Genomic DNA, 121,896 nt, shown 5'->3' on the forward strand with positions numbered 1-121,896 from the left:
CTCTGTTCCACCTGAGGTCCTCGGCCGACAATGTCTCTCTCTCTTCTGAGCGATTTCCAGGGCTCAGAAAGAGTCTACACCGATGGATCAATGGTTGACAGTCTTGTTTGCTACGTGTACACTCACGTTGGACATACTGAAGAGCGCTCCTTCCCAGATGGTTGCAGTGTTTTCACTACAGAGTTGGTAGTCATTCATCGCGCCCTTGAACATATCTGTTCCTGCGCCGGTGAGTCCTTCGTCAACTGTAGTGACTCCTTAAGCAGCCTACAAGGTTTCGACCAGTGCTTCCCTCGTTATCCTTTAGTAATGACCACCCATGAGTCTCTTTATGCCCTCAAGAACAGTGGGCGTTCAATGACCTTCACCCGAACCCCAGCACATGTCGGGATACTGGGCAATGTATTTACTGACCACGTGGCCAAACAAGCTACCAGTAAACCAACTCTGCAGACTGGCCTGCTGGAGACCGATTTGAGATCGGTCTTCCGCCGCAAAGTTTTCACAATCTGGGATACTGAATGATGCACCCTCAGTACACCAAATAAACTCCGTGTTACCAAGGAGACAACAAATGTGTGGCGGTTCTCTATGCGAGCCACTAGAAGGGAATCTGTTGTCCTTTGCCGGCTCTGCATCGACCATACGTGGCTAACACATGCTCACCTCCTCCATTGCAAGGACCCACCATGGTGTCTCTGTGGCTCCCCTATGACTGTCGCCCACATCTTGTTGGACCGCCCAATTTTAGCCGCTCTGCAGCAGACTTTTAACCTTCGCAGCACCGTGCGTATGGTGTTGGACGACAATGCCTCAACTGCAGATTTAGTTTTACGTTTTATTCTTGAGGGGGGGGGGGTTTATCGTACCAACTAAAGGTGGGCGTCTGGCCTTCTCTCCGTGGCCTCCACCCTCCCTCCGATTTCACTCTCTGTCATCATTTCTGTGATTTTGTTTGCCTTGTTGTTCGTCTTTACCCTATGTGTGTTCATCTCGTCTTTTTGCTGGACATTTTCGTGTGCCTCAGAGTGACTGGTTCATTCTCTTTTATTCTTGTGATCAGCCAGCTCAGACCACCTGCTCTATGGTTTTAATATTTTCCTCTACTTTTCCTTGTGGTTTCCGTTTTCCCCATTTTTTGTTCCTTTCTTTCGTTTTCTCTTTCGGTGTGGTTCCCCATTTCTTTTACCCCCTTTTAACTCCATAAATTAAATTTGGGTGTTGTTTTACGTTGAACCTTGTCTGCGTCAGGATAAAGAGACTGATGACCCAGTAGTTTGGTCCCTTTATATCCCAAATCAACCAATCAACCAATCTAGAGCTGTTTTAATCAGGGTAGTTCGATTCTTTTAAGAACCGCAGGTTGACTGGTATATTACGAAATGCCTAACCCGGGGAACGGTCAGCGTTGCTGGATGCCTGCCTAACAGCTCCCAGGGGCAACAAAAATTTGATTTTCAATATTTCAGATAATTATTGACGTAATTTAAGAATTAAAAATCCTTTCGTAATCTAGGCTACTCATTAACCCTAGCAATACCAACGCACATTACGAGGTGGGAGGGGGAGAGAGTTACTTTATTACTTTATGCAAAAAACATCAATATTTGTTATTTGTTGATCACTTAACATCAACAACACACATTTTAAAGATATACTGATGCGTAAGTAAGGTCTGGAAGCTGGAAGCATCTTTTAGCACTCTCTTAGCATTATCAGTGCAATTTCAGTAACGTGTATTGCCAACGGTGGTGGGGGGAAGGGGTACTTTATACCCACGTAAAAAGATTTAAGAAATTCAAATTTCACAAATTCGTTGTTGTCTTTTATGCACGACTCACTGCGAACAAACTAGTCAGACTATATTAGTCCATTTGCGGTATTTGAGAGTGAGAGTGCTTAGTGACTTCCAAGAAACCTTACATATAATCTCGGACATTCCCAAAATTTTTTCTCATAGGAACCCACCATAAAATGATGAAAGGAAAAGAGTTTCTCGCTTTCTACACTTCCACTGTTCAAAATTTCAGAATCGTGCATGATGTTTTAATTGATTACTTCCTTAGCACTAATTCTATTCGAAACACAATTTGCAGACTCTATCTACATAAACAACTGAATGTACCTGCAGAATGATGTCACGCTTACAAGTTCAGTAGATATGTCGTCATAAACAGTGAGTTGCGTTTTTGCTTAAAACGCAGCACAAATTACCCAGGCTTTACTCATCCAGTGTTCGATAATGAGAGCACTTAGCGCATTGTGACAAACTTTAAACATAATTTCAACCTTTTTCTTAACGCAAGTAATCCTGTCTGAGAAGCATCTGCGACTGAGCATTGTAACAGAGGTTGAAAATACCGTTTCAGTTGTAAGGCTCTTTTTATTTTTCAGTATTTAAAACACGACTGGTTTCGGGCTCTTACATGGCCATGATCAGATATAACTTTGTGCTGTGACCCCGAGTGCCGCGGAGACCTGTGCTCCATGCTTGCTGATAAAACACCGCGTCCTCTACTCGGAGTAACAGCAGCATGGTGGCCATGTAAGAACCCGAAACCGGTTGTGTTTTAACTACTGAAAAATAAAATGAACCTCAAAACTGGACGAATAAAAATAAAATACTGACTAATGCTCAAAATGGGTTTAGAAAGAACAGATCCACAGAAACGGCAGTCTACCAATTAATGAAAATGGTTCTAAATGCCTTGGACAAGAACGAATTTAGCTGTGGAATATTCTTAGATTTGTCTAAAGCATTTGATTTAATCAGCCATGACTTATTGCTTATGAAACTAAAATGTTATGCGGTCTGGGGACTTGCCTTCAAATGGTTCAAGTCTTATCTCTCTGATAGACAACAGAAAGTACAAATATGTCATGAAGGCAAAGAGTATCTTTCAGATCTCAAAAAAACTAGCTATGGAGTGCCCCAGGGTTCCGTGTTAGGCCCTCTGTTGTTCCTGGTGTACATAAACAATTTGCCAAACCATCTGACAGTTGCAGAAATGGTGATGTTCCCTGATGACACTAGCATTTTTATAAAAGGATACACTGAGGATGATCTACAGCAAAGTGACTCTAGGACAATAAATGAGACAGGAAAATGGTTTAGTGATAATGCTTTGATCATAAATAAGGATAAAACAGTATTGTTGAATTTCAGTAATATTAAAAGTAAAGCTAGAAGAATAATAAAAGCTGAGTTATGGAACTATGTTATTGCACAAGCTCCATACACTAAATTCCTCAGTATATGGGTGGATGAGCACTTGAAATGGGAAATGCATCTAGAAGTTTGGAGTAAAAAATTGGGTAAATGCTGCTATGTGCTAAGAATGCATCGGGAATGTTGCAACACCGAATCATTGCTGTGTGCCTATTATGCTTACATGAACAGTTTGCTTAGATATGGTGAGATATTGTGGGGAAATACAGGTATGGCAAAACAGGCTTTCAAACTTCAAAAAAGGGCTATTAGAATAATGAAAGGAGTTCCTTGCAGAGTGTCATGCAGCGAAATATTTAAAGAATTTAAAATAATGACTCTTCCTAGCTTATACATCTATGAACGTGTATGCTTTCTGAAAACTCACCAGGAATTTTTAACATTTAATAATCAGGTTGAAAACCATGAATCAAGGAACAGGGATGATTTTCACAGAGACACCCACAAAGGAGCACTCTACCAAAAAAGTGTAACCTACCAGCCCAAAATACTTTTTAGTGCATTTCCTTCGGCAATAAATAAAATTAAAGAATTTCATAAATTCAAGGTTGATCTTAAACAAATTTTACTAACACATACTTTTTATAGCATTGAAGAATATCTGAATATGGAAAAGTAATATTATTTATATACACTGATAAAAAATATTTGTATTTATCATCCAAGTTTTTGAAACAAATTAAAGATAAGAAACTGTATTGTAGTGGACTACATCCATACAATCTATATTGTTAACGGATGAATAAATAGATTGACTGATTGATTGGTATTTTCAACATCTGCCTATTCTTAACTTCCGCCCCCCCTCCCTTACATACATAATGACAAATTTTCCATCCATACAATCTATATTGTTAACGGATGAATAAATAGATTGACTGATTGATTGGTATTTTCAACATCTGCCTATTCTTAACTTCCCCCCCCCCCCTCCCTCACATACATAATGACAAATTTTTAAACATTAACTCCTTTGAAAAGCAATCAGACACTTGAAGCTGTTTTCTACATAATTTGTTTGACTCTTTAAAAAATGATATGACAAACACTGTTTAGTTTCCTTGCAGTATGTGTAACAAGTATTCGGGCAACTAGGTATTTTGGTTTTGCTGCTTCTTTGGGAGGTGAAGCAATGTACTAACAAAAATGTACACCACAGATTTGAAGTGTATTTTTTTCTACGCGAAGCACAAAAAATTGAATCCATTAAGTCAAATAAAATAAATCTTTGAACATTTGTCCATTTTTTACACACAGCAAGGAATATTTGGACGTCTAGGAGTTTTACTTTCAATACATTCTGTGGAGATATGCTTGTGCTAAGATCCCTCTAAAGTATTTTGGAATAGTTTTCACATACTAACATTATGAAGTTGAAGATGGCGTGGAAATGTGTCACTATCAACATACAGGGAGGGCTGGAAATGGAACCTTGGCCGCCTGCGTTTCTACTAGGTACTTACGGATACGCGAACGACGCCTCGGCTATGCTTATCTTATGGTTATGTTAATTAGTACGACCCCTAATCTCTGCTGGCATCCTCAAGCAGTTGACATGAACATCGTACTTACTGTAAACAGTGCGAAAAGTTTATTATTCACTAACCTGACTACGGCAAAGCAACAAGAATGAGTACTAGCGTATTTAAGTAAACAGATCCCCGTACATCGTGCGCATCTTTCCCGCTTGTGAACCATTTGCTGTCCTCCTCTCTCAGCCATCATTCTTGTTTGAAGTTACCAATATGTTCCTATACACCGAGGTGACAAAAGTCATGGGATACCTCTAAATATCATGTCGGACCTTCTTTTGCCCGGCTTAATGCAGCAGCTCGACATGGCATGGACAGAAAATTCATTAGAAGTTCCCTCCAGAAATACTGAGCCATCCTGCCTCCATAGCTGCCCATAATTTAAAAAGTGTTTCTGGTGCAGGATTTTACGCACGACCTTACCTCTCGATGATGTCCCATAAATGTTCGATTGGCCTGATGTCGGGCGATCTGGGTGGCCAGATCATTCGGTCGAATTGTCCAGAACATACTTCAGACCAGTCATGACGGATCGTGACCTGATGATATGGCGCATTGTCACCCATAAAAATTCCATCATTGTGTGGTAACATGAAGCCCATGAACGGCTGCAGATGATCTCCAAGAAACCGAACATAACTAATGATAGGTTCAATTGGACCAGAGAACCATTAACACAGCCCACACCATTACGGAGCGACTACAAACTTGCACAGTGCCTTGTTGACAACTTGGGTCCATGGCTTCGTGGGATCTGCGCTGCAACGGAACTCTGCCATCAGCTCTTAGCAACTGAAATTGGGCCTCATCTGACCAGGCCACACTTGTTCCAGTCTTCTAGGGTCCAACCAATTCGGTCGCGAGCCTAGGAGAGGCGCTGGAGGCGATGTCATGCTGTTAGCAAAGGCACTCACTGTCGGTCATCTGCTGCCATCGCCTGTTAATGCCACATTTCACCACTGTCCTAACTGATATGTTTGTCGTATTTTCCACATTGATTTCTGCGGTCATTTCACACAGTGTTGGTTGTCTGTTAGCACTGACAACTATGCAAACGCTGCTGCTCTTGGTCATGAAATGAAGGCCATCAACCACTGCGTTGTCCGAGGTGAGAGGTAATGTCTGAAATGCCTGAAATTTGTTTTCTCAGCACGCTCTTGACACTGTGAACGTCGGAATATTGGATTCCATAACGATTTCCAAAATGGAATGCCCTATAAATTAGCTCCAGGTATCATTCCGCATTCAAAAGTCTGTTAAGTACCGTCATGGCACCATAATCATGTCGGAAAGCCTTTCACATGAATCATCTGAGGACACCATGACTTTTGTCACCTCAGTGTACAGTGGAGTCACATTATTATGGCCACCAATTAGTGTAGACCGAAATCGGGAACATGTACATGTCTGCTCAACAAAGCACCGTGAAGGATGTGGTGGAAGGAGTGTAACAGTTAATACGGGCTTCTTTTCGTTACATTCATATATGGCTCACAGGAAGAGTGATTTATCCCTTTGGAAGTGATACAGAGGTGGGTGTAGTATATTCCTAGAGATATCATTTAAAGCTGGTGCTTGAAACTTCGTAAGTAGACTTTTTTGGGATAGTTTGGGTCTGTCTTCAGACACCTGCCAGTTCAGTTTTTTCAACATTTCTGTGCCAGTCTCGCATGGGTCAAACAAATCTGTGACCATTCGTGCTGCACTTCCTTATATACGTTCAATATCCCTTGTTAGTGCTGTTTGGTGCGAGCAATATTCTTGGGTGGATTGCACAAGTGTTTTGTAGGGATTCTCCGTTGTAGACTGATTGCATTTCCCTACTATTCTACCAGTGAACCGATGTCTGCCATCTGCTTTATCAACAACTGAGCCAATGTGATCATATAAATACAAATTGTTACACCCGGGTATTAGTACATGTTGACCAGTTACAGCTGTGACTAATTGATATTGTATAGTCAGTGAATTACACTTTTGCCCTCCTCATGAAGTACACAATTTTAAATTAATCAACACCTAAAGCAAGTTGCCAATCTTGTGCCACCTTGAACTCTTTATCAAGCTCTGTCTAAATATTTGTACAGCTTTTTTCGGACAGTACTTTATTATAGCTGTTCCGTGCAAGACGCAGGGTGCAGATGAATCTGCACGCACAGTCGTGACCAAGCAGGGTCGGCAGGGGACCAGATAAATTCATGAAACCATAATTACGGTCCTCAAAACATTGTCAGAAACGTCAGGCACTCATACGTACTACATTGTTTTCGTGAAAGATTGTGTATATGTTTAGGGAAATGCAGTCATCATTTATAGATCTACACTCCTGGAAATGGAAAAAAGAACACATTGACACCGGTGTGTCAGACCCACCATACTTGCTCCGGACACTGCGAGAGGGCTGTACAAGCAATGATCACACGCACGGCACAGCGGACACACCAGGAACCGCGGTGTTGGCCGTCGAATGGCGCTAGCTGCGCAGCATTTGTGCACCGCCGCCGTCAGTGTCAGCCAGTTTGCCGTGGCATACGGAGCTCCATCGCAGTCTTCAACACTGGTAGCATGCCGCGACAGCGTGGACGTGAGCCGTATGTGCAGTTGACGGACTTTAAGCGAGGGCGTATAGTGGGCATGCGGGAGGCCGGGAGGACGTACCGCCGAATTGCTCAACACGTGGGGCGTGAGGTCTCCACAGTACATCGATGTTGTCGCCAATGGTCGGCGGAAGGTGCACGTGCCCGTCGACCTGGGACCGGACCGGACCGCAGCGACGCACGGATGCACGCCAAGACCGTAGGATCCTACGCAGTGCCGTAGGGGACCGCACCGCCACTTCCTAGCAAATTAGGGACACTGTTGCTCCTGGGGTATCGGCGAGGACCATTCGCAACCGTCTCCATGAAGCTGGGCTACGGTCCCGCACACCGTTAGGCCGTCTTCCGCTCACGCCCCAACATCGTGCAGCCCGCCTCCAGTGGTGTCGCGACAGGCGTGAATGGAGGGACGAATGGAGACGTGTCGTCTTCAGCGATGAGAGTCGCTTCTGCCTTGGTGCCAATGATGGTCGTATGCGTGTTTGGCGCCGTGCAGGTGAGCGCCACAATCAGGACTGCATACGACCGAGGCACACAGGGCCAACACCCGGCATCATGGTGTGGGGAGCGATCTCCTACACTGGCCGTACACCACTGGTGATCATCGAGGGGACACTGAATAGTGCACGGTACATACGTGCATTGAACCCATCGTTATACCATTCCTAGACCGGCAAGGGAACTTGCTGTTCCAACAGGACAATGCACGTCCGCATGTATCCCGTGCCACCCAACGTGCTCTAGAAGGTGTAAGTCAACTACCCTGGCCAGCAAGATCTCCGGATCTGTCCCCCCATTGAGCATGTTTGGGACTGGATGAAGTGTCGTCTCACGCGGTCTGCACGTCCAGCACGAACGCTGGTCCAACTGAGGCGCCAGGTGGAAATGGCATGGCAAGCCGTTCCACAGGACTACATCCAGCATCTCTACGATCGTCTCCATGGGGGAATAGCAGCCTGCATTGCTGCGAAAGGTGGATATACACTGTACTAGTGCCGACATTGTGCATGCTCTGTTGCCTGTGTCTATGTGCCTGTGGTTCTGTCAGTGTGATCATGTGATGTATCTGACCCCAGGAATGTGTCAGTAAAGTTTCCCCTTCCTGGGGCAATGAATTCACGGTGTTCTTATTTCAATTTCCAGGAGTGTATACTGTTCACGATGATGTATTCATAATCTTTCAGTAGTATGGATGGCCTTAGAGAATTCCACTTGGGTTTTTGTAGAGTGTACTCAATGGCCAGCGGATTGTGCGCTCATTGCAGTTGTTGGAGAGATATGATCCTTTACTTTTTCACCTGACACTCAGCCCCTCAAGTACAGTCCATGAATCCATTATCCAGTATGATTTACACCTCTTGATTGACATCTGCCTGTGCTTGTAAAGCATCAGTGGACTTAAGCCAGTATGCTTCACATTCAGCAATTAGCGATTACTTTTGAAATTGGGGTCAAGACATCCCCTTCATATAGCTCTTGAATTATCCTGACTGTGCTTTATTGACTACATCCCGGTTGTCCCAGGAGGTAACATTTCTCGATGATTTACAAGTATGTATTACAGATAACCAGTTTGCCTTTAATATGGTTTTAGTTCTGATAGTACTTATCACGGATGCAGTGACTGTTCTTTTGCATCAGGGTCCCTCATTCTGCAAACTTTACTGAACTTTTGTTTTAGGAATATATCTGACAAAACTGTGGCTCATTCAAACCGTGACCTGATTCACTATACGCTGAGAGACAGAGAGAAAGATTATACCAAAATGCATCTGTGTAAGACTTTTGCACCCCCAGTGGTGTATTGTGTTTTGTGGGCAACCACACTGATTTCCACTTCTCTGCTCAGTAATGTGCTTTTGCCATAAGAGCATACGCACCTTCTCAAATTGCAGGGTCCAAACAAGATGCTGTAGTGGCAAGAGGCTGCACTAAGAGGATGGGGTTTCAAATCCCCTCCTGGTGAATCAGTTTTAAGTTTTCTGTGATTTTTCCCGTAGTTGATAAAGGCAAATTCCAGGAAGACACTTTTGAAAGGGCACTGCCAAATTCATTACTTAATCTTCCAACCCAAGCTTGCGATCTTCTCTAGCGATCTCGTCGTCATCGAATGTTGAAACCTGATCTTCCTTCCTTTCAAACTGGTGAAAATATGGGGTGATGCGAAGTAAAATAAATGCAAAAAGATCATTTTAAATCAGAATAATGTAGCATAAATGTCAATTTCAAGTTTATAGTAGTTAACTTACTTATTTAGTTGGAACCTTGATGTCATTCTTGATGTATAAATGTTAGGATTACCTTCTTAAAACTCTTCAATATAAGCATCAATATTTCTTCTTACTCGAGCTGCAATTTCTTTGTGATAATGAGTTCCCATTTATCTACCCTAGAAGGCTTGCAAGTCTAGACTTTGGGTTTCAGGTAACTCCGCAGGAGGCGGCACAGTAAAACAAATCTTGGTAACCTGGGTGTCAAGGATCAGCGTTGAAAGGCTTGACTAAACATTGGTACATAATTTTCGTATAAAATATTCTTCCCATGTCTTACCACTTTGTTTGTGGTTGTTATGTTGTTGAAATGTTTTATCTTGGGACACTGATTCAAGACCTTCCACATTCTGGATTTTTAGGAAAACACATCAATAAGAACATGAAAAAATAGTGCATCAACATCAGTGTTATTGCAACTTGTAGTGTCTTATACTTATTACTCACCATATCCGAATGGATACTTGACTTAATGGAGAGGTCTTTCGTGTAACTATTTTGAATTTTATGGTGATAAAAAAGTCAGTGGTTTTGCCTGTGTACATTACCATTCTAATGGAATTGTTTCCTGTCAGTTATCAAAAACACGTCATCGAAAGCCAAAACACTTTCCATTCGTCAGGACCATCTTCGAGCAGATATTGAATAATCATTATGTTTTATTTGTGCAGTTTCAGATCACCATTTAACTTGTGCTGTAGTGAGTGGAGAGATCACCGAATGAGGAGAATGAGGCCTAGTGGAGTAGTAGTGACTCAGAAAGCGAACATAAACTGGAACCTAGGGCACGGCACTATTGCGTCCCCATCCCATATCAGCGCACGGGGCACAACACTTTATTGGTACCACTACCCTCTATTGACACCCCCCTCCAGAAACATATACAGTAATACAATATATAGAATTTATTGTAGTAATAAATCTAGTTTGTCTTGAAGATTATTTGGCGCCCCTCACCAAGTGGCATCCTTAGTGTCATAGACCCTCCTTGTTGCCCCCCCCCTCCCCCTCCCCCCATTTCCCCATTATGCCACTGACCACATCTGTTGGAAAGGCCCAACTGGTTTTCTCTGAATAACTTTTTTAGCTGCTCAAAATTATTCCACTCACTTTGTCATGATGAAATGGCATCGTTGTGGAGAAAGACTGGAATCATTATTTTCAGATTCGCCACTCTACTACAAAACCTACTATTCAGTTTCCACTGTACCACATTTTACACTTCCAGTTTTGAGCTACGCATAGGTGCTAGGTACTGCGTCATCGGCCTCGGCTGTATGTGCAGTGTTACTTGTCATTTTGTGCTAAAGGTGCTGGGGGCATATGTAAGGATTCTGCCTATTACTCTGCTCTACACTGTGCTTGTAGTACAACGTAATATCCACGGCACAGTCTTTTAGTGCTAGCCTGTAGTGTCGTATATGGCCCAGAAGGCAGTAACTAAGCACAACAGGCAAAAAATGTGTTACTCCCAGGAGACCTCATACCAATATACTGTGTAACACTGCCTGTAGCCATTGTACTGACCTGGCAGGCACTTAATTCTGAATTGCAGAATAGTCACGTAGATGTAGACTTCAGTAAGAAAGAAAGTCTAAAAGTTTCTTCAGGTATGCCATATACAGCAGAAGCCATTCATTGATGATTAGTTTCCAAAGAGCTACCAAAATGGTGAGATGTTGATTTATGAATTTCAAGTGCAGCTATATGTGCTGCTGTGAGCAGTGGCATTTTGCAAGATATCAAACTCGAAATGTCCATTCCAAGCAGTTACCTTTGCAGTGTTTGTTTGGAAATAGTTAATATGGGCCTGCTTCACTATCATTATTTGTATATCAGTGGGGTTAGGGGGCCACTTAACCACCTCACACAAATTTTACACCATATACAGTGTTCCAAAGCACCCAGTGTGCTCCTTTAAGTAGGTGACTAATATTTTGTCTGATAAGCGTATGTCTCCATACAGTGCAGTTGTATTGAACATTGAACATAAGTGTGTGCAATAAGCTCTTCTCCAGATGCCACATTGCCAAGTCACAACATGTGAATATTTTCGTGGGCTATACATAGAGGTAAGTTGGTATGATGTAGGAGGTGGTCATAGTGATGTGACTTAGCTGTATTTAACCCCAAAGGCCAGAGACCCGTGTCTGCGGGTAGATGGCAGCTCTGTCTTTACCTTCGTATATGAGAAATGGGTGTTTACAGCTGCAGCTGGAGCCATCTCAAACACCACGAGAAGAAGAAGTCAGTCGACGGTGCTCCTTAAGATCGAGGTGTTTGCCAAGGAGCAGGTTGCCCAGTGAGTACGACCTCTGGTGGTCGATGCCTCGAGGACGGGCTCGAGGCAGAGGCCGCGGCTGCCGTCGTCCATCAGGACCGGGCACCCGCCGGGGCTCTAGCAGGGCCTCTGTGGTTTGTGCCAAGCTGTTGGGGCCCACTGTGCACCCACAGCTACCTCCTGTGGCTCCCAAATTTGATGCCCCTCCTCTTCCTCCATCAATGACAGCGGCACAGCTTGTTCCAAATCAGCCACTGGTGCCGCGACTGCCACCTCCTGCTGAGGAGCGTTCGCAGGACTCTAGACTCTTGACTCCTCCGTGGTCCGCTGTCTTCAAGTACCACTTAGCGGCAGACATTGGTCAGTTAGTGCAGAGTAAGGGGAGGCGTTCTCATTCTGTTGCAGATATTCGTAGGTCTTCTACAGGCGATGAATCGAGTGCCTACACATCTGTGCCCCTAAGTTCACAATCCTCTTCTGAGAGCAGTACACAATACTTGGATAACTTTGACTCCCATTCCATGGGAGAACTTGAAAGTAGGAGCTCTAGTACCGATCCTGATGCAGATGTGCAAAGTCAGACAGTATCTGAAGGTACAGCACAAAGTTCTGGTGCTCCTTGTAGCTGGGTGCCAGATTCCAAAATCCTTGAAAACAGCTTTGTAGACAAATTCAAATTTATTAACTCTGAAAACCAAGAGAAACCTTTTTTCTCAGATCACAATGCTAATTTTTTGTCCCATTTCACAAGTATTTCAACTGCGGAAGTGCTTCAGTCTGACAATGAAAACAGTGTAAGTGCTGATACACTACCTAGTAAACAACAGTGCTTCCATTCTACAGTTCGTTACACATCATATAATGATGCCAAAGGTGATGGAAACTCAGATGTGTACCGTTCCAAAGAGGCTAGCAGTGCAGAAAATGAGATATCACTCATTGGTCAGAGGCTCAATGTACCGAGGAGTACAGTGTGGCAGTTCGCACCACCATTAGAGTTGCCAACTGTGTGGCCAGCGCCATTTGACAGACCAACCAAACAAAGTGTAGAATTTATTACAAGCACTAGACCTGACAAAGTGTTACTGGATAATCAGTGTTTGGAACAATATACAAATATAGCAAGTTGCCAACCAGATTTTACATCTCCTTCAAGTAATACCAGTAGCATATTTTCTCACCGCAGTGTTTCAAAATGGAGATTCAAGCATCCTCCAAAAAGGTACTTGTCAAAACTAAGGCTTGTAAAGTCAGCAAATGTACCACTGAAGAGAAGCCAGACGGTTGTGTGTTCAAATGCATTGACTGCACTAGAGGAATTTTTTTTAGTGTTTTGCAACAGGTGCCGCCCTCCTGGCCACACACACCCTAGAAATCAGAATAAAATAATTAAGAAAAGGTATCACAAAAAGTACTGGAGTAATCTACATATTTTAAAGAATAGTAAGCTGTCAAATATTACAGATGAAAATGGAGAAATTAAGTGCTCCTCTTGCCATAGGCTACTTTGGAAATGCCACAAAAACAATGACATGTTCAAAATTAAAGAGATGACCCCAAACCACCACGATGCTCTAGGCTCCAACTGTTCAGTGAATGAAACTGGACAGCTCACAGGAATAGGAGAGTCAGAAACTGAAGACACAGTGTTGCAAACTACAAAGAAAGTACAAAACCAGTTATCACATTCTTCTGACAGGGAATGTTCACACATTCCAAGTACTACGGCCGAAGGTGATGGCCCAAAAACTGTGAAAGATTGTCAACACCTGAATCATAACTTAGACCCTACTTACAAAGTCAAGTTGCAGAAAGTAACATTTATAGTGTGTGTGACTGATGAGAGACAGACTGGGACCATTGCTGAGTCGCAGCGTGTCCAAGTGCCATGCCAGACTGGCAGAGAATTCATGGAAATAAGTAACAAGTCAAACCCGTATCCTTACAAAATCTCAGGAATTTTTGGATCAGAAAATGGCATTTCTGCTTGCTTGGAGGACAAAGGTGACCTCAGCAATGAATTCGATTTTGACATAAGCAATTCTGGAGAGCTCACTTTGCCAAGCTATGAAGCACAACTTGTGGTGAGTAAAGATAAAGCTGAAGCTTGGAACCTTGGGGATAATAGTGTCTTTCTTGCTCTAATGTGCAAACATAGCTCTTGTGCTGAAGGCATCTCACACTGTAACCAAACTGCAGAGATGACAGCTTGTAATCACGAAACTGACTCACCGGTCAACATTCTACAAATTCTTGGCGACACAAGAGGGCATTCTAATTCAGTCAAGAATGTACGCAAAGCACCATTTGAGGAAATGTCGTCTAACAGAAACGAAACCATAGGGCATAAAAATAGCTACATTCAGACTAAAGAGATGAATGCTCTTACTGGTGAAGCTGACCATCCCGTTGTAATTCACCAACCAAATGGCTGTACAGGAGGGCAGCTTACTTCCATTCAGAACAGGCACAGTGGAAGCAATCATAAATCATCAGAGAAAATATCATCCAACATGAATGAAACTGTAAGTCATAAGAAGAACAACACTCAGACTAAATGGATGACATCGCATCATCATGACTCTTCAGTCGTAATGCCCAAAACAGATCATAACAGGGGAGAGCACCTTAATTCCACCAAGAACACACACAGTGAAGGCACTGAAGCACAACTAGAAGAAATTTCATCTGTAGTGACTGAAATGTTGGATCATAATGAGAAATCTGCATTAGGCAGTAGACATAATGAAAATTCCAATCTGAATTCCACTGTGGATGCCTGTGAAGAGACAGAGTGTTTTGTTTGCATTAAAGAGGAGGATAAAGTTTCAGTGGCAGGAGACAGCAAGGAAACCTCAGAAGTGGTGAATGATAACTTCTTGCAGAACACTGATACGTCTTCTAATCACTGTACATGTAGGGAGGAAACTGCTGCTTGTGAAAACACCCATGTACCTTTTGGCAACATTGTAACAGTGAAGGAGGAGGCAGTAATGGATGAAGAAGAAGATTTTGGACCTGACAGAACTTGCTCCTCTTGTTTTATGTGCACTGAGGAGAAGAAACAGATGCATCACATGTCAGCGACGATCAATACCGGGACAGTAGTTGTTACCAAATCATCTTCCATTCTTGCTTCCAAAGATAAATTGGTGGTACAAAGTTGTCAGACTGATGAATCCTCTGCTGGTAGTAGCTCTGACGCACACAATGACAGAAATAACTCAAATGGGAAAGTAGAGACATTGCTTGTTCAGTCTTCAAACAGCAGTACTAATGATATTGATCTGTCCATGAGTGACAGTGAAGAACTAAACCAAGGTGTTAATTCTAGCAGGAGCCCTAGGGAAACTGCTGAAGAAGCCTCTGAAGGAAATGAGGACAGGTCACTTAACAGTACAGAGCCTGTAACTGGTCAACAGGTGGAGTCTCTGATGATGGAATTCCAGGATTCAGTTAGGCCTCCTGTTTTTATATATGGTGGCAACAATGATTGTATTGAGGAACAAGTAACAGAACAACTGAATTTATTGTCATCCAATACCACTGAAACTTTTGATCATATGGCAAGTGAGCATGAAACAGATGAAGTTGTAGATCAGCTTTGTAATATCTTTAGTGAAAATTTTGAAGATTCTTGTACATCAGAAATTCCAATTAATGATACAATGGGTTCTGTGATGCTCATGGAGAAAGGCACTGAATACAGATTGTGCAGCATTCAAGAAGAACTTCCAGAGCTAAATGTACCACATGCAAGTGACAAACAATTTGGAATTACACATGAAGATGGACTCCAACAGAATTGTAATATTCCTTCCAGTAATGAATCTCAAAATTGTGTCATTATCAAAGATGAGGTACATAACCCTACTACTGAAAGTACTGAAGATAGTCAAAATGCAGAAAATGAAATGAATAATAATACATCTTCTGTGATGCCACATGAACAGAATGCCGAATACAGACTGTGCAATTTCCAGGGGGATTTTTGCAGTACCATTCAACCTGTAATTGAACATGATGATAGATACCAACAGAATTATGACACGTCTTCCACTAACGAGAGTCATAGCAATCTTATTATCAAATATGAGAGCTCTTCTGACCAGGAATATGGAAGCTGCTTTACAGATTCTGAAACAGACAGTGATAGTGATGAAAGTGTGAAAATAGTAGCTGAAATTAGGTGTTCAGGAGGTACTTCAAATAATCAGCCTGATGGTAGACTGTTGCATACATCTCCTCTGAGCAGTACTATCAGTGAAGACACTTTTGAGTTTGTAGGTTCTGGGTGTAGCCCAGTGTCATCTATGACTGAAATGAAGCATGCTAAAAGTTTTTTTACTAATCACGGTGATGACAGACCTGTACCTAAATCTCCTCTAAGCAATTTTAACACCAAAGACACTTGCAACTCTGTAGATTCAGGTTGCACTTCCACATTAGATAGAATTACAATAAAGCATTCAAAAATTACTTCAAATAACCAACCTGTTGACAATCAGGTGTCCATGTATCCTCAGTACAATTTAAATTCTGAAGCAACTTGTGAGTCTTTAGACTCTAAATGCATGTCCACTTTAGCTAGGACACTTCACAACTCTGTAGATTGTAATACTACAAGTGCAGCAGAAACAATTCATAGCTTAGAAACTAAAGCAGGTTCCCTAGAAATGGAACAGACAAGTGATCGTCCTATTCGTGTTTCCATACCACTCTCAAGTATTACAGATCCAGGGCTTCTGGAAAGGCTGCTGTCAGAAAGAAACCGGAGAACAGCAGGTCATACAGGAGATTCTCTAACACAAACACCTGAGAAAAGAACTTTGGAAAAATCAAGTGAAGTACTGTGTTCACCTCCATTCAAGATCAAAATGAAGGCTGTAAACAGATATGGTAAGCGTTACATTTCATACAGCTACAAATTTGTCATTCTGCATGGAATTCGTAACTTCTATTTATTTGTAATAAGATTTAAGTTACTGAGCATACTATTTTTGACTGGTAGTTCGCTTCGTATGGTATAAAGAAAAGCAACAATGCACAACATTGAGTGGGTGTTGAGCAGTGGAGAAGCACAGAAGAAGTCATAGTGCACATGTGTAGTGTGTGCCTCTCTCTCTCTCTCTCTCTCTCTCTCTCTCTCTCTCTCTCTCTCTCTCTCTCGCTCCCTCTCCCTCCCCCCCTTCTCTCTCTCTCTCTCTCTCTCTCTCTCTCTGATGTACAAATTTCTGCAGACCTTTTCTGAACACCACACATACAGTCTGCACATATACAATCTATAGTGTGTTCCCTGAATAAGGACACAAATTTGATAGCTGGACAATATTACTTATTTCTTATGTGCATTGCTGCTGACCAGTGCTTCATCTATATAGTAAGTGTCCTTTTTTCTTAATATAATTTTGTATCCTTTGTTTGGGATTTTCCATTAATGTGTAATATGTAAATTTAGTGTTGCTAAGCAGCATGTGTAATATGCATGAGTAAATTCATTTGCTTGTTGTCATCACCTTATGATTCTGTCTGCTGAAAATATATTTTTTATTTATATTTTCTTGCACTGTGTAGTTTTATGTGCATGTAAGAACAGTTAAATATTTTGGCTGATTCAACTGTGTGGTCTTGGTGAATCTTTATACTTAATAGGTAACAGTAAAATAATTTTTTTTTCAGATGGTAACTGGCATACCACACTTTTATGATGCTCATGAACTGAGTAATGCATCTTGCAACAAACAGAGCAGAACAAAAAAAAATTGTAAAGCTTAATTTCTTTTGCATGCTTGTTTTGTCTTTGGAGGTGAACCACTTTCTTGAACACACATGGAATAGATTGTAGAATATTGCTCTGCCAACTGTGCCACTGGCTTTGGAAATCCAGAGGAGACCTGAATTAGGCTGAAAACACTCCTACTGACTGTGAGGCATATTTCAAATATTGCCATGTGAACACAGTTTATTTATTCATGCCATATAGCAAATAATTCTGTGTGTTAATTTGATCATTGGTGCAACAGTGTAGATGTCTCAATTTCGGTCATAATGCCCATGAAAGAAGACAATGTAGGCATATGTGGACAAAAATGAGTGGGAAATTTATAATCAAATGTTAATGATTGTAAAATCACAGAAATGTGTCATTTCTGTTTCAGCCCTGACAGTTAAGATGTATTTTAAGGGGTTCTACACTCTTACTTCTTTACACATGTCTTGCAGTTCCTGTCTCTCTGTGCTCATCAATATCTACTAAACAAGAATCACAGCTGGACTGAAACTATGTCTGCAAGAGGATGTAAGGTGTAAAAAAACTACTTTACTGATTATACAATTCTGTACCAGATAATGACTTGGACCCACATTTTTGCCTTTGCATCGACAAGCAAACATACAGAACACTTGGTCAGTGACTGTGTGACAGTTCACATAAGCATGTATCATCACTTTTAATTAAACCAAGTTCCCATGGTGCATGAGAGACAGATGTGCTATGAAATGTTGCATTAGTTCAGAGTAAAATGTGGCGGAAAGGAAGTGGCCTCAGTCTGTGTACCAAACAAGTGTTGGTATTTTGTGGAGAAGGTGTAGTGTTTGAATTAAACCCATATTAATGTAATACCTGTTCCAGTCAAGTGCAGTGGAACATTATTTATTGATGATAGTATTATAGATTTTATTCTGTCTATAATCAGTTGATTATTATTGGCTTATTTTCTTCATCACACATAAAATGTTAGTTTGGTTCTCTTAGTCATTCTACAGTTTCATTTTTATTTTCACAAAAAAGGTAATTATTTTAAAAAAGATAATGACAATAGTCCAAACATAGCAAATATGATGAAATTATCAAAGAGCATTCCGTAATGACTGCAATGGTATTTTCCTTCTTCAGTCTCGTTGAATCATATGGGTTGCCAAAAGTTATTTGATAATATTTTTTAAATAAATTTCAGAGATCGTAATGAATGGTAGAGGAAAAAGAACATTTGAAAAAGTCTCCCAAACAAAGGAAGTTGATGATCTGTCACTAGTGGCAGATCTGCCTTCACACAAAGGGTCAGAGAAGAAGCATGAAAATGGTGATACAGGAGCCAGAGATGTAATAGAATCATCAAGCAGTGCCGCTACTAAAAACAGGTAAGTGCAGCACTGTCACCAGGAAGGTACAGTTTAGTATGTTGCTTTGGTTCATGGATGAACATAGACAGCACTTCCCATATTTGTTGTTCTCCGTTAACCACTGGTTTTATTGGGATAAAAGTACCTTTGATTCAAGAATTATTCATTTGTGTTGTTCAATATGCTCACTGTAAGTAAAGACACCATGTGTGACTGACCTTCGTAAAAGTCCTTACCAACAAAGGGGAAAAATAATTTTTGACGTCTTGCCTGTTGGCTTCTGTTGCAGGATCCATGGACAACATTTGTTTAACTGTTGTCCTGACATTTCACCAACATGAATGGTTGGCACTGTCAAAGATTCAACCTCTATTGTTAGTAGCGGACTGGAGTTGAGCCCTCAGTTTGAGATTATGTGAATCAGGACCCTGGTTTCTGGTAATGACTAGGAGAAAGCCTACAGAAGTTGGCACGACAGATGCATATATAATCTCCAGCTGTGGGCTCAACTCCAATCCACCAGCAGCAATTGAAAGTGAACCTTTGACAATGTCAGTCACTTGTACCAGTCACTCATACTGGTGAAATATTAGAAAAATCATTAAACAAATGTCAGACAAAGATGCCAATACAAAAGCTAACAGGAAATACATCAACAAGTGGCCATGAAAACATCAAAAATTCTGTAAAATAAGTTATGTTTAACACTTCTGAACACAATTAGAAAGGTTCCTAGTCCTTTTTTAGGTCGGGAAACTGGAAAATGTTTGCGGTCATGTCTGGAAAATGGTGGTTGTGCAGCAGCTTCAGACCAGTTACTGATGTGCTAGCAGGACTACTGAGGCAATGAAAGTAACTTTTTTTGTCCTCTGATCTTAGATCTTCTGCTTCAGTTCACTGTACAGCCTGAGAATGGTGCACATTAGGAGCCATTGATTGTTTTGCTCTTCTCCAAGCATTTATGTAATACAGCTAATATTGTTTTCAGACAATGATTAATGATAGCTCTTTGTTGTACAAGTGCAGTTTATATTAGCTGCTTGTGTCTGGTGATGAATGTTTACACTTCATAATTGAATGTGTGATTCACAGAACATGATCCGTGAGGGAACAGATTAAAACTTCTTTTACTGTTCTTCTATGCTTGAACGTTTTATCCATAAATCACTTCCCGCTATTGTCTTCATAGTTATCTCTCAATTGTTTTGCTTTGCTTCATTCAGCTTTTTAAAGTAACTTTTGAAGATAAATATTCTATACTCTATGGCCTATTCATGTCGCAAAGCACTCATTTATTGTAATGCCACTGTATAAAGGAGAAAGTGAAGACTTGAGTACTAGTTTTATACAGTGGAACCTCACATAGAAAGCATAATTCGTACCAGAATCTTAGTGCAAAACACTTGTTAAGCAAAACAACATGTCCAATATGTAAAATACGATAATGCATTCCACGCAGAAAAAAATAATAAAATTTTTATCTTACTCATGCCATTAGTTGAAAGAAAATTATGCATACAGTATTATGTATTTTATTATTCATGATACATAAGTAATTCTTTTTTTACTAGGAAGCTATCTATAGTCACTTGTTTCTGCTGACGCTTCAACACTTTGAGAAAATCTGACACAGCATTATCACCAAATAAATTTGTAGCACGTATAGCCACTCCTTTATTGGGGTGATGATTTTCAATGTTTGATGCAGCTGATCCCATGCTTTCAGCATTTCTCTTGTTGTGCCAGAAGATTGCTGCTTTGCTGTTACTGCCTCCTCCTCCTCTTGACTCCTCTCCAGAACTGCTTGCTGTGAAATACACTGCAACTTTGTAAGCTCTTTGGTAGTCGTTTCATGGCTATGATCTTCCACAAGCTCATTGAAGTCATTGTCATCCACTTCTAGCCACATGCTCTTGGCCAAAGACACAATCTCATTGACAACAATCTCCACAGGTACTGAGTCAAATGCCTCAGAGTCACATTCGACAACACACACTGGCCAAAGCTTCTTCCTAGCAGAAGTGAGAGTTCTCTTGGTAACCCCTTCCCACACCTTTTTGATCAACTTGATGCAGGCAGTGATGTTGAAGTGATACTTCCAAAACTCTATGGGAGTGAGATTGGTAGCTTCAGTCAACTCAAAGCAATGCTTGAAGAGTGTTTTAGTGTCTACTGGTCCATAGATCCAGTCACAAAAAAGAACAAGTCACCCAAGCCTTGTTGTTGGATCTCCAGATCACGTTTAACCTGCCCTTCTGGAGTTTGCATTTCTTGAAGGCTCTTGGGGTTTCTGACTGGTAAGCAAGCAGAAGTTTAATTTTCAAATTGCTACTTGCATTGGTTGGCACAAACATAAGTGAGATGGTCATTGGCTTGTGACCAGGCAATGCATTCTCCACTGCTGTTTCTTTTTCTAGAATAGACCTGTCTCATCACAATTAAAAACCTGTAGTAGCTGATAACCCTAAGGATCTGCGAGCATCTTGAAGCTGCTGATGAAGTTCTCTGCTCCCTTTTGTGTCAGAGCCGGCTGGTTATCTGTACCTGACAGCACTGTAGATGCCTGTTCTTCCATTAAGCTTCTTGAACCACCCATGGCTTCCCTTAAATACTTCTTCTGCTGCTGATGATCGTGGTGTCTTCATAACGAGTTCAGCTAAAATCATTCTCTCCTTCTCACAAATGATGATCTTGTTAATAGTGTCGCCCTGCAATTGATTTTGATTCATCCATATAAGGAGCAACCTTTCGACATTGTCCAGAATATGAAACTGTTGTTTACATACTCACTCCCTTTGAAGCATCTATCTCCTTAATCTTGTTCTTGTTCTTGAGGATAGTGCAAACAGTTGATGTAGACCGATCGTATGTGCATGCTGAGCAATGCTCACATCATGTTTGTGTTCCTCAGTGATTTTACATTTCATTTAAAGGTAGTTTTCTTTGTCTTATGGCTGTCTTCTTGCAGCCTTATCTTCGGGGACATTTCTATGAAGGTTATTAAAATTTGCACACACACACAAAATAATAATTTAAAAAAAAACCACTGTACGAACATGAGTTTAGAAAAATGTGTGATCACAAGCTGTACTAAGATGATAGCAGAAAGAACGCTAAACCTAGACTGTAGTACGTTCATATGCCGCTGCCTGTGGCTAGCATTGCTGCCTCTCAATCACGGGGTCCTGAGTTCGATTCCCAGCCGGGTTGGGAATTTTTTCTACCCGCAGACTGGTTGTTTGTGTTGTCCTCATCATTCCATCATCATTCACAACAGTGGCTAGATTGGAATATGTAAAAAAATTGGACTGTGAAAAAATAGGGACTTTGTACGAGCACTGATGACCATGCAGTTGAGCTCTGCACAAACCAAACATCATCTTCATGGCACTGCTGACAGGTAAAAGGTGTTCATATTGTTGAACATTTCCCTCATCAACCGTGAACTGCTGGTGACGTCACACTAAATAGTCATCACTAATTACGTGAAACAACACTCGTCATTTTTTTACAATTTTTTTTGCTCATTATGCGAATTGCACGTTATGGGAAGTGCTTATTAAGTGAGGTTCCACTGTATTTCATTTCTGGAGTGGCAAGAATGTGGGCTTCCATGGAACTAGTTTTTATGTCAGTTATTACAAAGTTCCATACTAAAAAAGAAGTAAGAGTATCTTACACGTTTGAGTGTCCATAAAATATGCTGGTGTGCAAAACTTAAGGATGAAAGTAACTTTCACATCATGTTTTCTTTCCCAGTAATCTATTTCACTGAAACCTGAACCACATAGAAAGAACTGTAACATAATTTGCTGAAAATTGAACCATACAAAGAAAGAACCACAAGAGTACGGTACAGACGTTAACAGAAAGATTGGATATCTTTCGTATTCTGACATGGTGAGAGGTGGGAATGTGTAATGCACCCAGGAACATTGTCAGATGTGATCATTTTGATGGTCCAGGTGTTATAGTGGGGAGAGGCATAATGTTGCATAGGTGTACTGACCTCCAAATCTTTGAACATGGTACACTCACCAGTCAACATTACTGTGACATGGTACTGCTTCCCCATGTGCATCATTTCAGTTGTGCATTTGGTCCTGACTTCATTTTTATGGGTGAAAGTGGTGCTGCATTCAACTGCACAAGGAGCGGCTCTAAGAACGAAAGGATTTCTGTGAAGGGATAGGTCTGCCAGAATTTGTGACTCAGTTTATCTGATTTTTCCTTGCAGCCCAAAAAAGCAATGCTCATATTTGCCACTCCATCAGTAGAGAAAAACGAGAGAGAACATCCATTAAAGTCATCAAGAGTACTGTATTGAAAGTCATTGCTGCTGACACATCCATCGTAAACATATCAAAACTTGCTTGTGTTGGTGTACATCACTAGTTTCATTGAAAATTGTTGGATACTATTCAGAATATTTTACAAACTTTTTCAAATTGTGTTAGACTTTGTTAGCCATACTGGAACCTACTTAACTGTTTTGTAGTGCAAAAGCCATCTATAGTTTAAACGCCAATGCCTGGGGGACAGATCTGGGTTACTTACAGGGACTATCTCTACCAATAAATTATAGTTAGAATTTTCATCTGTGTGACCGCAGATCACTAACACCTGCACCACGAGGTAATGCAGTGAAGATTAACATTCTCAACAGGGTTACCCTTGCAGACTTGTTTTCTCACACTTTAACATAAAATTAGACATAGAACACTGCATGTGTACACCTTCATCAATTCCACATTTGCCAAGACAGCAAGATGTATGATTATTCGACGTTTAATGACAAACAATGCTTTCTGACACGTTATTCCAAGAAGAAAGCCTCACTTCAGTGAATGCTTTAATCACATTTTCATCTTGTTTAGTTTTATTTGCGAAAGAGTCACTGGAGGAACTCATTTCCTTACACAAAGAACAAAACACTTTACCACACTTATTATTGTATAACATCCATTTATATTTGTCTTTCCACTGTTTTTGAAAAGAATGACCACCAGCAACATGACCAGTTTTCTTTGTTGCATACAATACAGCCACTGCATATCTCATAGCCAAATCACTTTTCTTTGCTGATGTGAATTTATCTACTACCAAAACCAACAAAAACAAAATAAATTGTAATTGTATATGATACTGTGGTATGCAGTAAAAAAATGTGATCTAAAATCTGCACCACAAAAAACGGTACTGATTGAGCGAATATCTGTTTACACGAAGCAGGCAGTTTAAACCTCAGCTGGCCATTGCCCATTGGGCAAAACGTTCAAAAACTTTTGTGATGTTCCCATGAGAGAGTCATCATTTCTGGAGGATCGAGAAGTGGTGGGCTGTGCTTGCATTGGCCAACACGAGATCATGACATCAAAATAGGCATAATTGACAACTCTGAATTTTTCCATTTTTTTTTAATATATATACTCCACATTTTGTGCAGTTGCTAAGCATCGTAAAAAGATTTGGTGCTGTGTGCGAGCACCCCTTGAGACAGCACCCCTGTTCATCCTGAAGTTTTGTACACCAGTGCACTAATGCAGATTAGGTATGAGGAAATTAAAAGAAATAGAGAGTAGGATCTATACTCTGGTCAAAAACATACAGTTTGAATTTTGTGCTTGGTAGTGATCAGTCTAAATGTAGTGTATAGGAAAAGTGCATCGTACCAGTACTGTTTGTCTGCAGTCCTGTAAGGAGCAGTCAGGTGAAAATGAGATAGATGGAAAAAAGTAAGTTAACTGTTTATTATTTCAAAGATAAACACCATATCTTGTAATACACTTCTCCCACTGTGAGACAAAATGGTCAGTGCCTTCATGGAAAAATGTTTGTGGTTACCAGTACAACCATGATTGTACCCAGGCATGCACCTTTTTGTCCGGAGCGAATCCATGGCCACGAATATCTCTCTTTAGGGCTCCAAAAATATGAAAATCGCATGGAGAGAGATCAGGACGGTATGGAGGATGTATAATGAATGGCTTCCCAGTGTAGTTGAAATGACCTTGACAACATGTGGGTGGATCCATATAGATTTCTTACAAACTTTTGAGTAATCTGCACACCTCACTGACATCAGTTAACTATTTTTATCCTCAAGTTTCAGTGATTTGATAACTGAAAATTTGTTTCTTTTCTAACACTCATTATTGTGTCTTATTTTGGTTTGAAGTTATTCTGACATCATGTGTGGTATGTGGAAAGTTTATTCTATTAGCTCGTGTCATCACATTCATTAGACCTTACAGTATTGTGCAGTGAGTTAATTCTGGTAGCTCTTGATTATGCTGTAAGCTATATACATTCCCTGTATCTCTTATTTGGGATTTCTGTGAGCTCTTTCAATTAAATTATTTATTTTCTGTCTTCCCCTTTTTTAGTAAAATTATAGTAAAGTATTTGTGTTTCGTTGCTATAGACATAAATGTGCTGATGAAGCTGTGCCTTCTGCTTTCTGTTCCTGTTCCTGTTAATGCTTGTCTACCCAAATTTTCCTTGCCAGTTTTCTTCGTAGAAAATAGAGAAAAACTGACCATTAGCTACCAAGAATGCTTGCAATTGTAGCATTACAGGAATTATCAGTGTACAAGTAATGGAATGTTATTTACTTTCTGAAGTCACTAGCAATTCCTTCATTCATTATAGTTTCAGATGTTTTACTGATTTGTTTTTTCCAGAAGATTGTGTGCTTCTTGCACTGGGCAGTAATAGATGTCATTTGTGATTGCCTGAACTTAACTTTTACCCCGTTTTAACTTGCTCCTCATTGTTACCTGACACTGTAAAGGAATGTTCCAGAGATCTGTGGTATTGACTCTCACCAGCTGTTGTCTTGTGTCCATCAGCTCCTGGTATCAGCCATTAATACCCAGAGGTACAGATAGGATCTGGTCTGCAAATAAATCTTCCTCATATGCGGACACATGCAATTAAATGGAATTAAGATTATTAAAACCGAGTACAATGCATAAGAAACAGCAGATTAGACTCTTTTACTTCTTTTAAGTTCTCCAGGGTGGCTGTGATGACATATGGCATATTTTCAGCAAACCAACAAAAATTTAGTATGAAGTTTTCAACTTATATTTGAAGCTGGTAAGTCATTATAGAAGATAAAATGAAGGAATGCAAAGTTCTCAGCCGAATCGATTTATAGAAATAACATGAGGTATTAATGAGTCACGAAAACCACCTCAGCTGTATTATTATTCATTTACTTTGTTACGACCAGTTTCATTTCTTTCACACATTCAGGTTGCTGATTTGCACTGAATTTAAGATGTAATTGGTCTGGTGGTGGTATGTAATGTTAAAGACCAAACACAAGAACACTGGTTGTAAACACTCTGTCAACCGCCTGGCTGAAGTATGGCAAGCAGGCGCAGCACACTGCATACAGGAAACACAAAATGATGTGCAGTTGTAAAAGTTATGATAGCATGAAGACTCCATCAGATTGGTTGACAATCAGTTCATCATGTTCGCATAGAACAGCCCTGCAATTTGCTGACAAGTTCAGCTTTTATTAAAAGTTGTGGTGGCAACTCAAAATACAGTTTTCGTGGCAGTAATGCGACTGATTTAAAACTTTACTCATTTATTTATGTAACTGTTAGTATGTCACATAAATATGGTTTTGTTTACTCTGTTTTATTTACTTTGATTTCATCTCTTACCTGTGATTACAGTTATATTAAATAACACTGTTGACATGTTGTTTCTTCTAAATAATTTCCCGTGTCTTATGTCTCTCGTGATCCAAAGTTTGATGCAATTTTTTTTCTTTGATAATATTTGTGCCTTCCCTTTTTATTGTTCTGTGTTCATCTTAAATTTCAGCAAAGGAATGAAAAAGTAAAAATTGAGAAAATACTTTTTTTTTTTTTTAATTTGTGTCTGTTGGCTTCACTGCAGAAGTACCAATTTTCACAGTTGATAGGGGAAGGCCCCTATTTTTTCCCAAATAGTGTCAGTATTCAGTTTTATTTGCTTCATTAGATGATTGGTGTTACACATTATTTACTTCTTTTAGTGTGGTATTTGCTACTGTTGTATATATGAAACAATTCCTGCATTCAAGGTACAGTGATGACTTTTTTTGCTTTTTCATAGGGATACACTTCATAATAATGAGAAACAAAATGCAGAGGAAATTTGTAAACAAAAGAATGTCCATCGGTGTGCTGTTCATCCAAAATATGAAGATGTCAGTGATGAAGAGGGGGAGTTGCAGATCTGTGAAGAGGAAGGAGATGAGGAAGAGGAGACACAAGACAACAATTCAGAAGAAAATGTTGTTAGAGTGCACACTGTGCTCTCATGTGAGGACATTTGTGAAGAAAAACAGACGACTTCATTACATCTTTCTGAGTCTGATAAACTAATCAAAGGACAAGATACTGAAGGCAGTAATTTAACTTCACATCAGAAAGATGCTGATCTTGAACCACCTCAGTACAGCTGTGGAAATCAAGCAGTACTGCTAGAATGTCAAACTGTATCATCAGTACCTGAAGAGCATGAAGTACATAGTAATAAAAAATTGTCTACAGTTGCTAGAGATGAATTGCAAGTGATAATGCAGAAAGAATCACTGTCACCATTAAAAAAACTGCCAGAAATTAAGCAACCATGCAGTCCACTGCAACAAGCTGAGCAAAACTACAGTAGTAATGATCTCTCATCTGAGACTTCAAGGCCCATTCTTCCTGATGTGAAAGCAAGGGAAACCATGGAGCTAGGATATTGTGGTTCATTAGATGCACCAGATTCTCTTCAAAATGAAAAGAGTGTTCTTGATTTTGATGAGAGTCCCAGTAAATCGACACCTGAGGGAAGAATAGGTGCTGAAGATACATCAACACCATTTAGGAAAGTCTTGCGAAAAACTATTAATGAAAAGGATGTCCATGGAAGAAACAGTGAAGAGCAAGAGGTAAGAGAGAGTCGTAATTCTGTGTGTATGAATAAAGTTCTTATATACAGTTCTTCAAAGAGTTCCAACAAAAGAATTTCATCAAAAGCACGGATGAAATGTACTGACATAGATTCACTGCCACCAAGCTATCAGATTTTGCGTAGGGATCTGAATGAGGTATTAGAACAAGAAAAACTATGTCAAGCCTCATACTCATTACCAAGAAAAGTGCCAAAGAAAATGTCAGTACCAAAGGTAGGAGGATATCGTAGACCTAGAGAGTTCCAGAAGGCACAGGTGATAAATGATGAAGAGGAAAGTTCTTCGAAAAAAATTAGGAAAGAAGAACCTGATAGTGCAAACTCAGAAGTAAGTGTTGAAGATCAAGAAAAATCATCTGTTCAGGAGGAAGCTGAGTATATGGTAGACCAGAATCCACATACTACAAAAAATTTGTGTCAGGAGCTTACAGATTTGACAGCCAAGAAACATATGGATGGGCATCAGCATAATCAACATCAGAAAAAGAAGAAACCAGCCATAGTGCAGCCAGAAGAAATGGAGGTATGCCATGATAAACCAGCTTTGCCAGAAAAGGAATCAACAGTGTCCTCTGTGTGTCAGTCAGATTTGATGACAAATAAAAGAAAAAAATGCACAGTTAGACTCAAAAGATGTGACCGTTTCTCGTGGATACAATGTGCAAATGAATCTACTGTTGTAGAATCAGAAGACATTGGCACTGAGAAGACCCCTACCTCTGATGAGTGTGGCAAGACAGAGAGTCTACCTGAGAAGAATGTAGCTTCAGAGCACACACCTTCTCAAGAGTTAAATGACCAATGTGATGAATATTCAGTTGTTCCAACATGTAGTAAAATTCAAATGGAGAGTAAGACTAGTGTAGCAGAAGAAGAGCTTGAAGCAGTTTACTCTCATGGACATAAATTGGATACAGATGTTTCCCATTCTCAGTGTAAAAAAATACTATTACAAGCTGAAAATAAAAAGAGAGATGGCAGTAACATCTCTGAAGTAGCAGAACAGTCACAGCAATGTCACTCCAGAAGTCCAGGTGAGGTTGCAGCACTTGAAAATATTGTAAACAGTCCCAACCAGGCTACAAATTGCAGTTCTCCAGTTCATCATCAGAGCAGACAGGAAGATTTTACTAAGGAAAATGTGGACAACAGAGAACAAGATCATTCTGTAAACAGTGATGTAGAGGAAGAGGGGGATGAGAATAGTAGGTCATGTTACAGAATTGCTGAATCACAGTCAGAAGATCAGGTATCGCAGGATGTTGTAGAAAGGAGGGCAGAATCTCCTCATGTTGAGAACATTGTTGATCTGCCACAAGAGCTTGTTGAGGAGTACTTGCAGCAAAATGTGCTACAGGAAAGTGTTGAAGAACTGTTATCACTAGTGACAAAAAGTAAACACTTTAAACATCTTAGGGGAAGACCGTTAAGTGAAACCATTGCGACATTGACACGTGTTTTGAAAGAAATGAAGAACTCAAAAAAGATACCATACCAATCATTGCTAGACAAAATACAAATGGAGCAACATGTAACAGCTTCTGAAGTTCCCAGTGATTCCACAACAGAGCAGTCAGTGCCAGAACAACAAAGCCATGAGTTAAAGACAGAGTTTCAGCAGCATAATCAATCACCAATTAAACAGCCTTTATCAGTAACTGATGAAACTAAAGGACAACGAGTTATCCAAAAGCCAGAACAAAAATTGGCTACTGATTTTCAGGATCCAGAAGAAAAACTGCCTGAATCACATCTTTGTGAAGCAGACTCACAGGATGTAGTGCTTCACCAGAGAGAGCCTTCTACACATGAAATGGAGGGGTTACATACAGAAAACAAAATGCTGCCACCAGCTCGACATAAAAGACATGAGAGTCAGAAACATGACTTTGGATCACAACCGCGTACTTCTCAGTCACAGCAGATAGTGACTAGTAACCAGTCTGTCTCACAGGAATCTCTTTCATGTTCAGAACGAATAAACCAGTATTCAGAACCAACATCTGCAGACGAAGAAGAAACAAGACAACAACAGAAAGCTGATCAGCAATATGCCATACAGCATTCAGTTAAGGAAAGAGAACAGTCACAAGAGAAAGATGTGGAGCCTCATAATCCACAAGCCCAAATGTTAATACAACAGCAAGTACAAGATCAACATCGACTGATGCTCAATACGATAAAACAACAGAAACACCACTTACACAGCATGCAACAAATTGCACAGCAGAAAGAGGCAAAATGTCACAAGGAAATGCAGCAGTCATCGTTAGAACAGCCAGTTATACAAACTCACACAGCAGTGCAGCAGTGGCACCATATACAACACGCATCACACCATCATCAGACACAATGTATAGATATGGATAAATTTGTGCCTCAGCAACAGAACGTTTACAGTGGTGCACCACACACAGAGAAGGCAACAAGTATTGTTCAGAACCCTTTGAGGTGCCATCAAACAATGTTGCAACAACAACAACAGCTGCAACAGTTAGCATCACTGGAACAGCAGCCTATGAGGCAATTAGCTGCAATGCCAAATGCAGTGGAACAGCCACAACAAATTGTGCAGCAGCAGATGGAATGTCAACAGCAGCGAGCAGCACATCATATATCACGATCACACATCACAGGGGAGCATCAGACAGTACCCCAAAATCATCAGCAGACACATCCCTATCATCATCGACTTTATTTCCCACAAATTCAGCAGCATTACCAGTTTCCTCATTCCACTGAAGTGCAGATGCGTCCCAATTATCCAAATCAGTACCATTCAAGATACAACTCTCCATCAACATGGAGTTCAAATGCACATTTGTTGAGACAAGTTCCATGTGGTCCATTGGATGCGCAACAGTTGCAGCCACAGCAGCAACACTATCCCCATTTTCATCAACAGCATCAACTTGAGAGGTGGCACTCTTCTAGGAGGCCAGGGACTGATGTAGCAGCAACAGTCCCAGCAGTGATGCCATCTCCTTCAAGTAAGTAGAAACTTTCTACACTGGAGATACTGAAAACTTGTTCCCACAATACAACCGGACTCTACTGGATATCTTCCTAGTCATCTAGCCTCTTATTCCCCCTCCTCCCCTATTCTTTTTTCTGTCATTGTTTCCCTTTACTTCACATTTCTATTTTTCTCCATTACTCCTTTCAGTTATATTTTCCTGCCTCTCTTATTTCCTATCTTTTCCTTTGGCTGCATTCAACATTAGGTCCTGCTTTCCTTGCTAATGTTTGTCTATGGTTCATGTTTAAAAGTGTTCTTCTGCCATCTCTGTCAGCCGGCAGCTATTGCTCCTCAGGTTTTGTCTGCCGACTCCCTGTTCTGCGCTCATAGGCTGCACAGCGTGCCCAGTTCACACGGTGCTCGGGGACCACACCACAGCTACAACACCTGAGGATGGGCTTATAACAGTCCAAAACCGGTTGTGTGAAAATAAAGTAATTAACAACTGAAGTGGTATTTTCAACCTCTGCTGGAATTGTGTTCTTTGTTTTTGTCTAACATACATCTGGGTCTCTCTTCAACCACAAGTCTGAGTAACTTCTCTACTAAACTTCAAACAGTGGAAGCTCCAGGTAGTAACAACCACGTGGGATGCAAGCAGAAGTCAGGAAGGGGTGGTGAAGGGGAAAGGATAGTAGTGTATGGGTGGGGAGAGAGACAAATGCTGTTTGATGGAGTTTGCAGAGAGTAGACTGGCAACAGGCAGGTTGTGGGACAGAGAGATAGGGAAAAAAGGAGCAAAAAAGGACAGGAGCAGGGAAAGATGGGCAGATACACTGGCAGAGGGCTGCAAATAAACAGGGTAGGAGTTGAGAATGGGGAGGAGATGATAGGACAGAGAAGGTGTAAACCACTGGATGGAGAGTGTGGGGACAGTATGTCACCTTAGGTTGAGGCCATGATAATTATGGGAGCGAAGAATGTGTTGTAATGATAACTCCCATCTGCACAGTTCAGAAAAGCTGGTGATGTAGTAAAGGATGTAGATGGCTCAGGTGTGAAGCTGCCATTGAAATCAAGTGTGTTATACTCAGATGCAAGTTGTGCCACAGGATGGTCTACTTTGTTTTTGGCCACAGTTTGGTGGTGGCCGTTCATCCTGGTGGACAGTTGATTGGTAGTCATACCAATTGCAGCAGAGCTGGTAAACGAAATGGCTGCTTTCACAGGTGGCCTGGCCCCTGATGAGGCGGGATGAACTTGTGACAGGACGGGAATAGGAAGTGATGGGTGGGCGAATTGGGCAGGTTTTGCACCTAGGTCTTCCACAGGGATATGATCCTTGTGACAAGGGGTTGGGGTTGGGATTGGGGGTGGCATAAGGATGGAATAGGCTGTTATGGAAGTTGGGTGGGCGATGGAACACCATTTAAGGAGGGTAGGAAACAGAACACCACCTGAGGTGTATGTTCCCTCACCCACCCAACCTCCATAACATCCTTATCCACCCCTACGCCAATCCCAATCCTAGCCCCTTGCCACAAGGAACATACCCCTGTGAAAGACCCAGGTGCAAAACCTGCCCAATCCACCCACCCAACACTAGCTATTCCACTCCTGTCACAGGTTCATCCTATCCCGTCAGGTGCCGGACCTCTGAAAGTAGCCATGTCACGAGCTCTGCTGCAATCATTGCACAGTTTTTTATATTGGTATGACTACCAACCACCTGTCCACCAGGATAAACAACAGCTGCCAAATTGGGGCCAAGAGCCCAGTAGACTACCCTGTGGCACAACATGCAGCTGAACATGGCACACTTGATGTCAATGGCTGCTCACTACCTGAGGTTTCTGGATCCTTCCCTCCACCACCAGCATTTCTAAACTGTGCTGACAGAAGTTATCTTTACAACACATTCTCCACTCCCATAACTATCCCGGCCTCAGCCTATGGTAACATACTGTCCCCACACTCTCCACCCAACAGTTTCCACCCCTCTGTCCTGTTATCTCGTCTCCATTCTCATCTCCCACGCAGTTTACCTGCAGCCCTCTGCCAATGCATCTGCCCATCTTTCTCCACTCCTCTCCTTTTTTTCCCCTTCTCCCTGCCCCACAACCTCCTGATGCCGTGCCTGTTGTCAGTCTAGTCCCTGCACACTCCACCGCACACTGTTTGTCTCTCTCCCCACCTGTACACTACTATCCCCACCCCTGCCCCCTTCAGACTGCTGCTTGCATCCCACAGGATAGCTGCATTCTAGTGCGAGATCTGCAGTTGGTGGTCTTGTGTGTGTGAGGTGTGCTTGCTTGCATGTGAATGGGGTGCGTGTCTCTTTTACTGATGAAGGCTGTGCCCAAAAGCTTTATGTAAGTGTCTTTTAATTGTGTCTTTCTGCAACTTGACATATTTTTTATGGTAGGAAGCAATCTGTCTTTTCCTACATTTTGGTTTTACTACTAAACTTGTAGTAGATACGTTCTCTCCAATCCTCTCCTCCCTTTTGCAAGGTGAAGGAATTTCTTGTTCTAAACACTAAAATCTGTTTTTAGCTAGTGTTCATCTGTACATCTTTTGACTCACAAAGAGAAGGCTCTTTCAGGTGCCATAATTCGATGCAGTCACTTTGTCATTTGTACGTTACTACAGTTTAATTACAATGACTATTTTAAGAGATTGATGTGTCGATCTGTCTTCACTAAAAGAAGTGGATACTTCCTTGATATGCTTTTTTGGCATTTGTTAGTTTCTCACATTTCACTGTTAGCATTTTTATTAGAGTATAGAAAATGCATTAAATTGTTGGTGAAAATTCAAGCAGCTGTCTTTAATCTTTCGACAGTAGTAGATTTCCTTGGTTATCTTATAAAGTATACCATTGATGGTCATCATGTCTACTGTATGACTCATTTGGAAGCTGTAAGTTTTCTATATTAGCACAGGACCATATAAACACTGTGTTTTCTTACACTTTACCTTAGCAGAACCAGTCAACATTTGTACATGTTTTAGCAAATAAGACACTTATCATCCTATGTGTGTTAAAAACCCAGACAGTTCTTGAGAAAAGGTAACCAATGTAAGGCAAAGAGAGTGTTCATACTTTTTAAACCAACCATCATTGCTTAGATTCTTTCTAACTACTAATTGAAATTTGGAACCTCTCTCTAAATGTTTATTTTGAAAAGTCTGGGATGGAGTAACAAAAATGTTATGAAAAGAATTGATTGCTACTCACCACATAAATGAGGTGTTGAGTTGCAGACAAGCACAATGAAAAGACTGCTAAACATTTAAGCTTTCAGCTAAAATGCCTTCTTTGGAAATAGAAAATGCACACACACACATTACAACTCACACACATACCCACTTCCTCTGGCTACTGCGGCCCCACTAACGTCCAGTTTGGTAGACATGATCAACAGTGGCTAAACTTCTGATATGAACAATTTTCTTGAGATAATCTACACTCCTGGAAATGGAAAAAAGAACACATTGACACCAGTGTGTCAGACCCACCATACTTGCTCCGGACACTGCGAGAGGGCTGTACAAGCAATGATCACACGCACGGCACAGCGGACACACCAGGAACCGCGGTGTTGGCCGTCGAATGGCGCTAGCTGCGCAGCATTTGTGCACCACCGCCGTCAGTGTCAGCCAGTTTGCCGTGACATACGGAGCTCCATCGCAGTCTTTAACACTGGTAGCATGCCGCGACAGCGTGGACGTGAACCATATGTGCAGTTGACGGACTTTGAGCGAGGGCGTATAGTGGGCATGCAGGAGGCCGGGTGGACGTACCGCCGAATTGCTCAACACGTGGGGCGTGAGGTCTCCACAGTACATCGATGTTGTCGCCAGTGGTCGGCGGAAGGTGCACGTGCCCGTCGACCTGGGACCGGACCGCAGCGACGCACGGATGCACGCCAAGACCGTAGGATCCTACGCAGTGCCGTAGGGGACCGCACCGCCACTTCCCAGCAAATTAGGGACACTGTTGCTCCTGGGGTATCGGCGAGGACCATTCGCAACCGTCTCCATGAAGCTGGGCTACGGTCCCGCACACCGTTAGGCCGTCTTCCGCTCACGCCCCAACATCGTGCAGCCCGCCTCCAGTGGTGTCGCGACAGGTGTGAATGGAGGGACGAATGGAGACGTGTCGTCTTCAGCGATGAGAGTCGCTTCTGCCTTGGTGCCAATGATGGTCGTATGCGTGTTTGGTGCCGTGCAGGTGAGCGCCACAATCAGGACTGCATACGACCGAGGCACACAGGGCCAACACCCGGCATCATGGTGTGGGGAGCGATCTCCTACACTGGCCGTACACCACTGGTGATCGTCGAGGGGACACTGAATAGTGCATGGTACATCCAAACCGTCGTCGAACCCATCGTTCTACCATTCCTAGACCGGCAAGGGAACTTGCTGTTCCAACAGGACAATGCACGTCCGCATGTATCCCATGCCACCCAACGTGCTCTAGAAGGTGTAAGTCAACTACCCTGGCCAGCAAGATCTCCGGATCTGTCCCCCATTGAGCATGTTTGGGACTGGATGAAGCGTCGCCTCACGCGGTCTGCATGTCCAGCACGAACACTGGTCCAACTGAGGCGCCAGGTGGAAATGGCATGGCAAGCCGTTCCACAGGACTACATCCAGCATCTCTACAATCGTCTCCATGGGAGAATAGCAGCCTGCATTGCTGCGAAAGGTGGATATACACTGTACTAGTGCCGACATTGTGCATGCTCTGTTGCCTGTGTCTATGTGCCTGTGGTTCTGTCAGTGTGATCATGTGATGTATCTGACCCCAGGAATGTGTCAATAAAGTTTCCCCTTCCTGGGACAATGAATTCACGGTGTTCTTATTTCAATTTCCAGGAGTGTATGTTTTACTTACAAGTTTTGTTAATGCAGTTGTGTTGAAATGTATGATGACAACAGGTTGTTTGCAAAGTTAGGTCAGTGTCTATTAGTTTCAAGTAAATTCAGTGTGCCACAACTGCTACTTTTTATACCAATAAGTCTAGAATGGGTACTTCTCCATTATTCTACGTCATCAAGATATTTCAAATTTTGGTATTGGCATTGCTGACATGTTGCAGAAACAGAAATGAAAGTCTCAGTTCTGTGTGAGCAGATGGTGACGTTTTGTCAGCATATTTCTAAGAACAAGAAAGGTAAAATATATAGAATTAATGCTTTTTTCGTCAATATTCCCAATGTAAGGCTAAAAGTTTGCATGTCATTATCAATCAAAGATGCCTTAGTGGAAACATTTAATAGAAGATTGCTCCTGAAATCTCGCATTTGCTCTGTGGAATCAGCATTAGCGGTCTGATGTTCCTGTATTTCAGCAGCACTTCGCAAGTGCAGTATAAACTTTTATCACAGCCAGGACAATTAATTTTTTATACCCCACTGTTGGCTAGTTATTGGGTCTTATATTTGTCAATCAGGCAGGCACATAACAAGTAGGTGGGGTAAACATGAACACAGCTGAAAGTTGCAGTATTATGAGTCCATGTATTCTGAGCATGCACTAAGTGAGAACCACAGCTACCAGCCACAATCCAGTGCCCTCCATTTGGCAAACAAAGACCAGAAACTTGATTTGTGTTAAATATTCAAACACAGGTCAGTACTTCCCCTCTCCTAACTCAAGCCTCACTGTCTGTTCCATTTTATTCCTCAACTTTTCCTGTATTTATTTATTAATTTATTGTGATTGTCTATGTGCTCCGCATATTTTGCTGTTTGATTCTATATACATCTCCCTCAAAGCAAAAGAAATGTTTTGTATGCTTAATATATAATTTAGTTTATGTATTTACTTTTGCAGTTGCCTTTTCTATCCATTACTCTGTTTCTGCATCATCTTCAATATGCAATACCTCTTACAACTATTTTTCACTACTCATTTATTGGATTAATTTTATTTTATTGTTATTTTTAATTTAATTTACATTGTTATATGAGGGGGGCCCAAACATAACTGGAATTTTTGTTATTTTACATTTCTATTAAACTCTACTTTCACAGAACTTTAGTCCCCTTCAAAGCAGTGACCCTGTGCACTAATGCACTTGTCCCAACACTTTGGTCACTGCTGAAAACTATTCTGGAACTCTTGATGCAGGATACCGCTCAGAGCTGTCAGTGTGTTTTCTTTAATGTCATCCATATCACTGAATCGCTTTCCTTTCAGAGTGTGCTTCATCCGTGGAAACAAAGAAAAGTCAGGCAGAGCCAGATCAAGTGAGAAGGATGGATGAGACATAAGCAAAATGTTTTTTTTTTTTTCCATGAACCGTCAGAGCTGTGTGGGACTAAGCTTTGTCATGGTGGAGCAACCAGTTCCCGTTTCTCCACACTTCTGGTCATTTGTGTCACACACTCTTGTGTAATCTTTGTAACACATACAGATAAAAATGTTGATTCATTGTTTGTCCTGGAGGAATAAACTCCTTGTAGCTGATGCCACTGACATCGAAAAAACAAATCTTTTTTTTTTTTTTTTTTTTTTTTTCCCACATTGGAATGCACTTGACTTGCTTTCTTGGTTTCTAGTAACATTTCAGTATTCCACTGGCTCAACGCTTGCTTTGACTTTGGATCATACCCAAAGCACCAACTGTCATTCCCATTCAAAGTTCTTTTAAGAAAATATGATATTGTTCTGCACTTCACTCTACAAGTCATGGCAAGCATTGACGGGGTTTTCTCTTTGGTCATGTGTGAGCTAACAAGGAACAAATTTTGCAGACACCCATCTCATGTGCAAATCTTTAGTTAAAATTTCATGACCCTTTCATTTCCTCAGAAATTTGGTTAATGGCCCTTCGACGATTTTCATCAGTTGCACATTTGATTGTGGCAATGTTTTCATCATTGAGTGTTGCCAGATTTGAAATGAGAAAACCACACGTAGACATGTGATTTCCTTGAAGTATCATAATTAAAGGCTTTCCAAAGCACTGCTTTAATCTCAACTCCACCCTAAAATAAAACAAAATTTCACACAAACTCTTTTCTTTTTCTTATCAGCCGTGTCATTAATCACCAAACGGTTGAAATAGGAATGCAAACAACAGAGCACCACAAACCAACCAGTTAACTCTGACTGATGACAGCTTACTGAGTAATGTGGGAGACCACAAACTAAAACCACATAGGGGCTCAACACCTAACTACTAAAAGTGCGTGCACAACAGTTCAGTGCCAGTTAGTTTTGGGTGTCACCTTATACAGGCTATTAGGCTGTTGTGCTGTATGTACATCTTCTCTTCCATTGAGTGTAATTATTACACCCATAGTTTTTCTATTTTTTCTGGTTTGTTGCCTTTATATTTATTTACGGGTAACTTTTTACATTTTATTTTACCTTTACCCTATCAAAGGTTACTCTGCATTTGGATCTCTTCATGCATAGTATCTGTTGCAATGTTGTTCACTGGTATTGTACAGTATTTGACAATAATAGTCATTTAAATTCTGATGATGGCTTTTTAAGCCAAGAACTGGTTAATGAAATAAATGAATGCTATTAGAATAGTCACAGTTTTGTGCTTCTTGTCTTTAGATATGAAGTTGTTCTACCTAGAAGTGGCAGAAGAATCAGTCAGCATTAACTTTCTGATGTTTTTTTCTGTATTTTAATGGCACAATGCAAGCAAACATACTGATTTTCCGTAGCTGAGCCCTATTGTTCCTGATATATAATGTTCACTTTAAATTGTTTGATTTCACATCAATACACAAGAAAGAAAAAAATTCTTTTGTTAGCTGCTGAAGTTAGTTTTTGGTCAGTAATTATATTTTTCAGGAAAAGAAAAACAAAAATATATATCACCAATAAAAATAACATTATATGTACCAGTAGCTTAATGTATTGTTCAAAGATTTGAAATCTACTCTGTCAACATTGCTCCATGAAAATTCCTAGGATTTGTTTCTAGTTGCGCCAGAGTGAATAAATTACTTTGGGAAATTTCCTGTATGTTGACATGTTCTCTTTGATGCCCTTGTAACAGGCATTGTGCTTTAACTACTGAGAATGATGATGCTGTATCATGGAACATTGATACTTCAAAATGGAATGGGAGATAAAGTGTTATCTGTAAATGTTATCACATTTTTAGATATCTTATACTGATGATAACTTGTGGGATCTGGAGTTTTAGAACATCATCTGTTTTTCATCACATAAAGTTTGCAGGAGTGAAACAGACATCTATTCTTATTAAAATTGACTTTAGATTCAGTACTATGATGCCTTTCTTGGCAAAATCATTGCCTTTTACAGGAAGTGAGTGACTGTTCAATAGTGTAAGATACATTCCACTTAAGACTGAGTTTAGATTATTATATGTTCTTTTAATTTAATTTTTTTGGTTCTCTGTTTTCTCCAGAGGTGTAGTATTGTCACTTTTTTTGTAATTTTGTTATTGATAATGGTAGTAGCTCATTAGGTTAGTGGTAACATTCTGCTTTGATTTGTAGGCCTTGTTGCCTGCTATTATTTTCATTTGTAATTGGCACTCGTCTTTTTTTCTGTTTCACCTCTGTTTCGTTTATTTATTTTTTCCTCCTTTACTTGGTGCATGACATCCTCAAGTGTGTATACTTGTGTGCAAAGAAAAGTGTGAAGAAGCTAACAAACAGTGTACAATTTTTTTTCATTACCAAACTAACTTTTTCCAAGAATGTACAAACACAAAAAATGCATGTCGTGTATAACGAAATGAGGTGTGATAGTGCATTTGTGAAGACTCTGGCTTCACATTCAGGAAAATGGAGGCTCATGTCCTGTGTGACCATCCCTACTTAGGTTTTCCGTGATTGTACTGAATCACTTCAGACAAATTGCAGTATGATTTCTTTATCAGAGCCAGACCAACCACATGTCCTGTCCTCTCATTTAACACAGTCATATGTCTGTATGAATGAATTAAAATTTTAGCATATCTTTGTTTTATGATTTATTTTTGTTTAAGACTGTGTCCAACCTCTAGAATACATGGGGTTAAAAGTTCACAATAACATAGTAGGGAAGTATATATTTAACTTGGAACTTGGTTCACTGAAAAGATTGCTCTTTACTCTTCTTGTGGAAAAGTGTTGTTATTCTACTGAAGAATTCGTTTAGGACAGTTTCAAAGCTTGATCAAGGATGTTATATATATTTTTTTGTGTACTGCAAACTATAGTAAGTATTTGTGTCCCTGCTATAGAACTTAAGATTTTTTAGTAGTGTTTCCCTGCTACTATTTTCTTGGTTTCATTTAACTGGTCATTAATGTCTGTATGAAAAAGCAGTTTTCACACCCAAAAATATCTACCTTTGTATAATTTACATCTAGTGGTGGGTCTATCTAATTTTATAATTTATAACATTAGAAGCCAAGATCACTTGATGTGAAATAGTTTATTTGGTGACCTGTTTTGACAGTAACTTGTTGTCATTTTCAGATTCTCAGATCTGTATTTTACAGCTAGAATAACATTAAGGTAGTAATGTGTATTATTGAACAACTATTATACACAAGGAACCATGTTATCTGAATAATAAAAGTTACATACCCCCCAGGAATATAATTACATATGAGTCTTGTCAACATATGATGAACATGCTCCAATTTCAATAACACAGCTCCATACTCATTCATCAAATTTATAAAATTTGCTGTATAAAATATCCATAGCACCACTATGCTACTTTTATTATTCAGATAATGTGGTTCCTTGTGTATAAAAGTTGTACAATAATGCAGAATAAATTATCAACTTTGTTTTATCATTGCTCATGATCTAAAAGACATGTCATGCTGCATCTTGGTGATTCTGTTCAACTTTTTGGGTAGAGTAGCTTAGTTTCAGAACTAAAGTTCAGATTAAGGTAAGTTCATCATAATGTGCTATCAAAGTGTCGTGTCATAAAACATTTTGTCTATACTTTATCAGCTTGTATCTACTGAAAGAATAACTTTCTAAAGCTGATTCTTTACTCATTTGGAGCCTGTAAGCATATCAAAAAGCTCCACAATTGGCGCCTAGATTACTCAAATAATAACTGAGTTATCTAGGTTCAAAGTTTCAAGAGGTCATATCTCAGAAGGGATCAGTAAATCGTATTGTCATTCGCACCATTGAGAAGAGCTCACTTTGTTTGATCAGAAGAAGTTGTTTTTATTTTTGAGACTGGCAAGATTACTGGCAACAATGGAGTTCAAATACATGCTTCAACAATTATTCTGAAGCACACAGTTGTGTAGTGAAAAATGTTCAGATTTAGAGTGGTGAGCACCAAACTAGTATAAATTACTCTTGTAGTAAATAAATACTTATTTAGTCTGGACCACTTTAGTAAATTACTTCTGTAGTAATATACTCTTTTATTAACTAATGGAAAGCTCAATTTCTATTTACTTCTGTAGTTGTAACTAAAGTAGTAATGCCTTTTTACTAAAGAAGTAAGCCATTTCTGCACACTGGTAGCACATGCATTACATTCCTTTGCGGAAAATATCGATTGTCAGAAGATATTATTGCATCACGCTGTAGCAGTTATGCCTCCTTTTTATCTCTTCATTGATTGTCCTCAGTGTTGATGTACTGTGTTGCTACACTGGCTGAAAAACAGGGTTTGTAAATTGGGCACTGACTACTGTAAATGCGTAGCCAATAGGTACACATTTGCATTTCACTGTAGTTTACTTTCACTTTGCACAACCCCCCAATAATACACAGTTACATATGTATGGCTAGTGCGCTGTTGTTTAAACTTACCATAAGCCTCATTAATAGTTTGCAGGTGAACCTCCACATACTGCTACAATGAGCAGTGAAAACATAACCACGTAGTTCACAGTCTTTCAAATAATTTGAACAGTCACTGTCATTGCTTTAACGCACTGCCTATTGTTGTAACACATATTTCACTGCTAAGTTGATGCATTGTTGTCGTTCTAAGCAACACAAGTTTCTCGTCTGAAACTTGGCAGTGGACTGACTGTCTCGTGACCAAAAATCAGGCCCTTATATATCATCACAATAATAGGTGCCAAAACTACACATTGTTTAAAGTTAAATTTACAGAAATTACAATTAAAACTTAACTCATTAAATTAACAGAATACATAAAAAATTGTGTCTTTTTAACAGCTTCTTCTGCTACAAGGGTTAAGCTGAATTATTTGTTTAAATCATGAAATTAACTTATATATATCTAAAAACAAAGATGATGTGACTTACCAAACGAAAGCACTGGCACGTCGATAGACACACAAACAAACACAAACATACACACAAAATTCAAGCTTTCGCAACACACTGTTGCCTCATCAGGAAAGAGGGAAGGAGAGGGAAAGACAAAAGGATGTGGGTTTTAAGGGAGAGGGTAAGGAGTCATTCCAATCCCGGGAGCAGAAAGACTTACCTTAGGGGGAAAAAAGGACGGGTATACACTCGCACACACACACACACATATCCATCCACACATATACAGACACAAGCAGACATATTTAAAGAAATATTTAATTGACTAAGTTTATCAACTCAGCCCAGTCAGGCACTTCTTTTCTAATTATCATGGCCATAGTGGGGTCTTGAATTTCCCTAACCTGTTTCATATTTTTCATACTTTTTTATGCCTTAGCTCTTGTAAGCATTTAAAACTAACTTTAAATATGATAATTTCACAATAACAGTTCACTCAACAGTATCTTGTACCACTTCGTGCTAAAGTAATCAAGTTCTGTTCCACGCTCACCCGGCGTAGGATTCTCGTTGCGTAGGTGAGCAGATGTGGAGGGAGGTCAACACCGGTGAACAGTAGCTGGTGCAGCGGCATCGGATGTATATTGGTTTCTGTGCCTGTGTCCCTACGATGTATGTGAGAGCTGTATACTCCCCGCACTGGATGTTCTTAGCTGAAGCATTCTATGCATACTTCTTCTTAGACAAATACGTCGAAATCTTCTTTACTATTTTTATCGTTGTGAATTTTTCATTTCTTCAATGTTTTTCCATTTAAATTTCGTTCCATTGGATACTTGAACCTGTTCCAATTTCTTGGAGTAATTCCCTTGTCGTATTATGTTTGGTTGCTATAGCAACACATAACAGCAGCTTCTCTCAATTTTGACTTAAAATTCCTGTTTTGTCAGTCCTTTCACTCAGGTCCCCATGTTCTAATATTCTGACGACTTAAAGTGTGAGTGTGGATCTGGGTTATATTGGCTTATTTAAGGAGGCAGATGGCAAAACAAGAGGGTAATTAAAATTATCCCAGCTTGCTTCGTTACAACCCTTTGTGTAATTTATTTTCATCGCTATAATTTTAAAAGCTAGAAAAGATTATTAAACTGAATTATTAAAATTGGAAAATCTAAATGTTCTAAGATAAGTCGTAGGGTCAGTATTGGAACACATAAGGCAATACTGACCCTACGACTTATCTTAGAAAATAGATTAAGGAAAGGCAAACCTACGTTTCTAGCATTTGTAGACTTAGAGAAAGCATTTGACAATGTTGACTGGAATACTCTCTTTCAAATTCTAAAGGTGGTAGGAGTAAAATACAGGGAGCGAAAGGCTATTTACAATTTGTACAGAAACCAGATGGCAGTTATAAGAGTCGAGGGGCATGAATGGAAGTAGTGGTTGGGAATGGAGTGAGACAGAGTTGTAGCCTCTCCCCGATGTTATTCTACATCTACATCCATACTCCGCAAGCCACCTGACGGTGTGTGGCGGAGGGTACCCTGAGTACCTCTATCGGTTCTCCCTTCTATTCCAGTCTCGTATTGTTCGTGGAAAGAAGGATTGTTGGTATGCTTCTGTGTGGGCTCTAATCTCTCTGATTTTATCCTCATGGTCTCTTTGCGAGATATACGTAGGAGGGAGCAATATACTGCTTGACTCTTCGGTGAAGTATGTTCTCGAAATTTTAACAAAAGCCTGTACTGAGCTACTGAGCGTCTCTCCTGCAGAGTCTTCCACTGGAGTTTATCTATCATCTCCGTAACGCTTTCGCGATTTCTAAATGATCCTGTAACGAAGCGCACTGCTCTGCGTTGGATCTTCTCTATCTTTTCTATCGACCCTATCTGGTACGGATCCCACACTGCTGAGCAGTATTCAAGCAGTGGGCGAACAAGCGTACTATAACCTACTTCCTTTGTTTTCGGATTGCATTTCCTTAGGATTCTTCCAATGTATCTCAGTCTGGCATCTGCTTTACCGACGATCAACTTTATGTGGTCATTCCATTTTAAATCACTCCTAATGCGTACTCCCAGATAATTTATGGAATTAACTGCTTCCAGTTGCTGACCTGCTATTTTGTAGCTAAATGATAAGGGATCTATCTTTCTATGTATTCACAGCACATTACACTTGTCTACATTGAGATTCAATTGCCATTCCCTGCACCATGCGTCAATTCGCTGCAGATCCTCCTGAATTTCAGTACAATTTTCCATTGGTACAACCTCTCGATACACCACAGCATCAGCTGCAAAAAGCCTCAGTGAACTTCCGATGTCATCCACCAGGTCGTTTGTATATTGTGAATAGCAATGGTCCTATGACACTCCCCTGCGGCCCACCTGAAATCACTCTTACTTTGGAAGACTTCTCTCCATTGAGAATGACATGTTGCGTTCTGTTATCTAGGAACTCCTCAATCCAATCACACAATTGGTCTGATAGTCCATATGCTCTTACTTTGTTCATTAAACGACTGTGGGGAACTGTATTGAACGCCTTGCGGAAGTCAAGAAACACGGCATCTACCTGTGAACCCGTGTCTATGGCCCTCTGAGTCTCGTGGACGAATAGCATGAGCTGGGTTTCACACGGCCATTTTTTTCAAAACCCATGCTGATTCCTACAGAGTAGATTTCTAGTCTCCAGAAAAGTCATTATACTCGAACATAATACGTGTTCCAAAATTCTGCAACTGATCGATGTTAGAGATATAGGTCTATAGTTCTGCACATCTGTTCGACGTCCCTTCTTGAAAACGGGGATGACCTGTGCCCTTTTCCAATCCTTCAGAACGCTACGCTCTTCTAGAGACCGACGGTACACCGCTGCAAGAAGGGGGCAAGTTTGCGCACTCTGTGTAAAATCGAACTGGTATCCCATCAGGTCCAGCGGCCTTTCCTCTTTTGAGCGATTTTAATTGTTTCTCTATCCCTCTGTCGTCTATTTCGATATCTACCATTTTGTCACCTGTGCGACAATGTAGAGAAGGAACTACAGTGCAGTCTTCCTCTGTGAAACAGCTTTGGAAAAAGACATTTAGTATTTCGGCCTTTATTCTGTCATCCTCTGTTTCAGTACCATTTTGGTCACAGAGTGTCTGGACATTTTGTTTTGATCCACCTACCGCTTTGACATAAGACCAAAATATCTTAGGATTTTCTGCCAAGTCAGTACATAGAACTTTACTTTCGAATTCATTGAATGCCTCTTGCATAGCCCTCCTCAAACTACATTTCGTTTCGCGTAATTTTTGTTTGTCTGCAAGGCTTTGGCTATGTTTACGTTTGCTGTGAAGTTCCCTTTGCTTCCGCAGCAGTTTTCTAACTCGGTTGTTGTACCACGGTGGCTCTTTTCCATCTCTTACAATCTTGCTTGGCACATACTCATCTAATGCATATTGTACGATGGTTTTCAACTTTGTCCACTGATCCTCAACACTATCTGTACTTGAGACAAAACTTTTGTGTTGAGCCGTCAGGTACTCTGTAATCTGCCTTTTGTCACTTTTTCTAAACAGAAAAATCTTCCTACCTTTTTTAATATTTCTATTTACGGCTGAAATCATCGATGCAGTAACCGCTTTATGATCGCTGATTCCCTGTTCTGCGTTAACTGTTTCAAATAGTTTGGGTCTGTTTGTCACCAGAAGGTCTAATCTGTTATCGCCACGAGTCGGTTCTCTGTTTAACTGCTCAAGGTAGTTTTCAGATAAAGCACTTAAAAAATTTCACTGGATTCTTTGTCCCTGCCACCCGTTATGAACATTTGAGTCTCCCAGTCTATATCCGGCAAATTAAAATCTCCACTCAGAACTATAACATGGTGGGGAAATCTACTCGAAATATTTTACAAATTATCCTTCAGGTGCTGAGCCACAACAGCTGCTGAGCCAGGGGGCCTATAGAGACATCCAATTACCATGTCTGAGCCTGCTTTAACCGTGACCTTCACCCAAATCATTTCACATTTCGGATCTCTGTCAATTTCCTTCGATACTATTGCACTTCTTATCGCTATAAACACGCCTCCCCCTTCACTGTCCAGCCTGTATCTGCGGTATACATTCCAATCTGAGTTTAGGATTTCATTACTGTTTACGTCTGGTTTCAGCCAACTTTCTGTCCCTAGTACTATATGGGCGTTGTGATCGTTTATTAATGTGAGCAGTTCTGGGACCTTTCTATAGACGCTCCTGCAGTTTACTATTAGCGCATTAATATTGTTATTCCCTGTTGCATTTTGCCTACTCCTACCTTGCCGCGTCTCAGGAGGCGTCTTGTCGGGCCTAGGGAGGGAATTCTCTAACCTAAAAAACCCCCATGTGCATTCCACACGTACTCCGCTACCCTTGTAGCCGCTTCCGGCGTGTAGTGCACGCCTAACCTATTCAGGGGGACCCTACATTTCTCCACCCGATAGCGGAGGTCGAGAAATTTGCACCCCAGATCCCCGCAGAATCGTCTGAGCCTCTGGTTTAAGCCTTCCACTCGGCTCCAAACCAGAGGACCGCGATCAGTTCTGGGAACGATACTACAAATAGTTAGCTCTGATTCCACCCCACGAGCAAGGCTTTCCGCCTTCACCAATTCCGCCAACCGCCTGTACGAACTGAGGATGACCTCTGAACCAAGACGGCAGGAGTCATTTGTGCCGATGGCCTTCTTCCCCAACCTTTCCGCTATTTCCCTAAGGGGCTCCATCATCCCCCTAACGTTGAAGCTCCCAATAACTAATAAACCCCTCCCCCCGTGCGCCTGCTCGGACCTTGCTGAAAGAGCAGCCACATGTCCACTCACAGGCAGAGCGGGCGATGCCACACAGCCAGCCTCCACATTTACCCTCCGCCTCATGCGCCGCTGAACCCGCCACTCCCCTTGGGGAGAGGGTGGCCCAACCGCGCCCAGTACCCGCGAAGATGTCTCGACAGCAGGGACAGTGGGTGAAGCATGTAACACCTGGGGTGTACCTTGCGACGCACCAGACTCCCCACTGCTGCTAGACTCCGAGGCAGCAGCCTGAAGACGGCTGACCGCGGCCATCAACACGTTCAGCTGTTCGCGAACAGTGGCCAGCTCCTCCTGCATCCGTGCACAGCAGTCACACATCCTATCCATCCTAAGAAATCAATTTACTGTAGAGAGTTAATCAACTTTTAACTAGACTGCTAATTCACAAAAGGCGGCTGATTATTGACTAAACTGCGATTGCTAGCCACTTCTTGTAGAAAACAATGAAAATAGCACTACCTGTCTCTGGACTGTATTGAAAACATACACTAGCACTACTGGCACTATGGTTGACTAAAGGGACTCTCTCTGACTGTATTCAAAACAGCAATGAAATCTATGGAACACTATTAATAGCACTCGACAATTAAAGCTTCCTAAGAGCAAAAATACACGGAAGAAGAAGTGACAAGTAAGAAAAATATAGGTAATACTTAAATTAAGGTAGCTCGCTGCACAGCAGACGTGTAGCAGACGACGGTTAGAACGACACTGACACTACTGGCACTATGGCTGACTAAAGGGACTCTCTGACTGTATTCAAAACAAACACGAAATCTATGCAACACTATTTATAGCACTCGACAATTAAAGCTTCCTAAAAGCAAAAACACACGGAAGAAAGAGTGACAAGTAAGAAAAATACAGTTAATACTTAAATTAAGGTAGCTCGCTGCACAGCAGACGTGAAGCAGACGGCTGTAAATTGAGCAAGCAGTAAAGGAAACAAAAGAAAAATTCTGAGTAGGTCGAATTAAGTCGGGTGATGCTGAGGGAATTAGATTAGAAAATGAGACACTTAAAGTAGTAAAAGAGTTTTGCTATTTGGGGAGCAAAATAACTGATGATGGTCGAAGTTGAGAAGATATAAAATGTAGACTGGCAATGGCAAGGAAAGCGTTTCTGAAGAAGAGAAATTTGTTAACATCGAGTATAGATTTAAGTGTCAGGAAGTCGTTTCTGAAAGTATTTGTATGGAGTGTAGCCATGTATGGAAGTGAAACATGGACGATAAATAGTTTGGACAAGAAGGGAATAGAAGCTTTCGAAATGTGGTGCTACAGAAGAATGCTGAAGATAAGATGGTTAGATCACATAACTAATGAGGAGGTATTGAATAGAATTGGGGAGAAGAGGAGATTGTGGCACAACTTGACAAGAAGAAGGGACCAGTTTTTAGGACATGTTCTGAGGCATCAAGGGATCACAAATTTAGCATTGGAGGGGAGCGTGGAAGGTAAAAATCGTAGAGGGAGACCAAGAGATGAATACACTAAGCAGATTCAGAAGGTTGTAGGTTGCAGTAAGTACTGGGAGATGAAGCAGCTTGCACAGGATAGGGTAGCATGGATAGCTGCATCAAACCAGTCTCAGGACTGAAGACCACAACAACAACAACAAATGTTATACCAATTAATGATAATATCTATGTATTATGAAAAAGAAATGTGCTACTAATGGATGAATCTATTGTTAACCCCACCTTCTACAGCTACCAATGTCCATTGTTGGTTGGTGACACGTATTAATTTAAGCATCAGTTTGAGATACGAGCTAGTAGCAACATGGAGGTAGCCAAGAAATGTTCAAAAAACATACCAGAAAATGTAAAAGAGAGCATGATGCCAACATGCTAAAAAGGAAAAAGGATGCATGGGAAAAAATACACATCGGATACAATGCAGAAGCTCTTACACAAAGCTCACAAGAGCGGCATAAAGTAATTTGGAAGGACATGAAAGCAAAAGCAAAGAAAATGAAAGCTAAATGTAATTGAGAACAATTTCAAACTGGTGGTGGAGTAAGTGAGACGAAGATCGACGATATAAGCCAAATGGTTGATTATATGATCCCACAAGTTTTCAAGTGGATAGCTGGAGTTAATGACAATAACACATCTGAAGATAATGTGATACTTTCAAGGAACTTCAGTGATAACTCCTCTGAAGGTAACAGTGAAACTACTGAAGGTGCAATTTCATCTCAAAGTCATGAACCCTTGGCCTGCATTCTCTGGTAGTAGCTTATCAGAATATATGCACAGCAAAAGAGGGAGGGAAAAATAGTTGTAGTGAAGAACCGAGAGTTGCTGAAAAAAAGCAGACGAGCTTCATTCCTTAAAAATGCATTTAATACAAGAGGAATAGAGTGCAAAATGGTATTAATAGAAAGACAAAGAGAAATCATGGAAGAAGAGCATAACCATAAAATGGAAATGATGAGTAAGTTCAAGAACGTAATGGAGCAAAGTTCAGGTTCCAGTTCTACAGCCAATGTGCTCAAGAAATTTGGGGTTTTTTGAATGAATAAGACAATATTCATATGTATGAAACATCTTGTTTCTTGTATGGCAGATTATGTGTGTTTATCATTTCAGTGTCGGTTCTAACTTTTGTTAATACCACATTCGAATATTTATCTGAATTTGCAATCTTATAAAAGAAGTCTTTTTTCTTAGGAATTATCAAAACATTGTATGACTTTGTATACTCAATTAAGAAATCATATGAAAATGTTAATCATAACTATAAAATTACATATAAATAAAATAAGCCACTGTCACAGCACTAATGACAACCCAGGGGCTTATGTATTCATTTAAGAAGGAAAAGTCTTTACATTAACTTCTAATTTTACTCGCAAACTAGTTATAATTTCAATTAACATAATTAGGTATAATAGATTTTCTGACAGCTTGGCCTGTAGCATGTTCTTCTGGCTGAAATGCATAATTTTCAATGTCACTCACCTCCACAGCATCAGGGTGAAACATATCTCTGACTAATATTCCAAAGATGTGTAGAACTGCAGCAGCCACAATAACATTTCCGCACTTGTTTGGTATAAATAGCATTGTTTTAGTAAGAATTTGGAAACGTTTCTTCCGAACACTGAACGCTCACTCTATTACACATCTGATAGCAATATGGGCCCTATTGTAGCGCCATTCGGCTCCTGTGTGGGCTCTGAATGCAGACATCATAGGATGTTTGGAGAGAGCATATCCACTATCTCTAACAAGCAACCCATCATACTGTCTATTTTCAAATTCTGCAGCAACTCTACTAATGCCCCAAATGCATGCATCATGTGTGCAACCCAGCCAACAGCTTACCACATTCAAAATCTTCATATTGGCATCGCAGATGATTTGTGTATTGATAGAAAAGAAATTCTTGCAATTTCTGTATAGTTCTGCTTGTGCCTCAGAAGTCAAAGTATGGGTATATGTACACAATCTATGGCCCCTATGACATTTGGGAATCCACCAGTTCGATAGAATTCCCCTTTTGTTCTTTGATATATTTTCTTGGCTCTGTGGCATGGGCATTTACAGTGGCTATAATGCAATTAAACTGTTTATCACACTGTTAAAAGCCCTTCCAGCAGTAGTATGATGGATATTACTGGAGTAAATAAATGTACTTCAGAATTAAATGAAAAATTTACTCCCAGAGTAATTTACTCCTTTAATTCAGTACTATAAACTGGAAGTCACCAATTACCTTCTCTCTTAGTAACTCACTACTTAAGTTTCACTTACTCCTGGTTGGTGCTCACCACCCTTAATATCTGCTTTTTTAAATGATGTAAAGTCTGTTGTCAGTACTACATAAATGTCTTTTTCTGCAAGTACAAATTATTTCAAGGTGTCTTACTTTTTAGAAATGTCTATCTGGTCATTTAAATTTTTTTTTCCAGTTCTATTCCCAAATTCCATACAAAAGTTTCCATTACTTTCTTCTTCTTCTTCTTCTTCTTCTTCTTCTTCTTCTTCTTCTTCTCACGGCTTTACAACCCTGTGTGGGCCTTAGCCTCACAACTAGTTTCCTCCATTATGCCCTCTCCAGCATGGTTCTCCTACATCCTTGGACTCAGAGAGACTTTATATCCATATTCCTGTTTCCTAGCACAGTTTGTCTTTGTAGGGGCAGTCCAGCATTTCTTGTTGAAGTACTCACAATAACAGATTTTTTACAAGGCAGGGGTATCAACCCTGTGCTTCACCCCCACCCTGGAGGACTGGGTCCTTCATTCGGGGTTAGCTCCCTAGTGGGGTTGACAACCTATCCAGTAGGTCCCCCCTCCCATATGGTGTGGGACACACTTCATCAAGTTCTTCAGTCATAACCACTCCATCTTGGGTGACCTGCCAGTAGCTACGCTACCATCAGCACGCTCTCGACCTCACGAGAGCATGCAAACCCTCCCACCCAGCACTGAAGGTGCCTACGATAAGGTGGTGTGCTGTGGGAGGGTTTAATTATCTATGACTGTTTAATATTTTCCAGTTGAAAATATACATAACTTTTGCTTTATCAAATATTGAACGCAAAGTTAGGTTAGGTTAGGTTAGGTTAGGTTGCAGTTAGGATTAAAAATTGAATTGTAGTTTAATGGATATCAAAAATCTTTCAATGCCATGTAGTATTGGCCTTGCACATAATGCTGCATGTCATATGAAAACATATACACATCAACAGGTCTTCAAACATATCAAAGAATTTTCAGCAGAACAACAACAATTGCTAAAAGGTGAAATATGTCATACTGAAAATGGACAAATATGCTTTCATCACAAAATAATACTTTTAGACAAATCTGAGCTTCTACAGATATCCTGTTGTAACCCTTCTGGTGCAACGAGCCATTCTGTAAAAAATAGTTTGTGGATTGTTACTGTAGAAATAGCAAATTGAAAGCTGCAACAAAGAGTGATGTGAAACTTAGTCAGAAGATCTGTCGAACGTGTAGAAAAAAAAAATTAAGCTAGAAAAGAAGAAAAATCTCAGTCATCTTCATCCCAGTCAGAAGATGAAGCAGAGTTATACCCAGCAGAATCACTCAATGCAAGTCTTAACTGCTTTTGACATCTCCTCTCTAAAATTTCAGAGACTATCAACAAGGGATGCTAAAGGTTATGTAAAAAGAAAAATAAGTGAAACTCAAGAGGCAGTTGTGAATAACATTGGTGCCACTGGAGGCATCAACCCAAAAGCTTTTCAGACATCCAGTACAAGCAAGGCATGCCCTGATTGTGAAGATTTTAAGTAGCTGCTTAAAGAACTGAACCAATAGTTGCAATTGTCAAGTCAGCATGAAAAAATTGAGATTTTGACATTAGTACCTCAAATTTGGAATATTAGAGAGACAGTGCAAGAATTTGGCATTTCAGAAAGAATATAAAAACAACTAGGAAGTTAAAGGCAGAAAATAGTGTATTAGCTCTGGCAAAGAACAAATGTGGCAAGAAGATTCCAGGTGCTGTAGAAGAAAGATTAGTAACATTTTTTCAGAATAGTAACATTTTTTCAAAATGAAAATTTAGCAAAATTTTCCTACATAAGAAAGACTGTGTATCAATTAGAATAGATGGAAAGAAAGTTTTGATGCAAAAATACCTTCTAAGGAATAATTTGAAAGAAAAGTTTGCAGTGTACCGACTTCAGCACAGGCCTGAAATTGGATTTTCCAAATTTTGTGAATTGAGGCCAAAATTATGCATCACTGTAGGTGCTGCGGGAACCCACTCAGTCTGTGTTTGCAATTCATACCAAAGTGTAAAATTGATGCTTAAGAGCAGTCCAATTAAATAAGGTTAGAAGAACCTGATTGCTAAAAGAGGGTGTGATTTGGAATCCAAAGACTGAATATTTCATCAGTGTGAAATTTGGCAAGGAAAAGTACTTCTGCAACAGATTTTAGAAAACAGTAGTGAAGACAGTGATCCAGATGATATGGTTGAGTTCAAACAGTGAGGGCACATTGACAGAGATACATTAGAAACTAAGCAGATGACTGCTGAGAATTTTACTGAAGACCTGATTCCAAAAATTGACAAGCTTTCCACTCATCATCATATTGCAAAGCACCAAAGCAAGCACCTCAGATGCATTAAAGAAAGCCTCAGGCCAGCTGAACTGATCATATTAATTGATTTTGCTGAAAATTATTCATTCATTGTGCAAGATGAAGCTCAAGGTTTTCACTGGAATAACAGCCAAGCAGCTTTACACCCATTTGTTGTGTACCTTCTAGAAATAACTTGCACAATAAGTGTCAGCCTGAAACATGACACAATTGCTGTACATGCTTTTATAGAGAAATTAATAGAAGATCTAAAGTGTCGCCTTGGAAAAATCACACATATTTGCTACGCAGTGATGGGTCAGCAGCACAGTGCAGAAACTTCAAAAATTTTCCGAATCTTTGCCACTATCAAAATGGCGTAACATGGCTCAAAGCACAAAACAATTAGGAAGTTAAAGGCAGAAAATAGTGTATTAGCTCTGGCAAAGAACAAATGTGGCAAGAAGATTCCAGGTGCTGTAGAAGAAAGATTAGTAACATTTTTCCAGAATAGTAACATTTTTTCAAAATGTAAATTTAGCAAAATTTTCCTACATAAGAAAGACTGTGTATCAATTAGAATAGATGGAAAGAAAGTTTTGATGCAAAAATACCTTCTAAGGAATAATTTGAAAGAAAAGTTTGCAGTGTACCGACTTCAGCACAGGCCTGAAATTGGATTTTCCAAATTTTGTGAATTGAGGCCAAAATTATGCATCACTGTAGGTGCTGCGGGAACCCACTCAGTCTGTGTTTGCAATTCATACCAAAGTGTAAAATTGATGCTTAAGAGCAGTCCAATTAAATAAGGTTAGAAGAACCTGATTGCTAAAAGAGGGTGTGATTTGGAATCCAAAGACTGAATATTTCATCAGTGTGAAATTTGGCAAGGAAAAGAACTTCTGCAATAGATTTTAGAAAACAGTAGTGAAGACAGTGATCCAGATGATATGGTTGAGTTCAAACAGTGAGGGCACATTGACAGAGATACATTAGAAACTAAGCAGATGACTGCTGAGAATTTTACTGAAGACCTGATTCCAAAAATTGACAAGCTTTCCACTCATCATCATATTGCAAAGCACCAAAGCAAGCACCTCAGATGCATTAAAGAAAGCCTCAGGCCAGCTGAACTGATCATATTAATTGATTTTGCTGAAAATTATTCATTCATTGTGCAAAATGAAGCTCAAGGTTTTCACTGGAATAACAGCCAAGCAGCTTTACACCCATTTGTTGTGTACCTTCTAGAAATAACTTGGACATCAACAGCATCAGCTACTGCACAATAAGTGTCAGCCTGAAACATAACACAATTGCTGTACATGCTTTTATAGAGAAATTAATAGAAGATCTAAAGTGTCGCCTTGGAAAAATCACACATATTTGCTACGCAGTGATGGGTCAGCAGCACAGTGCAGAAACTTCAAAAATTTTCCGAATCTTTGCCACTATCAAAATGGCGTAACATGGCTCAAAGCACAAAACAAGTGCATAACCAGGCATTGGGTAGAATAGATTACAGATATCTATAATTACTATATATAGGTATTACATGTACATGATAGTAGGCTCATACGTAGAGCAAAAAATATTATTACATTATGTAATTGAGAGCCAATGAATGGAAACATATTCACACAGCTTTGTACCAGGCACATCCTTAGATAAAACATAGGCACATAATGTAGTATAACAGCTATAAAGTGCAAACTAACATAACAAATGGATGAGACTATATTCATGAGAAAAATTATAAGCAATGAATGATACTTTCATTTAAGTAAATAACCTGAAAACCCAACAACCTACCCAGTGAGGGAGCGGGGTAAGGTGGGGGATGAGGTAGTCCATAGTTTTGTAGTTTTCTTGAGTCACTTGTTCTTTTAAATTTGTTTTCTACCTTCCCTTCTCCCCATATCTTATCTTCCTCCCTTCCCTCCCCCCGAATTAGGTTTTTCTTAAGTTATTTACCTTACAAAAGTACAATTTGTTGCTTATAATTTTCCTTAGGAATCCAATATAATCTACTTGTGTTGTTAATTCCCACTTCATAACTGTTATATTACGTTACATGCCTATGTTGTATGTAAGGATGTGCTCACTACTAAGCTTTGTATATATGCTTCCATTTACTGGCTGTCAGTTAGTTCATGTAATAATCTCTCTTGCTCTAGGTATGAGCCTACCTCATGTACATGTAACACCTATATAGAGTAACCATAGATATCCATTATCTGTTCAATCCTGTACATTATAACTGGTAATAATTGTAAAAAAAATTATTATATTCTACTTCCATCATTTTAACTTAGCCTCAGGCAGTGGCGTGAGCAGTTACATAAACTACTCCACAGTATGTGTGGTTGGCTCCCACGCTATTACACTGAGCGAGTGATGCCACCATGGTATTGCTGAGTGAAAGATGCCAACTTTCTGCCACAGACTCACCAATGGGAGGACTGGGTGCCATCATGTGAGGTATGTAAGAGGGTCAGTGAGGTAGCGGCCGCAACAGCAGGTCATTGTCTTACCTGCCAGCTTCCTTACCATCTGGATGTGTCCACCAGTCCTTCCTATAGAGAGCGAAATGCTCTTTCCATGCCATATGCAGTTCATTCCGCGGCTGTAGCCAGTTTTAATGAATATTGTGTCCCCTTGTTGTAGTTCTTGCAAATAAAACCCATTTTTTTCCCGGAATCCTGACATTTCTTGTTTTACCTGCAGGAAAAACACCTCAGATGCCCACCTGAGCAGCTGATGCCATTCTGACATGTACAACCCTACTCCTGGTTAAGTTCTTGTTTTGTGCTGCGAGCCATGTTGTGGTCAAGAGCAGTTTCTATTATCTTCCACTGTTAAGTTATACTGTTAAGTTTTTATATATTTTATGTATTTTGTACATAATGAGCTGTTATTCCCAAAAAAATATATTTCTTATCGCTGTCCTTCTCCCCCCCTACCCCATGCCCATCCCTTGTCCCCTATATCACCTTCCCCTCCAACCCCTTTGCCCCCTCTTCCCCTTCCCCCTCTTCAATCTCACAACTCCCACCCCCCAATTGGTTTCTTATATCACTTATCTTACGAAAGTACCACCCACTGTGTATAATGTTCTCATGAATCCAACATTATCCAGCTGTTTTGTTGGATCACTTTGAAAGCTGTTGGCCTGTGTTATGTACGTATGATGTATCTTAACATGTATTCAGTACTAAACAATGATCATGTATTTTGATTTATAGCTGTCAATTAGATAACATAATAACTTCTTTTGCTCTATTTGTGAGCCTACCATTATGTGTACCTGTACCTATATGACCCTATGTCCGCTTTCGACCTAAATCAATGTTTATCTTTCAGTTGGAACTTTCTACGTGTAGATGTATTATGTCATTTGTTCTTTTAAATTTGTTTTCTGTCTTCTCTTTCTCTCCCTCTTTCCCCCATCTGCGCCCCTTCACTCCCTCCTCCCACCCCCTTCCATGCCTTGTTTTTTTTTTTTTTTTTTTTTTTTAAACCCTTGCACAAGTACCATCCACAGCTTACAATTTTTCTCATCAATCCAGTCTTATCCAGCTGCTTTATTATTTTGCAGTTTATAACTGTTATACTATGTTACATTGTATTTATGGATGAGCACATTGCTATGTTTATATGCTAGCATTTACTGGCTGTCAGTTACATAATATAGTAATCTCTCTTGTTCTAGATGGGAAGCTACCATCATGTACACAAAATACCAGCCTACAGTAATCATAGATATCCATAATCTGCTTGGTCCTAAGCCTGGTTATGTACTTGTTGTGTGCGGTGATCCATGTCAGTGTTTATTGTCCAGTTGGGACTATATTCCTGTCTACGGTTTTGTTATGTAACATAGTTTTAAAAAATTGTGTAATCACTTCATTAGTACAACTTCGAAATAATCATGTTCACTTCGTTGCCCTACTGTGATGGCACTATCTTTGTATTTCCATATTTTGTCAGTGAACTGAAAAATGAAATAGCATTTAATTTTGAAATTCTCGACCAATGTATCCATGACTTTTTTTTTTTTTTTAAAAAATAGATGTTTCATTGGCCTGTGTTCATCACTTGCATTCTGCCTTAAATGTGAATTTTGTTTCTAGCAATAGTTGACATTGCCCCTTCACGTCCATTTTTCCCCTAATGTGGACAACTTGTTAGGAATTTGGCAGTGTTGTTGGGCCAGGGATGTAATACTTGTCAGTGTTCGTGCTAATGTGATTGCTGTCGCAGCTAATTTTTCACGTTTTAAGTTTCTGTTACCTCTACAGATTTATTGCTATGTACAGGGGAAGTTTGCTTTTATGTCATTCTTTTTGTACTTCTAGACTAAAAGCATTTTTTTAGGTGTTATTGTTGCATCATGTCTTTCAGTGTCAGGTGGGACTGTTGCGGAACCTGAACATGATCGGAGGCGTATCTTGTCCCGTGAAGCCATAAATTCTTTTGATACAGGACACAGAATTGATGCTGTGCCTTCATCAAGGTATGTACATATAATGAACAGAAATTACTGATTATGACTTACATTAATGAGAAGTACACCTGTATGCCAGCTCGTTATTGAACTGGATTGCACAAAGATAAAATTTTATATTTGTGTATGAGAGGAGTCTGATTCTAATTCATGTCTAAACACTAGAGTATATTGGGTGAAAAATTAACAATAAAATAAAAGGCATAACATGGAGGTTGGTTCAGTGAAGATTGCTTTTCACCCTTCTGGTGGAAAAGTGTTATCATTTTGTCAAAGAATTCATTGAGGACTGTTTCACAGTTTGAACAAGGGATTACATATTTTATTTTTTTGTATATTGAAAACCATAGTATTTATGTAGCTGTATCTCAGAAATGTATATAAAATAATGTAAACTTTTGTATTATTTATCTTACAAAATATTCTTTATTTTAAATGTTGCAGAGTGTCACAGACAGGCACAATGAAGAAGACTTAAAATATTTAAGCTGTCAGGCAGCCCTCCTCCTGATGTAGAAAACACAAACATTCACACAAGCACAATTCTCACACACACATGGCCACTCACATATTTGAGTTGTATTTGTGGTTGTGTGTGTGTGTGTGTGTGTGTGTGTGTGTGTGTGTGTGTGTATGTGTGTATTTTCTACTTTGGAAGAGGGAAGGTCTGAAAACTTAAATATTTTAGCAGTCTTTTTCATTGTGCCTTTCTACAACTCTACGCCTCCTCTGTGTGATACCCATCTACCCTTACCATATTGTTGTTACTACATCCTGGACTTTCCACAGTTATTTTTCTTTATTGTGAATATTTACATGTCTCCAGTACAAAAAATTAAATGGTTTGAAAATTGTATGTAATGAGATAAATGAATCCAAAAGTTTGATGAAGCTGGGAAAAGTTAAATCTCATACAACATGGAATAATATTTCTGTTTGCCCTTTCTTTATCAGATGCTTGAAATCTTATTTAATTCAATCAGGAAAATGTCCCAGTCATAAGGAACTGGTAATGCAAATAATTTAAAGTATTCTGGTGAATAAAAATATCTAAAGTAAATCACACACCCATAGCCATTTGATATATGGTGCATAGACACAGCGCACAGACTTAATAAGATTTTGGCACACGCACACCCACACACACACACACACACACACACACACACACAAAATCACATGAATGGCTAAATATACCCACCCGTGGCTGTGTCAATACATACAATAACAACATTTGTTGACGTAATCATAATCAAAACAAAGTTTTTATTTTAAAGATGTTATGGTCAGTATTACTTCTTTGAGTCAAACAAGTATTGTATGTTATTGAAATTATTTTTAAATATTAATCTAAGATATTTTAGGGCACTATTTATCAAATCAAAAAATCCCATGCTGTCTGTAACACTTAAATGTTTAAGGCATTTTTCACAGTGTACATATCTGTTTTCAACTTGTTATCTACTCTTTAAAGTGACTGCTCATCTTCCTTTATCACTATGGACAATATTGTTTTTATTTCGCTGCCGTATTGCCCCCTCTAGTTAGAATGCATTTACTTAAATGTGGAATTACTTTCTTCATTAACACACTGCTCTTGTAATGAGCTACTTTGCTGTCAGAGCTATTACTGGCTGATCAATCAGGGAAATGTACTGCATATTATCCTACGAGTATTCTAAAGTAAAGAAAAGAAAAATGTTTAATTTGAGGTATACTTCAGGGGAAAGAAGTCAGCAAGCATGGTAATAAAGTTGTTAATGAATGTGTTAATTTTGCATCCAGGTAGTGATCACTGTTACTTTGTTTCATGCTCCAGGCATCATTTGTTGGATTAAAGATGATGACTTGAAATGGGTCATTTTACTTTTACACTGCAGACACCTCCCAATATAGGCAACAAACTTTTCTGTAGTATTTCTCCAGAACTCTTGCTTTGAACCTGTCCTTTTTTTATGACAGTAACTGGAAAGCAAGCTTGATTTATTAATAACAAGGTTTACAGAGGTATTTGGTTCAAGTCGGCAGTGAGAGCCATTTCTTTCTTGTTTTAGTGTATTTTTCTTGTTTGAATGCACCAAACATAAAAATGTAATTTATACAGCTAAAGGACCAGATTGTATTACTGCAAGCAAAAGCTAAAGAACCTGTCTGAAGTAAGTTTGCAGCTTGTTTCTTGAACATGGGTAGGGACAAAAAAGGAACCTTTGTAACATCAGTGTTTGATAGACCTTCTGAACTGTGCAGTATACCAACATTATTTTCATTCTCTTCTCGATTAAATTTACAACACAGGATTCGCCCAGCAAGGGGAGGAGAGTTGGTTGTGTATAGTTGCTGACAAGTAGACTTTGTCCCAGTGTCCTGAATTAAATTTCAATCTCTCTGCAGTGTCTCATGTTTGTTTACTGTTGATGGTAATCTGTGCATCAGATAGGGGTATTATGCTCACCGGCCCCTTTTCTGCTATTCAAGAGGAATACCATTTGAAGTTTCTTACAAATGCTCCAAAAAATAAATCTTGGCTAATTGAATCCATTTTTATTATCAGTTATTTGAGACTCAAGGGTAAGACCAATAAGATAAGCAGTATATTTATGTTTCATCATTTGAGTTTATTACCTTATTAATTGGCAATAGTAGTTTCATAGACAAGATGACTGCATGGGGCTGTGATAGGAAAAAACTTCTCGTTCCTCACCATTTGCAATTTTCTGAGCTGTTGTAAAATTTTACCTTGCAAAGAAACAAGCTGGACAGTTTCCCTGTGTGTAATAGGGATATCTAACTACATAATGCTGTAGGAAGAGCTGTTGTCTCATGATCTGTCAGAAGACGGATGTATGAAGAAGTCAAATGTTTTTGTGATCCTGCAATGATTTTGCTCGATGTGCTAGTACAATTTAAAAGCAGCTGTCATTTCTGAAAATACTCTAACTAGCTATTAAGTAGTTCTCAAATACAGAGACGGAAGTTATAAAAATGATATGTTTAAATGTATTGTAACAAACTGCTTCGAGGTGAACCATTGTTTTGTTTATTATTTATTTTAATGCTATGTGAGATGGGTTACTCTGTTTCAACTCCTTGAAGGCTTGCTATTGAATGTATTCCTGCAATGAACACAGTAATCACATAATATAAACATTTTAACATTTTCAGAAATGCAACTGCAGGAGACTTTTATTCCCATTGGGGGGCTATGAACCATCAGTCACGGTGCTGTGCTGACAGAAGGTTCCAACAGAAATGTCATAATTATGGCATTCCTCAAGCTTACCGTCATTACGGCAGAGCTTGGATGCCAACAGTACAGCAGAATTTGTACCAAGTAATGTTAGTTCAGCTTATTAATTGCAAGGAATGGTTCAGCTCTTCATGTTGTTCATGTTCAACTCTTAAGCACTTACATAATTTGATATTATTCCACAAAGAAAATCTTTTGTGTTGCAACTTATGCATGGTACACACTGTTGGTTATTGCACAGTTCTCCTTTAGTTACACACATAAAGCACTATTAGGGGTACTGCACCGTGCATCATGCACCATGCAATGGCTTTTGGAGTAACTACGTAGATGCAGATGTAGATATAGTCTTTGTAGCAGATTTGCAAGTGATTTATAGATTATTACAATTCAGTCATTGTGATTTTTTGTGCTTTTTAAAAATATTTTTTAATTTTTTATTTAAAAAGCTGTAATTTCAGTTTTAGTCTCAAGGCAAGTGCATGGTGTTTCCACACTTGTTTTCTGTTTCTTCCCCCCCCCCCCCTCCCCCCCCCCCCTCGCATTGAAACAGTAAATAAATGATGTTTGATCAGAATTCGCAGTGGTGTTGTAGAAATAATTGTTTGACATGATAATGGTGACATCTGCATTGAATACAGGATGAGTCAAAAAGGATGTTACAACTTTGAAATGATGTAGAAATTTATTGAGATGGCTTACAGAATTGCTAGATGTGTCATTTGGTCGCAAACAACCTCAAGTGTGATTCACATAGTGCATCAGTGCACCATTCCGCTAGCAGGACTGGCAGTGTAGTGCGCAGTTAAAATGACTACTTTCACTGGTGCGGAGAGTGCTCACTGTGTGTTTTGGTTTTGTGTATCTGTATATGCATGAAAACTTTTTAAATAAAAAAAGAAGATGACTGAGGTGGGATGGTTTCAAATCGAAACTGAAGAGTTTCCTCATGGGTCACTCCTACTCTGTTGAGTTCTTTGAAAAATTAGGCTGATTGTGTTTACTTAAACTTATGGATTGACTTTTTTCGGGTTCATAAACATTTTATTTTTATCTGTTATTACCTTTATGTTGTAATTTCATGTACTGACACATTCCATGACCTTGGAGATGTGCTCCTCGATTTGGTCCTATGGAACTTGTTGTGTAAATAAAAAAATGAAATAAAACCAGCAAAATGATGCACCATCTCATTTCCTCACAGAAGTTCAAGGTTTCTTCAAAAATTTCTTCCCACCTCACTTCTCAGACTTGACACCACTGAATTTCCTTTGTTTCATTAAAGACCATGTGAATGTTCCTCCCCTCCCCCAAGCGATTTATCAGACCTGAAAAATCGAATCTATAGTGTGTTGCACAAGTTACACCCCATTTGGTGCAATAAGTGTGGGTAAAAATTGATTACAAGTAGGATGTTTGTTGGATCATAAATGGTAGTCACATTGAACCAAAATGACATTTGACACTTTGAAGTGTGACTTGAGGTTGTTCGCTGCAAAATGACACATCTGCTGTTTCTGTAAGTTGTCTCAATAAATTTCTATAGCAATCCAAAGTTGTGAAGTTCCTTTTGCCTCAGACTGTAGTGTTATACATCCAAATTTGTGAAAATCACAACAGCAAGAAAGATATGTGGGGTAACTGAAGTAAACTTCATACCATGGCCTTAGGTGTATGACCGTAACAGAACTGTACGCGAACCTTGACATTGAGAATTCAATGTGGTTCGAAGCCCTATATGCTGCAGTCACAGCTTTTAAATGCTGTGGTACAGAGCAAAGAGTGCATGGGTATATTCCTCTGGAATCTTCCTTCATATTGTTAGCAAATCAGCATACACAACATCAATAGTGGTAAGTGGAGTACCATGACAAACAGCTTGCAGGTGATCCAATTCCAGACCTGTTTGATGGGCAACACTTTAGCCAAAAAGTATTGTGCATTTCTCACAACATGTTGTGAGGCATTAGTCTAAAACCTACTCAGTGTAGCAGCCATAACTAGTGTTTGAGTGCCCCAATGTGCAACAATGTGAGCTGTCAGAATGTGTTCACCAAAGTTACATCTAAAACCTATGTGCCCATCACAGTAGGACATATCAAAGCAGAAACAGTCTGCAAACTACAGTTTTCCACTAAGAATAAAAGTGACAGCCCTCATAAGCCTGTTGCAGTTTCAGGAATTTATGATTTCTGAAAAGTGCAAGTTGATATGATGACATGTACATCACCAGCCCAGCTTATAGTAAACAGTGCCAAATCACTTATGCAGACACATTCACACCTACTGTATTGCTTCAGCATTGTACCAGTTTGGTGGACAAAGCTGTGCAGTCCGCTAAGCCCATGTGGACAAGATGGCAGTCACTATCATTACATTGCATGGCCCAGTATGTGTTCATCAATGAGATTGACTCCCACTGTTCCACTGACCAGGATGTACTATATACCATCTTGGATAGAGAAAGTTTAAAGCATTTGATTTGTAAATTGAGGGCCAGTGTCAGAAATGTTTGCCTGCAGAGTGCTTTCAGGTGAGAGATTATTGCAAAACAAACATTTCGCTGTGGTGTGGTACAGTGGTGATGGAAAAGAAAATTTAGGAATAGTGACAACCACCATAAGCCACGTGAAGTAAAAGAAAGGGCCTTTGAAGTAGATGTACAGTCATTGTCACACATCCTTAGGCATGATTTATGGAAAAAATATGAGATTCATTTGATTCTTATTGTGCATATTCTTAGTGGGGCCAAGCTACCCGTTTGATATCTTTATTGATACCAGGTCTGTAGACATGATGACAGGCCGCCGATTTCATTTAAGAAACTCCTAAATGGTTATGATCCAACAACACCAATATGCAAGAGCAAAACAGACCAAGAATCATTTCATGATGCTCTTGGTCCTCTGAGAACAATAAGACATCAAAGGTGAGGCTGTGAAACTCACATAACCTTGAGTAGAACATCACAGCTTAGATGACTGTGGAAGGGAGTGCTACATTATATGGTCCTTGAAATTGACAGAAGCTGATGGAAATTCTGTGAGATGTTGCTGCGAATGAAGTTAACAGATGTCAACTGATGGGACAAAGAAATTAAAAGAATGAAACATTTCACAGACTCTAATGAGGAACTGTTGTAAAGCACTTGAGAATCCCTGCATGTTCATTTACAAATTTTTTACCATTTTGCTGCATTTGTCATAAATTTTTAAGAAATTTGTTTCTTAACTCCAGGTTTTTGTTTCATATCAGCAGATTTCTTCATCTTTGTCAGTATCGTCTCTTGTATCTATTAGAACTGAAAGATACTGTTGCCTAAACAACAGAAGCTTTCCGGATTTTCTGCCATACTTAAAAAAATTTTTTTTTTTTACCACAGTGTTATAATCTCTGCTGCTCTTTGTAACTCTGTCTTTAAATTTGTGTTTGTAAACCAGATTCCTTACTGAGCAATTTACTCATTCCAGTTAAAATAAGTTTTGTACATCCCATGTTTCCTAACACAGTTTGATATTTCTGTTCTTCCTCATTGTACTTACTTTATATTATGTGTACCCCTTTCACTACTTATTCAGCCAACAAGCAATGAGGCTGAGGTGGTATATATATGAGTGTTCATCTTGATTATCTTTGAAATAAATTGTGTCAAAATTCAACACCAGCTATTGTCATTGTTGTTGGCTTCCCCTAATTACTTTAGCTGAATGGTGGAGATTCCTGAAACAGGTCATAAATAATCCTCCCAAATGAGTTGAAATGAGCTAGCTTTACATCTCTGGTGTTCTTGATATGAACAGATTTATAGAGGTTTTTTGGATTTAACTGCTGTCATTTATGAACACATCAGTGATATTTGTGGTCACAAGTTGTGCCCTAAGAGGATGCATTGTCATGTTAGTTACCCGTAGTGCTCACTCTTTCATGACAGAGGATCCACCATGGTTTATCCAATAGGTATAAGGCATGAAAGTAGAACTAACCTATATTTCATAATAGCAAAACAACTGAGTAGAATAAAAGCATTGTTTCAGCCTCAAAAAGAAGGGATAATGTAGAGATATGCCATTGAGGTTGCACAGAATTTTGTGGACATGTACAAGTATCATTAGGATGGTGTGAGAAAATTTAATCAGTACAATTTTAGTTTCTTAGTTTGATTTTTCGAGAAACATAGTAGTTAATTGTAAGATGGAAGTGAAGAGTATACATATCTCACAACAAGCATGAACTTTCTTAGATTTCATTGTTGTCTATATACTGATTTAGTATATTTGTATTGCATGATATTAATCTTTACTATTTTCCACTAGCAATAAGGGTATTGATGAAATTATATGAAGAAGTTCTTTAGGCTACAAATTCTATTCCTTTGTTTACAAAGCAGACAAAGACCTGCAATTTCAATCCTTTCATTTGTGATAAATAATACATTTCTGAGTAACAAGTTGGATTGTAGTTTTCATTTTCACACAATATGTATCAAAAGTTACCCTGGTTGTGTTTTTCAAACGCTGTTAATAATACTGTTATTAGATTTTGAATCAACAACAGACATATTCATATTTATATAAGCACCCAGCTCCTGGTATCAAAAGCTATTCTCTCTGATATCTCCATTGATATTCAACAATTCAGCCTGGAAGTGACTTCCAGTGACATCTTGAAAACAATGAATGCCAAGTTCTACAGTTCACTTGAACTAAGAGTGTTATCTCTATTTATTCAGATTACCAGAGGTCATGTTTTGAGAGACAATTCACTTGTGTTTCATGTTTCACAACCTTACTTTTTGTTCCTGTTATACCAACTATGTAAATTACAGTTACTGTTAACAGCGTTAAGTGTTGTTTAGTCTTTAATGAGTTAAAGAATATGCTAGATATGATGATACTTCACTCCCTGAGTCTATAAATATGTAAACTTCAGAAGTCCCTGGTATTATAGGTTGTGGATTGTTGATAATTAGGTTTTGTTCTTCCAGCAGTAACCATTCTTTTGTCGGTATTTTGTGCATGAAATTAACAGACTTATCATTAACTAGGCCTCCTAATGTACCTCTATGACCTGGGCCCCAGCCCTGGATCCAGATCACACTACATTTTCCTCATGATCAGTAATCACTGGTTGGTTACCAAATCAGCATACTACGTTACTTCTTTGTGCTCTATTATTACTTGGCACAAATTCCTGTGAAGTTACTGGACCTAAATTCGAAGATGGATGGTTCTTCTGATAATTATCATTGCCATTATTTCTGTTGCACTGGTGTACTCTAGCAAAGTTTTCCTCATTTTTTAAAAAATTATTATTACTATTCCTTTTGTAATTCTGATTTTCACTTTGTTGTACACTCTCATTGTGGTCCTTACTTAAGGCATCAAGTGCATCCACAAAGGACAACAATTCTTCTAATATTTCCCAGCCACTACACAAGATGTCTTTTTCTTTTCCTCCATCGGTTTATCTAAATACTTCGCCCGTGTTAAATGCTAGTGAAAATATTTTCTCATAGTACCCCACATATTATTGTAATATTTCAGGTCCCACAAATCTGATATTAACTTCTCTTGTGCACTAGCCGACCAGTATTTTTCTTTAAATTTCTTCTGGAAATCTTCCGAAGAAGAAAAGTTCTCAATATTTACAGTACCCCATTCTGAGGCTTCCCCTAAAATGTACCCCACAGAAAATTCAATTTTCTTCGCATCTTCCCAGTTCTTTGGCAAAGCTTGATTGAATCTTTTCAAAAAATGAGTTGGATGTACATCCCCATCTGGCTTATTAAATTTAGGGAATTTTCTTGATAACCCCAAATTCGCTCCCCATTGCAAATCAATAACTACTTTAGTATTTAACACAGCATTCAGTGAAGTTGTCTGTTTTTCCACTTTGTCCTGGATAAGTTTGAATTCTTTCCATAAGTCATCTATAACCTTTTGAGTATCTGAAAGTTCGGAAGAAACAGTAGGCGATATGTTCCTGGAGGTTACTCTCGCAGCAGCTTTTCGATCTACCATTTCCTCCACCTGTTCCTCTAAACTATTTACATTTATAATATCTGACTTTGCTAGTTTCTCTTTAAAGTTTCTTTCTACATCACCTACTCATGTATTAATACCTGTAATTTGTGATTGGATTATTGGCATTAATATATTTTGCTTGTTGACACACTCTTTTAAAGTATGCGACCCCTGCTTTACAGCATCAAACTTAACATAACATACATTTTCAAATGATCCTAACTTTTCATTAATTTTGGATTCAACCATATTACAGGTTTCCTCAATATCAAATTCTAATTTCTTTGTCAAACCCTGGATTTGATCATTCTGTTTCGGACTAAAGTAAGTGAACAGTTGATTTACATGGCGGTTTAAATAGTTAGTTACTTCATTCTTTAATTCAAATTTCAAATCCTCTACTTTAGTATTTAAATCATCAAATACAGTATTTAAAGCCCCCCCATGCTTTTGCATAAACTACTAAATTCTTTGCTTTATGATTAAACTTTGTTATTGAGCAAATTTAATTGAGAATTTACTGAGCCTAGTTACTTCTTTAGAGTTTCATTCTGAGCATTAGAAGCTTCATTTAGTTCCTTTCTTAAAGCTGCTGAATCTTTACTCTGTACATCTAATTTAGCATTTTGAGCTTTGATTAGGTTTACTAACTCAGACCAGTCTGGCATTTCTCTACTGACTCTCATAGCCATAACTGGTTCTTGAGGTTTTTCCATTTGTCCTAAGCTATCCATATTCTTATTAACTTTAGACCTAGTAATCATTTTAAGAAAATTCAACTCAGAGTATAATAACTACAGTAATACTGTACATTCAAGGGCTAATACCACATTGTATTAATACAATAAAGTTCTGTTTTATGCACACCTGATGTAGAATTTCGGCTGCGTCGATGAGTGGATGTGTAATCTGGACTGGTGAACAGCAAGTGGTGCTGGCGATGTCGGATGTAGGTTTCTCTGTATGCATACCCGTGATGTGTGAAAGCTGTATACTCCCCACACTAGATCTTCTTAGTCGAATTGTTCTCAGCGTATCTCTTCTTAGTCTAATACGTTGAGATCTTCTCTCCGTTCTTTTAACATTATTACTTTTTTACGTCTTCCCTTTTTTTGCATTTACTAATTTTCACCATTCGAATTTATAGGCAGAATCCAAATCCGTGACTGGTATTTTTGTCTTATTATGCTCGGTTGCTATGGCAACATGCAACATCAACTTTTCTCACTTTCGTCTCTAATTCCCATTTTTTCGGCTCCTTTTTCACATGTCATCACATTCTAATGCTTTAGATGACTAAGAGTGTGTGAAGTGTATGTGCAAACTTCCCACTTCTCTTAATTTGAGTCAACTTACTTGGTGTACACAGCCAATCTTCTTCTCTAGATAGCTGGCTTCTGGAATCTCTATAAACTTCTTCTCCGAAGAATGATGCTAGTTACAGGAACCTTAAAGACTTTCTGTCTACTTGTGAAATAATTAGGTACTCGAAGAATACTTTTCAACAACTATTGGTCTATTTGAGCTTCATGAAGAACAAAATTCACATTTCGCATATAAGCATTTGACTTCTTGTAAGTCACTTGTATCGTCTCACATCAGAAACAGATTTAAGTATGTTTTAGAAAAGAGTTGGCTTAGCAACCATAACAAACCGTGAAATACGTCTTGCCTCCAGCAAGCCCAAGATAAGAGGTTTTTTTTTTTTTTTCAGAATTAAGAATCTCAAATTTTTGTGTTATTTGTAACAATGGTCACTGATATGATTAACACAGAATAACCTAGAAGTTCCATAGTTCTTCCTTGCTCTTTCACTATGACTTCCATGGATCGGCCGACAAGTAGTTGTCGGTGCAGTTCGACCGCCATGTCTACAATCTTTTTTCGACAGACTTCAAACCTCCACACACAGACATATGATGCGCAGTAGGTAGGATTCTATCATCCCACTCCCACATCTGTGTGTTCAAGACGGTAGAAGGCCAAGTGGTTCTAGAATTTTTGCCAAAATTCTCGAAACACTACAGTCTCACCCAGAAACTTCTCATTGCTTTCTGAACTGCAAGCCGTACTGAATTGAGCACTAAGGAGGTAACCACAGAATTGAAGAGCCCATCTACTAATGGAAATGGAATGATCTTTTGCTGGATGTTTTTGAGAAAGAGCTATTGTTTTTATGTGCCATCTTAATATCAATTATTTATTATGTTTATATTAATAAGTCACTTTTTATTGGTAATTTCACAAGTATTTACATATGTCTCTACCAGTGGTACCTAATCACAACTGACTGATTTGTATTGTGTTACAGTTGTCCTGTGACTCCAGCGAGCACAGAAAATATACACACAGCACAAGTCCACCCATCACCGACTTATATGAGGACAGGACCACATCCTCAGCCAAACAGCAGTACAGCTCCAGTGCAGGTACATACTGAAGTTCATCAGATATGCATTATATTTTATGTTGTCAATATTATTAATTTTATTTGTGTTTATGATAATTACACAATGAATTTGTTACAATAAAATGCTTGAAGTTCTGTTTTCTGGAACTCGCCAAGAAAACAATCAACAGTGATACATCCGTATTCAGTTGTATAATATCAGTTGCATATTTTTCAGTGTCAGTTCATTCCACCTTTGAAGGACTTTGCTATTTGTACTGAATGTTATGTATACAAAATAAAATAGAGTTCGATTTCGTAATTGTAGTGTGTTTCAAATCATTCTCTTGCTCCATGGTTCTGAACAAAGAGAGACCAGTAACCATTAGTCAATATCATTTATAGATTTTTTTGTTGTTATTAACTTTGTCAAAGGTCATTCTTTTTCAAAATATGAATGTAAATGTCCATGGTTACAATGCAACTGTCACTTTCTTGCATGTTTTTATCAGTTGCTAGGAGTGATAAGAACTTTGTTAGTGTGGAAATGCTTATGAAGGGTAATAAAGTTAACACAAGGCAGTTACAGTTTTACTCTCTGTGAGGGAACGTGCAGGTTTTGGGGAGTGTCCTACCTTCCAAACTTCACAGAAGCTCTCCTGCGAAACTTGCAGAACTAGCACTCCTGGAAGAAAGGATATTGTGGAGACATGGCTTTGCCACAGCCTGGGGGATGTTTTCAGAATGAAATTTTCACTCTGTAGTGGAGAACTTCTGTGACATTTGGAAGGTAGGAGACAAGGTACTGGCAGAAGTCAAGTTGTGAGGACAGGACATAAGTCGTGCTTGGATAGCTCAGTTGGTAGAGCATTTGCTCACGAAAGGCAAAGGTCCCGAGTTTGAGTCTCAGTCTGGCACACAGTTTTAATCTGCCAGGAAGTCACTTGTGGTGTGTTTGCAAATCTATTCACTACAGGGCAAAGTGCTCATAGATCTATGCAAATAGATGAAATGTAGAAATAATTACTGCAATAAAGTAGAGGTAATCCCGCATTATGTAAATTCATTGAGGTCTCATAATCCATTTAACAGTTTTGAGGTTCAGTCACCGGACCCAGAAAACCACCCAGTTATGCCTTTATTTAAAATGTTTTGGACACATTTGTGTTTGATGTATCTTAAAGAGTAATACGTACTTAAAAAGACCAAGCTGCAAGGTTTATTTTTGTATCTATTTTAGTTCTCTGATGGATTGCAAATTTTACTATAATGATGACAAAGTCTTTCCAAACAAAAAGTATTATTTGAATTCATGGGTAATGTAACTCATAATTAGCTTCTGTATAAAAAGTCTGTAGCAACAATATTAGCTGTGGAAAACTGTAGCACACTGCAGCTTACCTGAATATGAATCTCCTTCAGACTGTTTCCACTATGATATTTCTCCCATTGAGCTAGAATCGCTGAATTCTTACTCCAGAGCATCATAAATTTCTTGCTTGCTCAACAAATGTGACAGACATGAGCAACACCTTATGAATGCATGCACTATCTGACAACAATGTGAGCTCACATTGGCTTACACAGTTGCAACAGCAGCTCTTAGTAGTGTGTCGATTCACTGTTCAGTGGAGTTAGCACTGATATGAAACTTCATGACAGACGAAAACTTGCCATGTGGCACCTACCTATGACAACCTATTCATGGACCATCTAGATGAACCCTTCCTAACCACCTCAAATCCCAAGTCCCTCACAGGGTTCAGATTCATCGATGATATCTTTGTGATCAGGAACGAGGGTGAGGATACCCTATCTACATTCCTCCAAAACCTCATCACCTTCTTCATTCACTTCACCTGGTCCTCCTCAAGCCAACAAGCCACTTTCCTTGATGTTTACCTTCACCTTAAAGATGGCTACATCAGTATCTTTGTCGATACTAATGTACCAGCAATACCTCCACTTTGACAACTGCCACCCATTCCATACCCACCTGTGGTCGTTGTGTGTGTATGATGAAAAGTCTCTCACTCCAGATATACCAAGGGTCTTACTGAAGTCTTCACAGACCAAAATTGCCCTCCCAACCCTGTACAGAAACAGATCAGCAGTGCCTTGTCTTGCCATTCATGTACCACTTCCCAAACTCATATGAGGCCACAAAGGAGCATTCCCCTCGTTACTCAATACCATGCAGAGCTGAAGCAGCTGAATTACATTCTCTGTTAGGGTTTCAACTACCTCTCGTCATCATGACCTGAAATGTGAAATATTTTACCCATGACCCCCCCCCCCCCCCCCGACACACACACACACACACACATATTCATGCACACAAACAGTGCTATTCTGCCGCCGACAAACCTGAGCAATATCCTTGTCCACGTCTACTCCACTCCTGCTCACAATCCCTTCCTTCATGGCTAACATCCCTGTAATAGACCTAGGTGCAAGACCTTTCTCATACGTCTTCCCCCCCTCCACCACCACCTACTCCAGTTGGATCACAAGCATCACCCATCCCATTGAAGGCAGGGCAACATGTGAAAGCAAATCATGTGATCTACAAACTCAGCTGCAACCACTGTGCTGCATTCTATGTGGGCATGACAACCAACAAAGTCTATCTCCACATAGATGGCCACTGACAAACCTTGACCAGGAGATTAAAACAGAACAGTGCCATAATGTCTGTAGCAGTATCCAAAGAAATAAAATTTGTGTGTTTCATCAGAACATTAGAAGACTGAAAAATAAGATAGATGAGCTTCTTGTATGCCTAGAAAATGGGGTAAATACTGAAGGTATAGATGTTTTGTGTCTATCTGAACACCATGTAACTGCAGGGATGAAGAAGTTAAATTTAAGGCATTACAGATTATCATCTTATTCATGTTGAGTCAACTTGGAAAAAGGAGGAGTTGCTACTTATATAAAAACTGGACACAAAGTCATAAATATTGAAACAAATAGTTTTTGTGTAGATCAGATCCTTGAAGCATATGCCCATGAGTTGCTACTGCAATATACTTCTAGAGTAATTGTAACAATCTACAGATCCCCTCAAGGTAAGTTTCAGCTAGTCATGAAAAATCTTGAGGCATTATTGAGCTACCTGTCAGACAAAAAGAAGCAGTTAGTGGTTTGTGGTGATGTTAATGTAGATTTCTTAAATGATACGGATAGGAAAAATGAGCTAGAATCTTCATTTGGTTGTTTCAATCTAGTATCTGTTGTAAATTTTCCAACTTGTGTGCAGCAGGATAGTAGGTCACTTATTGATAACATTTTCATAGACAGTGCTCAGTCAGAAACAATTAATGTGTACCAAGTTGTTAATGGTCTATCTGATCATGATGCACAGTTAATGGAAATAACACATATAGCACATTACAGGATTCAGGCAGGCTCATACAAGGCAGGGAGGCTTATTAATGCGAACAGGATACAAAGCTTTAAGTGCAGCCTAGAAGAGGTAGAATGGGATGAAGTGTACACAGAAAATGATGATGATGCCAAATTCAGTTTATTCCACTGTAGATTTGTCTCAATATTTGAGAGTTGCTTTCCTGAAACGTTATCCAAAAAAGCCATTACAAAGTCAAGTAAGCCATGGATTACTAAGGGAATTAAGACATTGTGTAAGAGGAAGAGGGAAATATATGGACAGGCAAGAATAAGTCAGGATCCGATGTTACTTGCTTACTACAAAAGATACTGTAATATTTTAAGGAAAGTCATCAAGAAGTCAAGAATCTTATGTGTTCTGACAGAAATTAATAATGCGGATAATAAGATTAAAACTATATGGAATATTGTCAAACAGGAGATGGGGCAGCCTGACAATGCACATCATACCACAGCAATAAAGCTAAATGATGATGTTGTGAGTGATAATTCACAAGTTGCAAGTATCTTTAAAAACCACTTTCTGAATGTAGCAGCAAAAATCGGGTTGAAGCATTCATTTGAAGAAGCAAAAATATATGTTAAAAATGTCATTCCCCAGGACTTTAGGCCTTTATAAATAGCAGCAACATCCCCCACTGAAACTAAGGGAATTATAAATATACTGAAAACCAAGAGCTCATGTTATGTTGATGGAGTCCCTAACAGAATTTTGAAGTGTTGTTCTCATTTAATAAGTGGAGTCCTTAGCGATATATGTAATGCTTCGCTGGCACAGGGAATTTCTCCAGACAGATTGAAATATGCAATTGTCAAACCTCTTCATAAGAAAGGGAACATGAGTGACTTAAATAATTATAGACCAGTCTCATTGCTGACTTCATTTTCTAAAATATTCGAAAAAGTTATGTATTCAAGAGTAGTCTTACATTTAAGTGAAAATAATTTACTCAGCATGTCACAGTTCGGATTCCGGAAGGGTTACTCGACTGAGAATGCTATTTACACATTTACCCATCAAATAGTACAAGCCCTAAATAATAAATTATCACCAGTTGGTATTTTTTGTGATCTCTCCAAGACATTTGACTATGTGGATCATGTTGCACTCTTGGAAAAACTCAGGTTTTATGGAATTGAAGGTTATACACACAGCTGGTTTGAATCATACTTAATGAACAGAAAACAAAAGTTGTGCGGAATAGCACAAATAATGTTGGGAGAGTGGTAAATTCTAGTAAATGGGTAAGTTATCACAAAGGGTGTCCCACAGGGTTCAATTATAGATCCTCTGCTGTTCCTTATTTATGTGAATGACCTCCCACTTCAGCAAGCGGAACTAGTACTTTTTGCAGATGACACGAGTGTTATAATAAATCCAATTCCAGAAAAAGCGGTTGAAGATATTGTTAAGGATGACTTTTAAGGAATTATTAAGTGGTTCTCAGAAAATGGACTCCCTCTTAATTTTGAAAAAACTCACTATATCCAATTCTGTGCAGCGAATAGAGTCATACCGACAATTGATGTAGCATATGAACAGTGCTCAGTTAACAGGGTAGATTTCTACAAATTTTTGGGTGTTCACATTTATGACAACTTGAAATGGAAAAAGTATATTACTGAGCTTCTCAAACAACTAAGTTCAGTTTCTTTCGCTCTTCGTATAATCGCTAGTCTTGGTAATAAACAAATCAGCTTCCTAATGTACTTTGCATATTTCTACCCAGTAATGTCTTATGGAATAGTTTTCTGGGGTAACTCACCACTTAGACATAAAGTATTGATTGCACAAAAGGGAGCAGTGAGATAATTAGTGGTGTTCATCCAAGGATGTCCTGTAGGCACCTTTTCAAGGAGTTAGGTATTTTAACTGCACCAACAAAGTACATATATTCACTTACGAAATTCATTACAAATAATCCATTTCTACTCGCGAAGCCGCGCGGGATTAGCCGAGCGGTCTAAGGTGCTGCAGTCATCGACTGTGCAGCTGATCCCGGCGGAGGTTCGAGTCCTCCCTCGGGCATGGGTGTGTGTGTGTGTGTTTGTCCTTAGGATAATTTAGGTTAAGTAGTGCGTAAGCTTAGTGACTGATGACCTTAGCCGATAAGTCCCATAAGATTTCACACACATTTGAACATTTTTGATCAATTCGCAAAGAACAGTGATGTTCACACGTACAACACTAGAGAGAAAAATGACCTTTCCTATCCATTATTGAAGCTGTCAGTTGCTCAAAAAGGAGTACATTATTCAGCAACAAAAATCTTTGATCATTTTCCCAACATAAAGTGTCTGGCAGGTAGCAGATCAAGTTTTAAATCTAGCTTAAAATCATTTCTTTTGAACGACTCCTCCTACTCCATGGATGAGTTTCTGTTTCAGAAATGGCTAGAAAAAAAATTACTTCTAAATATAGTTGCACGTGTAGAACTAAAAATTTCAGTAATATTAATATTAGCACTATTCATGTGTGTATATATATATTGTAATCTGACTTGTTCCACATCATATTGATAAAATAATCAGGAAAATGATATATGTAACATTACATAACTAAAACAAAAGACACCTGGACCACCCAGTTGCTGAAAATTGTGCCCAATACAACGTGCTCCACTTCAGTGATTGCTTCAGAGCCTGTGCCATATGGATCGTTCCTACCAACATCAGCTTTTCTGAATTGTGTAGGTGGGAACTCTGCTTGCAATATATCCTAAGTTCCCATAACACGCCTGACCTCAATCTTCACTAGTCCCAGTCGTTCACCACCTATCCCCTTCCCTGCCCCCAGTCCAGCACTACATAACCTTCTGTTCTACCAGTGCACCCACTAGTCACTCTGCCTTTTTTCCCCTCCTCTGTTTCTCTCCTTTTCTCCTTTCCTCCTCCCCCTTCAAACCTCCTGAGTACGCTTAGCAGCCCTAACCTGTCTCCACCACATACCTGGACGCTCCTGCAATCAGCACTACATCCCCCCCCCCCCCTTATACTGCCATCCCTCTCCCTCACTGCTACAGCCTTCTCCTCACCTCCACCACCCAGATTTCTTCTCCCATCAGGCACAATTGCATGAATGTGTGTGTGTATGTGTGTTTGTGTTCTATGGTAAGAGAATGCTTTTTTGGCCGAAAGTGTTTGTGTTCTATGGTAAGAGAATGCTTTTTTGGCCGAAAGCTCCATGTATGGTAATCTTTTAGTGTGTCTACTGTAGAAGAAGGCCTTTTGGCTGAATGCTCCATGTATAGCAACCTTTTTGTGTGGTTATCTGTGACTCGGCATCTCCTCTACATGATGAATAGCAATCTATCCTTTTCATTATATTCTCAGAATTAAGATTACCATATTTAGAGATATGGGGCAATATGTGATTGCTTAATGGGACACTTTATTTTTATTATTTTTTTATTGTATTTCGATTGCCCCCAACACATTTTCTGGCATACTATCTCAATAAATTAGAATGCAAAATGTGCCTTTTGGAGAACACGTTCAGAATACCATATCCAGAAACACTCAGAGTTACCTATTAGAATACAACGAGCAAAAATGTGTTAAAAATGGTGACATTGGCCAATATGTTGGATGTGTACATGTCTGGCATCAGCCTATAGCTTTTGATATTGTAGGAACAGGCAAACACACTGCATCCTTGTCTTCACTTTCTTCTTGTTTCCGTGCTACCTGTCCTGCAAGGCTTCATCATTTGTCACAGACTAACAGATGGTGATACATTTGTTACATTCAGCATATGCATTAAACTAGAGTAGTTAATGTTTTTGCTTCCCGCATTATTTGTTGTTGTTGTTGTTCAGCTGCAATTTTTTCATTTTTTGGTGTGATGTCTTCTTTAAGTATCTGACGAAAACCAGCCTTCTTGAAGCAGTTTGAAATTGTACACTCTTGCACGGTATTGCAGGCACTTCTTACAAAATGCTTAGCATTGATCAGCCTCTTCTGTACAAGACTCTCATTGTATTTTTGTTTCAGGCATTTTATAATGCCATAGTTGAATAGGTGAAGGTGGCTTCTGCAGACAGTAGGAGAAAACCTTACATTTATGTGACATAGGTATGACATACTTTGGTGCTGTACTGTGCACTGATCAATAAACAGTATGATTTTGCTATTAACATCCAACATTGCATCCCAGGTATGCAATAATTTTTCGAATATAGTTGTTGTTACCTATGCTTTTGCATTAGATGTGTATTTACAGGGAAATGCTCACACATTTTTAAAACAGTTTTGCCTCTTCACCTATCAAGTTATTAGTGGCATTAACCTTTCCAGTTACTAGTGGCACAAGCTTTTCTGTTTCCCTTTCATTACAACATAATGAGACAGTCAGTCTCTTTTTGCTAAATTTTCTGCTATGGCATTTCTCTCATCTGAACTCAGAATGGTTTTTTCAGACAGAAGGTGCAAAAAATAAGCCCATTTCTTCTGCATTAAAAATGTTATTGACACTGTACCTTCCTAAGATTGGCAGAAGAGTATTTTTTCATGACTAGCCAATGTCAATGTTTATGCTTCCAGCCCCTCCTTGAACACATTTATACAGTAAATCCAACCATTAGATGCTTTGAAATATGCATTTGTGCCAAATAAATCATTTTATAATGAACTACAGTACCATCAGTTGAAATACATCCACTTCAGTAACATGTTTTCCAGGTCTGGAAACTGAACTTCTTATGTACACATTTTTGTTTCTCATTTCCTCCTTATAAATAAATTGCTTAAATTGTTTTTCATTTTCTCACTGTTGGATTTAATGTTGATGGAAGAATGGTCAATTTTTGTGCAATGTCAGCACATCTCAAGTGAACTTTTATCCACTTCCTGAATAATGTTCCACTTTTCTTCATTTGTTAACTGTCTCACTGTCTTTTAGTCCATATCATATTGGAACAGTGTTAAAAAAGGTCACAGACTGAGAGTCAGTCACACCTTAAATACCACTGAGTTACACTCTAATAACTTTTCAGTTTATTTTTTGCCTGCTACAACTTTAATCCTGCCTCCACTGAACAGCGCTGTCTCCCTGGATGTTTCCTCAATTCTCAGCCACAAGTGCCCTAGGCCTACCACTCCCAGAACTCATAAGTTGCAGCAGCCAAACAATACAGACACTTGCTGAATTTGAACACACTAAGCAGGGATGGAGAATGTATAAACAAGTTGTTTTAACAGGTGTTTAATGCAGTTGGGAATAGGACTTCCAGAAACTGACATACTATATGGGAAAACGTAGCAATGAAGGACATACTAATGAGATTCCATTGTAATTACATTTTAAGAGTGGAAAATTCTAGAACACAAAATTTTTTATTATGAACAACTTTGAAGTTTGAATTTTCTGGAAGAAGAAAAATGTTTGTTGAAACAAGGAGAAAGAGGACTTTTAATTAACTATAACAATCTAGAAACAAACAATTTTTTGCAGCATCGGAAATTTCCTCTGACTAAATGTGTAGTAAATTAGTAATTTTTCATTAAAGAAAATGTTTTCATAAAAACCAAATGTACAATATCATTGGCTTTCATTAAATTACACAGTGAGAAATAAAGTTTTATGAAATAATGTCTGAACAAGAATTTAATAGTTTCATGTAATTATCTTATACATGCAGCTAATGAAAATATGTCAAAATGGGCAAAAATTACTGTGTGTTTCAAAGTGAATATCAGCATTTAAAGGCTTTTTAGTATTTATTACAGTTGACTTACAATTATAAATAATAGATGAAACCATTTTGCTAAGGGAAGAGTACGGGACAATCAAGGAAGAGAGAGAGTCTTTTACGCTTAGCCCCAAGAAATCATTTTGGAAGACTAGTCTTGAATTAGAAATTGCAGTGACATCTGGGTGGAGACTTTTAAGGAAATGCTTGCAGCTATGTCCTTATCATTTGCAGTCGTTACAAGCTCTAAAGCCTACAGACTACAGTTTACATGCCAATGTAGCAATTGAAATGTTGCTGCGTGATGAAGACTCTCTGAATTGTGTTACTTCAGTAATGAATCTACATTTCACCTAAGTGTGATGTGAACACACATAATGTGCACATCTGTGGGTCATCAAATCCCTAAGAGATGGTACAGCTGCAATGAGACTCCCATAAATCGAATTTTTGTGTGCCATATTGTGGCCTTCCTTCTTGAGTGAAGCAGCTGTAACTGATGTTTTGTTATTTTGGTCCACTAGAACTATGGCTCTATCCTCAATTATGAGAAGCTAACATTATTTGGCAGCATAACGGCGCGCCAGCTCACTGGCATAACTTTCTCTCTCTCTCTCTCTCTCTCTCTCTCTCTCTCTCTCTCTCTCTCTCTCTCTCTCTCCCTTCTTCTTCTTCTTCTTCTTCTTCTCCTCCTCCTTTTTTTTATGATTGACCAGATGACGTTCTGCCCAATCACTGGATTGGATGCAAGCAGCCACACGACAGAGCTTGTTTCACATGGCCTCCAGCTTCACCCAGTCTGATACTGTGCATATTTTTACCTTTGGGGGATCATAAAGAATCACGTGCATATGCCTCTGTTACCAGCAGATCTACCTGACTTGAGAAACAGGACTGAAGTAGTTGTTGCAACAATTACTCCAGATACGTCGATCAAGGTTTGGGAAGAACTTGCCTATTAACTCCATGTATGTCCTTTGTCAAATGGGCTCACATTGAACATGTGTAAGAAAAACTGTTTATTTTATATATTTATTTATCCAGTAAATCTCTACAGATTGTGGGATCTCATTCGCACATCACACGCGCGCACACACACAGGTTACATATAACTGAAAAATTTATTTTTAACATTTCAGTAATTTCATTATATGTATTTGATCTTGCTCTAGAAGCAGTAGTAGTTTATGTGTATTCTTGCTTCATGTCTGTTGTACTTCACACGGTTTAAGAATTCTCCCACTGAATAGAGGCAGTGATCTAATAAGAATGCCCTTAGGGATTTGTGAAACACATAAAATGAAGAAATAACTTTTATGAGGCAGACTATTGTACATTTGTATTGCAACATTTGTACTGGAGTTTTAAAGGCTGTTGTCCTGAACATGGAGTTTGTCTTTTTGTCTAGATTATGTTTATGTACATTACAATTTTTATTTATCTCTTTGATATTTTTCCTCGTGTATTTACACTAGAATAAAAAGACAGGGTAGAGGGAGGATGGAAGACTTCTGAAAGAGCAGCCTACAAGAATCAGTCGGTTTTGCATGGTGCATTGCTCTTACAACTCTTTTTTGGGTCAGAAAGGTCACTGAGCTAGTAGCTGTGCTACCCCGGAATACAATTCCATACTGTAGAATACTGTGGAACTGGGCCCAAGTATGCAATTGTAACAATGTGGAAGCTTGCTTTGTGTGCAAGTAAGCATAGACTGTAGCATACTTTTTTCATTGTTGTATTAATTTTTGTTTTATGTGTCTGTCATTTAAAATCATTTTGAAGCCATATGCATAAAAATTTTGTTTCCAGTGAGGTTGTAATTCCTCCAGCTTTTGTTTTTACATAAGTGTTGCAGGCTTCCCCTTTCAAACAGAAATTAAGCACAGTCATTTTGGAAGTGTTTATTATTAGTTTATTTCCTCCAAACCAGCCATTTAGGTGGTCTGTAGCTTTATTTATGTTTTCTTGTAGCTGTGTTTATGTTTCCCTGTAAGAAGGATGCTTGTGTCATCTGCAAACAAAGTATTTAGTTGGGATTCTATGCTTACATCTAGATCATTTATATACAGAAAGAAAAGAATAGGCCTGAGAATGGATCTTTGAGGGACTCCAGTTTTGATTATTCCTGCAGCAGAAAAGTATGTTCTAGTGCTCTCATGTGTAGTTCATATGTTATTACTACTTTTTGTTTCCGATTTGGCATGTATGAGGAGAACCACTTTTAATGCAGTGTCTCTAATGCCACACTTTTGGAGTTTCTCCAGCAAGATTCTGTGGTCTAAAATGTAAACTGTCAAAGGCTAAGAAAATAGCATCATTTTGTTTATTTCCAGTTCTTCTAGAGCATTTTGTAAGAAATTACATATGGCACTGGTCATAGATTTATTTTCTGAAAACCGTGTTGGGCATTAGTGAGGATTTTGTTCTTGTTCAGAAATTCCATTAATCTGTTATACACACTTCTTTCAATGAGTTTGGCAAAAACTGATATTAATGAGACTGGTCTATAGTTTTCCAAATTTGCTTTGTCACATTTTTTTATGAATAGAGATCACTTTGGCAATTTTAAGACAGTGAGGAAAGGTTCCGGTTGAGAAAGATGAGTTGATTATCTCAGCAAGGGGTGTTGCAATGTTTATAATACATTTCTTTATGATGACGTCTGAAATACTATCAATTCCTGAGGTCGTTTTTCTGAAGGCTTTTGCTATGTGAATGATTTCATTCAGGGATATGTCATAGAAATAGATTGAGTGGAGGTAAGAATTTACCTTATTCTCTTGGTTATTGTGCTATCTTTCTTATTATTAATTATTAGATTTTTTTGTATTGTCTTCATAGTGCTGCCTGAAGAGATATGCAAAACTCCAGCCGGTAAGTAATTCCCCTGTTGTCACAGTTCAGTGTGATAGTTTCCTTTTTACTATTTCCTCCCTGCTTTATTACTTTCCAGATTGCTTTGCTTTTATTTTCTGACTCTGATATAAACTTATCATTGGCCAATATTTTTGCCTGACATATGACTTTTCCATACACTTGCATATATTTTGTGATAAAACTGTTACAGAAAAGGGATATGTTGCAGCTTTTTCTGTAACTGAGCAATTTTCTGTTTGTGTTACTTGAGACTTTTATGCCTCTCGTTATCCGTGACTTTGCTTTTAGATTTGTATTTGTTACCACCCTTTGATTTGAGAGGAAATACTATTTTGAAATAATAGTTGAAGATGTCAGAGAACTTTTCAAACTTTTTGTTGGTGTTATGCAACTGAGAAACTTCTTCCCACCCTTCTCTTGATAACAAGTGATTGAATGTTTCTATGCTTTGTGTGTTGAAACTTCTTGTAGTCACAGCCCTTTTTATGGTTTTGTCTGGGTAGTTAACAGTCTGAGAGGGCTACCACTTGAGCTTCATGATCATTAAAATTTGTATTTACACATTTTGCTGTATAGGGTGTGTTAACAAATATTTGGTCCTCAGTAGTGGCAGAAGTCTGTGTAATTCTTGTTGGGCTTGTAATTGTTTGTTTATGTCTATGATGTCACCAAATCTCACTTACTGACATTTAAAACTGTTAGTTCACATCACAACAATGTAAATAATGTATGTAACATCTCAGCAACAGAAACTATGAGCTATAAATTTCTGGCTGTGTATGTTGATGAAAATTGATAGTGTATGTGGAAAAGTAAGTAATTCCTTACATCTCCTTATCCAATTCACAAAGGTAGTTCCTACCCAAACAATGAAAGTGGTGTATTATGGAACAATATATCCCTGTCTTAATTATGGGATTGAACTAAGGGGCTGTGCATCTAATGTCAACTTAAAAAGAATCTTGCTGTTCTGGAAAGGAAAATGGAGTGGGCCATAGAGATTCATGTTGTAAAGTGTTTATGCAGCATGAATACCTGACAATATATCCTTTATATATACTTGTATTTAAATTAGTTACATTCTTTATGAGCCAACCAACAGAAGTTATCAAGTGCAGTGATGCACATGATCGCAACACCAGGACAAAATATAACTATTTCTGGAAAAGAACAACATTTAAAATGACAGACAGAAGCCCATACATCAGTGACATAATTTGTAAGAATATTATGAAAAGGATAGTTGCTACTCACCATATAACGGAGATGCTGAGTTGCTGATAGGCACAACAAAAGGACTGTCCAAAAGTGAGCTTTCGGCCAACAAGGCCTTCATCAGAAACAGAGAAAACACACACACACACACACACACACACAAATGAAAATGCAACTTACACACATGTGACCACAGTCTCTTGCTGCTCAGACCAGAGACTGTGGTCATGTGTATGTGAGTTGCATTTGTGCGCATGCACTTTTGTGTGTGTGTGTGTGTGTGTGTGTGTGTGTGTGTTTTGTCTATTTCTGATGAAGGCTTTGTTGGCTAAAAACTCACATTCTGACAGTCTTTTTGTTGTGCTTATGTGTGACTCACCATCTCCGCTATATGGTGAGTAGCAACTATCCTTTTCATAATATTGTTACATTCCATCCCAGATTTTCAATTTAATGATTTGAACTTTAAGCAAATTCTAAGAAACTAGTTATAACGCGAATCAATACAATACCAATTGCCACGTAACAAATGTATAAAATAGGTATAACATGTAACAACTGCAGTATATAACATACTTTGTATGTGTAATTGTTCATACTATTATTTCTGACATTTACAAAAGCCATTGTGGTGGCTTAATGCAAAGAGAATATAAATAAATAAACAAGTAGGATAGTCCTATTTTTCTCTGTAGGTCAGGTGGGAACCATTTGTGCACAGCTTACCAGATCGTGTTTCGTGGCAGTCACTTTATTTTTTATTTTATTTTTTAATACTTGATGGCAACAGGTATTAAATATATCTGAGAATATATTGACAAACAGTGTAAGAGCATCCTAAAGATGAGAAATTTAAAGGATACCATTCTGTTTTAATTTTATTATCTTTACCTGTGACCTAGAATGCTGGAGATGGAACTGCAGTTCCGCACTGGATTATTATATGGAAAGAGTCTTTCCTTGTCAGGTATTAATTGTTTAATAACTCTTAGGGTTACCAGACATGTTCCTACTAATAATCAGTTTCAAATTTGAGTTGTTGATAATGTCCAGCAAATGCAGGACATTATAAGTATTTTATTTGTCAATAGGCTCCTCTGAACACAGCATCTATACATCAGAGACCCATGAAACTTGTCCAGTCATCCACAGTGGACCAAGAGCAACGGCCTATGGGGCACGGGGGGCGTCTGAAAATACCAACGCCGCCTATTGTCAGCCCTTTTGTCGAAAGAGTAATGAAAGGTTATCAGCCAGATATGTTCAACACAGAGGTAATAATCTACAGTTTTTTCATAGTTTAATAGTTTAGTTACAAAATGGTGGACATAGCGACAGATCACTTTACAAATTGCAAAACTGCGTTCATATTTCACTGTGTGAATGCATTTATTCTCCCATGCTATAAATATGATTAATGAGACCTCATTCCACAGTGGGAATTATTTATTTAATATGATCTTATTAGGACCTTGAGATCCTCTCTTTGTCAGACCAGATCACTTGTCAAGAATTTTGTTTTACTGCTAGTACAGCTGATTTCTATATTACATTATGATAGTTTAACTGCAGCAGAAGAAAGTACTTACCAAAAGTTAAGACATTGTATATGTTTAGCTGAAAAATATGAAAATAACGTTGGATATGCAGTATCTGAAACAGTGTATACTAGTATTTTTCATAGACCAGAGGAAAGAAGAATAGAAAGTATAGAAATATGATGGTGGTGGTGAGACATCAATTAACCCAATCAAAAACCATGAGGTTGAAAACTATGGTAGAGATTCAAAACACAAACAGTTGATAGTGGATTGTATGCAGATGGTGACCAATTAAAAGAAGGTGTTGATTTGGTAACTGTAGGGATTGTGAGAAAATATAAGTTACTTTTAAACACAGAAGAGGTGCCAGAATGAGATTTTCACTCTGCAGCGGAGTGTGCGCTGATATGAAACTTCCTGGCAGATTAAAACTGTGTGCCCAACCGAGACTCGAACTCGGGACCTTTGCCTTTCACGGGCAAGTGCTCTACCAACTGAGCTACCGAAGCACGACTCACGCCCGGTACTCACAGCTTTACTTCTGCCAGTATCTCGTCTCCTACCTTCCAAACTTTACAGAAGCTCTCCTGCGCAGGAGAGTTTCTGTAAAGTTTGGAAGGTAGGAGACGAGATACTGGCAGAAGTAAAGCTGTGAGTACCGGACGTGAGTCGTGCTTCGGTAGCTCAGTTGGTAGAGCACTTGCCCGTGAAAGGCAAAGGTCCCGAGTTCGAGTCTCGGTTGGGCTCACAGTTTTAATCTGCCAGGAAGTTTCACAGAAGAGGTGCTTGGTGAAAGTTTCCATGAAGAGAAAATAGAAGTGATTAATGAAAATGTTTTGTGAGGCTAGGAGCAAGAAAGAGAAAGAAAAAGATAAAAAGTAAAATTGGATGGGAGAAGCTTGGCTTAGCTCTCGTTTATCTTGAATCTCCTGCCCAACAAAAAGTCCAAGGTGACTGGAAAAAAGTACAGGTGACTCCTGAATATAAGAGGGGTAAAAGGAACTGACCCAAAAAATTACATATCATTACCCCTAATGTCAGTGTGCTGCAGAATTCTTGAGCATAAATATTTCCAGAAAGCATTTGACACTGTACCACACTGTAGACTTTTAATGAAGGTCCAACCATACAGAATAGGTTCTCAGATATGTGAGTTGTTCGAACAAGTTATAGAACGCAGTACATTGTCCTTGCTGGTGAGTGTTCATTGGAGACAAAGATGCTTTTGTTGTCTGTATAGATAAATGTTCTGTCAAATATAGTGAGCACCAGTTTGTGGCTGCTGATGACTCAGTAGTGTATGGGGAAAGTATCATCTTTGAGTGACTTTAGCAGCATACAGTTACAAATTGGAGAGAATTTCTGTTTGTTGTGATGAATGGCAGTTTGTTTTAAATGTGGGAAAATGTAAGTTAGTCAAGAAGAGTAGGAAAACAATCTTGCAGTGTTGATACACAGAATGATTGGTGTAATTATTGAAACAGTCATGCACATTAAATATCTACGTGTAACTTTGCAGAGCAAGATGAAATAGTACAAACACTTAAGATCAGATGCAGGAAAGGTGAATGGTTCAACTCCAGTTTACTGGGAGAATACGAGTATAGTGCAGTTCATCTATAAAGGAGATAGGATACAGGAACACATTTGCAACCCATTCCTGAGTATTGCTAGGGTGGTTTGGATCCCCACTCTGTCAGATTTAAGGAAGAAATTGAATCTATTCAGAAGCATGCTGCTAGATTTGTTTCTGTAGGTTTGATCAACACACAAGGATTACTTAACCAGTGTTTCTGACAGACTGAAGAATGATCCTGCTGTCACAAACATACATCTCGCATTATGACTGTGAAGACAGTTAAGAGAAATTGGGACTCTTACAGAAGCATATAGACAGTTGTTCTCCCTCACTCCCATTTGCGAGTGGAACAATGGTACAGGATGCCCTCTGCCATGCACACTACAGCAGCATGCAGAGTAAGTTTATAGATGAAGATGTAGAAATACAAATTACAGAATGCAAGAATAATGAGATGGGTGGTCAAAAAGAATTAAGGAACTAGTGTCAATGAACAGAGTTGGGAGTGTGCAGCTATAAATGAAGTTCAGATTAAAAGAATTTGAAAATTTAAGCATCTATTTGGAAAGTTCTGAACTTTGTCACCAGATTCACATGATCATAGTATATCAGTGGGGAAGCAGGAACCCATACTATTTGTGCTGTGTTGTGTGTTCACTATATGTTGGCATTGTATACTGTTTGTGGTTCCGTGTTGAATAGAATTCTTAGCAGCACAATCCATGAACTCTAGCATCATGTAAATGTCAAATGTGTATATTACATGCAGTATATGTGTTTAGTAGAGTCAGAACACTTAATTATTTCCTAAAACAGCTTCCCATTCCTCACATACTCTAAATATGTTCTATTTATTTTGGGTGTTTAACTCCACTAGCTACTTTTTCCTTTCTTGTTATTTATATTAAAGTGAGCAGTTAGCTTGTGTGCAAAACTTGGGTTAAATGTGCTTGTGCTAATCTTAATTCGGAATGCATTTTTATCAAAGAACACATCATTAGTGTATATATCTCTGGGAAGTATTCAACCTGAAAACATTATTTATCAGGATAAATAGCATTGCTACAAGAAAGAAAAGTGCTCTGATTTTCATTTCTTAGAAACTGGCAGCCATCAGCTGTAAAGTGTCCTAGTCTGGTGTTAGCTCACACCATTGGGATGGTGGTGTACTGGTTTTTCACATTAGATTTCTTCAATTTTGTTATGTTCTCAATGAGTCAACCGTTCTCTTTCATTTGATCCAATAGATCTTATCTGAAATCAACCTGCACTCTTCTCATTGATTAAATTCTGTGTCTTTCAATGTAAGTGTTGCACATTGGTCCTTTATTAATCATGTCCAGTGCATGTCCTACCCAGTTCGACATACTCATAATACTGTATGTAAGTCATGCAACTCCTCCTTCTGTGAACAACTCTCCTGATTTATATAGTATCTTCACTTTCATCCATTCACAAAATTGCTGCAGCTTGGAAACACAATGCTGCTCAGCAGTTTTTAAAGTGAAAGTGAGCGTGCATAAATTCATCATGTTCAGCAACTTCAGAAAGTTTGTCTGTATGGTGCTGTTAGTTACTTAACATAGTAATGGGAAGAACTAAGTCAAAAGTTCATAATGTTTAACCACGTAACTCAATGTTGTGCCAGGATTTTGTTTATCTGTATTGTATTGAGCCAATTAAGTCATTCAACCTTTTGTGCCGCTTCTACATAAAACTCCTTTCATTTATAAGTTCATAACTTTGTGTCTCTTTTCTTGGCTTTGATTCGATTGTCTGGACTATTGAAATGTAAGCCTTTTTCTGGGTGAATTATTGCCTTACTGTTGAATCCATTGTAAATTTATAAGGAGGGACTAAAAGCTTTTCGATACACGTACTACACTATCTCGGATCATTTTTCACCTGTCACTGTACACTAATATAGAGTGGAATTTTACTTACTATGCGTATGTAGAATAATAAATAACAAAGGCTCTTAGCTGGCTGATCATTGAATCGGAATGAGCATTGATGACATACACTAGTATATCATTCCATGCTACTTTAACTCTTTACCAGAGTTCACGTAACATAGTGGCATTTTAAGTGGTGCCATGCAGATTTGTTGGCAACCTGTGAACAGACATTTTCAATTAGTGAGAGAGCTGATGAAAAAGTTGACCAGGCCAACAGTTGAGCACCCTCTGTGTTGTGGTATAGTAGGACAGCACAGGAAACATGTGATCTTGCATTATTTCTTTGAAAGACGATATTGCAGACCAGATTTATCACAGCCATCAGCCTTAACTCAGAAATGTAAACAATGGCTGTCCAAATTACTAGCTAAGCAAATCAAAGGTGATAGTGTTGTATATTATGTGGCACTTAATTCCGTCAGGCCAGTTAGTTGGTCCCATATGTCAGCAGAATCCTACCTTGCAATGTTCAGTCTCCTTTGAGTCTCAACATGGGCATATGTCCATCATGAGACTGTGCAGAACTGGGATTCACCTGAAAAGAAGACATAGCACCATCCCTATGCTCAGGTTTGTCAGTGGGTGCACCACTATCAGCATGCATCTCTCTGCTGGCACCTCGAGGAAAGCTGCAACAATTTTTGCTGTGGTTACAATCGAGGGTACTCCAGATATAGCTGCACTGTCCATGTGGTTATTCCTCGTACCTTGAATCAGGAAATGGATTTGACTGTGGTAACATGGCTGTTCGATCCCATATAGCAAGGAGAGAAACATGCTTCGTAATCTTCCCCTATTTCCAGAATGTATTTGGTGTTCCTCCTTTGTGTGGGTACACCAAAATGCTAACTGTATGCATATCTTAGCATTTAGAACACCTCATGCCAGTTTCCTATGGTTGCATGCCATCTTCATGGTGTCGCTCTTTTAATGGCCAGTTGTGCATTTGAATACCCCTTTTGCAAATTTGCAGTCAGAAATTGATTTTACACATATTAAATAATGGAAGTTTTAAGGCTCATGTAATGTGTTGTTTAATGTTAGGAGGAGCTGGATAACGATATGTGCCTGATCTTTGTGAGAGGAGCAATGGAAACTTAATCCATTCAGTTTTGGCTCTGAATCTGCTGTGTCTTATCATGACACCATCTATTGACAATTTAGTTTTTTTTTGGGGAGGGGATTACTTTTTAATTTTTTTATCATGTTGACAGGTCACTTGTTTCATTAATTTGTTGTTTCCACTGTAGCTACGGAAATAGTTACCTCTCTTGAAGAAAAGCATCTTTCTCAAATTTTGGTTGCATTCATTTATTTTTGAAACTAAGTTTAGTTTTTGCAATTAATATATATTTAAATTGCACTCATAAATGAGACTGTGTACTGACTTCAGTGTTTTCATATGGTACCGTAATGTTTACTATTGCTTGACCCATGTTTGTTATAACTTAATCTTGTTTTCTTGTGGTTCCTTGATGTTTATTATTACAGTGATCAACTGTTGTACATTGTAACACACAGTACTATGTTAGATACATCTGGGTGTATTTAGTGATACACACGCAGTATTAAGTAGATGCAGAACACACTCACTAGTTTTGTGTCCTTTATAAGTCACTGAACCACAGAATTTTTCATTTGTCACAGAGAGCAATTCTGTCTCTTGAGAGATTCAACAAAACTTCTAACTAGTGTTAAAATTTTAATTTTAAAGTTCACTGTATGTGTGGCATTTCAGTAGCTCATACCAATAGTGGCAATATAAATAAGTGACTTACAAACGTTTTTTTTTTTTTTTTTTTTTTTTACATACTTTACTTGAACTGCATGCTACACACTGAATGCCTTATATTGTGCACATCATATTCTGTGTGTGTAAATTATTCCACTTCTGTTGCTTTCTTGGCATTGCCAAGTCTTGCCTGTTGATTCAGTCCAGAAACACAATGCAAAAACTTAAACACGCCGCCGGCCGCTGGTGGCCGAGCGGTTCTGGCACTACAGTCTGGAATCGTGCGACCGCTACGGTCACAGGTTCGAATCCTGCCTCGGGCATGGATGTGTGTGTTGTCCTTAGGTTAGTTAGGTTTAAGTAGTTCTAAGTTCTAGGGGACTTATGACCTCAGCAGTTGAGTCCCATAGTGCTCAGAGCCATTTGAACCCATTTAAACACGCCATTTTTTTAAGACATGAGTCATAAAAAGCGATTTCTTGTAAAAGAAAAATAACTGCTTGCCTCTCCCTATCCCCAGAGAACTTCCGTTCTTCTCCCTTTGGCTACCTTTTGCTTTACAGAAATGATTAGTGGTACCACAGGTCCTTATTGTGTTCATACAGATTTCTATGAAAGAGATATGAAATTCTTTTGATACAGAGTAGCTGAAAGATTCGAAATTCCATTATTAAAAAATTAGTCTATGATTATATTGTTATAGCTCTCACTTCTTGATCATCAGTATAAAATTATATAAGTGGAAACATCCTGTTATCTTTTCTACACAACCCTACCTGTGTATGAATGTGGAGATAATCAACTAATGTAATAACAGATTGTCTTTCAAGTTAGGATAAAATATTTTATGCATCTTATGGGTATAGGTGCATCAGTGACTTGGTCCGAGGCAAAGGAAAATTTCCCAAAAAATTTTTTGCTGATGATATGGTCATAATTAACTATATATATTTGCAAGTCCTGATACATCTAAGACAGTGACTAAATAGGTACATAATCAAACCACTGCAAAAAGTTTAACCTTTAATATTACAGCAACTCACACCAAGCAGCTCCAGAGGAGAAACAATGGCTTGCGACTACCAGCCACAGAGATGGAAGGATAGAAAATTTACATAATATCTTTATCTTCATCTTGGGATTCAAGTAAGACATATAAGATTTTTGAGTAGCTCCTTGGGAAATGACTTTAATGTTGCTTCTTGTTAGGGTTAATCCTGCTGCATTTACTTGCATGTTTCTGTATCTTATGTATTTCTCCCCCCATTTGGTTTTGTGTGGTATCAAATTTTGCAGTGTTGCTGTTAGGGTATAGTGATGATGCTGCTGATATATTTGTTTGAAGGCACGACACTTGGATCTTTAATGCCCATATAACATTTTTTATGAGACAAGGTTTGTTAAAAGAAACCTGTAAAAGTTTCAACATAATGAAAAATACCAGCTTCCTTGAAACAAAGATCACTGTCTCTCTCTCTCTCTAAATCTCTCCCTCTCTCTGAATCCCCCCCCCCCCTCTCTCTCTCTCTATCTCTCTCTTTACTATCAATTTAGGCATCAACTCTAAAACTGTATGAGACAGCCACTGTACAAGACACTAAAACCTCCAGCCTCAAAGTGTAGGTTGAAATATGGAAAATCATTAAATTTTAAAATGTCATGTAACAAACTGTTGACAAAACTGACACCACAATGGGCAGATCCTCCCACTGGAGCAGAAAGCAATAACCTATACAGAGACGATGGAATAAGACTTCTCTCGCCTTCCATTCTGACTTAAGAAAAAGGTTACAGCATATAGGGGAGTGATACATTTTTCAGTTCTATTACCTTTACAGACTTCCGTGGTTGATATGTCAGCTCCCTTATTTCCTTTTATTGCTGAGTGCCTTGATATGCCTGGTTGTTACATGAAGAAATGGGCATCTACTAATTACACGAGTCAGTGGTGAAAAAAAATTGTGGCTTATTCGTGTGCTTCTGTGCTGAATGTTAACATGACAACAAAAAAGTCATGTCACCCACCATTTTTACATTCACTTATGAAAAATACAGAGCACATCGAAGAAGAGAAGGAAGCAAAATGAAACTTTGTGCATAGAAAGGCTGTGGAGTTTTATATCAGTCATACACTGCTCCATCTCGAGTCTGGCAACAGTTGGTTGAGAAGGATGTCATGTGGCTGTTGAATCATCTCCAGGGATAAGTTGAATTACAACTGTTGTAACTGGCCCTCATTAAAATGGACTTTGGTACTGGGATGCTGTTGACAATGAAACTGGCCCCACGTATGTTCTATTGGGGATAGATAGCGGAACATGGCCAAAGTAGTCACTTAACATCATGTAGGAAGTTCATATGTCATGTACCTTATTGGATGAGTGTTGTGTTGCCACTAGACAGTACCAGGATACTATCTAATGAGAGTTGACTTATGAGGAGGCAATATGTCTGTGATGTACCACTGTATCATCATAGTTCCTTGAATCACTACCAGAAATGACCTGAAGACACTTCTAGTGGCTCCTCATACCATTCACAGTAGCAGTAACACCAACATCAGAATGTATTTTCTCTCATTTATTCTCTCCCTTAGTGACAGAGGTCATCCGAGGTAATGCAGAACCTATATTTATCATCTAATGCAGTGCTAGTATCGACAGTTCGTGCTCCTCATGATTGGCACCACTTTGAAAACAGTCATCAGTGTGGCACTCTTAATGGCCAACATGTGGGAGGGCAATTCAGTGGACAGCTTCTGTAATCTCAGACCAGTGATGAAGGGTGACACTGGATGACAAGTCCATTACTTCTGTTTGGATGGCAGATGCAGATGTAAGGAGGGCTACAGTAGTCTTGGCTCACAGATGGTGATGTCCCTCAGTGTGATCAGACTCGGTTGATCCAAATGTTGGTGATGTGCAGTTTACCCTCTGTTTCCCATTCAATCCACATTGGACTACTGACCTGTTCAAATGCCTAGATATCATAGTTAGATTTGAAATCCCTGTGTAGACCCACAGTAATGCCCATTACAAACTCTTGCCAAATGATACAAGTGCATGGTATTCCCCATGGCTATTCAAAGTGCTTGCTAACCATCTGATGCTGAACATACCCATTATATACACGAGACCAAATTTCTGGCAACCCTTCAGGAGGCAAAATATGTGGTATAAAAGTGTGTGTCTCAGTGTGATCAGACTTGGTTGATCCAAATGTTGGTGATGTGCAGTTTACCCTCTGGTTCCCATTCAATCCACATTGGACTACTGACCTGTTCAAATGCCTAGATATCACAGTTTGATTTGAAAGCCCTGTGTAGACCCACAGTAATGCCCATTACAAACTCTTGCCAAATGACATGAGTGCATGGTATTCCCCATGGCTATTCAAAGTGCTTGCTAACTATCTAATGCTGAACATACCCATTATATACATTGAGACAAAATTTCTGGCAATCCTTCAGGAGGCAAAATATGTGTTATAAAAGTGACACACTACCTAGCTTTTGGAATTAGTAGTTGGAACTAATAGTTGTTTTCATCCCAAGAAAGTATGTCGTATTTACTTCTCTGGCACTGCTACACATTTTGCCTGTTGAGGGTAATTACTGACCCATCCGTGATTTGAACCCGGGGCCTCCTGCACCCAAAGCAGGAATCGTGGCTCTAGACCAACACACCAGCTGCCGGCAGTAATGTAACTAATTGTAAACAGTCCACCCCCAGGACCACCATGCAGTACTTTGTGAGGGCTGATAATATGGCATTGTGGTGACAGCACTAATTAACTCTTGTGAGCATTTTACCTACCACAGATCATTGTAATTGTAGTCATTTAGATACCCATTGATGTTCTGTGCGTGTACAAAATTGCTTCTATAACCATTCATTCCAGGTTCTTAACTTTTTTAGTCAGCCAGTAAATTTATAGGCTTGTTATGTAATGGGATTCTGGGAAGCTTTCAGGTTTTATGATTGATTAGGCAAGTTTGAGATTTGTTTGATGAACAGTTTGTGAAGTTAATTGTAAAAACAGAACAGTAGAAATTGTCAGTTTACCTAGCCTGTCAGATATTGATACCAGGTAAGTGCTTATAGAGTTGTCTTTATGCCTGAAATGATATCAGGGGGGAAAATTATTTGCATGAATAACTGTTTGTGTAATCTGAACTCTGCCATGGAAATGTAAGTCCAGTCTTGTTCTGTATTCGTACAGTAGGCTCATCTGTGGAATCAGTTGTACTTAGTACAGACAAAGTTCTTTAATTGTCTTTTTCATTGCAGCTTCTGATTGCACAGTTGTAATGCAGTACGTTTTTCTTTCCTTTGTTTGGCATATGGATTACATGGAGTTTGGTTTGGATGGTTTACTAGAACCCGCTAAAACTCATCCCACTTTTTGTAGTGGTTTTTACTAATTACAGTTTATATTAGTTCCGCTCTGGAGGTATGTTAAACAAAATTCCTTGTTGTTTCTGAGAACAGACAGAAGGAAGAATTACTCAGTTACACTTGCAACCTGGCCGTTTTTCTTTACCAACAACTGCTTATCATCTTTGGCTGCATTCATGACACATTCAAACTGTTTCCAATTTTTTTTTATGGAAAATCCAAGTAGCTGTATGAAATAAGGTACTCTCACATTCGACAATAAAGGGAAAAGACTGCATTTAGTTTGCAGCTGTTGCTTCCATGACACTTGACAACAATTCTCATTGAGCACCTTTGATATATGATGTGAACTACTTCATGTAGCTCTACTTTCATTTCCCCACTGATGAAAACTTGTCCCAAAAATGTGCCATAGAGTAATGGTGCGTATCCAGCAGCTATTGTACATTTGAACATTGTTGGTTATATTGACCATCGAATTTCTTAGCAGTGCTTTACAGTGGGAAATATAATATTCCACGTAATAGACAAGTGATGCACCACTCACAAAAAACAGCTACTTTTGTGTTGAAGTGAATGTTGCATGCACATATTGTAGTGGACTGTTAAGGCAGCCAGTCCACAGTGACGGGTAGCCGAAAGGGCACACGTACACACACGCCGACTGGCGCGAAGTCTGGAACAGGATTCGTAATGAATGTGATAAAGAAAAGAACGTAGCTACTAGAACACTTAACTTTTATATCGTCCTGTGGTATACAGCATTCTTGATGATACAAGTGAGACTATCTTGATATACATGCAATGTTACAAATGGCGCCTTGCTAGGTCGTAGCCATTAACTTAGCTGAAGGCTATTCTAACTGTCTCTCGGCAAATGAGAGAAAGGCTTCATACGTGTAGTCGCTAGCAATGTCATCCGTACAACTGGGGCGAGTGCTCGTACGTCTCTCGAGACCTGCCTTGTGGTGGCGCTCGGTCTGCGATCCTGACAGTGGCGACACGCGGGTCCGACATGTACTAATGGACCGCGGCCGATTTAAGCTACCACCTAGCAAGTGTGGTGTCTGGTGGTGACACCACACATATTTTTGTTTCTTTCATCCTCTTCCTGTTCTTTTTCGAAGGCTAGCTGACTGCCCTGATGTTCTCAATGTGTGATCATTAGGTATTTCGCTCTTCTGGTTAGTGTACAGTAAAACAAAATGCTCCATTCTTGTCAGTCAAATACAGCTGAGGAAAGTATTATTCTGACAAACAGACAGAATGGCTGGCAAATACTTCTCTTAGGAAACACAGCTCTTTTATTACCAATAGAAACACCTAAAATAGGATGCAGCACTGCTAACTTTCAGATAGTAGGTTCATTTGTCATTGTGGAAGGTGAGGGAGGAGGCAGGGGGTCATAATATTTTAAGATCAGAGGGACCCATTTTTTATGTGGTGCAAGGGAGGTAAAGATGAAGGAAAAGCATTGGCTAACATAAAGGGTTAAAGATAACACAGTAAACAGTGTGGCAGCTTCAGTTCAGAGGCTATAGAAGGTGCAAGATAGATTATAAGAGGAAGAAAAAATGAAAAGTGGAAATAATGATGTAATAATCAAATAAAAAGAAAAGGGGAAAAAATAAAATAGAGAGGTAGGGAAAATTTGGGTATTGCACATATTGGTGGGGAGGGTGTGGCATATTAAACATTTATCACAGTGATGAAGGTAGGAAGGATTGGGCATATGCAGAAATACACAGGGAACATTATGAATTCCTTCTAGACACCAAACCCTTCTTCAAAATAAGTAGACCAGTTTGTGTTTTACATTATTCACACCTCCTAAAAAGTTTGTATCATTAACCTTATTAGAATGCCAAATATCATTGGCTAACTGTTGTTGATATATGCTTGTGCTCTTTCTAATGTGCTACATGTTTGTGTTATTTGCTGCTACACATATAAGGGCTTGCACATTTCATGTGGTCTCCCTTTGTTTGTCACTTCTGCCTTATAACTGACTACTTCCCTGCATATTATGAAAAATGGAAGGAGATGGAATGAGGCAAAGAGTTCATAAAACTTAGTTACGGCTTTTACTGAGCAAGCATATGTAGTCCTCTGGAAAGCAGAAAACCTGTGATATCAAGTGTCAAAATTCAAGGTGAAGTCCTCTACAGGTCTTACCTGATTTCTGGCCTCATTAATGTTTCTGCCACTGCTTTTGAAAGTATTTTGTGCTGATTGTATTAGTCTGTTCTATGTATTTTGAATTTATTGCTGCACTAACACTATTCTTGCACCTCTTCACTGTAAAGCAATTTTGCTTTGTTTGTGGGCTTTATGCTTTTGCACAGTGTTTTTGTTCATAGTTCCCTTATAGCTTTTTGTTGTGGTTTCACTGTTTTACATTGTCTTTTCTTATGTATGATGATCCAAGAAACGTGCTGACTACACAATGTCTCTAATACTGACTGAACCTTCCAGGACTTATACAGATACCAGTACAAGCTGCCTGAGAGGGAGTGGGCTGCTCGATTTGCATTGCCACAAGATACTGTGCATACAAGGCATGGAACAACAACAGTACAACAACTTCCTTACAGTCAGCCAGTTATTATGTTTCCTGAGCACACAAGAATCCCAGCATCACCAACACAACCACTGCTCTACAAAACAGTCCACACTGTTGGGCAGTCCTCCCATCGAATGGTTGTACCACCACCAACAAGTTTTTTCGATGACTCCGTGAATAATTCACCAGTGAATTTACCAGTGAACAGTGTGCAACCAGCACCTAGCAGTACAAATGTGCAACTCTGCTCTGAACTTACTGCATCATCTTCTAACCGAATTTCACAGGAAGCTTCACTTCCTTCTGTGAGAGACACTGAAAATTTAAACTGTGATTGTAATGTTATAGATCTGTCACAGGATAAAAGCACGCCAGAGGATAATGATAAATGCCAAGTGGTTAAGTGGAGTGACAGAATCCCCAGAGGAACTGAATTGCATCGTCCTGTTATGGAGAAGCCAAACAGCATCTCTTCATCCAAAGCTATTAGTGAAGTACCACAATCTTCAGACTACATACAAGATAATATTCCAGACAACCTTCAGGTCAACATCTCTGCAACAAAAACAGCTCTTCGTTCAGAATCTGTGGATGAAAAATGTAAAAGTGAAAGTCTGTGTGGTACTCCAGAAAAAAGGTTGTGTCAAGATCCTGACAATAAGACAAGTGCTTTATCCAATATGCACACTCATCAAGTGACAGCGATGGATTTGTCACCATCTACCACTGTAGACTGTACTACCAAATCAACACCATCGCAGTCATCACCACGTATGCTGGGAGCCAGCCACCCTCAGTTATGTGCCACAAGAAGACCTTCACTAGACTCAATACAGCATGCAATGAATGGTAAAGGTGCCAGCTATGTAAATTTTGGACAGAAAAATCAAGAATTGTGCACTGTCAGCTGTTGTGAGCAAAGTAGATGTGCTACACATACCAAGAGGCTTGCAGCAGCTGGTTCTGCTTGCTGTGGTGCAACCCAACTACCACAGCAGTCACCTAATGATGAAAGGTAGAGTTATGTGAATTTAGATTTTACCCAGTCACTATTATTTAATGTAAAGAGAATATTCTCAAGTAATATTTAATTTTAATGCACAACAGAAAATTCTTCAGCATGAAAAGAGAATTCAAGCTAAAGCTGCATCAAATTTTTGATGTGTATGAAGGCAGCTGTGCATTGCAAAGACTATTCTTTATCAGTCAGCAAACCATAGGTACTGTGAATTAAATTTGTAAATGCAGCTATTTTGTGAATATTCTGATTTTGTGTTCACTGATGGCAAGTTTCATGTGAGTGTGTGTGACACGCCCATCAGACACATTCCTGTCTATTTTGGGGAGCTATACTGTCCATCAGTATGGAGTAGTGCTTTGTGCAGCACTTATCTCTGCTAGGAGTGCATTATGAGCACTATTAGTGCAATAAAACATTAATAAGGTGCTGATGTCTGTGCCAATATAGGATCTACAATATGCCTCAAATTGTATTTTTGAGTAGAATAGCCCCAGAAACTCAAATAAGTATCTGTGATTTGCAGCATGTATGGCCGTTTCTCCACAGATACTCTGTATTTCTCTGTAAGACTACTTGAAGGCAGCAGTGTTCCAGGCATTATCTTGCTGTAGTACAAATGAGTTGCATTTGTGTAGGAGTTATCATATTCATGGGCTGGAAGAAGCACCTTTTTTTTCTGGCAGTCATTTTGCACTTGTCAGAGGAATATGCACTGTGGAGTGCTACCAGGTCTATTGTGACCATGTGGCTACCTATTGGCACATCCAACTACAGGTTTTACTATTTATTGTAATGATCTACTGGCATGTATGTTAGTGCTTGTGTTGTACCATATAACATTGCAGGGATCTCTGTTGTTCTCTCAGCAATTGAGTATCTGTAAATACAGTTGGATTTAGCTCAGTATTATAACTCCTTCCAAATGAGTATCAACTGATAGCTTATTGCAGAAGGTCTTATGTATTACTTGAGACATTTATCTGAAACTTAATGCATTGAAAACAGATCAGTTCTGTGGTATATTGTCTCTGTAGTTCCCCCTCTCTTGATACATGGTCCTCCACATTAATTTTACTTGATTTTTTGCTTGTATAATTCCATTTGAAAATATTATCTGGCACTTTTTGACCAAATTGCCTTTTAAATAACCTTTCAGGTTTAGTGAAATTTATCTGCTACGTAAGGCAGTGTGTCTTGATGCAGAAATCCATGGCTGTGCACAAGAATGACTGTTAAAATTTTAGTACACCTAGAGTATTGTTGTAGTGTCTGTATAGCTATAGGTTATGTAGCATGGGGATTCCAAACAAATTCAATATACTTCAACTTTAAAACACACATGACAGAATTCCCATTACGATGTAACAGGGTAAGACGGGAAGGTATGCGCAAGTGGCTCTGTGATGGAGGTGGTTTTGGAGATGCAGGCAATGTAGGTATCCAGTCTGTTGCCAAAACACTTAACTAACATAGATCAGTATACCTGCAGTGTGCAGTAAACAATGTCCTTCAGATGTGAACAGGGACAGCAGTGACACAGCTGGTAGCCAGGACTAGGCAGGCATGCCCAGCAGAACTATCCAAGTGATGAGCACAGAACTGCAGACTGGAGAGCAGTCAGCAGCAACAGCAATCCGCCATGATGCAGTACTTGCTGGAACTCATTGCCTGATCCACACCGTGAGGTGGTGGCAGAGTGTTGGCTGCCTGGGCTCAGACAGTAAGATGACAGTCATTGGTTCATAGCCTAGATGGCAGTCATGGCTATGTCATATGGTGATGACTGGCACGGGCTGTGCATCATAGTATGGCCCAACTGTACCGACGACAGACGGACTGGACCTGGGGTTTTGAATACCGCCTCCTAGGGCTGACTTTGTGGAAGAGACTGTGTTTTTGTGTCATTTGGAAATGTCTATAGCAAGGGTCAAAGGTTGGGATCTGGCTGTTGTCATTCAGCAGCTGTTCGTTGTCCCAGATTCGGCCAATAGCTCACAGAAGCGGACTGCTCAAACCGCGGCTTATGCTGGGGAGGTTGCTGTGTAGGCGCGGTCACTGACCAGCTTTCAGGCTATGACTGATTACAGTTCTGGGCTGTCTTTGATGCCACTCGAGTTCTGTGCTGCTACATTTCCTCCCCCACTTCAATTAATCTGGACTACTGGATTACTGTTTAAGGATGTGGCTGCTACATAGATACTTTACATTCTACTGCATGAATTTGGAGTAAATACTTCCAGTGTAACTTCTTGCATCGGCAAGTCCTTCCCTTCTCTTTGGCACTTTATGTACACTATCTTACACTTGTATATTCAGATATGGAGTTTCTAGGTCCCTTGTCCTTTTCCACCACTTTGTGTTGAGTTATAGGTACCAGCAAGGCTAGGGTGTTGACCTGGAGTTTAAACAGAGGTAAGGGTAGAATTTTGAGCAACTCTACATCTGCAGTGGCAATACACAAAACTTACTATTATCAGGATTATGCATACAGCTTAAGTCAAAGTTTCTATGGCCATTTTTTTGTGGATATCATCTGATCCAGTGAAGTGAAAAGGGTCAGATCTATCATACCATTTAAGTACGATTTTGAAGGGTAGGTCTGGCAGGTAGATTAATGAGTAATTGGTATTTAGGATGATGGTTCCATTTATGGTAGGTAACTGAAAAATAGGTTCTGAGATGCCCCATTGTGTAGCACTTATCAGCAATCCCTGTCCCTCCAGTTGTATTCCTGTTCACAGCAGGTACAAATGACAACTACCAATTTTGGTACTGTGGTTACCCAGTGTGACCCTATCTTTTGAAAGAATTCAGTTTAACTTGTGTTGGTTCCCCAGGGCAGTCGGTTGCAGGCTACTTGAGAATCAAACAGAGTTTACTTGCATGACTCTAGGACTTTGTGTATCCATTTTGTGGGGTGGCCAGTGACTTGCCACTTCTGGCACTTCAGTAACAGTGGAGAGTAGTACTTAGTCAAACCCCCATCATCTTAAATGAGTATAAACTGACCTAGCAAACATACACTATAAAGAATTGGTAACCTTACATGCGTCACATGTACACACAGTCAGTATCATTTACTGCCAACTGCCAACCTACATCGTGTTGCAATCAGCACAACTACTTCTACACAAGCCACACACATCACGAAACAGTAAACGTGTGGCACCAGGTGACACTGATGCTATCCTTCTAAACTGAATTCCACATGCTAAGGTGAAATATTGCCAGTAAAATTTCTTGAAAATCCTCTTAGCCTCATGCACTAAAAGGTTCCTGTGAGGCTCTCCTAGAAAAGTGACACAAACATGGATATAACCTTAATATTTACTCAAAAATGTCACTAATAATTAATTAGAAAACATAAAAAATTAGCTTGGAAGGCCACCTCATGATCTCAAGGCATACAATATTATAAGGACTATAAGACTCACTTTTTTCTTTGAAACGTTGCCTCCAAAATTCAGTTGCATCTTATACTTGAAATTAATATAAAAATGTCCAATGTTCAGTTTAAAATTCCTGCCAGTCACAAAAATGGCCATGTATTAAATGCCAAGGGAAACCTCCTATCTCTATCTGGCAACATCGGATTCAGCTGTCAGCAGCAGTTCACCAATGTGGCGAATATGAGTTCCTGGGATTCACAAGCTTGCTAACACTGTCTCCCTCCCACCCTACCATCAAAAACTCCGAACACTCTCTAGCTTATGGTGCACTCTTAAGGTCAGTGAACTTGAACTGAAAAGTGATTTGTGTTGTTATTGGTAACAGAACAATATCTTTGTCGGTAGCTAGTTTTGCTATTAGCATATGCAGAAGAACATGGAAACAGTGCAGCTAAGCAACACTTCAGCCCTTCACCAACAGAAAAACTGTTCACGATTGGCGAGCTAGGAAAGAAGAACTGAAAAAAATGAGGAAGACTAAATGTGCAAGTAGAGGACTGAATGGAAATGGCCAAAATAGAAGAGTATGTATTGAAATGAAGTCAAGGATACTGTCAAAATGGCATTGGAGTTAATACAAAAATGATGGAAATACACAGTCATAAGATGACATTCCAGTGGAACTTAACGGTCTTTAAGGGTGGAGTTGGTTGGTGCTATAGGTTTATGAAGCATCAAGGACTTATCATGCAACCCAGAACTAAAATATCTAATAAAATGTCAATAAGAGTATGAAGAGACAATATTATCTTTCCACTGTGTCATTATTCAACATCGAAAGAAAACCAAAGTGGACAGAGCTCCTCTGACATTTGATGTGCTGAGTAAAAGAACTGTTGCCATGGAATGTGGTGAAACTGTTACTGTAAAAACAAGAAGACATGAAAAAATGCACTATAGTGTTGTCCTTTCATGTTGTGCTGTTGGTACTAAACTTAATCCGATGATCATTTTCAAGTGAAAAACAATGCCAAGACCTTCTGAAATATCGCTAGGTGTTATTGTTCATGTACATGACAAGAGTTGGATGGATGAGACAGGTGTGAAATAGTGGATTAACAGTGTGTGGGAGAAAAGGAAAGATGATGTATTGAAGAAGAGTTCTCTTCTTCTCCTAGATCAGTTTAGTAGTCACTTGAAAAATTCTGTGGAGGAGAACTTAAGACAGGGAAACACAAAGCTTGCTGTTGTTTCAGGAGGACTTACTTCACAATTGCAACCTCTTTATAAATAAAATATGAGAGAGCAATGGGACGAATGGTTGGGGATGAAACGCAATGTGAATTCATGCCAAAGGGAGTTTTAAAATGACCTACTATCAAACAAGTGTGTTAGTGGATGAAACAGTCATGGCCTAGAGTGAGAGAAGACATTATTGTTAAATCTTTGAAGGATTGTGGCATAAGTAAGGCTCTCGATGGCAGTGAAGAACATAATATATGAAGAGGACAATGATGATGATGAAGAGGAAGAAGAATAATAAGAAGAAGAAAGTTCAGCTGACAGTTTTCAGGGATTTTGAAGATCAGTTTGGTTTATGAATAAGAACTTTTTTTCATGTGACTTTGTAGTCTAATAATAAAAATTGTAAAAATGTTATTTTTTAAAAAAAATTGCGTAAAAAGTGAGAGGCACCTTACAGTCTGTAAAATACTGCATGGATGTCGGCACAATTGTAGATACACCCTGCTTCACTTTCTTGGTTTTACCTTCCTTTCTCTTATTTTTTCCACCCAATCTCAGAAGGAGCTGCTGATAATTGAGGCAGTGCTTCTGGTTCAACCTGAAATGTACGAATTTTTCCTACATAGACAGCTGTGCTTGGATTCAGAAGTTGCAGCTTTACTTTAACTGGAGATATCATCTCATCTTTGGTATCGCAAAATCAATTTCTTAGTTTTTCCTTTTGGTACAGGAGACTTGGATTGAAAAACCCCCTGCACAACATGGTTCTTGAACAGTTTCACTTCTTTTGTTGTGGGTGCCTTCCTGCCATTCTAGAGCCTTTGTATTTATCTTTTTAAACTGACACCAGATACTTCTTGACGTTTTAGCAAAGTTTCAAACATTTTTCCTGCCATTGTTATTCACTTCTGCCATTCACTTGTGGGTGTAGTGCACCAGTTCTTAAGCTTTTTATGTGTAGTAGTCAGCGTAATTACTTCAATAAATCGGACATAAAGTTAGTGCCTTAGACAGTTACTAGGGTCTCTGGTATTCCAATTTCAGTATCCGCTGGTTAACCATATCTGTGCCATCATTTCTGCCTTTGTTTCAGTATAGCAGTCATGGTCAAGAAACATGAAAAATTATCAATTACCCTCAATACATGTCAATTCCCTGCTGGTGTTTGTGCAAAAGGACCAAGAATGTCCATTATGATCATTGTGCTTGCCTTGTCAACTGCTGACAAATGGTCAGCAACCTAAGGTATGCAGCATTTTTTCACGCCTACTCCCAATACATTCTGTCATGCATATCTCGTGACTAAGTCTGTCCGTGTTTCTGTGACATTCCCCTGGATGATGTACAACCTGTAAATCGCCATAAAGCCTAGCAGCAGGTCAAACAACTGATTGAATCTTTCACTGCCAGAAGCCATTCCAGTGTTCATGATGTATTGTGATCTTACAGATAACAGCGGAAATAGGCGAGGCCAAAAATTATCTTGCGCATTTCTTTTTTGGTACTTGAATAGTTCTTCTCTGTCTGATTGAGCTGTCTAGGAGCATAAGCTGTGGGTGTTTTTCCCTTCTATGTCTTAACTCAAAACACAGCCTTAGAACATTCTCACTTGAGTCACAAGACAGTACAAAATCTTGAAATTGCTCAAATGGTGCTTTGCAATCTGGAGTCCAATGAAACTTAGTTCCCTTCTTTAACAAAATCTCATAAGGAATCTTTCTACCTCTCCAAAACTTGGAATAAATTTTCCATAAAAATTAGTGATACCGAGATGAGACTTTAATTCCTGTGCTGTGCTACATGTTTGGAAATCCTTTATTATGGTTTGCACCAGATGTGAGCCATGGCTGATAAATATAGCTTAAGTAATGGGATTTATGCAGTATGAAGTGGCTTGGCACTTGGAGAACACAATGACATCATCTCTGTAGATATCTGTTGTTTTAGTTTTCGACCTGTAGCATCCTGCCTAACAAGCATTAGGAAGTTGTCAGTGCATTTTTCAGACAAGATGGATCCAGTGATACCATTAGTGAGCAAATGGAAGCAGAAACAATGTTTTTGGCAGGTCCTCCATTGATATCTCTGATTGGTTGTACCTGCTTCATAAATCCATGGTGGTGAAATAATGGCCTAGATTGTTTCAGATCCCTGTAATGTTTGGCATAAGGTAGGCACCAGTTGTTGTCTATAGTCACAGAGGAATCTATAAGCCTTCTTACCATCAGAGGATTTTCTGGAATGATAACAACAGGTGCCAACCAGGGACTTTCTTCTATAATTCTGTCCCTGGTTGCAGATTGTGTAGGACTTGATATGGCTTCTTACACACAGATGGCTTGTTCCTAGTGGGAATTCTGTGTTGCTTTAGTGGTGTCGCCAGTAGTGGTCTGCAATAATCTCCCTGTGTTCACTTTATCGTGTCCTTCCAGATGCAACAACTTTTCTTAGCACAGTTAAATCGACGGACTGTCTTGGCTTCATTGTATTCTATACAGAAATCCATACTCGGCTCACCTTCCTATACAGTTCTATGTTATCTCTCAGTGCACCTTTTGATAGCCTCACCCCTCAGCAACCAAAATAGAACTACTCAGCTTCCACCAATTTCCTGCACAAATGATAAGCTACAATTTTATGAAATGTTGTTCCAGATCCAGAGCAATGGTTGTACTAAAAACAGTATTATTTGGTACACGGGCTCATGCATTCATCCCGAGCAGCCTTCCTGTGCTTTTCAGTATTATATCCCATGAGTCAGTCTAAGAGACCATGTATGATTACCCAATGTTCAGGTTTTCCTTATGACAATTTTGTTTTTTCAGCAGTAAAAACAAGACAGAATGATGTCCTATCCAGCTCCTCTGTGCCCGATTATAGGTCAACTTTGTCGTGATTTTTATCCAGTAAGTGTAGCTCAGGAATTTTGTTATAGCTTATGACCACACTAGGGAGAACTTCCACACACACCCGGAAGTATCTCCTGCCCACTTTGAAACCCAACAATGCCAAACTGAGTGATTGAACACTATTACCACCCACACTACTTAGTGTACAATAAGGTGGGTTCAGTGTTACAGAACCAAATACACTCTTGGCGAGCCAAGGGTACCTGTGATCCTGTATCCAACAAAAACTTACACAACCTTCCTTTTACAAAGCCAGATAGACAAATGTGTGGCATTCGGGAGGACGACGGTTCAATCCCGCGTCCGGCCATCCTGATTTAGGTTTTCCGTGATTTCCCTAAATCGCTCCAGGCAAATGCCGGGATGGTTCCTTTCAAAGGGCACGGCCGACTTCCTTCCCCATCCTTCCCCAATCCGATGAGACCGATGACCTCGCTGTCTGGTCTCCTTCCCCAAACCAACCAACCAACAAATGTGTGGCATTGATTTTGCACATTGTTGTCCCGTGACTACACTTACTGGGAGTGTTGTGCAGTGGTCACTCCACCCTCCGTCTGGTCAAGTGTTGCCCCAATTCCACCTTACACATGCCTGCAGACACTTTTGAATAGAGTGCCCTACCTGTTTACACCTTTGACACAATGTATTTCTACAAAACAGCTGAACGTGGCCCAGAGAACCAAATTCCATAAGATAACCCGTGCATTAAAAATTACTCATTTCTCCTCCAGCCTAGTTGCTGAGTCAGTTTCTGACTGAGCTGTGTTTCGTTCAAGGATTTTGGGAATTTCATGTGCACTTCACCTGACATGTCAGCCTGTATCTCCTGAAAAGAATGTATCAGATGCCCATTGTCCTGCTTGCTACAGTACAGCTTTATCGGCAAGATCATCCCTCTGTTCATATGTAACAATATTGATTTTTTTAGTCTTGTTGTTGTGGTCTTCAGTCCAAAGACTGGATTGATGCAGTTCTCCATGCTACTCCATCTTGTGCAAGTCTCTTCATCTCCAAGTAACTACTGCAGCCTACATCCTTCTGAATCTGCTTAGTGTATTCATCTCTTGGTCTCCCCCTACAGTATTTACATCCACGATTCCGTCCAATGCTAAATTGGTGATCCCTTGACGTGTGATCCCTTGATGTGTGTCCTGCCAACCGATCCCTTATTCTAGTTGAGTTGTGCCACAGATTCCCCTTCACCTCAATTCTGTTCAGTATCTCCTCATTAGTTGTGTGATCTACACATGTAATCTTTGGCATTCTTCTGCAGCACAACATTTCAAAAGCTTCTATTCTCTTCTTGTCTAAACTGTTTATCATCCATGTTTCTCTTCCATACATGGCTACACTCCTTAGAAATATGTTCTGAAAAGACTTCCTGACACTTAATTAATGTATACTCAATGTTAACAAATTTTGCTTCTTCAGAAACATTTTCCTTGCCATTGCCAGTCTGCATTTTATATCTTCTCTACTTCGACCATCATCAGTTATTTTGCTGCCCAAAGAGCAAAACTTATCTGCTACTTTAAGTGTCTCATTTCCTAATCTAATTCCCTCAGCATCACCTGATTTAATTCGATCACATTCCATTATCCTCATTTTGCTTTTGTTGAGTTCATCTTATATCCTCCTTTCAAGATGCTGTCCATTCCATTCAACTGCTCTTACAAGTCCTTCACTGTCTCTGACAGAATTACAATGTCATTGGCAAACCTCAAAGTTTTTATTTCTTCTCCCTGGATTTTAATTCCTACTCCATATTTTTCGTTTGTTTCCTTTACTGCTTGCTCAATATACAGATTGAATAACATTGGGGATAGACCACAACCCTGTCTCACTCACTTCTCAACCACTGCTTGCCTTGCATGCCACTTGACCCTTATAAATGCCATCTGGTTTCTGTAAAAATTGTAAGTAGCCTTTCGCTCCCTATATTTTACCCCTACCACGTTCAGAATTTGAAAGAGAGTATTCAGTCAACATTGTCAAAAGCTTTCTCTAAGTCTACAAATGCTTTAAATGTTGGTTTACCTTTCCTTAACCTGTCTTCTCAGATAAGTTGCAGGGTCAGTACTGTGTTGCGTGTTCCTACATTTCTATTGAACTGATCTTCCCCAAAGTTGGCTTATACCTGTTTTACCATTTTTCTGTAAATAATTCATGTTAGTATTTTGCATCCATGACTTATGAAACTGATACTTTGGTAATTGTCACACCTGTCAGTACCTGCTTTCTTTGGGATTGGAATTATTATATTCTTCTTGTAGTCTGAGGGCATTTTACCTGTCTAATACTTCTTGACCGCTACATGGAAGAGTTTTGTCATGGTTAGCTCTCCGAAGGCTATCAGTAGTTCTAACGAAATGTTGTCTACTCCCTTGTTTTGACTTAGATCTTTCAGTCCTCTGTCAGATTCTTCATGCAGTATCATATCTCCCATTTCATCTTCATCTGTGTCTTCTTCCATTTCTGTAATGTTGCCCTCAAGTACTTTGCCCTTGTATAGACATCTCTCTATATATCTTTCCGCCTTTATGCTTTCCCTTCTTTGCATAGGACTGGTATTCCATCTGAACTCTTGATATTCAAATGGGTGGTTCTCTTTTCCCCAAAGGTCTCTTTAATTTTCCTGTAGGTAGCATCTGTCTTACCCCTAGTCATGTATGCTTCTACATCCTTACATTTGTCCTCTAGCCATTCCTGCTTAGCCATTTTGCACTTCCTGTTAATCTCATTTTTGAGATGTTAGTATTGCTTTTTGCCCGCTTCATTTACTGCATTTTTATGTTCCCTCCTTTCATCAGTTAAATTCAATAACTCTTGTGTTACCTAAGGATTTCTGTTAGCCCTCATCTTTTTATGTACTTGATCCTCTGCTGCCTTCACTATTTCACCTCTCAAAGCTACCCATTCATCTTCTACTGTATTCCATTCCCCTATTCTTGTCAGTCATTCCCTAATGCTCGCTCTGAAATTCTGTATAACCTCTGGTTCTATCTACCCAGGTCACATCTCCTTAAATTCCTACGTTTTTGCAGTTTCTTCAGTTTTAATCTACAGTTCATAACCAATAAATTGTGGCCAGAGTCCACATCTTACTTACTTACTGCGTTGGTCACACAAACCGCAGTTGGTCTTTGGCCACATCTATTCTTGGAAATGTCTTACAATTTAAAACCTGGTTCCAAAATCTCTGTCATAGCATTATATAATCTATCTGAAACCTTCCAAAGTCTCCAGGCCTCTTCCACATATACAACCTTCTTTGTGATTCTTAAATCAAGTGTTAGCTATGATTAAGTTATGCTCTGTGCAAGATTCTATCAGGCAGCTTCCTCTTTCATTCCTTATCCACAGTCCATATTTGCTTACTACTTTTCCTTCTCTTCCTTCTCCTACTATTGGATTCCAGTCCCCCATGACTATTAAATTTTTGTCTCCCTTAACTATCTGAATAATTTCTGTTATTGCATCATACATTTCTTCAATCTCTTCATCTGCAGAGCTAATTGGCATATAGACTTGTACTACTGTAGTAGGTGTGGACTTGGCTACAATAATACATTCACTATGTTGTTCTTAGTATCTTATCTGTTCAAAAATGGTTCAAATGGCTCTGAGCACTATGGGACTCAACTGCTGAGGTCATTAGTCCCCTAGAACTTAGAACTAGTTAAACCTACCTAACCTAAGGACATCACAAACATCCATGCCCGAGGCAGGATTCGAACCTGCGACCGTAGCGGTCTTGTGGTTCCAGACTGCAGCGCCTTTAACCGCACGGCCATTTCGGCCGGCTATCTTATCTGTGTTCCAATTTTTTTTTATATTCATTATTAAATCTACTCCTACATTAACCATATTTGATTTAGTATTTATAACACTGCATTCACCTGACCGAAAGTCTTGTTGCTCCTGCCACCGCAACTTCACTAATTCCCACTATATCTAACTTTAGCCTGTCCAGTTCCCTTTTGAAATTTTCTAACATATCTACCCAATTAAGGGATCTGACATTCCATGCTTCAAACCATAGAATTCCTTTTTACAATGACGTCCTCCTGCCTTCCCGGAGATCCGAATGGGGGACTGTTTTACCTCCAAAATATTTTACCCAAGAGGACACCATCATAATTTGACCATAAAGTAAAGCTGCCCCCCTTGCTTTCACCCATTTGCAGTACCAGTACAACAGTGCTGTTTTGGGTGATGCTGCAAGGCCAGTTCAATCAATCATCCAGACCGTTGCCCCAGAAACTACTTACACAGCTGCTTCCCCTTCTTCAGGAACCACATGTTTGGCTGGCCTCTCAACAGATATCCCTCCATTGTGATTGCAGTTACAGTACAGCTATCTGTATAGCTGAGGCACGCAAGCCTCCTCACCAATGTCAAAGTCCGTGGTTCATGGGGAAGATTTTTCTGATGTGGTCTACAAATCTTTCTATTGATTCCACTTGTATTTTAACTATACCATTAAGCATTCCTCCTCACAGTATTCTCTCTTCTGTAGCGATCTGCTAACGCTTCCACAAAGTAAGGAAAGACCATGCTGCAACTTCTCATTGCACATCACATATGATCTAGCACCTCTACCAATTTTAAACAAGCCACACTTAACAACTGCTCACTACTCCAGTTCCATAACATCACGACTGGATACAAATTATCTAAAAAGACAAAAACATCTTCCTCAGATTTACCCAAAAATGAGGTAACCAGTGAAGTAGTACTGTTATCAATGATGGGTGGATACACACTAGAAAGCTACTGTTCCCTTCTTTCATTAAACAATCTATTTCCTTATGCAAAGCGTCATTATCAGCTTGAGCCTTAGCTATCTCATCTGTGAAATGCTGAAATGCCTTCTGTGTTGCCAATTTTTCACTGACCGACTTTCTGCTTACTGCAAATGTACAATAATCCCAAACAGAAAAGGTAATGAAAGGAAATAATACATCCTGACAGGACACTGACCTCCCCCAAAAAAAGAATAAATAAATAAATTAGTCATCAATTACTTCAGTTTTAGTGCTGATTGCTGCTGCCGCATTCTCTTCATTTCTACCCTTTGTTGGACAGCCTCCAACAGTTCTTCTGACACAAATCTACATCTACATGATTACTCTGCAATTCACATTTAAGTGCTTGGCAGAGGGTTCATCGAACCACAATGATACTATCTCTCTGCCATTCCACTCCCGAACAGCGCGTGGGAAAAACGAACACCTAAACCTTTCTGTTCGAGTTTTGATTTCTCTTATTTTATTTTGATGATCATTCCTACCTATGTAGGTTGGGCTCAACAAAATATTTTCGCATTCGGAAGAGAATGTTGGTGACTGAAATTCTGTAAATAGATCGTGCCGCGACAAAAAACGTCTTTGCTTTAATGACTTCCATCCCAACTCGCGTATCATATCTGCCACACTCTCTCCCCTATTACGTGATAACACAAAATGAGCTGCCCCTTTTTGCACCCTTTCGATGTCCTCCGTCAATCCCACCTGGTAAGGATCCCACACCGTGCAGCAATATTCTAACAGAGGACGAACAAGTGTAGTTTAAGCTGTCTCAACAACAGGAAAGTGTGGACAAGCTGCTCTTACTGGAGGTGGTTGGAGGTGCTGATGATATAGGTTGCCAATCTGTTGCCAAAACTGCCCTGGGCCGACCTTGTGGAATGAACAGTGTTTTTGTGTTGGTTGGAAAGATCTGGAACAGAGGCCGACGACTGAGATCTGGCTGTTGTCATGTGGCAGATAGTTGCTGCCCCCAGACTTGGCCGACTGCTCGTGGAAGTGGATGGCACAGAAGTTGTGGCTTCTGCTGAGGTTATTGTATAAGCAGGGGCATTGACTGGCTGGAAGGCTACAGCTGTGGCTCGATTTCAGTTCTAGGCTGTGTTACGTGCTGCTAGAATTCTATGTACCAAATATTTAACATTTATGTGTATGAAAACCAGAAAAAAAATGTTTAGGAGTGAAGGTAACAACTCACAAAATAGTAGAGGCCCTGAGTCATCGAAGGCACGTTAATGAGAGTGAAAATCAAGCTAGCTTTCAGGTGAATCCTGTCTCAGTACCATAATTTCACTTATCCTGCACCTATACCCTCTTTGCCATGGTGTCCATTCTGTCTCCCCCTCAATCTTCTCCTCAACCTCACTATGGTCATGTGCTGCACAATCTCACTGGTGCGGTACCTGTATCGCATTCGTATTTCGTGCACGTAATGTCAGCCACCAGTACATTGGCCACTCTTCGCTGAACCCCCTTTTCCATCACACCAGGTGAGATACAGAACTGCATCCACGGCACATACATTCAGCTGGTACAGTGTACCCATATAGTAGCTTGAAAAAGGATTCATCTGAAAGCTAGCAATGTTTTCAATTTTGTTTACATGCCTTCGACAACTTGAAGCCTCTAGTATCAGGTGAGTTGTTTGTTACCTTTACTCCTAAATAAGTTATGTTCCATCAGGATTTTCCATTGCCATATTTAAAACAAGAAAACATTTTATATATCTGGGATGAGTCAGCACTTTGGCCTCCTGAACAGTAAATACTGAGCAACACTGTTTACTCAGAAATAATTTTGGTTCAGTTTAATATTGTTAACTACATTTTACTGTCAAATTATTGTATCTTTTCTTGTTTAACAAATACATTGTGTTATGGTGATAGATATAACAATGAACAGAATATTCTTTTGTGTGCCAGTTTCTGTAAGCCTGGTTACAAATACTTCCATAAGCTCAAGTTCAAGTTGTGTTAGTATCCTGCTTGGTGATCGTAGTTAGTGTACCTTGATTACTTACAAATGATGTGCTGCTAATGAAGATAATTTGTTCATCAAAGAGGAATTCTTCAATGCTGCAAAAACACTTATTAGTAAGATATTTTTTCGGAGAAACTTCTATTTAAACTTTTTATATAATTTAATATAATTGGACAGATAGAAAACAGTCTACTTGCCAAATGGCAAACTCATATGTAGGTTAAATGAACATGCAAGGTTTTGAAACCAGTGTGCCCTCCTTCTGGCAGAAGGGTTGAAAGTGAAGGAAGAGAGATGAAGGAAAAGGAAGAGGGGTGAAGGAAAAGGACTGTCAAGGTTTAGGAAATGGGGAGAGTTCAGAAAAGTCACCCAGAACACCAGGTCAGCGGGCACTCGCCGAATGGGGTGGGAGGAAAGACTCTTCCCTTCCATCTTCTCCAGTAAATGTCCGGTGACCTGTGGTTCTGGCTGACTTTTCCAAACCCTCCCCATTTCCTAAACCTCAGTAGTCCTTTTCCTTCATCCCTCTTCCATCCCCTTCAATCTTTCTGCCAGTAGAAGGAGCCACTGGCTCTAAAAGTGTCCACATTTCTCTAACCTTTGTTGATCAGGTTTGTTTTGAGTATCCAATTATATCATATTTTCAAAAATTAATTATTAAACTATTTGATTCCCATGTGTTATGCCTTGCCAGGTGATATTCAATATCTCTGCTAGTGTTATCAGTATGTACATGGTGTATTTGTTTAAATTGTTGTGCTGCTTATGTCTTAAAATTTATTGTTCAGTTTAAAATTATGTATTGATGGCAGTGTACGTAACTTGCTCGACTGATGTTTAAGCGTAAGCAATTACTTTTGAAATAATTCCTCAAACTATATAAGACACATGGATGATATGTAGAAGTCATGAAATATTATCAGTTCACCAAGAGCAATTCTCATTTGAAATTGCGCACTGATTTCGAATATGTTTATCTAGAGACAGAAAACATTTATCTCATTAAACTGCATTGTGAATGGTAATCTGCTTGCCATTCCCCTTCTCACATTGGTCCTAGTGTTCCATCTAGTTGGTGCTGCCACCTCCCTCCACCCCCACCCTCAACCCCCATCCAAATTCTTCAAATTAAATCTGTGTGTGGCGACAGTTGATGAAGCTTTATCTGTAAATGTAAGACAATCTCTATATTAAGCTATTATGTGGGGGTTATTTCGAAAGTTTTGCACACTCTATTATAGTATCAATGAAAATAAAGTTATTTGACAAACTACTTTTGCAAGCTTTCAATATAACGTCCATTCTTGCTTAGTACAGTTTCCCAACATTTTGGCAACTTTTGTATTCTGGATTGGGCACGTTATTTGCTGTGCTGTCTGATTACTGAGTTCACATCATTGGAAGCTTTATTGATTGTATCAAAATTTTTTACATGGAGATGTTCCTTCAATTTGGCAGACAAATAAAAATCTATTGGGCTCATATTAGTACTGTATGGCAGGTGGGGACGTGTTTTCCATCTGTATTTGTCAAGTGTTTCACTGCTAGGCAGTATGTGGTCTTGAATTATCTTGCAAAATCAGGACACCATCTGCAAGTGTGGCAGGCCTTCTTTGAAAAATTTTGGTTGCAAAACATTTTGCAGGAACAGCTTGTACATGGCTGTTACAGACATCTCCTGGGGCACTCTTATTTGTAAGACTCCATTCCTGTGATATGCAAAGATTTTCATCAGTTTCACATTTGACTGTTTGTGGCAGAAATTTTCCGGATGTGGAGAGCTGGAATTTTTCCTTTGTGATGACTGAGACTTCAATTCTGCTTCAGAATCTCGTATCCACTTTTCATCAAGAGCAACAGTTCTTTTCTGAAACTGTTCTCCTTCTGTTTGATAATGTTGAAGCAATTCTTCTGCAATTCTTTTGCAACTTGATTCCTGTTCTTCACTCAGATCTTGTGGCCCCCATCTGGCTGTAACTTTTCTCATCTTTAACTTTGAGTTATGACTCTGTAAACTGAATTGACGGACATTCTATCCTCATATGCAATTTCCTCACGTGTTTTTCCATCCTCTCACAAAATGTCATTAATAATTATGTGAATGGTATGGTCTGTTGCAGTTGATGGCGTTTCACTTCTTGGGTTGTCCTCAGAGCTTACCCGATCTTTACAGAAACAAGCAGACCACCATGACACTGTGCTACAATCAAGTACACTATTTCCACACACCTCTCTCAAAGCGTTGTACATTTCTGTTGGTTTCTTTTCACATAGCGATTCGATTTTGATGCAGAAACGCTGGTCACTACATGTAATCTGATCTGACTTGGTTTTAGCTTCCATTTTAAAATTGAATTACGTAAGTCGCAGCCATGTGATCCAGCTAACACATATATGACCATCATGGCTAAAGTCTTGCTCACAACTGACATGAATGTCAACTTATTCAACTCAGTGTATGGGTGACTCTTGTACAACATAAATAATTACTGCAGGAATAGTAATTTAATCTACATATTTAAGACAAACCTGTAGTTTTCAGATAATTTACTAAACGTCTATCAAACTTTTGAATTAGATACACCTTGCAGTTACTAGATAATTTAGTGTTGGATGTGAAGTCTGAACCATTTGGGCCACAGAGATGGGAGAATGGAGAATGTCCCCCCCTCCCACCACCACCACCACCACCACCACTACCACCACCACCACCACCACCACCACCACCACCCATTTTCCTGCAGGCTAAGTGGTGAGAATCTGTCATCTAGAAAAGTATATTTTACAATTGTGCCTCATATTGAATGACTTTTTTCAGAAATATCTTCATAGTTACAAATCCACATGAAGATTCTTACTGAATCCATATACATAAATTGTAGTTCATTCAGCCTGATTCAGCTGTGTACAGATGAGTCTATCACAAAATACAGTTAATTCATTGTGTATCAGGCTTCATTTTTTGATTGTTTACAGTAACAAATACATGGTCTGATAGGAAGTTCTCCTAAGGAAGAAAGATTAGGGTTCATGTTCCATCAATGGCGAGGTCTTTAGGTGGAACATAATCCTGGAATAGGGAAGGAACCATCCATGGGTTGCTTAAAGTGATTTAAGGAACCACAGGAAAAAAGCTGGATTGTTGGACTGGGATTAGAACTGCCTTTTTATTGAATGTGGGCCAGTTGTCATACCCATGCATCACCTCACTCAGCTGATTTTTTCTTTTATTTTTATGTTTTCTTACCTTTGATTATCATCAATTTTTCCAGATTCAGCTTTCATATTAGCTGTGCTATTAATAAAAACTGTTTTATGTAATGAATGGTAAATCTGCTACATAGCAATTTTCACATTACAGTTGTGAAAATTGGCACATGTGTTGATAATGGAACCAAACCAAGAAAGGGTGGGGATCTGTTGGAAGTATTCTTTCTTAAGTGGACCCTTGGTGGAGATTCAAATTACATCAAATGTGCATGTGGTGAAGAGCTTGTGCTTCCAGAATTACTTTATTGGTAGGATGTGGGCTACTGCAATTTGTGTATGAAAGAGATTACTTATAAATTTATAATATTGAAGTATTGTTGATGTGATAAACTGGCAATACTGGAGTACTGTTGAAGTGTTGAACCAATGAGTGGTATTGAGCACTTATAAAGAATGACCACAAATGGTCACAGATCTGAGCACATATAAAGAATGACTGTACAAATGGTCACAGACCTGTTTGCTTCATAACAGGGAGTAACAGAAATGGTACCAGTTTCCAGTGCCGTATCTATCACTGAGCCTCCTGTACATTACTGCTGCAATTGCTGCCATGTCAATAAAAGTAGGACACACAAAGACATTCCTGCATTTGTCCACTTGTAGATGGGACAAGAAGAGACCTGAATCTGTGTATCCTTTGTAACCTGTGCTGCACAGTTCATGGTCGTTTGCTGGTTATAATGTAGACAAATCAGTGTGCAAGTATAGCCATGTTAATAAAATGGCTGAGTGTATGAGGAGACATTCTCTCATCAAATTTGTGCTGGACTGATATTGGCAAAAAAAATTATAGACATGCCAGACTTTGAAGCAGCAGCTGAAATTAAGAATGTTATACTGTGAGAATGTAAACTGCAAACGTTCATGGCCAGCATACTGAATTTATTAAATTTCTTTCTATTCTGTTATGTGCAGTCAAATGGTTGCTCTTGGAAATCTTGTAACCTCGAGGATGATTCAGTCGTACCTTTGATGTATGATGAATGCCCGTCATGGCTTGATACTGGCTGGAACCTACTTAACACTGTACATTCACAATGTACAAAGAGACATGATGTCGCTTTTTCGTTGAATTTGAGTACAAGTTGGTCATTGTTTATTATCATCAACGGCACTATTCCTTAGTGGATAACTAGTTCACATTCTCTGCAGTACCATAATCAGATAACATTTAGCTGTACACCTCATACTTTCTAATAAAATTATCGATGTGTTAACAGATATCTATCATCTCTCTGCCAAATATCATGCATTGTTATGCTTCTCAGGACCTAGGTTTTACAAAATAGAATTATGTCTTTCATGCTGCTAACCTTGGTGTGCTACAGCTGATTTACCAATCTTCCCCCCTCCCCAGCCCCATCTTTAACCATTTCCTGTATGATTTTTTGCCAGTTTACTTTAGAGTGTGAACTATTTCTGCTGTCGTTTCCCAGTAAGACTATATTTTACCTAAAAAATACAGAATCAGTTTTTAATATGATACAATTATCAGGTAAAAAAATAAAGAATCAGTTGTTAATGTGATACAGTTATTAGTTTTAAATTATTGTTTCAGATGACATGAGATCTGTTGGTGCCAGCAATGTGTTCCAAGCTTTACATATGACGGTGTTTCACCACATTGCAGCATTTGTTTTCCAAGATAAAACTTGCATTAAGTGAAAATGGAAATAAGTGAGTTTCAGTAATATTGCAGTGTTATTTGTATAACACCTGTGACGGAAGATTGTATTCATCAGTGTCATTGTCCTTGTATATGTAGATTTTCCTAGTAAAGCCTGTATTGATGTCCTATAATATTCAGGTTTGAAATTTTACATGTCTGCAGTGAGCATTTTGCCTGCTAGCTAGAAATCTTCACTTTTGGGAAAATTGGTCCTCATCACAGTAATTGATTTAAACTTTTTTATATAGATTTATAGATGTTCTATTTTATTTTAAACAGTGATGCAGCATCATGTGATAGCTGTATGCAGTATTGCATACATTTTGGTCTAGTCCATCGTGAAAAACTTATTTACTATCCTTCTTTGTACCTGAAATTTGATACCTATGATCAAATGTATTAGAATAATATTCCTATTTTCTGTATGTTTTTAATTAGAAGATCCTTTACGAATACTTTTTATATAGTGTATTGTACCAGTTTATAAATATTGCAACAGAGTTAGAAGTACTGGTCACTCAATCAGTGAATTGATGTACTTATGTAGCAAAATTTAAACATGATGTTAATCTTGCTCTTTTTATAACTGTGAATTGATTGTATGTAATATGTGTGGTAAATCATCTGTGATTAAATGTGATGTTCAATGGCTACTATTAACAGTATTTGTCTTAATTGTTGCTTATGGTAATTGTGTATGTGCTGAAAATTTGATATTTATTAAATTTGAATTGGTATAAGTCTCATACTAAAGGCAAGAAGATGATGTTCCATTAAATTATTGATCTCGACATGCCGAAGACTACCCTTGGATACAACAGTAGATGTAGTTCATAAGGAGACTGTTCAAGGCATTCTATGTAATTGTAATGTTTCTAAGTAAAGAGAGTTTTTATAGATGTTTCATGATACTTGTGGACAAAAATATGCTTACACCTGTTAGCATACTGGCAGTGTTTTCAAAAACAAAATCCATAGAAATATTTGTCTCATTACATAGAGATACAACCAGAACACTTAATGTGTTAAATTATTGTATTTCAGTCATTGTTCCAATTTTATTAAAACCATCTACAATGAATGTATCCATGTCCTGAACTTTATTTCATTGATGAGGATCTGTACCCTCAAGGTATGCAATTATCTAGTTTCATGTTCCATGGATCATTTGTACAATCAGTTGTAATGATGTGACACAAGTCATTTTACACTCACATTACACACTTGTGTGTAAATGTGGCTACATGCTGACTATTTACCAGTGTGTGTAGTTTTTTTAAATACAGATATGAATTAGTAATTCCTAATCTTTACTCTTTTACCCATTACAAAAATAAAAATTCTTCTACAGAATAGAAGTTGTCAAGGAAGTAGGTGATCAGAAACATTATTGGCAAGATTGTACATCACTTTGTGTGCTAAAGACAACCTTAATGTGAATAATTTATTGGTATTATAGTTGTGTACATCATTGTTCTTTTTAAACTGTTCCATTGCAACAAACTTCATGAGGGAATAAAGATACAATGAGGCAGTAGTCAAAATGCCTAACTTCTTGTATAGACGGCTACAAGGTGGTAGAGGATGAGCATCACATATTATTTTTACAGCACATTTTTGAGCAATGGATATCTTCTTTCTTAGTTGTGAATTGACTCGGAACATTATACAGTGTGACATTATTCAGTTAAAATACATAAAATATGTTAACTTAACTGATTTGTCTCTCTCCAAGATTAGCAGTGATTTAAAGTTGTTGAATGTGGTTGAACTAAGAGTTTTGGGAGTTTCAAAATATGCTTTCTCAAGTTTTAAGTTCTCATCGATATGTACACGTGAAACATTTTAAGGTTGTTAGAAGACATCTTATTGAAAACCATGAGCCGCATGTGAAAATATTTAATTGCCTGACCAGTATTTGCACCCACCATCAGTGGCTCCTGTTACAGAGGACAAAAAATGAACGTATACATAACATTACTTAAATATTCTGTACGTCTATATAAATGAGCCTGAAACTCTGGTTGTCTAAATTTCTGCAATGGTGGCACCCTCAAGGGCTTCCCATTTGAAATGATGTAGCATCTCTATAATACTATCTAGCAGCACCTCTCTTAACTGCTTCAATGTCTTCCTTTAATCTGACTGGTTAAGATCCCAAACATTCAAACAGGCCTCATGAAGATATCACACTAGCATTCTGTACGCTGTCTCCTTTATTGATGAGCTACACTTTCCCAAAATTCTCCCAATTAAAAAAAGTTGATCACTAGTGTTTACTACTACCGAACTGAGATTCTCATTACATTTCATTCCCCTTTTCAGTGTTGTGCCTAAATATTTAATCATTGTGACTGTGTCAAGCAGCTCGCTACTAATGCTGTAATCAACTGTTACAGAATTGTTACATTTTTCTACAGTTAGAACACATTGCCATTCATGACACCAACTAGAAATTCAGTCTTAAGTTATCTTTTATCCTCCTGCAGTCACTCAACAACATCTTCCCATACACCACAGCATCATCAGCAAACAGCCATAAATTGCTGTTCTCCCTGTCTATCAGTTCATTTATGTATGCACAGAGTTAGAGCAGTGCTACCACACTTTCCAGGGGGACTCCTGATGATACCCTGGTCTCCGATGAACACTCTCTGTTGAGGACTACCTACTGAGTTCCATTACTTTGTCTTAGCTTGCAGTGGGACATCATTTCGAACACTTTCTGGAAATGCCTGTTGCCCTCCATCTGTGGTTTGTAGGATATCACGTGAGAAAAGGGCAAGCTGAGTTTTACGTGAATGATGCTTTCTTAATCCATGCTGATTTGTGGACAGAAGCTTTTCCTTGAACTCGGAATGTGTTAACGAATTCTGCAGCAAACCGGAGTTAAGGACATTGAAGGATATTGGTCTGTAATTATGTGTATGTGTTCTTTTACCTTTCTTATATACAGGAGTCACCTGCAGTTTTTCCAGTAACCTGGGACTTTGCGCTGGATAAGAGATTAGGAATAAATGCAAGCTAACAAAGGGACCAATGCCTCAGAGTACTCTCTGTAAAACTGAACTGGGATTCAATTTAGACCTGCTGACTTACTTGTTTTCAGCTCTTTCAGTTGCTTCTCTGTGCCAGTGATTCTTATTTCTACATCCTCCGTGCAGGAAACTGTGGAACAGTCAAACAATGGTATGTTTGTACAAGCCTCCTGTGTGAACAATTTCTAAAATGTGAAATGTAAAACTTCAGCTTTCTTTATTGTCTTCTATTGGCACCTGAGACTGGATATAAATCTTCAAATCATTTAGTGATTTTACGTGTGACCAAAATTTACTTTTCCCAGATTGCCACCATACTTGCCAACAATGATCATCTGGGGTAGTACAGAACCAAAAATTAGAACTAACACAATGCAATGTTATTTATCAGCAGCCCACATTTCCCAGTCTCAGAACCACTCCAAACATTGTGTTGTGTTAATGGCAGCCTGTGCATGCGATGAAAATTGCCTAGCTTGGCTGCTGCTAGTCTCTGACCAATGGTGTGGGATGATACAGAATGTAATAGGGAGTGAATTACTTGTTGATAATGAGTGTTCTGCCCTCACATCTTCATGTGGTCTATCAGACGACTGTCACATTCAGATGCCCAACAAATCTGGATATTGCACGATCCAACCAGCCACAATCAGGCTCCTTTCAAACTCTTATCAGGTGCTGATAATGCTGTCACACATGAGTATGCAGCAATCCTGTGTCCTGCATTGTGCCACACAGAATCTTAATTCTAATCATTTATACACCCATCGATAGTGTGTAGGTGTCCGTGTCTTCCAGGAGATTCACTTTTTCCTTTGTCAGACTGTGTAATGAGGACTGCACTTGGACAAGTGGTATCTATGGGTAGAATATATACAGCATGTAAGACAAGACTAAAGAGATGAAACTCATGTTAACTGTCTCAAACAACACATTGAGCAAGATTGACATATGCAGCAAAATCTGTGTCCACCATGTTACAAAGTTGTCAAGTCAGACCTGGATCTAAGGATAAATCAACAAATGTCAAATTTGTTCAATTTTACAGAAAGGAAATTGGAGAAAATTCTATTTAGAACCTTTATTGTTAAAATTCTGTTAAAGTTATGTATATACATCATATTTCATAACTCTGTTGTTCATTAAGGACATTATCTGGGTGTTTGGTTATGTGAGTGCTTCTCTCTATTTCTTCAAGGATATTCAGTAATCGACCTTTTCTGCCATGTGAAGAATGGTGATTTTTTAGTGATGTCATTGATAGAATGCTCGCACTCTCTTAAATGGGCATCAAATACTGGGAGATTAAATTCATTATCGTTAGTATATTCTCTAAACCTTGTTTTTGATGTTTCACTTGCTTTTCCCAACACAAAACTTATTACTCACTATATATTATTTAGTATACTCTGGATGTGTTATGTAACTGACTGTCATCTACGTTGTATATAATGCGAGGTCCTATAGTGTTCTCTGCCCTGAAACCCAGATTTCTGAAACAAATGACTCATCAGAAATGTGATTCCAGTGTGGTAAATCTATAACTTATCTTTTTTCTTCTGTTCACTCATTCCTGATGTGACCTGATCTCAATTCCTAGTTTGTTACTACTGTTTCATGGTGTAAAACCTCATAATTAGTGTTTTGTCGAAGCCATTGTCAGATACTACCTTTTTCAGTATGTGTGATTCAGTATTAATATTTGCCTCACATGAGGAATATCTGGTTATATTGTCAATTGCTGGGTGAAAATAAGCTTCTTTATGGGACCTTCAATAACAAGAACTGTTGTGAATTATGCGAACAGAAGATGTTGTGGGTTTAAGGGATAATACTGAATAAGAGGGCCCTCCCTTATCTTTTGATGAAGGTGGTATTGTTTTTTCAGATGTCCGAAAGAACAGATACCATCTTCAAATAGATAAGGCTAACCGGCCAATGATTTTCTTCAGTCTGGATGCACTGACATTGCCCGAACTCTTATGGGAATTGGTAGATTGACTGCCGTGAGTAATGAGTATATTGGGCAGGGGCACTACAAATGTAGTGTGTGGACAGTAGGCTGGGAATGTGGGTCTCACAGGGAGCATGCCAGAGATAAGTCCCTGCAGTCACACTATCCTCTGTGTCCTCGGTGGCTCAGACGGATAGGGCATCTGCCATGTAAGCAGGAGATCCTGGGTTCAAGTCCTGATCGGGGCACACATTTTCAGCTGCCCCATTGATATTTATTGATGACTGTATGCAGTTAAAGGTCTGGATTTCATTGTAATTTTGCCCTTCTCTTTTGATCTACAGATACAAAAAATTAATATTCCCCTTTTCCTAATGTTCCATAGTGAAGGTGA

The 121,896-nt window shown here is 39.1% G+C and overlaps 1 protein-coding gene across 1 annotated transcript; it reads left to right on the forward strand.

The window, feature by feature from the left end:
• Window positions 1-11,788: 11,788 nt before the first annotated feature.
• LOC126251450 (uncharacterized) lies at window positions 11,789-118,055 on the forward strand. Its single transcript, XM_049951921.1, has 9 exons — window positions 11,789-16,808; window positions 18,866-19,049; window positions 27,150-30,985; window positions 57,492-57,603; window positions 60,757-60,930; window positions 69,176-69,293; window positions 83,538-83,720; window positions 96,129-97,231; window positions 116,400-118,055. Exons 1-9 carry the CDS (start codon window positions 11,789-11,791, stop codon window positions 116,401-116,403), a joined length of 10,734 nt encoding a protein of 3,577 aa, XP_049807878.1. The 3' UTR covers window positions 116,404-118,055.
• The last annotated feature ends 3,841 nt before the right edge of the window (window positions 118,056-121,896 follow it).

Source organism: Schistocerca nitens, chromosome 1 (assembly GCF_023898315.1).
Source record: "Schistocerca nitens isolate TAMUIC-IGC-003100 chromosome 1, iqSchNite1.1, whole genome shotgun sequence".
Classification (NCBI taxonomy): Eukaryota; Metazoa; Arthropoda; class Insecta; order Orthoptera; family Acrididae; genus Schistocerca; species Schistocerca nitens.

Coding starts and splice junctions, on each gene's coding strand:
- LOC126251450 (XM_049951921.1), top strand. CDS start 11,789: ATGGCAGCTCTGTCTTTACCTTCGTATATGAGAAATGGGTGTTTACAG. Junction 16,809..18,865: donor GAAGGCTGTAAACAGATATG/GTAAGCGTTACA, acceptor AATAAATTTCAG/AGATCGTAATGAATGGTAGA. Junction 69,294..83,537: donor GCAGTACAGCTCCAGTGCAG/GTACATACTGAA, acceptor ATTTGTCAATAG/GCTCCTCTGAACACAGCATC.